At 39.1% G+C, this 144,179-nt stretch overlaps 1 protein-coding gene and 1 non-coding gene across 8 annotated transcripts; one reads left to right on the forward strand and one right to left on the reverse strand.

The window, feature by feature from the left end:
* Positions 1-1,553: 1,553 nt before the first annotated feature.
* SETD2 (SET domain containing 2, histone lysine methyltransferase) lies at positions 1,554-114,995 on the reverse strand. 7 transcript variants are annotated; one of them, XR_003430830.1, is made up of 22 exons: positions 114,752-114,995; positions 86,739-86,754; positions 80,926-85,286; positions 77,593-77,724; positions 74,692-74,820; positions 71,292-71,415; positions 70,023-70,100; positions 67,987-68,084; positions 65,808-65,934; positions 57,496-57,630; positions 56,628-56,747; positions 54,539-55,201; positions 51,631-51,799; positions 36,981-37,029; positions 32,419-32,602; positions 25,190-25,859; positions 16,944-17,078; positions 14,614-14,753; positions 10,922-11,033; positions 4,693-4,773; positions 2,731-2,832; positions 1,554-2,381 (listed from the first exon to the last, which is right to left on the reverse strand). XR_003430830.1 is itself a non-coding variant. In XM_027096973.1 (21 exons), exons 1-21 carry the CDS (start codon positions 114,820-114,822, stop codon positions 2,220-2,222), a joined length of 7,689 nt encoding a protein of 2,562 aa, XP_026952774.1. In that variant the 5' UTR covers positions 114,823-114,986; the 3' UTR covers positions 1,554-2,219. The 7 variants fall into 7 exon arrangements, 4 of the variants coding, with proteins under 4 accessions (XP_026952774.1, XP_026952773.1, XP_026952775.1 ...); XM_027096973.1 differs by lacking the exon at positions 51,631-51,799 and having other exon boundaries at positions 114,752-114,986; XM_027096972.1 differs by lacking the exon at positions 51,631-51,799 and having other exon boundaries at positions 86,739-86,778; positions 114,752-114,986.
* LOC113615066 (U6 spliceosomal RNA) lies at positions 79,911-80,016 on the forward strand. The gene has a single exon (XR_003430898.1). It is a non-coding gene; the product is annotated as a U6 spliceosomal RNA (small nuclear RNA).
* Positions 114,996-144,179: the final 29,184 nt, after the last annotated feature.

Genomic DNA, 144,179 nt, shown 5'->3' on the forward strand with positions numbered 1-144,179 from the left:
TTAATGAAAGGCTACCTAGATTTCCTTGGAAAATCTGAAACCTGGACCCTCAGGTAAAACTATGAGTTTGACTTGGTTGCCAGCAGCAGTGCATGTGGCTGCACCTCTGCATGGGAGACCTACCCAAAAGAGAAACACTTTCTTTTAATGTGCTCAAGCACATTAGTTGAAACATTTTCTTTACTGTTAAGGGTTGGGGGGGGGGCGGGGGACTTCCCTGGTGGCGCAGTGGTTAAGAATCCGCCTGCCAATGCAGGGGACACAGGTTCGAGCCCTGGTCCGGGAAGATCCCACATGCCGCAGAGCAACTAAGCCCGTGCGCCACAACTCCTGAGCCTGTGCTCTAGAGCCACAACTACTGAGCCTGCACGCCTAGAGCCCGTGCTCTGCAACAAGAGAAGCCACCATAGTGAGAAGCCCACTCACTGTAACAAAGTAGTCCCTGCTCGCCACTAGAGAAAGCCCGTGCGCAGCAACAAAGACCCAACACAGCCTAAAAATAAAAATACGTGCTATCAACATTTCAAATGTTTAAAAATAAATAAAATAAAATGTTAAGGGGGTTAAATTAGGGTCCCTCCATTTGATATAATAATGTGCTTGAGTTAAACAGTTTAAGGCTGCAGTACCATGGGAAAATACTTTGGCTACATTGTTAAATAGCATGTCTAATGATATGTCTTTAAAATAGGTGTTTTTCTCCTCTTTTCACAATTTCTTAGTACAAGGATATGAGATGAGTTACTGAGCCTCTCTGAACCTTAGTCTCCTTATCCGAACAGTGCCAATTCCTGTGCCTCCAGGTTGTGAGGATCAAAGGAGCACAACTTGAGCTCTAAGTGCCCAGCAGGCAGTGACTGTTCCAACTGCTGCCCACCCCATCCAATATCTGGCGGGTCACAGCCTCTTCCCCAAGGGCATTGCTGCAATGAGCAAAATCACCCCGGTGAGGAAGAGATGGTACCAGTCTCTGCAAAGATGGGCTGGGCCCCAGGCTGGCCTGAAACCTTTGGCCCTTCTCACTGCCCAGACAACTGGTCCATCAAGGATGGGGTGTGTCTCCACTGAGCTGTGTCCTCCAGAAGATGTCTGTTCTCATTACTTGAGCACTGTACCCCTTTATCGGGGTACTCCCTCTAGGATCCAAGCCCAGTGTCAGAAGGCATGGTGGGGAGTCAGGGAACCCAAACATCAAATGAGCATTCCTGTGGGCTCTGGGAACTCAAGTCTCTGGAGGGAAGAGGTTCATTCCCTTTCACCAGCCAAAAGGTACAAAGGGGAAGACAAGTGCCTTTCTCTTGACTGGCTTATTACCCAAAGTAAAGAAGCCCAGCGCCAGAGAGGTCGCAGGTCCACTTCCTTTGCTCAGGAATGCGTGTGTAAGATGCCTACCTCAGTCACAGTGGGACCTGTGGGGAAGACCTGGGATAAACTCCAATCTCAAGAATTAATTTTGGACTTCACACACCTATGGCCACCACCTCTTTTCTCTCTCAGTGCCAACACTATATACAAACATGCTTGACTAGCTTTTAGGGAACACACCTGCCAAGTTCTTTAACTGATTTTATTTTTTACATAAAAAGTTCAGTAAAAATTGGATAAAGTAAAGTGATTTTAAGCAGTAAATCAATCTTATCAACATAGCACAAGGCTGGCCGAAACCGCAAGGCAGCCTGCTCTGGAATATTTACATGATAACAAATTAAACCTTGCAGGAGAACTTAAACCATCCTTACAAAGTCTTCTGTGATCCTAGCACGCAGAGGCTTAAAAGCAAAACAAAAACCAAAAACCAGGAAAAAACAAATTATTTTCAATATATTCACATATACATTAAAATATAATACAGATCGTCAGGGTAAGGGGTTGTGGGTGGGGATGCGCATGAGTCTGTGCGCTGACAGCACCGCCAAGGAGGAGACCCAGGCTTGAGAGTGGGCTCAGGCCTGGCCAGGGTCTCAGAAGGGAAGGTCTCAAGGGCCTAAACCCTTGCCTCAGATGGCCTCTACCAACAGCTCACAACCAGGAACCGCTTATTGTAGATGGAGCTCATTTTTGTGGCTTTCAGTTGAAATCTGCAGGTTTGAATTCCCCAGGGTGATGTGTCATCAGTAGCACAGCCCTGACAGTGGGGTGGGGAGAGAGGGCCCACGGGATTTCTTCTCCCCAGAGTCTCTCCTACCAGCTTGCCCGTCCTCCCACCCTGGCCCTGCAGCTCACTCTAATTCAGTGTCCTCTTTGGGTTTGTAAACAGCCCCAAACTTCTGCATGTACTTCTTAATGTACTCCTTGGTTTTGTGTTTCACATTCTCATTGCACTCCAGGTCCTCGGGGTTCTTACAGTACTTCAGCTCCTTATTCATAACGCCGTGAGTCAGCTGTCCAGGACACAGGAAGAGAGATCACAGCCACCAATCAGAGTGGAAATGATTTGAGGGGGGAAGGCCAGTCTGCTGCCTCGGGCCCCTTCTCACAAAGACTGGGAGGTGAACTGGAGGGGGAGGTTGGGGCAGGCTGGTGCTGGGATCACCAGAAAGGGGAAGCTCAGCTCTCAGAGAACCGCTACCATCAAGTAGGGTACCCTCTCTTCCCAAACCTTCCCCCTCTGTTCCTGGGTCTCCAGCCTGGGCATGTGTCAAGGAAAACTCACTTTTTATGATGAAAGGGGCCTTCTAGGAAGGTATAGTTTTCCCAGAACATTGTCAGACCACAAGCAGGGGGGAATACCTTGCGAGCTAGGTGTTTGAAATCTTCAGTTGTGGTAATTCTTCCCACTTTGCAGTCAGGTTTCCGGTAAGGGTTCAGGCACTGGACGATGAACTGGGACATCTACAGGTATGGGGAGAAGAGCACACTGCTCAATAGTCCAGAGAAGGCAAGAAAGTTGTACTGAGGAAATACTTAGAATAGGCAGTAAGCCGAGCCAGCCAATCCTTCCCTTTCCCTCACTCACACTAGCTGTTGTGGACAGAAGAATGCCAGTATGCCAGTGGGGTATAAGAGAAAAGAATCCTGGATCAGCCTCAAGAGGGAAAGGGCTCCCTTGGATGGACTTAGCAAGCCTCACTTGCAGATGGAGGGACAGAGCAGCAGGACTCCACGCTGAATCTCATGGCAGCCCCAGATTTCAGCTAACAAATCTCATGTTCTTGGCATAAAGAGACTGTAGCTAAATTCTCTGGCCCCTGGAGGCAGGGCAGAGAGGGCCTTTCTGTGCTACCAGGAGGCTCAGTGACTCCAGGAAATGCAGGCATTTTGTTACTGAAGGCTACTTAGATTCTGTAAGAGTTGCACTTCATTTGATTCATACTACATCAATGTGAAGCAGAGGGACACATGATATGGCAGCTGGTTGGAGAACATCTGGGGTAAGACCCTTTTCAATACACAAATTCCCATGTCCTCCTGAGCTATCTCTGTAGTGTCTGTCCTACCCAGTGGCTCTCAAAAGAGATCCAGGCACAGGATTTCTGGAAGTATTTGTGGCGCTAAGCCACAAAGTTGACCCCAGGGGAAAAAGGGAGCGAGGAGGTGAGTGATAGCCACTCACCAGGGAGCACCATGAACAGGGTCTACCCATCCCTGAAAGTCAGTGAGTCTTCAGACATTCAAAGAACAAGGCTGTATCACAAGGTAGGCACTAAATAAACAGCTGCTAGTTGGCTGGGCTGAAATGCCAATAATCACAAAGGGACAGTGAGAAACTTAAGTTTTAACTCTAGAGAAGGCTTTTACTCAAAATTTTTCTGTGGTCTCCTGTTTCCATACTCTCTCCCCTCAATCCACTTCCCCAAATAAAATAGGGGATTTCATTATTCCCAGCTTAAAATCCTGCAATACTCCCTGCAACTCACAGTACCAAGCAGCACAATACTGTGCAGCCTCATCTTCCAACACCCCTCACATACCGGGTGCTACAGCCCACAGATTCCCTGAAAGGGATGACGCCTTCTTCTGCCTCTGTACACTCTACTGCCTGAATTACAACCCTCCTGATCTATCTGGCTAATTCCTACCCCTGACTCAAGAGCCTTTCCTGACACCCAGAACAGAGACCTCCAAGCCCTATCATGGCACATTCCTCACACAGCTGCCATTACTTTTTTTTTTTTTTTTTTATTAATGCCATTACTTATTTACAGGTCTACCTCCTCCAACAGACTATGAGCCCCCTCGGTGAACAAAGACTGGAGTTTAGAATCTGGATGCCCTGAGGCAGAAAAGGTTAGTGTCCTGAGAGCTGTACTGCACTTCCAGCAGCATAAAGACAAGCTGCTTTCTCCCAATCACTTGAGGATTAGGCAGCCACCAAATGAGATATCACAGAAAAAGAAACGGACTTTGAGCCAGAGGCCCGAGTTCAAGTCTTCTGTCCAGAGCTTGCCTTCTCTAAACCTCAAGAGCTCCTCCACCAGCATAAGAGGAATTACAATTCCAGTCTTGCCTACCTCACGCGATGTTGTGGGGATAAAATGATATAATGGATATGAAAGTGCTTATTATCCCACTGTAAAGGACCATACCAATATGTCATCACATAACAACTACACAGTCCAATCACAGAAGCAAAGGAACACCCAAAGGCAGGGCCACCTAGTACTACAAACAGCTGTGCACACTTAGGATGAGAAAGAAAGGGTCTCAGTTTAAGCCTTCAGAATGTAGTGTCCACATCCCACCAAACCTTACCTCTTTTCTGAATACTTCTTTGCTTTTCTTAGCCAGCTCACTGGAGGTGTCTGCTTCTGCTGTCTTAGGCTTTTTAGAGGTCTAGAAATGGAAAACACCACAGTGTGGGAATGAGAGGTCAGGTCAGTGATGCCCTGCTCTTCGAGAACCTCCCTTCTTTCCCGCAGTTGGGATGCCTCACTCTTGGTATTAGAATCTTAAAGGGACATGGCCTGGAGTCAACTTAGCTGCTGTTACCACTCTCACTTCATGTTTAAATCTTGTCATCTGGCACTGGCCTCGCTCCTATAAACCAAGTTCTAATTCTCTACCCTAAGTGAAAGCTACATCCTTGATGTAGTTAAACATTTGTTTCAGGGTCACCTTCTCTGCAGAGAAATGTGCTGTGTGATTTGGACCACTCAGGTCCCTGTTCTGAGCGGCAGTATCCCACACTGTCAAGAGAGGCCCAGACTCAACGGGCTCCACCTCTCCTGTCTCTGACATTCTAGGACTCCTGGACAAAGGCAAAATGATTTAGCCACACAACCATGGTCCAAATACCATGCTCCTCATCCAAGTCCCCTAGACTGTAGGAGACAGTCTCAGCATGCAAGAGAGGCTCCTTAAAGGTTGGTATCCTCGGTTCAGGAATGGAAAGACTAAAGAGGTATCAAGGTGTTGCGGGGGAGGAGATGAGGGTCATGCAAGTCAGTGAACAGATGAGTAGATCCTAAGACAGAAGATACTCTGTCCCAAGATGCTAAGATGATGACAAACCTAGGAATGCTCCCTTCCAGCACTGCAAGGGGGAGGCTGCCAGTCCCCCTGCCCCATGCCCCCTGCCTGATTAGGCACTGCTGAGAGGTGAGAGGTCAGCAGCCCTGGCATTCAGAGCACCTGGCATGCAAGGCCACCTCCCCATACCTTTGCTCACCACCAGTCATCAAGCCCCTTCCTAGTAAATGTACTTCTCCATGGAAAAGATTATGAGCATTCCCCTTTGAATGCAACTCACTTCAGATGGATGTAGAAGCAATTGGCATTACAGGTACTTCATTTTTTTGCTAGCTGCTTAGAGCACAAAATTTTTTCAACCTACCCCCACTTCTGATTCCTCTCTTTCCAGAAACAGTATGAAGGTGCTGGTGATGAAGGGACTGTTCAACTCCCTCTGCTCTGGACTGGCTCCAGAGAAAGGTGGCACTCCCCTGGCTTCTGGGCTTCTATACATCAGCTTTCCCTGACTTGTTATAAAAGCTTTACATATTTTCTACTTTTCTACTTTCTTTCTGTGGCTGTGGCAGCAGGAAAGGGAGGGCAGGGTAGAAAGAACATACAGATTCTACCTCTGGTTTTAGGAAACAAAATGCAAATAACTGTTTTCAAATGTTTTGCTTTGAGATTTTGTGGTTATTTTTTCTAGCAGTAGAGAGTGTAGCTGTGCTTCACAGTAAGACCTCATGTAGCATGGGATCAAGAATTGCCTGAATAAGCCAAGGTAATTTCAACACACCCTCAGCTGCTGTCTTGTGGATCTCAGAAATGAGTAGCAGCAGCAATGAGTACAGAAAGCCCCTTAAGGTATAACAATGATCTCAAGGCTCTGGCTCCTATAGAGGAGGCCAGGCTCTCAGTGAGGGCACTGTGTAAACAGGAATGTTCTGCTTCCCTCTGAACGGGGTATGTGTTCAGAAAGCTAAATAATTCCAGTGCATTTCTAATTTAATCTCTGACTTGGTGAGGTTGTAGGGCTTTAAAAACACACAATCCCCTGAGCTCTCTCTAGGAGCTTTCCTGGTCCAGAAGAAGTTGAGGTATCAGAAACACTACACATGATTCAACCTAAATTCTGCAACACACGAACCTGGTACACACCAATTAAAAGGTTAAGAAAGAAAGATCCTTGAAAATAATAAAAACTCAGTATATTCTGTTTTGAAGTTGCCGCCACCTTTGCTAACAAAAAGAGCGAAATAATTTCAGTTTGGTTCTAGATCAGGCACTATATACCACACCTTAGTTTGTCAAATGAGGCATGGGAGAGGGGGTGCAGGAAGTGAGAGGACAGGAACAAATCATCTCTACGACACTTTCAAGAAACTGGCAGGCCATTCCTTGCCTCTTCCATATCCACTTGTTTGCTCAGCCCCAAATGATGCCTCTCAGATGCCTTTGCGTACATCTTCAACATCTCCATTCTTAGTTCCTCACTTTGCCTAAACTATTAAAATACTCTTCAATCTGATCTCCAATGCTACCAATCTCACCTTTTCAAATGGGCCTGTTTCACTCAAGGAACACATATTTGATTGCCTGTCTTGCTGCTTTAAAAGCATCCACTGGCTTTTAAGCATACAATAATCACATTGGTAGGACACCAAGATCTTAGACAATTTAAATCTGACCTACTTTTCCATATTTTTATCTTGCTCACTACCTACCCCATATGTATCTAAATTCTCACCATAACCAAATTATTTTTATTGTTCCCTATATAGGCTCTGTCTTGTACTGACTTTATACCTTTGCAAAAACGGCTTTATTTGCCCAGAATCCTCTTTTCTGCTCACCTTAGCTATAGGTAAAATCATGTTTTCTGTGACATATCACTAGTGCATTTTCTTAGACCATTAATCACTGTGCTCCCATAGCATTCTGTACATACTTCTACTACAGCAATTATCCCGTTGTGTTCTTGGTTTATAGATGTGGTTATTTCCTTAGATTGAACTTCATGAAGATTAGTACTCAGATTTATTTCTCTTTCTATCTGTAATACCTTACACAAGGCCTGTGAATTACTGAAAATTTACAATGTTACAGTCTTCATCTCCAAGGGCTTTAAAATCTAAATGAAGGCCCTAAAGATGGGAAAAAAAAAAATTGGAGCAGAAGGAATAAACACATAACCCACAGGCATCATTCTGTCTGAGATGCTAGCTAGGTGAATACAGTAGTAAACTGGTTAGGAAGGTTAGATCCAAATAAGTCCCTGGCTATCCACGTCACACTAGGTCCTAATGATAGAGACAACGGTCTAGAAAGAAATCCAAAGACTGACACCTCAAGCCTTTGACTTGTGCATCATGGCAAGGTTGGTTGGAATATCAAAACTCATTTGTTCCTTCATAAACTATCAAAGGGTTAATAACAAAACAGATGACTTCATTTATATTTTCTCATTAGAAATACAAGAAAAGGTAAAGCTGACAAGTCAGAGACAAAAGCCTAAGAAGCTAAGATAGAGAGTGAATGAACATCCAGATAGTTTTTTACTGGAAGCACATGACAGTTATGGGTTTTTTCCCCCTTAGGTACCTGTCTCTATAAAAACTCTCCCACAGAAACTTCATACACTGCCAGTAGAAATGTACAATGATATAGCAACTTTAGAAAACAGTTTGACAGTTTCTTAAAAAGTTAGACAGAGACAGTCTAACTTTGATCCAGCAATTCCACTCCTAGGCATCTACCCAAGAGAACTGAAAATGTATGTCCAAAGATTTGTTCACAATTGTTCATATACCATTATTCACAACAGCCAAAGAGTGGAAACAACTCAAATGTCCATCAACTGGTAAATGGATAAATAAAATGTGGCACATCTAATACAATGGGATATTATTCAATGCTAAAAAGAAACGAGCTACCAAGCCATGAAAAGGCATGCAAGAACCTTAAATGTATATTGCTAGGTGAATGAAGCAAATCTGAAAATGCTACATGTCCAAATATGTGACATTCTATAAAAGGCAAAACTGGAGAAAGTAAAAAGATCAGAGATTGTCAGGGATAGGGATGGGGATGGGGGGAGGCGGGGAGAGAGGATGAGATGAATAGGGGGAGCACAGAGATTTTCAATGCAGTGAAACTATTCTGTAGATGATAATGGTGGATACATGCCATTATACATTTGTCAAAACCCACAGAATGTACAATACCAAGAACACTAATGTGAACTACAGACTTTGAGTGATAATAATGTAGATTCACTGATTGCAATAAATGTATCATACTCCGGCAGGCTGTTGATAGTGGAGGACGCTATGCATGTGTGATGACAGGGGGTGTATGGAAACTGTACTTTCTGCTCAAATTTAAAGGGAACCTAAAACTGTCTGAAAATAAAATATATTAAGAAAAAGAGGTATATAAGGACCTTTTCAGACAAACAAAAATGAGACAGCTCATCACAATTAGACCTGAAATACTCAAAGTATTAAAGGAAATTCTTCAGACTGGGAATTCCCTGGTGGTCCAGCGGTTAAGAATCCGCCTTCCACTGAAGGAGACACAGGTTCGATCCCTGGTCAGGGAACTAAGATCCCACATGCCACGGGGCAACTAAGCCCGCAAACCACAACTACTGAGCCCACGTGCCATAACTAGAGAGAAGCCCGTGCACTGCAACGAAGAGCTCGCACGCCTTAACGGGAAGATTCCTACATGCCGCAACTAAGACCTGACGCAGCCAAATAAATTTTTTAAATAGTGGATAGAATTTATAAAAAAAAAAAAAAAGGGGGCTTCCCTGGTGGCGCAGTGGTTGAGAGTCCGCCTGCCGATGCAGGGGACGCAGGTTTGAGCCCTGGACTGGGAAGATCCCACATGCCGCGGAGCTGCTGGGCCCGTGAGCCATGGCCGCTGAGCCTGCGCATCCGGAGCCTGTGCTCCGCAATGGGAGGGGCCACAGCAGTGAGAGGCCCGCGTACCGCAAAAAAAAAACAAAGAAACAAAAAAAACAAACAAAAAAAACAAAGAAACAAAAAAAAAAAAAGGAAATTGTTCAGACTAAAGGAATGCTAAATATAATGCTGAAGAAAGAAAAACATTTCCCCCAAAGTGAATAAAATATAAAAGGAGGTATGGATTTGTTTCCACTTTCCCTCTCATTCCCATTCCTTCCTTCCCTCTTCCACCTCTTTCCACTGACTTAACTAGTTAAGTGTCTCTTATTTTCAAAATTAAATACTATTCAAATCTTAGAGCATAGATATATTGTCTTTGATTTCATTCAAGACACCACATCCTTGGAGACAGTGAGTCCTGTTCCAAGTGGAAAAGGATAAAAATTTTTAATTCAAGCATTGAGAGTCACACTGATTCACATGACCTCTAATCCCGATTACTCTCTTGTTAGAAGGAGAGACGAGGAATAAGCTCTCTTTCGCTTTACTCTAGAATAGTATTTCCAGAGTAAAATATCTCAGTTGCAAATCTTAAAAAAAGGGGGGGCCCAGTTATACTTTTTTGGTGAGGTGTTTTTTTTTTTTTTTTTTTGCGGTATGCGGGCCTCTCACTGCTGTGGCCTCTCCTGTTGTGGAACACAGGCTCCGGACGTGCAGGCTCAGCGGCCATGGCTCACGGGCCCAGTCGTTCCGCAGCATATGGGATCTTCCCAGACCGGGGCACGAACCCGTGTCCCCTGCATTGGCAGGCGGACTCTCAACCACTGCGCCACCAGGGAAGCCCCTTTGGTGAGGTTTTAATGCAACCAGTTTAACTTCTTTCCAGACCCACCAATCCCAAAATGGCAAGACATTAAAGCAAACGAAGAAAGACTGCCGTTAAACAGAAAAAACACACTTAAAAGAAACATAACATTAAGAAGAATGCTGTAATCTACAGGGAAAGAGCTAAGATTTATTAAAGGAAGTTATAATGGAATAAGAATACTATGATTCTATTTGTATGTTTAGAATGAAAAGAAAGAAAAACACCTGTGTGTGTTTTCCATAAAGGTCTGGAAGAACATACAACAAAGCAAGGTTTTGCAACTTTGGCACTACTGACATTTGGGCCAGTTCTTTGTTGTGGGGGATTATCCTGTGCACTCTAAGATGTTTAGTGGCTTCTCTGGCCTCTGTACACACTAGAAGCTAGTAGCATCTCCACAGCTGTAACAACCAAAAATGTCTCCAAATATTATCAAAAGTCTCCCGAGGAGCAAAACTGCTCTTGGTTGAGAACCTGTGCACTAAAAAGTTAACAGTATTTATCTCCGGAGAGGGAAGTATGATGAAAGGAGAGCAACTAAATAGAAATTAAGAGCTTTTATTTTTTGTTCTATATACTGTACTTCTGTATTGTTTGGACGTCCTACCACCCCCAAGCATTTTTTTATATGCATAATTCTCCAGAACAATAAGAAAAATAGAATTCCAAGATAACATGGCTACTGACTCTACAAAATGAGAAGACAAAGAATCCCAAATGATCAGGAAACATATCTGTAAGCCACACTCACCTTCATGGGATTTTCATCATATGTTGGGGTTCCCAGGTCCATCTCAGCTTCATGCTCAAGGCTGGCATCATCTCCTGGGCTTTCCCAAGTAGGAGGATCCCACTGAGTCTGCCTAGAAGAAGGTAAGAACAGCCATGCTGTCATGGCCAGAAAACAGAGAACTCTGGCATAGGTATCTCTGCTCATATATACATAACATACAACATGCAATGAAACAGAACAAGTCAGCTCCATAAGACAGAGACATTCTTCCCAGCAGCAATGATTCTATCCCATAGACATACATTGTTTTTAGCCCACTGTACTTCTGTAGCCAACGCTGTGGCAACATTTGCTGGGTATCAAAGACAACAGTAAAACCAAACATCTTTGTCTCTCACCTGACTATTAATGTCCTGAAAACAGGATTCAGCAAAGTCTAAGGAAAGTACATGGAGTAGGTGCCTGCCTATGCCACCCCTATGCAGGTGATCAATCATGATTGTACCTAGCATGTACCTGGAGCAAAGTAAAATAAATCACAACACCCTCCTCACAATCCTTGATCATGTGAGAAAACCGTTCCTTGCCTTAGGAGTCTTCTTGTTTGTAGTTTTGCTCCTCTGGCTTGATGACTTACAGCATGGAAAAGATGTACAGGTTAAAAACTTGTGCCCTCTGCTAAAAATATTTTCAGCTGGCTACAAAAAAAGAGTTCAACCACATTAACTCTTTGCATGCTTTTTTTTTTTGGCCACGCCGCATAGCTCTTGGGGATCTTAGCTCCCGACCAGGGAATTCCCTCATTGCATGTTTATGGCTGTTTTGAAAGTTAGCAGGCAAAGATGGTTTTGTTTTTGTTTTGTTTTTAAAGCTAGATCTGTGAAGTAACATGTGGAAGTAAGGAAATTCTATTCAGGAGTCAGAAGTCAGCTGTCACAGGAAATGCTCTAAGGGGAATCACTTAAAACGTCAAAAGCCTCCAAGAAGCTAGCGACATATCTGACAGGTCTATCCTGCCATTACAGTCTTGTGCTTTCCTACCACAGCAATCTTTAGTTAGCAACATTAAAGGCATTTGATGTAAATCAGTTTTGCAGATGATTATGAAAGTAGGTTTATCTCTGACCGACAGAACTAATTATAAAATGGGCTCAAGATTTCTATTGTAATCAAAGAAGCACAAGCAGCTGTGGGTTTTATTATGGAAATTAAACAGGAGGTATTATGCTCTTAGGTGCTAGCTAAGGAAAACCTTGAAAAAAAAAAAGATGGAAAAATTACACACATAAATAAGAAATATAATTTTTTTTTTGAAAAGTGATAGTCCATTATAAAGCTTGCTTTGGTATTGAAAAAACAAAGTTCTGGTAAAATTTGCAGACACTGGTTTTTAAAGTCACAACTTCCAGTCAGCAGCATAACAAGGGCTTGTTTCTTTGGGTTTTTTTTTGGCTGCATTGGGTCTTCATTGGTGCGCGCGGCCTTTCTCTAGTTGCGGCAAGCGGGCTTCTCATTGCGGTGGCTTCTCTTGTTGTGGAGCACAGGTTCTAGGCATGCGGGATTCAGTAGTTGCAGCACGTGGGCTCAGTAGTTGCGGCACACAGGACCTAGAGCATGCAGGCCTCAGTAGTTGTGGCATGTGGGCTCATTAGTTGTGGCGTGCGGGCTCTAGAGTGCAGGCTCAGTAGTTGTGGCACACAGGCTTAGCTGCTCCACGGCATGTGGGATCTTCCCAGACCAGGGATCAAACCCGTATCCCCTGCACTGGCAGGGGGATTCTTAACCACTGTGCCACCAGGGAAGTCCCAAGGGCTTGTTTTATAAAGGTATTTTTATGGGAATAATGAAGACCTTTCTAAGTAGAATACATAAAGGGAAAATATTTGACTGCATGAAATTTTTAACTTCTTCACGTCACAAGACATTACAAACAAAAACATTTGCAATATTCCTTTTTTTTTGGCGATACGGGGGGCCTCTCACTGTTGTGGCCTCTCCCGTTGCGGAGCACAGGCTCCGGATGCGCAGGCTCAGTGGCCATGGCTCATGGGCCCAGCCGCTCCGCGGCATGTGGGATCCTCCCGGACCAGGGCACAAACCCACGTCCCCTGCATCGGCAGGCGTACTCTCAACCACTGCACCACCAGGGAAGCCCTGTAATATTCTTGATAAACAGATTAACAATGCTGACAGAAAATGGGTAGAAGCCCCAAACAAGCAATTCACAAAAGATACAAATAGCCAATAATCTAATGAAGACGTTCCATCTCAAAAATAATTGAAAATAAAAATAAGATTTCTCATCTACTATTTTACATGAGTTAAAGAACCTACATGAAGAAAAAGGCACTTTTGTGTACCTTTTGTGGGAGTCTAAATTGGTATGATTTTTTTTTAATGGTAAGCTGACAATACTTATCAACTTAAAATGTGTATCTCTTTTGATCAAATATTTTGCCTCTAAGAATCTGCCTGAAGAAGGCAGTAAGATTAGTGTTACTGTCTGTAAGGATGTCCAGGTTTAGAGTTATATATAAAATAGTGAAAATCCATCAATCAGGGTGGGTTAAACAAAATTTGGTATAGCCATACAGAAGAGCAGGGGTTAGGCAAACTTCTTCTATAAAGGATCAGAGAGTAAATACCCTTGACCTTGTGGACCAAATGATCTCTGTCACAACTAGTCTACTGTCATTGGAGTATGAAAGTAGCCATCAACAATTCCTAAACAAATGGGTGTGGCTGTGTTCCAAAAAAACTTTATTTACCAAAACAAGTAGCCCATTGACATAGTTTGCTGAGCCCTGCAACAAATAAGCAAGTATTAAAAATAATGTAGTTTTTCATTAATTGGTACAGAAAGTTCTATAAATAGATTGGTAAACAAAGCAGATGACAAAACATGCACCCCAATAACTCACATTATATACCAATGAATACATACATACACACACAGAAAACACATATATTCACATAAAGCTATCTGCCTAAAATATATGTTTAATTCTAAGAAAAAGATAAATCAGGTTTTTTTATATAAATTGCAGGAGTCATCAAACTACGGCTCATGAACCAAATAAAGTTTTACTGGAACAGAGACATACCCATTCATTTATGTATTGTCTATGGCTGCTTACACAACAATAGAAGAACTGAACAGTTGTGACAAAGAATGTTTGGCAAGCAAAGCCTAAAATATTTATTATCTGGCCTTTTACAGAAAAGGTTTGCCCACAACCCCTGATTATCTACAATGTTAGATGAAGTCATTACCATTTTCTAAAAAAATTCCTTAGTTTGGGACTTCCCTGGTGGCACAGTGGTTGGGACTCCACGCTCCCAACGCAGGGGGCCCCAGTTCAATCCCTAGTTAGGGAACCAGATCCCACATGCTGCAACTAAGAGTTCACATGCCTCAACTAAGGAGCCCGCCTGCTGTAACTAAGACCTGGCACAACCAAATAAATAAATAAAATAAATTCCTTAGTTTTCTCCAAGAGTCTTGCAGATTAAAAACACCAGAACATACCTAAAAAGGACCAAAGTCTAAAGTATGTCATAACATTTATGATGGGATTCTGGAAAACCAGCAGCCCTCAGGCACAGTTAACAGCTAATAACAAGTCTATAACCATAAAACTCCCCTTACAGTGGCAGCTTCTTTGACCAACTGAAAGCTGATTTGGGAATGCTCAGACAGCTCTTCTTACCTTGTGATCACATGGTAGTAGTAAATCTTCCCTTCTGGGTCTCGGGCTGTCTTCCAGTTGGGAGGTAAGACAATGGTTTTTGGTTTGGGAGGAGATGGGGGTGGTAAATCCAAGAGATTATTTGTCACAACCATTTCAGGCTAAAAAGACACACAAGTTCTTGATCAGTGACATTTCTTTTAATCTGGCTGAGAAGGACAAAAATAGTCTACTTAAGCAGTATGTAAAAACATACATCTTCCTCTTCTTTTAAAAAAAGATTAAAAGTAAAGGTACAATCTGGGAAATGATCAGAGACAGTGTATATGAAGAGCTTTAGGGATCTATCAGAAAATTCACAGCAGGCTTCGAGTTCACCATCCAATACACCATATTTAAAAATATTCAGCAGCTCATTATGTAGAACAATATTTTTCAACCTTAAAAAAACCAATGCTAAATGGCATATAACCAACTCCAAGATACCAATTAGCTGAATGGGCTTTAGATAGAAGCAAATATGATAAAATGTTAACATTTATCCATTATATATTTTTTGTATGTTTGAAACCTCATATTTATATTTTAAAAATATAGAAATGGGTGAAAAGCTTGTTTTTCAGTTTAATTGAAAAAAATTTTCTAAATAAATAGCTTTTAAAAATTTAATGCCACATTTTGAAAAACATAAAAACTTCATAATCACTGTTATAAACTGAATTGTGCTTCCCCCAAATTCATATGAAGCCCTAACCCCCAATGCGATTGTATTTGAAGACAGCACCTTTAAATAGGTAATTAAGGTTAAATGAGGTCTCGAGAGTGCGGCCCTAATGCAACAGGACTGGTGTCCTTATAAGAAGTGGAAGAGGCATCAGGGAATGTGCGCAGAGAAAAGACCAGGTGAGGGCACAGTGAGAAAGCAGCCATCTGCAAAACAGGAGCAGCCTCAGGAGACAGCAAACCTGCTGACACCTTGATTTTAGACCTGCAGGCTCCGAGACTATGAGAAAATAAATTTCTGTTAGTTAAGCTACGTAGTCTGTGGTATTTTGTTAAAGTAGCTCTAGTAAACTGATAATATAATCATGATAAGGATATATACTCTTAATTGTTCATTCTATGTAATCCAGTTAATAAAGAAAAAAATTTCCAACTTTACCTTTGCTTGAGCAGTTAAAGAGGAACCTAAGATCCCAGGCTCAGATAAAACATGGCCACTTTTAAGCAAACCTAAGTCTCCGAGCATTGCTGCTTTGTGCATACCCCCCCAAACCTTACTTCACAGAGCTGCTTTTTGTTGGCCCCACTTAAGTTCCACTTCCTCCATTCCTGTAGTCCTCCATCTAGCCTATAAGGTGATCTCTTTCCCCTAAGCTTTCGTGTCACTTAAGAATATTCCAAATTATTCAATATCTACTAGATTACCAATCCTTCTCCAATTTGGGAATAATTTTTTCCCCTCCTCAAATTCTACCTGCATATTTCATGACACTAAACGCTGACTACTTTTAGTATTATTCATTGTGATCCTCATCTCTCTTACTGGAATGTCAGCTTTTAAGCACAGGAATGGAATTTTACCGTTTGTTTTCAAAATGCCTAGAAGGACCCAATTCACGGCAAGCCCTCAAATACCTGCCATACACACTGTCTTATTTCTAAGTGTTTCACATGTAGTCTTTTTACTCCATCTCCACCGACTGCCCTACTTATCGAAAGCCACCAGAATGCAACAAGAGCCTTCTCTGGAAATGTCAGTATTCTAACCTGCTAATTTGTTCATGTTTAGTTTCTCAACTGCTTCTAGTGCCAGCTCCTATTTCCCATTTCATCTAAAAACAGCATTTCATCAAGATTTCATCATATCCTTCTACACAGGTGGCAGAATACCAAAAGCTTCTTTCAATATATATTGTACAACATGTAAAGTGAACTATATCATTCAATTTTATATCTCTAGCCCTCAGTACAGTATCATAGTCTAGTTCTCCATAAATAATGATGGAGCTAGTCTAGAAAACTATTACTTCAGAAATTCATAGCAAAGTGTAAGAATACAAGATCAGTCAGTTTAAATTACAAATAAAAAGGATCCTAAGGGCAAAGTACATATAAATTAACATAGTTGTAAGTTCCACAGAATTTTTTTTAATTGACAGCACTGTCGTGTAGTGCTCCCTCAGGGTCCACAGGCACTTGAGTGAAATTGGAGACTACAAAAATTTTTATAAAAAACAAACAAACAAAAAAGGAGTAAAAAACCCCCTAACTAAACCAAACAAACAGTAATCTTTCTAAAGATAAGGTAGGTAGCCAAGGAGAGTTTTAGCAACCAAAATATTTCTTACTGGCTGTAAGGGCTGAGGCTGCCCTGGTGCAACTATTGTAGTCACGGCTGTGGCTGGCTGTACCACCACTCCTTGTGGGTGAGCTGTGAAAATCTGTTGTCCCTGGATGTACTGAAGACTTGGCTGGGCATAACTCTAAAAGATAAAATGAAGAAATTCACAATTTATAGTTTTCTAGTTCTTAATAAGCAGTATCTGACTTCCAAGTTGACAAATCTTATTGGAAGATACACCCATTAATTTTTTTTTAACTTTAAATGTGAATATTTTACTACAAATGTGTAAAACAATCTTTTACTTCAAACTCTTTTTTTCTTTTTTGAATAATTCCCTAGTCATTTACTTACTTTGATTTTACTTTATCATAAAAAGTTAGAAAACTTTTTTGAGGCGGAGGCGGGGATGGGGGTGGGGTGGAGTACTCATGAAACCTGTCTAATTGTTTGGCTTCAATGAGACTTGAATAACAACTGAAGTGCTACTCCTAGGATACCTGAGAAAGAGCTCCACACAATGCTCTTTACAGAGAGCGTTTTAACTACCAACTCCTAATAACTAACAGCTTGTTTTGTTTTGTTTTGTTTCTTTGCAGTATGCAGGCCTCCCACTGCTGTGGCCTCTCCCGTTGCGGAGCACAGGCTCCGGATGCGCAGGCTCAGAGGCCATGGCTCACGGGCTCAGCTGCTCCGCGGCATGTGGGATCCGCCCGGACCAAGGCACGAACCCGTGTCCCCTGCATCGGCAGGTGGACTCCCAACCACTGCGCCACCAGGGAAGCCCTAACAGCTTGTTTTGATTGGAAAAGGTCAAAAGGAGTGATCCACAGTAGAGGAAGCTGAAGGTGATCAAATTTTAAACTAGTTTTCTAGCTTTTTGTAGGCTTCTATAAGAAAGACAGCGGAATTCAATATATCTAAAATCCTTATGACACACTGATTTATATATAGTGCTTTATCAAGCAGAAAAGCCCTTTTGCATATATTATCTCACTCAATCCTGACCACCATCAGAGGTGGGTGTATCTCCCACACCTGGAGTTATATAACAAATAAGTACCATGGCTAGCTAGGACTCAAGCATACTCTGAAATTACGATAGAAAAACTGTTTAAAGAAGTGGCAAGAAGCCCTGAAAACAACCTTGTTTTGTTAAAAGGTGATGACTACCAAGGAGCTGAACAGATACGTATTTAAGGACAGATTTTGACCCTATAAACTGAGATTCTATCAGGTAAAATGATTCAGAAGTATTAATTGATAAGTACTCAAAATACAAAATATAATCAAAATATAATTATTCCAAATGATACCAGTAAAGACCCAAGGAGTCTGAATAGGTAAATGTAGCTGCCCGGCAGATTTCTGGATGAATAATTACTGAGAAGACACACAGAAAGAGGAAGAATACAATACTTGATTCAGTATTGCAAACAGCTTAATCTACACATTATCATAAACCAGATTCAATGCTAACTGTCAAAGCAGAATTGTCAGAATAGTATCACAAAGCTGAGAGAAAAATGTATACCTCAGAAATATTTTCATCTCTAGGTATTTGGATACAAGATGGGAAATACGTGCAACATCAAAAATTTTGTAGAAATTTATCTCCTCACCTAACTCCTGCCCCAAAGCCTGAAATCTGATTAAATCCAAAACACTTTTCAATACTGACATATAACCAGACAATACTGAATCAGAAGTCAGTACCAAAGAAGTATTAGCAACAAAGATGACCAAATACTGCTTAAAAAATTAAAAAGCATACTCTAAAGGTAAAATATAAATAATTCTTAAAGTTCTCCTTTAACTCTGATAAAATAAACCATAAAACAAAACATATCTAACTGGGCTCTATTCTATGATCACCAATCTATCTGGAAAGTTAAGTTTCCAAGAAAGTTTCTAAGGGCCGACACCCAGAAGGAAGCATCCTCAAGAGGCAAGTTACTGTGCATGTAGGAGGTTAACACGTATGTGCTTGTAACCCTGATTCTGAGTAGAAACAGTTTCTGGGAGGCTGAAGAGGACAGATGGATAAACTGGAATTTTCCCAACCCACTAAGCCAAACACCAGATACTGTAACGAATCCCAAATTTAATTTCTTCCTGACCCACTCTCCTAATCTAATCTATCGGCAAATTCCGTTGGCTCTGCATTTTTTATATATGTATGTACATGTGCACGTCTATCTATACGTGTGAGTTTATATATATGTGTGTGTATGTATATATATATATATACATAAAAATAAAATCTGATCATTTCTTACATCTCTCCTTCTACTATTCCAGTATAAGTGGCCATATCCTCTTGCCTAGATTACTCAACAGTCTTTTAACTGATCTCCCTACTTCTGCCCTTGACTCCCACGATCTCTTCACCCAGAGCAACCAGAGCGAGTCTCTTAAAATACGTCAAATCACGCCAGTCCGCTGTAACTGCTCCAGTGGATTTTCACATTATTCAGACTAACAGCCCAAATCCTCACAAAGCCCTGACCGTCTTGTTCCTCCCCAAGGCCTTGACCTCATTTCCTACTACAGGTGTACCTCAGAGATATTGTGGGTTCAGTTTCAGAACATGCAATAAAGTGAATATTGCAATAAAAAGTGAATCACATGAATATTTTGGTTTCCCAGCACATATAAAAGTCATGCTTCACTATAGTGGACTCTATTAAGTGTACAGTAACATTAGGTCTAAAAAACAATGTACATACCTTAATTTAAAAATGCTTTACTGCTTAAAAATGCTGACCATCCTCTGAGCCTTCAGAGAGTCATGTCTGTCTGCTGGTGGAGGGTCTGGCCTCGATGTTGATGGCTGCTGACTGGGTGGCTGTGGCAATTTCTTAAAATAAGACAATGAAGCTTTTGCCACACTGACTGACTCTTCCTTTCACCATTTCTCTAGAGTACGTGATGCTATTTGATAGCATTTTACCCACAGTAGAACTGCTTTTAAAATTGGAGTCAATCTTCTTAAACTTGCCTCTGCTTTATCAACTAAATATATGTAATATTCTAAATCCTCTGATATCATTTCAACTATCTTCACAGCCTCTTTACCCGGAGTAGATTCCATCTCAAGAAACTACTTTCTTTTTTGCTCATCCATAAGAAGTAACTCCTCATCCATTCAAGTTTTATCATGAGACTGTAGCAGTTCAGTCACATCTTCAGGCTCTGCTTCTAATTTTAGTTCACTTGCTATTTCTACGACATCTGCAATTACTTCCACCACTGAAGTCTTCAACCCCTCCAAGTTATCAATTAGAGTTGGAATCAACTATATCTTCTGGATAACTTGCTGCAGTTTCTACATGAGCACTTTCTGCTTCACCTTGCACTTTAATGTTGCAGAGATGGCTTCTTTCCTCCAACCTCATGAACCAACCTCTGCTAAGCTTCAAACTTTTCTTCTGCAGCTTTCTCCCCCATCTCAGCCTTCACAGAACTGAAGAGAGTTAGGGACCTGGTTCTGGATTAGGCTTTGGCTTAAGGGAATGTTGTGGCTGGTATGATCTTCTATCCAGACCACTAAAACTTTCTTCATATATATCAGCAATAAGGCTGATAAGACTATTTTGCTTTCTTATCAATTTCCTTCAAGAACTTTTCCTTTGCATTCACAATTTGGCTAACTGGCACAAGAGGCCTAGCTTTTGGCCTATCTCAGCTTTCAACTTGCTTTCCTCACTAAACGTCATCATTTCTAGGTTTTGATTTAAAGTGAGAGATGTATGACCCTTCCTTTCACTTGATATTTAAAGGCCATCGTAGGGTTATTAATTGGCTTAATTTTAATATTATTTTGTCTCAGGGAGTAGGGAGGCCCAAGGAGAGGGAGAGAGATCGGAAAATGGCCAGTCGGTGGAGCAGGCAGAACACAACACTTACCGATTAAGCTCGCTGGCTTATATGGGCTCAGTTCATGACACCCCAAAACAATTACAATTGTAATGTCAAAGATCACTGATCACAGCTCACCATAACAAATATAATAATAATGAAAAAGTCTGAAATAGTGCAAAAATTATCAATTTGTGACACAGAGACATGAAGTAAGCAAATGCTATTGGAAAAATGGCACCAACAGACTTAATTTGACACAGAGTTGCCACAAACCTTCAATGTGTAAAAAATGCAGTATCTGCAAAGCACAATGAGGTGTGCCTGTACTGTCACCTTAACTCATTTGGAAAAGGAAGGGCTTCACAATTATATCACACATTTTGAATGACAAACATTTCATATCCTGATTTTGAAAAAAAAAATTTAAAAGCTAGATCAAGATACTAGTTTTGAGAACAACTGTCAACAGGATGAAACATGTTATCTTCAGAGTGATCAAGAGGTTAAACACCCAGATCTACAATAGAAAAATGCTAATATTTTGGAGGGTAAAATTTCTTTGACCTTCAGTGAAACTAGGTTCATGAAGAATTTATCTGACAAGATCACAGTTGTGTAAGGCTTATCATGGAGACACTCTAAAGGATTCAATTAATGTGTAGTAAAGCTGTGGTTTCTTTAGCATGAAAAGTCTGGCTACAAATGTTGGTTGTGAGATAACTTCTAAACTGAAATGGCATTACCCAGCTTGATCATTCCCTGTATTTACTAGATATGGCTCCAGACAAATTTTATCTGTTTCTAAAGTGCAAAGATATATTTAAAGGATAACAATTTATCAACAGGAAAGAATGTTACACATACTGAAAATAATTCCCAAAGGAAATGCAATGCCAAAAACATCTTAACAACATCACTGCAAAAAAAAAAAAAAAAAAAAAAAAAAAAAACCCACAAAAAGCAAAACCTAAACAAACAAAAACACCCAAAATTGCAACATTCATTTGCAGATGTAGTGTTTGAAACTCAAACTGTCAAAAAGTAAAGGGAAAATAAACATTTTCTAGGGTTCTGTAGTACCTACCCAAACTAGCTGACAATCATACGCCAAAGCCAAAACAATTAACAGCAATAAAAAGGGGAAACTGGTTTGCAGTCCCACTGAAATAATACAAAAGATGTACACATTTGTGAGATATATCCAAATAGCATGTGCCTGCAAAATTTATCCATTTACTGGAAGAAAGTCTGTTGGAGATTGGCTCTACCTACAAGGGACCTGAAATTATACAAAACATAAATCCAATCTAGAAATATCTTTAAAATGGGACTTCTAATGGGAATTTTAAGAGAGGGTCCAATATGTTATAGAGGGGAAAACATGATTGTTCTGCTCCCACTTCTAAAGGGAAAAAAACAGCTATTACTTTATATCTGAGTCACTTCACTTATGTGAACAATTTATAGTCTAAGCACTCAAATTTTTTGAGATGTAATTTAGTGTAACTTTTTAAGAATAGGTCACTCTAATGTCACAAGACCACTATAAAGCACATGGCCTCAGTTAAAACGGAGCTTGTATGTCTAATAAGCAGCTGTGGCAAAAAATTAAAGCCACCTTCTGATAACACAACTGCTCCAAATTTCAAAGATACTGCATATGTACACATACTCACAAATTTTTATTATACCATATCACATACTACTTCACTGTCAAGGTTATTATACCTCAGCTCATGTTGGTATGGTTGATATTTGATTTGAACAACACAGGCCTCAACATAGACCAGATAGATGACCTTGATCAGCTGTAATTCACAGCCCACTAATGTCAATACTCTCAGTATTAAGGTAACTAAGTAAGAACTATAATTAAACCTTCAAGGTATATGGTGCTTTAAATTTATCATTACTACTATCCATTATCTCATACAAACCTCAACCACTCTGAGGCATTCTGCTCATTTAATAAATGAGAAAACTAAAACTGAAGAATCTAAGTGCCTGTCTCCAGGACACACAGTAAGTGACAGACTAGGACTTAAAATACACACGCTAACAACATGGTCTATGCTTCTCATTACCCAGAGTCGAACATCATCTCTGATCAACTAATCTCATAAAGGGAAGGATAGTCTGAACCATCTTAGTCCATTTATCAACTACTCTAGCACACGAAAAGCAGATTAGGGAGTCAATAAATGACTCCTTGGTAGGAACAGACTGAAAACTGGAAATACAATTGTAATACTTGGGCTTCCCTGATGGCTCAGTGGTTGAGAGTCCGCCTGCCGATGCAGGGGACATGGGTTCGTGCCCCGGTCCTGGAGGATCCCACATGCCACAGAGTGGCTGGGCCGGTGAGCCATGGACGCTGAGCCTGCGCATCCGGAGCCTGTGCTCCGCAACGGAAGAGGCCACAACAGTGAGAGGCCCGTGTACCGCAAAAAAAAAAAAAAAAAAAATTGTAATACTTGAGTCTTAAGGCTATGACTAAACCCTAGAGAAATCTTTTGCTCAATGGGATGGGAAAATAAATTCTATTTTAGAAGAACAACCATAAGATCACTGAGCTCTCTACTAAAGAGTCTTTAATTCTGTAGGAGGCAGAATTATGCATAACAAACACCACCACCAACAACAATAAAAGGCTAAGAAAATTGATAGCCAATAACCAATAATGCCCATTTTCTTACCTGCTGTATTTAGCCCTATAACATTAATTTTAAGCCAAAAATGAAAGGAAAAACACACACACAAAAAAACTAAGTATAAGAATGTTCAGTGCAGTATTATTTATAATTATGAAAAAGAACTTTCAATTTAAACAACTACCCCAGGAAAATGGATAAACAGCGACCTTATAAGCAAATGTGGTATTATACAGACGTTAAAATGTGTATGTGGGGCTTCCCTGGTGGCGCAGTGGTTGAGAGTCCACCTGCCGATGCAGGGGACACGGGTTCGTGCCCTGGTCCGGGAAGATCCCACATGCCGCGGAGCGGCTAGGCCCGTGAGCCATGGCCACTGAGCCTGCGTGTCCAGAGCCTGTGCTCCGCAACGGGGGAGGCCACGACAGTGAGAGGCCCACACACCGCCCAAAAAAAAAAAAAAAAAAAAGTGTATGTATGCATATATATATATATATATATATATACACACACACACACACACATATAAAAATACAGAGTAATTTGGAGAAATGGTTAAGAATCATGTTACACAGAAAAATATGGGACAAAAAAACTTCCAAGTCTTCAAAATTACAAATTCATAAAATATATAAACATGTAAAGAGATCATAAAAAATGAAGGGAGGGGCTTCCCTGGTGGCACAGTGGTTGGGAATCTGCCTGCCAATACAGGGGACATGGGTTCGAGCCCTGGCCTGGGAAGATCCCACATGCCGCGAAGCAACTAGGCCCGTGAGCCACAACTACTAAGCCTGCGCGTCTGGAGCTTGTGCTCCACAAGAAGAGAGGCCATGACAGTGAGAGGCCCACGCACCGCGATGAAGAGTGGCCCCCGCTCACCGCAACTAGAGAAAGCCCACGCACAGAAATGAAGACCCAACACAGCCAAAAATAAATAAATAAATAAAATTTTTTTTAAAAAATGAAGGCAGTTAAAACAGTTAACGTTTTCAGAATTAAAGCAGGACACTTTGTCACGGCCTTTTGGACAAAATTTTGATACAGCTTCATAACAAAAATACAAACAGAAGTAAAAATCACTTCTGTTACCTCAATACTAAGTAATGTGTACAGGAAACATCTTTGGGAGTCTCTGCCATCCACAATAATTCACCTTTAAGGGGTGACAAGGAATGATGGGAGAGACATAGGAATGTGGTGAAGACGATGCCTTAAAGAGTCTTTTTTTTTTTTTAATGTATTGGTTTTATAAAAAAGAAAAGAAATTTGATTTCAAACCACAAAAATACACTTCAAAAGTTATTCTCTCTCTCTCTCTCGCTGATCACTTGCTTTTGGGGAAGCCAGCTGGCATGTTGTAAGCAGCGCTATTGAGAGTGGTAAGGAACCAAGGACAGCTAACAACCATGTGAGTGAGCTTGAAAGTAAACCTTCCATCCCCTGTCTAGTCTTCAGATGACTGCAACCCTGCTTAATAGCTTGACTGTAATTTCATGACTCTGAGCCAGAACCACCCAGCCAAACTGCTTCTGAATTCCTGACCCACAGAAACTATGAGATAATAATTACTTACTGTTTTAAACTGCTAAGTGATTTGTGACACAATAGATAACTAGTATACATAAAATTAGCCAATATGTAAAAGTGATCAATGGCAGGACTTCCCCCTCACATCAGATTTAACATCCCATAAACAGACAGTAAAACAGACAAAAGTATTTCCAAAATTAGTTACCTGTACAATTGGTGGAGTTGTCTGTGAGTAGGGTGATGTCACACCATAAACAGTTGGACAAGCCTGTCCTTGATAATATATGGTTGCTTGAGACTGTGCAGGAGAGTACTGCTGCTGTACACTCACGGACTGTTGGTTTGAATCCCAAACACCGTAATTCTGTCCCTGGACTGGGCCTGGGGCTGGCACTGGCAAGACGGTGACACTAGAGTCTTGGTGTACCACACCATCACTTTGGGCCACATACTGTGAACTGGAAACTTCCACAGGGGCTGCCACATGTGGCACCACTGGCACAGGTGGAGGGGCAGCAAGGGGTTCTGTAGAATGTCCCACCAAGGGCTGAGAATGATCATAAGGAGCAGGAGAACACACAGGATCCATGCTGGGTGTGGGGAGGAGCACCTTTCCAGCATTAGGATTGCTGGGATCCACATAGGCCTGCATGGGGTAACCTGGTGGGTAACCAGCAAAGGGGTGATGAGGGGCACTGTAGCCAAGAGAGTCATAGGGCAGTGGAGACGTCATTCCCAGGTTCTGCATCTGCTGCTGTTGTTTTTGAGCCTCCCGCTGAGCTACCTCCTGCTCAAACAACTTTCGACGCTCCTCTGTAGAAAGTTTATTGCGATCTTTAATTCGTACTTTCTTTTTAGAAGTTGGTGTATCATATCTAGAAAGAAAACAATAAGAGCACCACAAAAAGTTTTTCCCTAAATCAGAGACATAACCAAAGCACTAATAAATGTTATGCCACTCGATACTAAACCATTAACCACACCAACTCCAATTTGGCACAGGCTGAAAATCATACTCAAAATTACTTAAGGAGTTTTGCAGATAGGAGAGAACCTCAAGGAAATAGACACTTAGATGGAAATAATAACTTTATCCTTATCCTCAGCTTCTAGAACTTCAAACTAAAGATACATGTAGTATCCTAAATAGATTCTTCTTTATAGTTAAGTTCTGTAGTTCTGTAACTACAAATTCTGAAATTAAAACAAAAACCCAAATACACTAATAAAAGCTACAGAATTTGATGTATGTCTGACCACACCCATTAATATCAACACAGGTTAGTTAAGTGAAAGACAAGCATGTACACATAAAAGTATGGGGGGTTATATTCACATACTCTTCTTTGTGCAGTACCAAGTATAATATCATATTGCTAAACCTAATATCCTGTGATAGTTTTGACAAGTATCCCCAGTAAGCCCCCAAGAAACCATCAGCTCTAACATTCACAAGAGAACTGAGAACTTAAAAGATTCTTTTGTGAAGTTCTATGGACTGAATCGAACTTTTGATAAAGGCTCTTGGCAAAAATGAAAAATGACAACTAATTTCAAGACGTTTCATTGCAAAGAAACATCTAATAATAGATTCATGGATAAGGGTACAGCATTTATCCAAACAACAAAAAATATATGGTCTAAAAACCTCTTAGCTGAAAACTTCCTTTAAAGTGTTAGTGGGGTGGTAGTACCCTTAGCTGCCTGGCAGAAACAAATGCAAACAGTCTATAGAAGAGAGCACCTTAAATCCAGGCCTCAATGAATTCCTACAGATTAAGTTCTAAGGAACAGGAGTTCATTAGACAATAAAATTAATCTTGCCATTTGTAACAACATGGATGGACCTAGAGGGTATTATGCTGAGAAAAATAAGTAAGACAAAGAAAGATAAATACTGTACGATTTCACTTGTATGTGGTATCTAAAAAACAAAACAAATGAACAAATAAAACAAACAGAGTTACAGATACAGAGAACAAACAGCTGGTTGCCAGAGGGGAGAGGGGAAGAAAGAAACAGGTAAGGGAGATTAAGAGGTACAAAAATTCAGTTGCAAAATAAATGAATCACACGGTATGAAATGTACAGTGTGGGGAATATAGTAAAAAACTATGTAATATCTTTGTAAGGTGACATACTGTAATTAGACTTACTGTGGTGATCATTTTGGTATAGAAATATCAAATTACTATGCTGTGTAACAGGAACTAACAATGCTGTAGGTCGATTATACTTCAAAAACACTCACAGAAACAAACTCATAAAAGATAAACATGTACTAGGAATATAATGTACCACATGATACATATATAATGAACACTGCTGTATGTTCTATATGAAAGTTAAGAGAGTAAATCCTAAGAGTTCTCATCACAAGGAAAGGTATTTTCCCCTATTTCTATAATTTTGTATCTACATGAGATGATGGATGTTCACTAAACTTATTGTGATGATCATTTCATGATGTATGTAAGTCAAATCATATGCTTAACATCTTAAACTTATACTGTGCTGTATGTCAATTATATCTCACCGAAAGCAAAAAAAAAGGTATATAATTATAAAATTATAAAATACACACACACACACACACACACACACACACACACAAGTGAGAGGAAGAGACATATAAAGACGGCTGATGCTGGAATTATCACACACAAAATATTAGAGATGTTTAATATGTTTAATACGATAAAAGAGGCTATTAAAAATATGCCTAAGGAACAGGACCATAAAATACTATCAGGCAGATTTGAATAAGAACCCCATGAAGCATCTAAAAAGGAAAAAGAATGAAAATTAAAACTCAATTATCATTTGAAATTGCACATACGTGGCAAAATTCTACTTAAATATCCAAGAGAAACTTTTGCACATGTACACCAAAATAAGATAACAGCACTATACATAATAGAAAAAGTTTTATAACAAAACATTATACAGTAATAAAAATAAACTGATACTATTATGAATAAATCTTAGTAAATAAATATCAAGTCAAAACAAAGTACTGTCAAATTAAATGCAAAATAATAGCCTTTTCATACAGTTAAAACTAACATATTTTTAAGAAATATATATTAGATGACATAAAACTATATTTAAAAAAAGGCAGGCCAGGGTACAATGAACAACAGAATCCAACAGATACTACTTGCTATCATAAGTAGTAAAGACAGGGGATGGTGCAGAAATAAGTGACATAGCAAGATTTATATAATTGTTAAGATCCTGACTTTTGTGCTGGGACCTCCAGGGCTCATTACATTATAGTAAATGTATGGAGAAAAGGTCCAGGGATAGAAATAAGTGTCATGAACCAAGAAATAACCTAATATTCAATTCAATTCAGTGCCCATAAGAGCCATGGTATGGTTAAGCAAGAGATTAGATCTGAAGAGAATTAGTAACTTGGAAGATGATCTTCAAATTTAAAAAGATCGATGAATTTCAACCAGGTTGGAAAAAAAAAGAAATCCTCATATAAACACAGGGAAACGATAATGCGGAACACCAAATACAAAGAGAACTTCTTAAAAGCAGGCCAAGAGAAAAGCCAGGTTACTTAACAAAGAATAGCAACCAACAAGTTTCGTAAAATCAATAAGGAAAGTCAGAAGAATGAAGAATAACAGCTTCAAAGTATTCAGAAAAACTGTCAACCCAAAAGAACTTCCTTTCAAAAATGAGAATAAATGTTCACATAAAGACTTGTTCATAGCCAGTAATATTCACAAGAGTCATCTGGAAACAATCCAAACACCTATCAACTAATGAATTTATAAACAAACTATAGTATATCTATACAATGGACTACTACTAAGCACTAAAAAAGAACTGAGATGCATAATAACATGGATGAATATCTCAAATATAATATGCTAAGTGAAAGAAGACAGAATATATTTTATAGTATATGATACCATATATAATGACATTGTGGAAAAGACAAAACCAAGTCAGAAAGGAGATCAGTGGTGGCCAGGGACTAGGAATAGAAGAAGGGGACGCACTACAAAGGGGTAAGAGATAATTTTATGAGGTGATGAAATGTTCTATTGGGTTGGCCCAAAAGTTCGTTTGGATTTTTCCGTAAGATGTTATGGAAAAACCCGAATGAACTTTTTGGCCAATCCAATATATAACCTCTGTGGTTGTAGTTACAGAACTGTATGCATCTGACAAAACTCAATGAACACTACACTTAAAATCATGAATTTTACTGTAAGCAATTTATACTTGCTGGTTAAATAAAGCTGATTTTTAAAATTGAGGGTGAGCAATGCAAACAAAACATGAAAAACACTTTTTAGACAAAAACTGAAATATTATGAAGAGAAACTCACTAAAAGAAACCATTTAGGGACTTCCCTGGTGGCGCAGCGGTTAAGAATCTGCCTGCCAATGCAGGGGACATGGGTTCGATCCCTGGTCTGGGAAGATCCCACATGCCAGGGAGCAACTAAGCCCGAGCACCACAACTACTGAGCCTGAGCTCTAGAGCCTGCGAGCCACAACTACTGAAACCCACACACCTAGAGCAGGTGCTCCGCAACAAGAGAAGCCACCTCAATGAGAAGCCCACGCACCGCAACGAAGAGGAGCCCCCTCTTGCCGCAACTAGAGAAAGCCTGCACGCAGCAACAAAGACCCAACGCAGCCAAAAATAAATAAATAAACAATAATTTAAAAAAAGAAACCATTTAAAGGGGTCTGAGATAAGAAAGAAGAGAAACTAGTAAATGTAAACAAACTAAAAACATCAGTTGGTCTACATAAAAAAATTAACAATAACTGATGGGAGGAGAGAGGAGGAATTATAATACTGGACAATAATACCATGTAAATTGGGAAGGCTAAATGGTCAGAGTAAGTACTTATGTTGTTCAGGATATTGATTAGCTTCAAATTTTATTAAATTGGAACAACCAGTTAAAGAATTAAAGAGTTGCCATAAAAGATTAAAAAAGACAAAAACAAAACCACCCAATCAGCTATAAGCTATTTATTAGACACAGAAAAGTTGAAAGTAAAAGGAAGGAAGAGGCTTCCTGGGACAGGACTTGCCCCCTATCCTCTGCTTTAGCTCCTCTCTGAAGTACCTAGACAACAGTATTTGAGGCACATTTCCTGAGTTGTTTTACAGATGTGAAAACCCCCACCAAATGGAAGATGTTAACTACTTAAAGACCAGGAGCACATAGCCCCAGGCCTCCTTAAGCCTAAGGACTGATAATATTAACCCCTGTTACCTTACCCTCACCTGGCTTTTAAAAATGCTTTGTGGAAACCCTTCAGGGAGCTTGGGGTTTTTTTTAGAGCATGAGCCACCCATCTTCTTGCATGGCCCTGTGATAAACCTTTCCCTGCTCCAAAAAATAAAAAATAAAATAAAATAAAAGGAAGAAAGATATACCAGTTAAATCCTACTAAAAGGAAGATAAGCATATTTCTATGAATATCAAACAAAAGAGACTATAAAGCAAGCTTCAATAAAATTCTAAGAACTGTTATCATACAGATCAATTAATGACAAACTGAAAATTTAACAAAAAGAAATTTAAACACATTGTATATCCTAATAGTATTTAGAACTAGATTATGAAGCTGCATTAACAAGAGTAGTTCAAGCAGTCTTACAGTTCTTAAACACTTCTATCAGAAGAGAAAAATTAATGAGCTAAGAATCCCAATTGTTCCAGTTAAGAAATTAAAAAAACAATATAACAAGCCTAAAAAAGTGGAAGGAAACAAAATATGAGTAGAAATCAATTACCAAGATAAAAAATGCTATCATTCTGTGATTTGCATTGGAGGTATTGCTAGCAAAGTAACATGAACAAGGCATAAGAATTAGAAAGGAAAACCAAAACAAATTCATATGATATGGACTGTTGACAATGACAAAAAAAGGAGACAGTGGGGCAAAATAAAAATCCTATACTCTTGAAATTAATACAAGTTTTGTAATGGTTAACAAAAATAGGATCAATATACAAAGGTGAATTGCATATCAAAACACCAAAACCAAACTGAATATGTAACAGAAGTTAGGGTTCTCAGAAATAAATACACCAAAAGATAAACAAGTTTTTCTGGAGAAAACTATTAACGAAGACATTAATGAAAAACTTTATCTTCATTAAAAATATTAAAGAAGACCTAACTAGATAGAGAATATTCAAATACTCAAAGCAGATTCTAAGGAAGAATAAATCTGAGAAAAGACAGGGCATCCCAGAAGATCAAGTAGGGATTTGCCCTACTTGCTATCAAGACTTAAATATAAGATAGTCATGAGGAGCCCAGAAACAGATCCTCCCATATGTGAAAACCTGTTGGAAAGAGGCAGCACTGCAGATCAGTGCGGAAAGGAGGAGCGTTCAAGTAGTAAATGATGCTGGGACAACTGGGTGTTCACCTAGAAAGAAATGAAACCAGATGCCTACCTTAAAATATATACAAAAATTAATTCCCAATGGATTAAGGACTTAAATCTTGCTAAAACAAAATGTATATACACACACACACACACAAAGTCATCTCAAGAGTTGGGAAGAATTTCTTAAAACACTGTAAACACTAACCATAAAGGAAACAGACAATATATATGATATATTCAATTACACCATAATTAATAAATTCTGTGTATTGAAAGATACAGAAAGAGTCAAAATACAAGTCATAAACTGGGAAAAAATACTTGCAAAATTATATTTAGAATATAAAAAAAGAACACCTAGAGCTTAAAAAGACAAAATTTAATAAATGAACACCACATATAAAAAGACACTTCACAGAAGAGTAAATAGGAATGGTCAATAAACATATGGCAAAATGTTCAATCTATTTAGTAATGAGAGAAATGTAAATTAAAATCATAATGAATTACTATTACATACCCAGAGAACCCAAAATTAAAAATTCTGACAACTGCATTACATGACTGCTATATCTCAATTTTTTTTTAAAGTATATTTAATTTAAAAAGAACTTCTCGGGAACAAATGTTTTCTAGTGCCCAGCAGGTGATTATGTGGCCTGTTTTTCTACCAGCATCACAAGACAGCCTCTGACACAGGGATCAAACAACATTTTGAACTGGTATGGTGTAAGATTCACTAGAAAACATAGGGTTATCTCCCATCAACCCCCATTCCCCTTTAAAGAACAAATCTCTGGCTCCTCAAATAGCATTTAAACGTTATGAAGTAGAAGTCATTCGAGTACCAAAAATCTATTCGTCTTCACAGCTATTACTACTGTCAAAAGAGACTCTCAATAGTTATGAGTAGAGTTTCCTTTTATACTCACTCACAAGAGAATACATTTATTACAAAAGCACTTGTTGCCCCCAAATCAGAAGTGTATCACTTGGGTACTTTTTGACTTGCTCAGAAAAGAGAGTAACTCACATAGGTCACTTACCTGTCATCTGGCCTTTTTGTTCCCCGCTCATAGGCGGAAGAAGGTGGTGAGAGGGAGCCCCTTCGTTTCCTTTTCTCTTTATTTTGAGTTTGTTTGTCTGGGTCTCTCTCTCTTGACCTGTTAGGAGTCTTTGGGGCAACTGTTTGATCTCTGAAGCCAACAGCATCCCTTCCTCGTTCGGTTACTAGGGGAAAAGGTTTTTAAAAAAATTTACTTGGTAGACTTTTCTCCATCATGATAGTATACCAACTGTATAATAAAATTTCTATCCAACAAACAGATCTATGGACTCCTCCTTCATATACCCAGTCCCAAATTTGGACGAGACATAAGGTCTTATATGCTTGTGTGCTCTACTTCCTAAAAGTCTCTTCCATGACTGCCCTTTTCTACCTTTTCCCACCAAAGTCTCAGTCCAAGCTTTCATCATTTCTAACTAGTTCTGTGGAACACATGCATGCAAAATGTTTCTGATACCTTTAGTAAGGCAGTCTGCTTGTCAGTTCAAAATGTAAAAGCCTTCCCCTGCCCTTATAACTCTACATATTTACAACTGGTAGAAAAACAGCCTGGCATGCTAAACATAAAAACCTCAATAGAAAAATCTCTTTAATTAAAAAAAAAATTAGACAACTTTTTATGAACTACAATTTCAAAAGAAAAATATTTCAAACACAGGTGAAACAGGTGGTAACTCAGTAAGTTATCAAAACCAGAGAGCTACATCTTCAAAAAAAGAACGCCAGCTTCCTATTCAAAGATGGAAGCTGGGGGCTTCCCTGATGGCGCAGTGGTTAAGAATCCACCTGCCAATGCAGGGGACACGGGTTTGAGCCCTGGTCTGGGAGGATCCCCCATGCCGCAGAGCAACTAAGCCCGTGCACCACAACTACTGAGCCTGCGCTCTAGAACTCGCAAGCCACAACTATTGAAGCCTGTGTACCTAGAGCCCGTGCTCCGCAACAAGAGAAGCCACCACAGTGAGAAGCCCGCACACGGCAACGAAGAGTAGCCCCTGCTCACCACAACTAGAGAAAGCCCGTGCACAGCTACAAAGACCCAACGCAGCCAAAAATAAAATAAATTAAAAAAAAAAAAAGATGGAAGCTAACCTTCTTCACTCAGTCTCTTTACCTAGAATGGTTCTCACCCAATTCCATTGCCACTGCTCCCAAAAGCTGCCCTAAGTACTACTTTTCACTGATCACACCACCTAGTCTTTCATTTTCCTAAGTAGTCTAGATCCCACCAATGAACATTTCAATATAAACTGACTAGTATTATATGCTGTTGCTTTGTGTATGTTAGTACTGTTACCTACTAATCATATTGCTCTCTTCATAAGGAGAGAATTTCTTATAAAATATCTCTCATAGCGCAAAGCGGATTCTTGATAAACATTGTTTTTTCTTTTCTCATCTCAGAAAAATGTGCTATCAGTTGTTTTTTCCCCCAGCAGTAGGATCAGGTTTACATATACCATTCTCACAGTTCTTTTAGCTGGCCAAAAACTCCATTTATTTACAAAAAAGTTACTAATCTACAGCCATGTATGAGTATTTGTCAGTGAGAAGCTAACAGAACTAACTCATCTAATACCACATGCTGGCAGAAAATACCATACAATTAAAACAACTGTTCAGCTCAGAAGGTATTAGCACAACATCTTTTTGTGAAGTATTATTATCTAGTTTCATCTGGATCTGCCCATGACTCTCTATTTCCTCCTTCAAACCCAGGTTCCTTACCCTGGTGTTAATTTCCTTAAAATGTGGCTATTTCTTCACTATATATTGGTAAAACAAGAAAAGGAATCATACCAACAGTATATTCTGACTCTGCATCTTAGAATATGTGAGGCAGAGAAATCATCTTATATATTCAGGCTGATTTTCTCATATTTTAAAACGTGGATAAAGCTAGACTGCATATTTCCCAAAGTATTTCACAATCCTTATGAATTTTAAAAGTTCTAAGCTTTTTAATCGCTTGACATTGAGTAGTAACATAGCAAGTCAGGTTTGCATTATAAGCATTTCTCTAATCTAAAAGCCTGATACTGAGATGGAGGCGGGGTTCCCCACATGTGAGGATGAGACTGAAGTTGGCACACAAAAGGCTGCTCCCTGAAAAGATTATAATTGTCCACTACAGACCATGTCCTGCTTCTCTCAGAGGGCCATACCAGACTAGATATTTACAAAACAATGGTGGCAGGGTGGGGTGGGAGGACCTTCATAGGTATTGAAACTTCGCCTGTCTTGCTAATGTTTTCAACTCAGTGGGCCCAGAGAAGCCAGCCTCTGATGATCAACTCTATAGTGGTGCTGCTGATACTGCCAACCAGTACTACTCAATCCAGCTTTCTTTCTTATGGGAAGAAATCTTTGCAGCCCTAAGTAGGATGTCTGGCTATGAAGAGACTAAACCAGTAGAACTAAAAATATCCAAAAGATACAAAAGTGATGTAAAGGATACTTTACAGGGCTTTAACCAATAAGATTATTTAACCAATAAGATTTAAGATTACAAAATGTTCTTCATGCCAAAAATAAAGAAAAAGACCAAAAACATGATCACACTGGCTCCTTTACTCTATTTATACTGGGTCACTGCTGGAGGGGCACAAGAGACTAACAAGAGCCACCATAATTTATACCATTGCTTTAATCTCTAAAGTATGTTGGAAACACAGCTAAGTGGTAAAGCCCAGAAACCATACTGCAATGGTCTCCCTATTATCTGTTCTGTAATAATGATTCTTAACCTTGTGAGGGGTCACTGATTCCTTGAGAATCTGATGAAAGTTTTGAATTTTCCCCAGTAAAATGAACGTATACCAAGGACTTTGCATATAAACATCTACAGGTAAAAACTTACACACACCTAAGGAGTATAGGTTTAAGAATGTCTGCTCTAGGGCTTCCCTGGTGGCGCAGTGGTTGAGAGTCCACCTGCCGATGCAGGGGACATGGGTTCATGCCCTGGTCCGGGAAGATCCCACATGCTGCGGAGCGGCTAGGCCCGTGAGCCACGCTGCTGAGCCTGCGCGTCCAGAGCCTGTGCTCCGCGAGGCCACAACAGTGAGAGGCCCGCGTACCGCCAAAAAAAAAAAAAAAAAAAAGAATGTCTGCTCTAGAGGAAGAAATGAATGGAAGAAAAGCTACTAGAAGGCCATGACTTCAAGGAAAGAAACAACACAGGGAGTATAAAGGGACATCTCCTTTGACAAAAAATCACTAAGAATAAAAATGCACAGATCCACCTCCTAGAGCAATGAAAATAAAAATAAAAATTAACAAATGGGACCTAATTCAACTTAAAAGCTTTTGCACAGCAAAGGAAACTACAAAGAAGATGAAAAGACAACCCTCAGAATGGGAGAAAATATTTGCAAACAAAGTGATAGATAAGGGATTAATCTCCAAAATATACAAACAGCTTGTGCAGCTCAGTATCAAAAAAACAAACAACCCAAACAAAACATGGGTGGAAAATCTAAACAGACATTTCTCCAAAGAAGACATACAGATGGCCAAAAGGCACATGAAAAGATACTCAACATCACTAATTATGAGAAAAATGCAAATCAAACTACAATGAGGTATCACCTTACACTGGTCAGAATGGCCATCATCAAAAAATCTACAAACAATAAACGCTACAGAGGGTGTGGAGAAAAGGGAACCCTGCTACACTGCTGGTGGAACTGTAAACTGGTATAGCCCCTATGGAGAACAGTACTATGGAGGTTCCTTAAAAAACTAAAAATAGAGCTACCATATGATCCAGCAATCCCACTCATGGGCATATATCCAGAGACAACTGTGATTTGAAAAGATACATGCACCCCAATGTTCACTGCAGTACTATTTACAAGAGCCAGGACAGGGAAGCAACCTAAATGTCCATCAACAGAGGAATGGATAAAGAAGATATGGTACATATATACAATGGAATATTAGCCATAAAAAAGAATGAAATAATGCCATTTGCAGTAACATGATAGACCTAGAGATTGTCATACTGAGTGAAGTCAGACAGAGAAAGACAAATATCATATGTATCACTTATGTGTGGAATCTAAAAAAATGGTACAAATGAACTTATTTACAAAACAGAGAGTCACATATGTAGAAAATAAACTTATGGTTACCAGAGGGGAAGGAAGGGAAGGATAAATTGAGAAATTGGGATTGACATATACACACTACTATACATAAAACAGATAACTAATAAGGGCCTACTGTATAGCACAGGGAACTCTACTCAATACACTGTAATGGCCTATATGTGAAAAGAATCTAAAAAAGAGTGGATATATGTATATGTATAACTGATTCACTTTGCAGTACACCTGAAACTAACACAACATTGTAAGTCAACTGTACTCCAAGAAAATTGTTTTAAAAACACGTTTTCAAACTTATACCAAAAATATTTCATTTACCTAATGACATATTATCTGGTTCCAAAAACACAATAAACTTATCAGTTACATCTGCATATTTCTAAAAGAATATTCGTAAAGTCATGTGCACAAAGTATCTCTGAATACCTACTTGTGCTCTCCTTTTCAGTTTGACTTTTCTTTGGAATTCGATATACCTCCTGCAAAAAATAAACCAAAAGAAAAGTTATCAGTGTGGAATGGAAGTGGTGATTGCTTTGAAGCTGAATGATTTCACATGGCAACAAAGAAATGGGGAGGAACAATCTGGTATTTAATTATTCTCCAAAATTTTACCTATGTTTGGCTTTAAATAAAAATAGATCCTGGTCCCTTAAAAAACAAGTAAAAACATATAGCACAAATACATATTTATTTCTAAACGTCTACCAGGCTTGTATGACCTCATTAGCCAAGTAGCAGACTAAGTAACTAAGACATTTTATTTCTGGCAGGAATACACCTCCTGATAATCTTAATTTCTATATGCCTTCTGCACATAAAATGAAGTCATATATAGTTCATTTACTGAGAGTATGCATATGAACAAGTCAAACATCTCACTTGCCATCCCTACTTAAGGGAAGAAAAGGTTAGTAATACCTCAGCTATATAAACACACTTCAGAAAAATTACATGTGTAAACACAATTCCTGCTATTCAGCGTATTTTTCTATAAATACAAAATCAACTTGGCTAATGGCCAAATCTACTTTTATACTGCTGTTATTTTAAAAAAGGAAAGTTTTGGATCATTGTTGCTCTTCAAATACTATCTAATACTTTATCAAAATTGTTCTTGAGAAATATAAACTACGTTTTTAAGCCTTGAGGTACCTTTTCTTGCTGTATGAATCTAAAGCCTAGCAACAATTCTGTTCCCTGACAATCTCTCACTGTTCTAAGTCCATCAAGTAGCTCTTGGGCACATACTTCCTTATCCAGTCACCTTGTTAAGTGGGCAAATGGCAAACCCACACATTCTCAATGGTACATCATATAAAACCCTTCCTTCAGAGTAATCTCATAATACTGACCACACCTATATGACCTGGTAATCCCATTTTTTAGGAAATGTACTCCAAGAAAAATCTTTCCACACGATTTTTGGTTCTAGCAGCATTTGTGGAAAACGAAATAACCCACATGTCACACAACTGAGGAAAGTTCAAGATGTAATATTCACCTGCCAGTAAAAATGCCAATGTGGACTTTACAGACGCAGGGCAATCTGTATGAATGCATTATCTTATTTGAATTTCAAAACAACCCTATGAGGTTGCTATCTCCATTTTACAAATGGGAAAACTTACTTAAAAAGTTTAGCAACCTGCCCAAGGTTATGATGCCTTTTATCATCTGTACCAGATGACACAGTGGCATTATTCTGGGAAGGAGTACCATTTTGGGGATTTATCCACAAATGTAGGTAACATCCACTATCCCCCTAGCCTTTTCTAAGTAGAACTTCCACTACAGCTGGGATTCTCAATGCTGGCTGCAGAATTAAACCACTCCAGGCAACTTTTATAGATACACTATCCAAAACAAATTGAATCTAAAATTCTGGGAATGGGTCCCAGGCACCTGTATTTTTTAGAAGTTCCCCAGATGATTCTGATGTCCAGAGAAAGTGGACATCACTGAATTACTGGCTTCTCTTAACAGCCCTCACTCATTCCTTCCTCACAAGGGAGAATTTGAGAGAAAGAACTATGTATGTCTGTCCTCAGTTCAGAGCCATCTGGGCTCTTTCTCCTCTTGGGCTGCTTCTGCCTGTAGAGAGGATACATTCTAATCTATTCCTCTGAGGGATGCCTGGAGTTGTCTAATTCAATGTCTACCTGTGGGTATGAATCAGGGATAAAGAGAGGAAGGACTTAACACTTTTAGCTCTGACTTCTCTATCCACCTCTTGGAGGGGTTAACAAACTCAGGAAAAAGAAGGCCACTTATCAGCACCTACCCACATTATAGGGAAAAACAGGTATTCTGCTAATTTTAAAAGTTTGAAAATGACTGTTGCATTAGGTACTCTGTAAACCTAGGCACTCCAAAAGAGTTCATTCATGAAGGGTTCTCAGAACAGATATATCGAGGATGATATCTGAGTCAACTAAGAATTACACAATTTTAACTCAGTTTCTTTTGCAGAAGGTCTCAGCATTACAGGTATTCATTACAAACATTTATAGCAATTTATTACAGACCTCAAGTTTGGGGCCCATTCTATGGTGGTGGTTAATATACCGAGGAAATGCTTCTCAAAGATACATTCTTAATTCCATTCAAAAGTTTAGAGCAACTGCTAACTAGAAAATGCATTCTGATCACTGAGTTGTACACATGAAACTAATATTGTATGTCAAACATACTTCAATTTTAAAAAAAGGATTCAGGGACTTCCCTGGTGGTCCAATGGGTAAGACTCTGAGTTCCCAATGCAGGGGGCCCGGGTTCAATCCCTGGTTGGGGAACTAGAGCCTGCATGCATGCCACAACTAAGAAGTTCGCACACCGCAAGGAAGATCCAGTGCAGCCAAAATAAATAAATAAAAATTTTAAGTATTCTGATGTTCACAAAATGGCTGATTACTACTGATTAGTGACGAAGAGCTACTGACTATTAGAGTATGCCTAACACTATGGGGAAGTTCTATCAACATGCACCTAAGCACTTGGAATTACTAACTTCCTCCTCTTCATATTGTCAAAGCTGTATACAAAATTTAAGCTGGAAACTAAGATTATCTACTTTGAGGCCCTGAAATGCAACAGAATCTTTCCAAAGTCCCACAACAACAAAAAGTAAGAAGGAAGCAGCCCTATAAAGATTACTGTAACATTTCTTAGGATCATTCTGTCTTGTGAATAAACAGCAATAGTGTTAGCCTACATGATATGAAAATCTGTTTGGAATAATGTCACACCCGCATGGCACAGAATCCATTGCTGAAACTGCTATCTGAGTTGCCTTCATTCACACTAATCCTTTATCTAAATGGGAGATTAAAAAAATTAAATTAGAGGATAAGAGTCAGAAGTCCTACATCTCCTAACAGGTAGCCAGAAAGCAGGGAGAGAGAAAACTGAGGGTAAGAAAGTATTAAAAAGAAAAAAAAAAGAAAACAAAATTTTTTAGAACTGACATATTAAGTCACCAGATAGAGAGGGCTCAGAGCACCTCCCACAACAAAGGAGTCGAAATAGTATCAAAATAGCAACACTGTAAGCTGGAAAATGATACAATGACATCTTGAACATTTTGAAGGAAAATCTATTTCCAAATGGTAATTATATGATTTGCCAAACAAGAATAGAATAAAGGTATTTTTCAGAGTTATAAGGTCTCAAAATTTTGTCTACCAGAAGAGAATGTTAAAGACACTCCAATGTGGAGGGCCTAAAATTCAAGATTCTAGATTGTGTGAAATACATCTCATAAATTGTCTACAGTGTACATTGCACCATACTAGGTACAATAATTTATAAGACCTAACAATAATTCCTGACAGAGTGATGGAAAATCTTTCGAAAGTTACTGTAAATGAATTACCCAGCATTTAGATGATATAGGCATAGATTAATAAATATATGTACATAAATTCAACAATGGGGCATTCAAAATAGATCAAGTGTCCAAGCTCTACTTCTGTGCAAATAACTAGGCGGTGGTGGCTATTTAAAATAACACCTGCAAAAGATCCGAAGATGTCATTCTAACCTGTCAGAATTTCAAAAAAAGTTGTCTTCCAACAATACTGTCCCTAACTGAAAAGTTTAGTTATCTAGAAAGTGTTTTTAAAGCAACTGTTATAATTAGCAATATAATTTTTTTACAAAAGGGGTACATGTTTTGACTATGGGTTACTTGAAAAATGATGAAGATATTAACAGAAATGTACACCAAAGACGAAGAATTAGCTTATAAAACAAGATTATGAGCTGGAGTCTGAAGGGCAAGTGGAGGAGAAAGCCAAGAGAAGCCTGAAGGGACTTCCCTGGTGGTGCAGTGGTTAAGAGTCCGCCTGCCAATTCAGGGGACACAGGTTCAAGCCCTGGTCCGGGAAGACCCCACATGACACAGAGCAACTAAGCCCGTGTGCCACAACTACTGAGCCTGCGCTCTAGAGCCCGCAAGCCACATGTACTGAACCCACGTGTCACAACTAGTGAAGCCCGTGCACCTAGAGCCCGTGCTCTGCAACAAGAGAAGCCACCACAATGGGAAGCCCGCACACTGTAACAAAGAGTAGCCCCTGCTCACCACAAGTAGACAAAGCCCATGCACAGCAACGAAGACCCAATGCAGCCAAAAATAAATAAGTAAATAAATTTATTTTTTAAAAAAAGGAGAGAGAAAGCCGAAAATATAGACCTAAAATTCAGGAAATAGGCTAAAGCAAGAGATCCACAATCTGGGAAAACCTTAAGAAAACAATCGATGTATAGTGTTACTGTCAGAGATTGCCAAGAGAGGAGGTACATAGAGAAAAACAGACTGACTTGAAGGAAAATGAAATTAAAAGGTGGAAAGTCTTTATACCTGATTCATACTGTAAGTTTTCCATTTCTTAATAAACACCTGCCAGCAATCTCACTTCTGGGTATGTATCCAAACAAAATGAAAAGCAGATCTCAAAGAGATGCCTGACTCCCATGTTCACTGCAGCATTATTCACAATAGCCAAAATACAGAAATAACCTAAGTGTCCATCAAGAGATGAATGGATAGAGAAGCTATGGTATATGTATACAATGGATATCATTCAATCAGGAGAAAGAAGGGCACCTTGCCACTTGTGACATGGATAGACCCTGAGGGTATTATGCTAAATGAAATAAGACAGAGAAAGACAAACACTGTACAATATCACTTATTATATGTAATCCAAAATAGCTGAACTCATAGAAACAGAGACTAAAACAGGGGTGAAGGGAGGTAGAGTTAGAAACTTGGTCAGTTACAAACTTCCAATTATAAGATGAGTAAGTTCCGGGGATCTAATGTACAGCATAGTGATACAGTTAATAATACTGTACTATATACTTGAAAGTTGCCAAGAGAATAGATCTTTAATATTCTCCCCGAAAAAAAGAAATGGTAATAATGCAGGTGTTAGCTAACACTATGGTGGTAACCAGTTTGCAATATATATGTGTATCAAATCAACAGGTGTACACGTTAACCTTACACAATGTTAAATGTCAGTTATATCACAATAAAGCTGGGGAGAAAAGAAAGGAATGTAGATACTAAAACAAAGGACCATTTTAACTCGAGAAATATTATATAGCTATGAGTTTGATGTTTTTGTCTTTATTGTATGTGAATCATGATTCCCCAAAAGCAGTTAGATTATATTTAAAGTACAGTAAATAGATTCTGAGTAAACGGATTCTCTTATGGAAAAAAAAAGTTTACTTTTAATTATACAGTTTTTATACTACCCATTTTTAGTTAAAAAAACAAACAACACTTGAAAAAGTTACCTACTGCTAACAGGTCACACTAAATCGGTCTAAACTGGGATGTTTTCTTCCAACAGTCTCAAAAAGTACTCATTGGAAGTTTGTTGGCAAAGTACTCCAGCACATTTTTAACACATCTCAAATGATACAGAATAGACTCAAATAGAATAGACTCAAATAGAATAGACTGTAGAAAAAAACAGGATTAAAACAAAATTACAAAACAATACTTTTTCTGGAAAGTGTAAAAATTTAACACTGATGTAGACTGTTCTTTAGCTAAACAAGACTTTGAGAACAAAATAATTTACAATGAGAGTATAATTTTTTACCTTTTATTATATACAGATCAGATTATATATTGTGTAATAACAGATTTACTTTTTACAACTAAGACTATTTTTCCTTGTTATTAGCAAGTACAGATAAAATTGTGTAGTGTATGTGTCAAACAAATCTTTATTCCTAAATGACAGCAAGACTAAGAACAAAAAAGAGAAAGAGACTCTGAGCAAGGTGCCATTTTTACAGCTGGAAGAGGAGATAAAAAGCAGGAAGGGACAGAAAGAAAATGTGAAAGCAAAGTTATGCGATATGGAGGCTAGAAGTTAAAGTGCCAACTCCAGGTAAAAGGAATTCTAGGAGAGAAGGAACTTTTTTGAGAAATAATGAAGAGTTTTCCAGAATTAAAGAAACATAAAATACCTTTCATTAAAAAGGCAAAGAGCATCAAATAAGAAACAAAGACTATGACCTAGCAATTCTGCATCTATGTTTATCCATCCGTCCCCCGCCCAATTTCATATTGGCTCATACAACAATATGTAGAAAATGATATCCATACAATGGAGTATTATTCAGCTATAAAGTGTAATTAACTACTGATACATACTACAACATGGATAAAGCCTGAAAACACTATGCTAAGTAAAAGCAGCCAGACACAAAAAGCCACAGATTTCATGATTCCATTTATCCTCATTATTCAGAGATCCTGTATCTGCAAATTCACCAACTCACTAACATTAATTTGTAATCCCAAAATCAATACATGAGACAAAACTTCACCAACTCTCCCCCCCAAAAGATGAGTCAATTGTTGATATTTTTTGGTATACTTTTTCCAAATAATTAACTGATAACATGATGCAACATTCTTTTCCCAGGAGTATCTCAGAATCTTTTCATTACTTTTTCTGAAAATGCTTCTAGTACACTAGTGGTCTTATATATTTCCTTTCCAACTTCTTCAATATTATTTTTACTGACTTTATGAAATCAGTGCATTTTTACTTCACAATAGGTCTGCCAACTTTTATAACAGTGAGACTGGCTGAAAAAGAAAACCCATTGGACAATGATACATGCTGATGTTAACTGAGAAGGGACCTTTGAATAAGAATTTTTTTAAGTGTTCAGTTCACTAATGTTTTTTGTCATAATTTTTGTTTCTCTAAGCAATTTTGAAACTGAAGATACTGAGAATACTATATACGTGTGTATATGTATATATGAATGTTTATGTATTTAGTTACATGTGAGAGATAAGCTTCTCCAAGATAACTGAATGTATTAGAAGATTTTTTAAAACCCTACTTTAAACCCCATTTAAAAAAAATCCTTCTTCCCAGGATTTTCAGGTATTTGTGAAGTTTCAGGGTTAGAAGCAAAGAAACCAAATATTTATGTGAATTTACTGAACACTGAAAATCTAGAAAAAGAGGTAAGAACTTAGAGAAATAAAATGATAATAAATAAATAAACTTGGGAATTCCCTGTCAGTCCAGTGGTTAAGACTTGGCACTTTCACTGCCATGCCCTGGGTTCAATCCCTGGTGGGGGAACTAAGATCTCGCAAGCTGTACGGTGCAGCCAAAAAATGACAACAGAAAAAACTAAGCTCATCTGGTTCCCATTGAAACCGTATGGCTTACAGACAAATCATCTTGGAAAATACATGGTTAAATCAATTCTGTTAGTCATTTAGGCTAAGGATATTAAAACACTTATATCTGGGTAATATCAGACTGTAAAGAAACCTGATTCACAATTCCACACACCAGTGCAGGGGTCAGCAAACTACGCCCTGAAGTCTGACCTGCAGCCTGGTTCTTTAAGTGCCCCTTCAACCCCAGCTAAGAATGGTTTTTTACATTTTTAAAGTGAGGGAGAAAAGGAGAGGGAAGAGGAAAAAGGAAGGGGAAGAAAAGGGCAGAAAGAAGGGAAGAAGAAGAAGGGTGGAAGAGACTGAGGCCTCACAGTCACATTTTAAATTTAAGTATTTTAATATTTACTATCTGACCTTTTACAGAAAAAAACTGCCAACCCTTGATCTAGAGAAATAAAAGCACATCTTTGGGTAATATATGACTGTCTTGGAACCTGATTCATAATTCTATATACTAGCATAAAGATTTTAAAGATCCATTTTCTTGATTAACAACAACAAAATTTTAAAAATGAACATACAACATATAACTTCAATGTCTATGGCCCTATACCACTCTAAGGTTAAAAAGAAAAAAAAGAAAAAGAAAGAAAGAAAGAAATTACTGGGCAAATACTGATAAGTAAATACCCTAGGCTCCTTTTCCCTCAGCATAATTCTGTGAAATGCTTTCAGTGGTAATGGTTCTATAACCCAGATTTAGCTTCCTTTAATAGAAGGAAGAACTGTACCTCGATCATCATACCCCTGTAAAGTGTTAAGAGTCTATGATTTTATCTCATAAATTGTATTACAAAAAGTGGGAGTAGGGGTATCTCCATTAGGTCACAGAGGTCCTGAGATTTGACTGGAAAAATAACTTAGAAGATAATACACATGTCTGGAAGTTTCATAAAATCACACACATGAGAGGGGCGGAGGAAGGGAGAGTAAGGGGAAGAGGGAGTAGAATAATTTTATTTATTCTTTTAAACCCTTGAATAAACACTCTAACTTCAGACAGCTGGGCTCCCAACAAACAAAAGATAATAAGATCCAATTTCAGTTTTCAGCCACTCAGAAAAATGGGCAAAGGATATGGACGTAGTTCTTACAATAGGAAATATAAACGTAAATATATTTAATACTTCATGTATAAGAGAAATGCAAATTAAAACTATAATAATATTCCATTTTTGCCTATCCGTCTGACCAACATAAAGTTAGACAACACCTGTGTTGGCCAGGGTGTAGTGAAACAGGCACTCTTACACATAAACATTGCTGATGAGAGTTAAACTGGTACAACTATGAAGAGAGATTTGGCAGTACCTATCAAAATTACAAATAACACAGACTATGACTCAGATACACAACTTTTAGTAATTTATCCAACATGTATATCCCACATATGTGAATATGTTCAAAAAGTTACTTGCTGCTAAGCTAATGAAAGGAATCAACCTAAATGGCCGAAATAGAAGACTGATTAATGTATGATTATGATAAACTGATTATGGTATATTTATACAATAAAATACTATGCAGTTATGAAAAATAAATTCTTCATAAACTGGTATGAAATAATCTTTACAATATATTAAGTAAAAAGGAGCTAAACAGTGGTGCCAGCTTTGTAAAAAAGGCAAAATATACACATATAGTATGCACAAATTATCCCTAGAACGCTCACAACAAACTAGTTGTATTGGTTGCCTCCAGGGAACAGGACACAGGACAGGGTTAGGAGTGAAATGTTGCCTTTTGAATTTTGTCGTGTGCAGGAATGGTCTATTTTAAAAATTAAAAGAAAAGGTAACATGCCTCAGAAGCAGCCCTAGACACAGTACCAAAAGACTTCTGTGCATTGTGATTGCATTCAAGGTACAGAATGAGGGGCTGTAAAGTCTCAGGCAAAGGCCTAAGGAACATGGGGATCCCCAAGGCAACTTCTAAATGCTGCTATTTAGCAAGTACCATACCTTAAAAAGCTTTCCTAGTTCACTGACATTGTTTAATTTTTATTTTTAAAGGAAGGCATCCAGGGCACTGGTAATATTCCATTTCTCTCTCTTTTTTAAAAATAAATGTATTTATTTATTTTTGGCCGCACTGGGTCTTCGTTGCTGTGCCCAGGCTTTCTCTAGTTGCAGCAAGTGGGGGCTACTTTTCGTCATGGTGTGTGGGCTTCTCATTGCGGTGGCTTCCCTTGTTGTGGAGCACGGGCTCCAGGCGTGTGGGCTTCAGAAGTTGTGGCACGTGGGCTCAGTAGTTGTGGCTTGAGGGCTCCAGAGTGCAGGCTCAGTAGTTGTGGCGCACGGGCTTCGTTGTTCTGCAGCAAGTGGGATCTTCCCAGACCAGGGCTCGAACCCGTCTCCCCTGCATTTGTGGGTAGATTCTTAACCACTGAGCTACCAGGGGAGTCTCTGCCGTTCAGTTTAAACTTGTTCCCCGAACTTCCTCCTTCTCTAGCCTTACCCACCTTGACTCTAATTCAAAAAATCTACCTTAACAACACTCAGTTTTATTCAACACGCATCTAAAATGTGCCGGGCTTCCACTAGTACTGAAGCACAAGGTGAACACCTGACACATGAGCCTGCTTTCAAGGCCTCCCCAGCCCAGTAGTAAAACATGTGTGTAGAAAAATTAAAGTTTTATGCTGGTAAGTAATCACTGAAGAATAATCAAGGTCATGATGATTAAATGTTTCTCAAATTTCAGATTTCTGTTTTCTAAGCAAGTTAATTCCAAATCTAAGATTTTCTTTTACACTTTCAAATTTACCTCCTCTATAATTTTTCTAATTAAAACTTAAAAATCACCACAGCCCTCCAAGAGACTTCACTGAAGTTATATGTTGCACTAGTCAATACAACACTGCAGCTAAGACCATCCAGCAAACACTTTTTGGACCACAATTTGTTCTTTTCCCAACCCACATATATATACACCCCTGTTTGAGAAACTGCTCATATTTGTGGACCCTTGCCCCAGAAAACCCCACAGTTTTATATATGATTTCAAGCATTCTGAAAATCCCTTGAAATTCAATCATGGATCACAGGTTGATCTCTGCAGCATTAAGGAAAAAAAGATACTTGAACAAAACACTAAAATGATAATTTCTATGATTTAAGAACGAATTTGAACTTATTACAGTTATTAAAACAGAAACAGATTGAGAGAAGTCTGAAAAGTATTCAGCAAAGATACATAATTGCATGAACTGTCTAGCAAGGACGTAGCAATCACTATTTGCTGGATCAGAAAAAGGAATGGAAAGAACATAGGATTTAAATCAGAAGATAATTTTCAGCTATGTCATTTAAAGTTAAGTTACAAACTCATGGGCCTGTTTGTTTCCCTTTTACAGCTGATACAAACACCACCACTTACTCTGCAGGGTTGTAAAGATTACATGACACTCATTCAAGTATTTTCTGACCACCTATCAAATAAAATATACACATTATGGATTCAAGAAGAATCAGGACTTCCCTGGTGGTTCAGTGGTTAAGACTCCGTGCTTACACTGCAAGGGGCATGGGTTCGGTCCCTGGTCAGCGAAGACGCCACATGCCATGGTGTGCAGCCAAAAAATTAAAATATAAATTAAAAAAAAAATAGCAGCAGTGTGGTACCATGGAAAAAGAAGGACCTTCTTCACTTCATCATTCAAATATTTATGAAGTGCCAAACTACATAGTACGCTCTCACTGTGCCCTGGGGAGACTCAAGTGACCAAGACAGACACAGTCTCTGCCTCTGCACAATGTACAATTATGAAATGTTATCTGCTATGATTGGAAAGGATGTTATGGGAGCATATAGAAAAGGCAGAATACTCTGTCTTGGAGGAACAGGAATGGTTTTCAGGGGAAAGGATGAAACTTAAATGAGAAGAGACATCTAAACAAAAGAAAGTCTTCTCAGAAACAAGTCAATGAGAGAGAGAGAGAGAGAGAGAGAGAGAGAGAGAGAGCGCGGGAGAGAGAGAGAGAGAGTGTGTGTGTGTGTGTGTGAACATTAGTAGCACTGTCCCACTGGTAGGCCAGAAACTCTTGAGGTGAAAATGCATACATAAATAAGGACCAGATTATGCCATGGTATGCAAGCCTTGTTAAGAGAAATGGATTTAACTAAACAATGTAATGAGGAACCATTTAAAAGTTTTAAATAGGACTTTGACATGAACAGATGTATATTTCCAAAAAGATCACTCTGGATACACTGTAGGGGTCACAGAGTAGTCATTCACTATTATTAAGTGATAACTTATTATAACCATTACTAAAAAGATACCATGATGAAAGTAACTCTTACTACCAACGATTAAGGAATGGTCTCTGCCCTTGAAGATCTCATGGTCCTGTGAGGAGAAACAAGCATCTAAGCAAGTAATTTTAATAACCTGTTAAGACTGCTACCACTGTATAGAAATACAGAAAAAGGAATGATGGATTAGAAAATCACCATTTGTTAACAATCATAGTTGTACAAGATTCAGGCAAATTCACTGGATGGCTGACTTTCACAAAAAAGAGTATTTATTATCTCCAAAGGTGCTCCTATATTATACTCTTTAATTATAAAGGGGAAAATAGTAACTTTACATTGGAGAAACCTGGCAGACACCAACTTAACCAAGTGACTGAAGTTGACAATGCCAGTAATGGGATAAACGAACATTCCAAACAGAACTTCAGACAAACCCAAATTGAGGAATATTCTAAAAAATTTAAAAATATTCAAAAATGTGACGTTTATAAAAGCCAAAGACTGAGGAACTAACTATTCCAGATTAAAGGATACTAAAGAGATACAACTCAATTTAACGCTTGATCTCAGGTTAGATTCTGGATCAGAAATTTTCTTTTTTCTATAGAGGACATTATGGGCACAACTGGCAAAATCTGAATGAGGTCTGTTTAACAGATTAATAGTATTGTGTCACTGTAATTTGCTGATTTTGATAAGTACACTGAAGTCATAAAGAATGTCCTTGTTTTTAGGAAATACACACTAAAAATATCTAGGCGCAGTGGGCATGATATCTGTGACTTATTCTTTAAAAGTTAAAAAGAAATTAAGAGAAAATGTTAAGGTAAATTTGGTAAAATGTTAACACTGGGGAATCTGGATGAAAGGTTTAGAGGAATTTTTACTGTTTTTAACATACATCTGTCACTGGATGTGTATTACGTGAAGAATACATAAGAACAGTATTCTTGCAGTTTTCCTGTTAAGTCTGAAATTACATCAAAATCAAAAGTTAAGAACATTAAGAAGGAAAATTTATATATTTTCATTATGGTTATATATAAAACTAGATTATACCAACTTATCTGTACTCTACAAGTCTCTTAAGTTTCTGACTAACTTGATCATGGTCCTGAGGGAAGAATGACATTCCTTACAGGTGTCTTCTAGCCCAGTAATTCTATAATGTATATACTCTCCCACTTCTCAGATAGTCCAATATCCAAATCACTTAAAGTAACTTTTCCTAAACAGAGTCAAGACTTCTTTTTTTTTTTTTAAAGTAACTTCATGGGGTATGGAAACATGGTCATCATGTCTCTAGGGAAACAGAATTAAGAGCTCACCCAGGGCTTCCCTGGTGGCGCAGTGGTTGGGAGTCCACCTGCCGATGCGGGGGACACGGGTTCGTGCCCCGGTCCGGGAGGATCCCACATGCTGCGGAGCGGCTAGGCCCGTGAGCCATGGCCGCTGAGCCTGCGCGTCCGGAGCCTGTGCTCCGCAACGGGAGAGGCCAGCCACAACAGTGAGAGGCCCACGTACCGCAAAAAACAAAACAAAACAAAACAAAAAAGAGCTCACCCAAAAGAATAAAGTGTCAAAATGACTTCATTCAAAATCAGAATGTTTAGAGCAGCCAGATTCTGTACTTTATCATTTAGATTAGGTGTTGGCAAACTTTTTCTGTAAAGGACAAAGCAATAAATATTTTAGGCTTTGTTGGCCATCCAGTCTGATGCAACTACTCAACTCTACCAGTGCAGTGCAAAAGCAGCCACAGACGTATGTAAATGAACGAACTTGGCTGGGCTCCCCCCAAAACTTCATTTACGAAAAAAGGCAGCAGGGCAGATTAGGCCACCCCATAATTTAGATGAAAGTATTATCTGATAATAAAGAAACCAGGCTACTAATAAGTTTTAGACCATGTTTGCCTTTTATCAAATGAGATTCTTATTACAAAAATTCAATGTAGTGGTACCTAAAATAGTGCTCTTTGGGGGCAATTCTGTATTTTAAACAAAAGGGTGAGTAATACTGATCCTTTTGGATACAGAATAATGTCTACTAAGGATTTTGAAATTTATTACAGAAATTCAGGGCACATCATATCATGTTGAAATGTTGCATAGCAGATTTCACATATTAGTTAGGAACCGAAATTCCAAGCAGTGACTCAAAACTTGTTTTATTTTTTTTTGACCACGCAGCTTTTGGGATCTTAGTGCCCGACCAGGGATTGAACCCAGGTCCCCAGCAGTGGAAGCATGGAGTCCTAACCACTGGACCGCCAGGGAGTTTCCCCAGACTCAAAACTTTTCAGTTGGGTAACTCTCTGAATTATTTAAAACTTCTGTAGAGTTCAATGCTTAACTTTCTAGGAAAATAATATGTTTAATTAAAGATAATGTCTTGAGATAAAGATGAAAAAGATAATAAGGATGGTTCTTAAGAAAAGTCCAACTTATCACATGTACAAAATGTCCCTAAATCATCTAATCCAGATGTAACTATAACTACTCAGACTTCACTATAAGGAGACACACATCCTGTAACCTAAGTGTTTATAAGAGAGGCTCTGGAATCACTAGCCATCACAATCTCTCAGCTGTTTAACTGCAACTGAAACTGCCAAATTCATGGGAACCTTACCTCTTCTTCTCATGATCCAAATGAAGATTTTCCAGTCAAGTTTATAATTAATCATCACTTATAACCAGCTGTTTTGCCCTGTGAAGTGTTGGGTATATTTTCAGCATGAGGGGTGATGTACAGTAATTCCTTTTACAAACAGAAATATATGCACATGTCCCTGCTGAAAATGTAGCCCAGTTAATTTGCATGTGAAAATGAATACACGCTCATGTGTAGCAATGTGCTAAGTGATGTTTCTTGTTGAGGTCTACTTTAGGAGTCAAAAATGTGTAAGCCTTGTGGAGCCAAGGCAGTGGTCCTGTGTATAGAGGTATAGAAAAAGTAGCTCACTTAATCCTTTCTCGCCAGGAGTCGGGATTTTCCCAGAACGACATCCATTGTCGGCAATGGACGCACCAAAATAACGCCGGTGCCAGTGAGTTAACCACCTCTGTCCTCTTTTCACCTATTATATTTTTCATGCATCATCCAACTTCCCAACCATCTTCCTGTTTTCTTCACAGAATGCACGCTAGGTTCTTGTTTTTCTTCAGCACGAAGTTGAAAATGGAGTTGAGAAAAGGAGACACATGGTCAGCTGGTGATGTTAACAAGCTCCTTGCTGCCCTGAGAAGCTAGATGGAAATGGTTCAAGTTACAAGGGGGATCATCATCAGATCTGGGAGGACAAAGAGTAATTCATGAAGCTTCATTCCCTTCCCTCCCACCCTCTTTCATTTACTGATGATCCCTATAGTCTGCCTTCACAGCAAAATCAAGATTAAGAAATCTGAAGCAACCTCTTTCAGTTCTTCACTCCATCCAGTATGTAGAAAGGACAAGTGGAACACATGTCCAGCAATGTTACAGTGGCCCAGGAAGGTCAGGGAAGCTTGGAGTGGCTAACATAACCACAATCTTAGATCAATGCTTTTTAGTATAATCTTGAAATTAACATCAGCAACTAACACATGCTTGGCAACAGGTGCTTAATAAAAGTTGGTTGAATAACACATTTTCTTTTCTGCCAACATCTACTTGAACACACAGGTGGAAGTCAGACAGAAGTAGTTAACTCTTTCAATGCCGGGAATAGGATGGATATATAGTAATCACATCAAGTCAAGGTGTTTCTCTAAAACATGTTCAAATTATGGGTTCCCTAGCTGAAGTATATTTTTTAAGGACAACTATAACCGGTTTTGAAATTAGAACCATGGTGAATGTTAATTAGAATGATAGATGAATTAAGAACCCTAGCACCAATGCATAACAAAACATCACAGTTCAGGCAAGCAAAAACATTTCTCAGTAATGCAATTCTAGATGGGTAATGATTCCAGAGCAAACTATAAAGTTTGAGGAAGGAGGATTTTATTTAATAACTTCCTTGATGCTAAGAATTGGGATAAATCCAAAGTATGAACGTTAAGAAGAATATATTTTAGGTACAAATAAAATTTTAAACCTCAAGTCAAGAGGATCATCAGTCTACATAGTACTGTGCAACCACTTTGATCTTTCAGATAGGAGTGAAGAGGACAAGCAAGGGAAGAAATAATTGTGTAGGACTCAAAAACATTTATGTCTGGAGTGTGAGTTTAAAGTACCAGTTATATCTAATTGAGTTAAGGATATTCCAGAGAATAATTTATATCATTACAATTATAATTAAAAAAACTACCATACAGAGAAACAAAAACATTTACTTATTCCAGATTTCAAGAAGAGACAGGTTTTTAAGAAATTAAGATGATTATGTCTTTTTTTTTTTTTTTTTAAATTACGTCAACCAGAGCCTTCTCAGGCAAAAGTGAACTACTAGGTCTACAACCCCCCTCTCTATAAAACTATGTCTGTAAGGCCTTTTCTACCTTCACCTGAGTGCCTGTCTCCATTTCCACCTTCCTTACTGAGCCAATCATAGTACAGGCTCTACTAGCAGTCTCCAAACACAAGAGGGACTTCGTCCAGGGACTCCTGTGCCCTCACAAAGCAGGCCTTAAATAAAGGTTCACACAAATGACTGTCCCAGCAGCTCTTTCAATTAATTGCAACTCCAGTTCCTGCATTCACATGTTGTGTCATAAACAGATTTACTCTGAATCTTTCCTTTTATATTTATAAAAAGGTCAGATTTCAAATAATAAGGCTGAGTTTATGCTGAACTGTAGGTGATCAAAGAGTAGCATGAGTAAGAGCTCAAATGGGTAAATGAGAGCTGAAACCACACCATACTTAAAGAAGGGTCTCAACACAGTAAATTACAAATGCAAAAATAAGCACAGTGCACAACCAACCAACTACACTCATTCTGCTCAGTATAAGGATAGTTCCCTATGGGTCAAATGGTAGGATATAATGGGTGAGCTTTGTAGTCATAATTGGGAACAGAGAAGACTCAGGTGTCCATTTTGCTGCAAATCTGTATTCTTGGTTTATCTGGTTGCTTCACCTCTGGCGCAAGAAAGGAGGAACAGAAAAACAGAGGCTAGGTAGTAACCTGTTCCCACAGGGTCCTCAAGACCTGGATCCCAGGATCCCACTTACAATCAGAATTTGCCACATCTCTCCTAGGCTCATCCTGTTATTCACTTCTGTGTTTATCCAAGACCCAGACTGGGTTCTCTGCAAAGAAAACCCTGCACATCATGCTACATACTTTAACAAGTGATTATGCAAGTATTAGATGTAAGGGTTCCAGAACTCTTTATTTTTCCTCTCGATAACATCTTCTGGCCAGAAAAATAGGCATTTAAAAGTAGGCCTATTTCAGAAACAATAATAAAACTGAGTATGAACTAGCTCCATATAATGTTGTTTTACTGGAACAGATATTTATGTTCAATAGTTTGTTTTGGGTTTTTTTTTGTCATGAGACATTCCACCAAGCTAACAAGCATGATTCTATAGCTTTATATGTTCAATCATTTTTGATGAGAAGTTGCAAAATTACCTTGGTTTCCAATTAATTTTATTTTTAATTAATTTCTAGTTAATCCAATAAATTAATTTCCAATTATTTTAAACATTCATTTTTTTCTTACATAGACTCAAATGTAGAATTCATATTTGTTACTAAAAGGATTTTTGTTTTTAATGTAAAGACCACCTGAATGACTGAATTTACTGTTGTGATATACTTTTGTAAACAAGGAAAAGGGGGATGTTTGTATATTAGTTTGGCTGGTATCTCTGGCCAAGGTTTAAAAGACATTATTTATTTATAAAGACATTTATAATTAGCTGACAGAGAGATAGTATTCCATTTTTCAAAAATACATACAGCTAGAAAAGTAGGTAATTCGACTGAAGGTTTACAGAACTCTAAACCTGGGTAATTCAGGTTAAAATGAACAGAAATGTTTTCTTACCTTTAGGTCTTTCCAACTGTCCAGGAGCTTGGTGGCCAAATCACTTATATCTACTGTTTTATCTGGCTGTTCCTGGCTCCTCTCACTCTCCACATCAGATACACCCTCCTCTTCATCTTGGGATGGTGTTTCCTCAGCAATAGGTTCGTCTAGTTTTGTGCCATTGCTCTCTTTAGGCTCTATTTCAGTGTCAGCCTCTGGTTCAGATGTGGGTAGCTTAATGGCCTCCACAGCAATTTCACTATCAACTTTAGATTCAGGCAGCTGTTGTGTGAGTAGCTGTTGTGACTGTAACTCTTCCTCTTCTTCTATAGGGACGTTTTCTAACTGGTCAAGGTCCTCTTTGCCATCCTTGCCTTCTAGCTCACTGGTGGCATCAGAGATCGCACTGTCCATGCTATTTTCACTTATAATTTTAAGTCTGCGAAACATTAGCTTCTTGGGGGTGTCTGTATCAGCTTCTATGCTCAGCTTGGTGGAAGGATCAGGTGTGTTGAGCGGTGTGTGAGCACGTGATGTATTCTCGCTAGAATACCCATCTCCTTCACTCAGCTGAGGGACAGCAGTCTTGGTTTGAGACCAACGTTGAATAATAGGAAGTACTTTGCTTTCCTCCAACATATTTTTAGTAGGAATGGGTAAATGTTCCAAAGTCTTTATAATCTGATTAAACATAATTTAAAAAAAAACAAACATCACTTTGTACAGCTGACTTTTCAAGCCTCTCCATGGGACTCAGATCAATTCTGTAGAAACAGTGTTTTTTTTTTTACTGTCTTATTAAATTAAGACCTAAATCTTGTAACCACAGATGGATTTAAATGTCATAATATTACTTTCCTCTAGTATGGAAGGAAAAGTGTTTGATTTTTTATTTTTTTATTTTTTTGGCTGCACCACGAGGCATATGGGATCTTAGTTCCCCAACCAGGGATCAAATCCGTGCCCCCTGCAGTGGAAGCTCAGAGTCTCAACCACTGGACCGCCAGCTAAGTCCCAGAAAAGTGTTTTAATAAGCCTGACCAGCAAGAATAAAATGTGGAGCAGGTGACTGCTCACACATCAAATAAGACTAATTTAATTAATATTCTCTACCAGTAGTTCTCAAACCCAGGTAGATTTTTTAAAAATATAAACACTACTGGACCTCATCCTGGGTACGTTTTTCTAAAAAGTTTCCCAAGTGACTGTGATAAAGGCCTGGGAACTAAGCAACAATATATATTTAAATGTCTTGCATACAAACAAAAAATGCAGATATTACTTAACCTCCTTAGCCTTTGACAAACAGCTGTCTAGCAAAGAGAGACACTCTCTTCATTCTGAGATAACCACCCCCACCCCACACTCTGAAATCCAATAATTTCTTCCAAAGTACTCCCCCAGTGTAGTTCTACAGAAACTCCAAGGCTTCCCCAACTCCTACTTATTGCTGAATCTCCTGGGAGAAGGATGGAGGCAAGACAATCACTCATTTGGCCACTCATGTTTTTGTTTTTAAAAGTATATTATTAAATGACCTGGGGATTATATTAGCACTTATGATTAAAAAGAACTACATTTAAACCAAGTTAGAAAATACTGTGTATTTCACGGGACGGTATAAATATAACAATTCCACTAACGACATTGTCAATGAACATCTATTTAGATCTTTTAAAACAATTTACTCCTCAAAATGTTCTTACTCTTGTCATCCAGAATTCAGCTCTTCATAATTTTTTAGAACCCCAGAATTTAAGTTCCATATGGTTTCCTATCTTTTTAAAATTATGGTTTTAGCAACACATTGGATCTTTCACTTAACTATGATACTAGTATATCTTGCTCTTGCAGTTCCCAACTATGTAGTACTAAGCTTTAAAAGATACCATAGGGAAAACCACTGGGCAAACTCACTTCCAGCAAGGTGTATGTAAAGTTACAGTTATAGGAATGATATTGGGATGATAAAATGATGTAATTATTTAATATGAGTGGTAAATATAGTACTAAATTCATTATCACTGATATTATCACAATACCCTCAACCTAAATAATAAATACAGTAGTTTTAAGAAACAAGCAGGTCAGCTGAATGTGAACTGACCTCTTCCTGAAGCTTCTGGTTACTTTCCCGGCCATCACCTAGTTCTGCCATCCAGATCCACAACAAAGACAGCCCATGACGTTCCAGAAAGGACTTCAGGCAAGACTGTGAATGTGTGTTCTTCCATGGGGGAAGCGAAGCAGGATGCAGTGTATTGTGGGGTGGGAGGAGGGAGACACATAATACCACAGAGAGCATTAAAGAGGGCCCACAGAGAGGACTAGAGTTCATTTATATTCACAAAGAAACCTAGAAATTCTATTTTGATTAATCTACTAGAACTGCGCAATTAACAAATGCTTTAAAGTGAGAGATTATAATCTTTTTTGATACTTAAAATGTCAACCTGGACTTTACTAAAGTTCAAATTTTGAAGGACTAAGAAAAAAATTATATTCACAATTTTTACTGAAAAAGCTATAATTATAAAAAAATTTTAAAATCTTTTATTATCCAACTTCTTGTGGAATATTTAATAAACTGGAGTAAATATGATTACTGTTAAAATTCCTTGCTTTGAGATCCTATGGTAAAAATGGCCTTGCCATGCTAATAATCAAGCGGCGGTGGGGAGAGACCCTCTATCAAGTGTCATGAATTGTTACACACACAAAAAAAATTCCACCATGTTCTTTGACTAGAGAGAAAACACACAATATCTACTAATAGATTAAATGATGCTGAACTCTTAAGACATTTTTAAGAGTACAAGTTGTCAAAGTCATATAGAACTCATATATCCATTTTAAAAATGAGTAACTCTTCTCATATCAGAATTATTCCTTTTCCCTTCATCATTCTGGATTGTAGTTTAAATGTCCCACCTCAAATTCAGAAATAAAAAATAAATTAATATCACAGTGTTCACCTGTATGAGCTTGAGACAGGTAAGTTTCTGTTCCAAAGTTTCAATTCTAACCATTAGCCGGGATAAGCTGAGCACCTGGTTTTTATCAGAGAGACCCTCACCATTCTCCATCAGGGCTTCTAGCTCTCCATCCACCTGCCACAGCAAGGAAAAATATCTGGTTATAGACAACAACAACAACAACAACAAAACCCCCACTAATCTAAGAATCAAACAATCTGAAAAGATGCTCGACCTCACCAGTAATAAGGAAAACTAAGACCACAGTAAGAAACCATATTACACTCACTATAAGAAGTCTGATAAAATCAAGTCTAGGCAAAGATGTGGGTCAAAACAAACATTTGTACACTGCTAATGAAAATATAAATTGGTATGATCAATTTGAAAAGCATTTCATTCAATCATCAAATATTTACCAAGCACTTATACATCTAGTATAGTTCTAGGTGCTGAAGACATTGCAATGAAGCAAAACAAAAAAATATGCCTTTATGGGAGGAAGAAAAATTATATTAGGTGAGAAGTATGTCAGGGAAAAAAAAGTATGTCAGAAAAAATAAAGCATTGAAATAAAGCTTGAAAAATAAATATTTGTATCCCCTATGCCTAGCCGCTGTACACCTAAGAATAAACCCTAGAGAAACTTCTGCACATGTGTACTCTAAGAATCAGAACAATGATCATTGAACAGCCATTCATAAGAGCAAAAAACTACCAACAATCCAAATGCCTGTGGCCAGGCTGGATAAACCGGCATGTTCACATAATGGCATATACCACAATGAAAGGAATCAAGTGCAGCCAAATGCAACAAAAATTATCAATCTTAGCAAACATAATGCTATGTAAAAAAATAGTTACAGAATATTGCATGCTGCATGAATCCGTTTCTCTGCACCTCAAAAACAAATTTTTTACAGATACATATCTGAAAAGTCTATTTTAAAATGGCAAAGGGGACTTCCCTGATGACACTGTGGTTAAGAATCCACGTGCCAATGCAGGGGACACAGGTTCGATCCCTGATCCGGGAAGATCCCACATGCCGCAGAGCAACTAAGCCCGTGGCCACAACTACTGAGCCTGCGCTCCAGAGCCCAAGAGCCACAACTACTGAGCCCACATGCCACAACTACTGAAGTCTGCACACCTAGAGCCCGTGCTCCGCAACAAGAGAAGCCATCACAATGAGAAGCCCGCATACCACAATGAAGATTAGACCCCGCTCACCGCAACTAGAGAAAGCCCGCGCGCAGCAACGAAGACCGAACGCAGCCATAAATAAATAAAAAAATAAATGAATTTTTGTTTGTTTGTTTTTAAAAAAGGGCAAGGGAGGTAAGACACAAAATTCAAAATGGTGGTATCCTCCAGGAGCTATAAGCAGAGAGAAGGAAGCAGAGAATGCTCACAAGCACATATAAAGTATAATTATAGGCTTTATAATTTAACATAAATTCTTTGTTCCAAAGATATTAAATAATAGAGAACAACAGCAACAAAAATCAAGGTTCCAAAGGTTGTTTTCTAGCTGTGTTGCAGCAGTTATAAAAGATATAAAGACACCCTCACAGGGCTTCCCTGGTGGCACAGTGGTTGAGAGTCCGCCTGCTGATGCAGGGGACACGGGTTCGTGCCCTGGTCCAGGAAGATACCACATGCCGCAGAGTGGCTGGGCCCGTGAGCCATGGCCGCTGAGCCTGCTCGTCCAGAGCCTGTGCTCCGCAACGGGAGAGGCCACAGCAGTGAGAGGCCCGCGTACCGCAAAAAAAAAAAAAGAAAAGACACCCTCACAGAACTTACTATCGGGGAGATAAAATTAACTCATATGAAAACAAACAATGATATAAATGTTAATGTTAAGAAACCTAAGAGGTCTAAGATGAAGGGAGTGCTTAAAATGAGAGTCACCAGAGGGCTTCCCTGGTGGCGCAGTGGCTGAGAGTCCGCCTGCCAATGCAGGGGACACGGGTTCGTGTCCCGGTCCGGGAAGATCCCACATGCCGCGGAGCGGCTAGGCCCGTGAGCCATGGCCGCTGAGCCTGCGCGTCCAGAGCCTGTGCTCCGCAACAGGAGAGGCCACAACAGTGAGAGGGCCGCGTACCGCAAAAAAAAAAAAAAAAATTAGAGTCACCAGAAATGAATTCACCGAAGTGGGGTTAGAAATAGGTAAGATAAATACAAGAGGAGGGAGGAGGGAGGAAGCAGAAGGAAAAGTCTGAACAACCGGAAATGGAAAATTATGACAGTGCATACTATGCTCAGCCTGGCTGGAGTGGATAAGGTGCAGTGAGGAATTGAGAAAAATCTTATCAAAAAGAAGGCTGGGGCTTCCCTGGTGGCGCAGTGGTTGAGAGTCCGCCTGCCGATGCAGGGGACACGGGTTCGTGCCCCGGTCCGGGAAGATCCCACATGCCGCGGGGCGGCTGGGCCCGTGAGCCATGGCCACTGAGCCTGCGCGTCTGCAGACTGTGCTCCGCAACGTGAGAGGCCCGCGTACAGCAAAAAAAAGAAGGCTGGTGTTACAACATCTCAGATGTAATATAAAAGAATCTGGATTTGATGAGACTAAGTAAGAGAGCTCTATTACTGAATCCCAAAAAGGGAATAATATGATCAAAATGGAATTTGAGAATAATTAGTCTGACAATAACAGGATGAAATCTAGACAAGATAGAGATTGAAGGAGAAGAGATATAAACGACAGCATTAAATCAACTTGACATGAAATGATAAAAGTACAGAATGAGCTGATAATAAATTAGAGAAAAGCAAATATAAAAGAAAATATCTTGAAATTTTCTGTTACTTAACTGGCTAAGTGTCTCACTTAATATAATTTTAGGCAAGGCATTGAAACATTTCTATTTCATACTATACCCCAAAACTCTTTATTATGGTATATAGAACAAAAATAAATGAGAAAATATAAAATGCTGCCTGCAAGAAGTTGAAGATACATAAACTCATTTTTTCCTTCTAAAAAGTACATTTGAGGCTCATCCTTTTTCGTTTCCAGTATTATTTCTTAGGTTTTGAATAGATTAAATACATGAACAGAAAAGCCAATTTACAGTTAAATCTTAATGTAAGACAATTTCCTTAAAGATGTTTTTTTCCTTGCATAACCTAAATGTAAAAATTTCCTGTGTCCCAAATCCCAGAGGATTAGCATAGGAAAGACCAAGGGCTTTAAAATACTACTTTCCCTCTCAAATACAAGAATCTTGCTTTTGACAGTTTTGAGATGCAAATATTCACTAAGATTATATTTCCTTTTGGGGTTATTTCCTTTTCATAATTAGGCATGTAATCTGAAAAGTTAAAACTGAGTTGTTACTTTCATTCATCAATAAATTGAGTAGATATTACTGTATAAAAGGCACTACTGGGATATAAAAAAGTAGCATTCTTAAGGAAATAAACAGTAAAAATGTAGAAGTATAAATAACAAAATTTTGCAAACAAAATACAGAAGGTGAACAATCTTTGAACATTCCTACTATAATGATAAGCTTAATGGTTGTATTACATAAAAGTAAGCATGCCAATCCTAGTGGTGATATGATACATCTTCCATAATTTTGGGTACTCAAGTGAACAATCAATTGTGGAATTAATAACTTTTAGGACACCTACAGGGGAGGAAGCCAGGAGATGACTGACATTGATTGCTTTCATTAAATTTACTAAAAAGTATTTATTTTTCATTTATGGGTCACCACCTTCCAAAAAGGATTTGTGATAAGTATAAGGAGGATTAGGATGTATTTTAATAAATTACTGATAAATGAAAATTTATATGTATATATACAATTCTGTAGCACTTAAAAATTCTGTTAATTACCTAATCAGTTCAAGAAAAATGTTTATTTTGGGGTATGAACTGTCTTTAATGGGTCTAAAGCACCATTGTTAATACATTCTGATAAATATAACATACGTATAGAAAAGTATATAAACAATTAGTAAATAAACAGGTTTAATAAACAAACAGTTGAGCAATATCCATGGCAACCAACACTCAGGTAAAAGGGAGGGTGGGGGGATGGGGAGGACACTGCCAGTGTTCCTGAGGTGCTCCATGTGCCCCTTCCTTGTTATAATACCTTCTCTTCTTAACTCTAGAGACAATGTCTCCTAACTTCTTAGGAAATAGTTCTGATTTTCAAAATACGTTTACTACATATATTATAAATTCCTAAACATTATAATTTTGTCTGTTTTTAATATTTATATAAATGAAATCACACAGGACAAAAAATCTTTGTGCCATGGTTCTTTTTCAATCAACTTTACATTTTAAGTCATCATTGTTGCACGCAACCATAAATTTCTTTATTTTCATGACTAGTTTTTCATCATATGATTACAATTTATTCATATGTTATTTATTCTAATGTTAATGGGTATTTGAGTTGTTTCTACTTTTTCTAATGTAAGCAATGCTGCTATGATTCCTGATGTGCATTTTAAACAAGTCTCTCTCTGGTTATAGACCTAGGAGTACAACTGCTGGCTCATATAGTATACATACATTCACCTTTAGTAAATAACACCAAAGTGTTTTCAAAAGTGATTGTATCCATTTACACCTCCACCACCAGTGTATGAGATCTATTGTTCCTGTGTATCATCTGACTTAATTTTTATCAATGTAGTCAGTATGCAAATAACATCTGATAGTAGTTTTAATTTGTACTCCTCTGATTACTAATGAGGTTGAACACCTTTCCACATGTTTACTGGCTATCTGGATTACTAAAGTGTCTATGGAAGTTGTTTATTTTTCTTTTGGGGCTATTTTTTTCTTATTGATTAGACAGAGCTCTTTATATATTCCAGATACCAGGATTTGTTTGTTATCTGCTGAAAGCAACTATTTCCTTTCTTATGTGGCTCTTCACCCTCTTTATTGTGTAAATTAGTTACTGTTAATTTGTTTCACAAACTCAAAAGAGATTAAGGTAAATTTCGGACTATTCCCTGTTTATAATTTACAATCTACAAATAACATCAGATAATAGTGTGGATTTATTATACCTCATCAACTAAGTATTTAATTAAGTACCTAGTTTGTGACATATCCAAAGAAGACAATCACCTGTCCTGGAAGAGCTTACAGTTTTTAAGTGGATAAACTGTATGTACATAGCTTCAATCATAAGAGCAAGGAATAAGAAATGTTCACCAATCAAAGGTTAATATGGGAGGGCAGATGCAGACTACAGTGCCATTAAAATATTCTTGTTAATAGTTAAAATATGCAAAACTATATCTTAAACTGCTGCTATCTTTTCCTTTCCACGGCATCCCCTACCCAAAAGAATTCCAAAAACTAACACTTGGAAATTTCTTTCTTTCCTTTTTTTTTTTTTTTTGCTGTACCACACAGTTTGTGGGATCTTAGTTCCCCGACCAGGGATGGAACCCAGGGTTATGGCAGTGAAAGCACTGAGTTCCCTGCCAGGGAACTCCTTAACACTTGGGAATTTCAAGAGGTGCTACTTTTGTGATTCTATTCAACTGTACCTGACCAGAACTCAGAATCTAAGCATCCAGCCACAATTTCAGTAGGAGACCAATCCAATTAAAACCAAAGTGGAGTTAAACTCTTCATTACAGTCAAGGGACAAATGACCCTTCTAGGAACCCAGATTCACTCTGGGTCATTCCTCTATCAGGGCAAAGTTTCATCCAAAACATCCCTGTTCCAGAACAGCTTCAAATTCACATTTGGAGGGCTTCACTGGTGGTGCAGTGCTTAAGAATCCGCCTGCTAATGCAGGGGAAACGGGTTCGAGCCCTGGTCCGGGAAGATCCCACATGCCGCGGAGCAACGAAGCCCATGAGCCACAACTACTAAGCCTGCGCTCTAGAGCCGGCGAGCCACAACTACTGAAGCTCGCGCACCTAGAGCCCATGCTCCGCAACAAGAGAAGCCACTGCAATGAGAAGCCCATGCACCGCAACAAAGAGTAGCCCCTGCTCACTGTAACTAAGGGAAAGCCTGTGTGCAGCAACGAAGACCCAAAGCAGCCAAAAATAAATAAATAAATTCACATCTGGAGCAACCCATGACTTCAGCCCACCAACTGACTAGATTCACTTTACATCTAATTTAGTCTACAATACCATAAAATACTGATATGGACACACTATTACCAGAATAAAAACAAGCAAGCAAAAACCAGGAATACCTACGTCTTGGTCCCTTGGGGTTGTTCTTGAATCTTACCAGGAAGGTAGAAAGCCATCTGATATTGTTATGATGGCAGTATAATACCACCCAGGAAACCATCACACTACAACAACGCTCCCCACCAATAATGCAGTTTTTAATGTAAGTTTTGAAAACAGAAAATAGCCAAAGGGAAGCTTTTATGGAGATTTTAGCTTAGGTCAACATGTTTAATGACTACTTTGTGGTTGCTCTGGTAAGTAATCTTGATGAAGTTTAAAGAAAAATTTCCTGTAATAGTCAGGTCCAAAAGCTAATAGGCTATGACCCAGTGACCCCACTTCCATGGATATACCTTAAAGAAACATGTACAGAAGAGACATGTGCAAAGACATTAAGAGCAAAAGATTGGAAACACAAGTGTTCATCAGTAGGAATATATGTAAATAAACTGTTATATGATGAAAACCTTTACAGCAGTTAAAAATGTACATATATATATACATACACATATATCAACATGGAAGAGTAAGAAACAAATTGTGGGGGTTTCCCTGGTGGCGCAGTGGTTAAGAAAGAGCCTGTGCTCCGCAACAAGAGAAGCCACTGCAATGAGAAGCCCACGCACGGCAATGAAGAGTAGCCCCCGCTCACCGCAACTAAAGAAAGCCCACGTGCAGCAACGAAGACCCAACACAGCCAAAAAATAAATAAAAATTTTTTTAAAAACTGTAGAAATATATATATATCTATATATATATCATTTCTAAAACTCTACACAAAGGAACTCAATACAGTTAAAAGCAAAGAAAAGAGCTAGACTAGCTCTTTCCCGTCGCTTATTGGGCAACCTTGTAACCTCTGTGCTTTAGTGTTCTCATCTGTAAAAGAGGGAAAATCCTTGTACCTAACTTAAAGGGCTTATTGTGAGAATTAAATGAGTTAATGTGTCAGGCGCTTAGAAGAGTGCTTAGCACACAGTTACAATATATACGCTCTCTAAAAAATAGAACTGAAGCAACAATACTCTAAAGAGCATTTGTTCATCTTGGGTGGCAGAAGCATGGGTGTTTCTTGTAAACTTTCCCTTTTTGCATTTTTTAAATGACCCCCTTTTTTTTTTTAATTTTTAAATGGCCCTTTCTAATGCTTCCTGCTATCTAAGTCTTCTTATAGAATTCAGATTCTCAATAACTAATTCTCTCCAATTAATTTGGGTTTACTGACATCACCTTTTAACTATTATATTTTTATCCCTTTCCTGACTTATGTGTTCTACCTGCTCAACTAAATAGTAAGACTGCTGTCATTTATAATTCTTAACATAAGTATGGGTTCCTGAAAAGCCTAAGAATGAGCTAAGTGCAAAAGACTCACAGGTGGATTTGCTGGCTAACACCTCTGGCCCCCTGGCTCCTTCTGGCCCTCCACTAAGATTCACAGGTCTGCGGATAGGCCCCAAAATGTGCATTTTTACAATGGACCCTGCCAAGTGGTTCTGAGGTGGAGAAACACTGCTCTGACAAAGGGATCCTCAGAAAAAGGGCAGGGGGGATTTTTTAAAAACGACACAAAATTCTTGTCCCAGTTAAGAGCTCCTGTAGTAGCAAGATACCACTCACCTCCAGTTGTAACTCAGGTGAACTGGGGTAGAAAAAAGGCTATCAACCACTGTTCTAACGGATTAAATACAAAGACCATCTGAGACTATCCCTTTCTCACTCTTGGGTTGCCTGTTACCTCTCAAAACTCACCTTACTCTCCAAGGAGGATTTTGAGAGATTTTAAGAGCACATGCAAACAAAAGACAAAACAATATTAAAAGATTAGGAATGTAGATCAGACTTATGTGAGTCAACAGATAAACATGTTACTTATACATAAGATTAGGAGTTTTACAGGCTCTCAAAAACTATTAGCCTGTCTGTTTTCAAGATGCCTTCAATAGTTCTCAGTATCCACGTCTAACCTCCATGAAACAAAAATAGCAATCGTACTTTTCCATGATTATCTCATTTGACCCTGAATTTCTCTGGTTGTAGTTTGACTTTTCAAAGTTCAATCAGGAAAGCTACCTCCCTTCTTAAAATGCACATGGTGACAGTTGAAAGAAGAATGGAACACTTACCGAATCCTTCTTCCGAGATCGTTCTTTCTTCATTTTCCCTCCTGCTGCTCTGATGCTGACTCTGTTCTCTCCTCCCAGGTAACCCCGGCAATTAGCCGACCCACAGAAACATTTCTGTGCTTCTTTCCTGTTCGAGGAGCATAAGAAAGATGTCAATTATGTGAAAGTAAACCATAAAAAATGTTGATAGTATAGCAATTACATACAGGAGAAGAGTCAATCCAGCTTAAAGGAAAAAAAGTTTTTTTAAGAGACACCAACAAACCTGATACTAATAGAAATGCCTGAAAATTGCTCTTAAAAGTCATTCTTTATTAGCTAGACAAAACTAACCAAGAAATTAATAAGTAATTTCTCCATTTATGAGAGCTTCTACTAATGTATGAAAATAAGAGATCTTATATACCTGTTGGGGCTAAGAACAAAATTGCTTAAATAGATCAACACCTATAACTTATATGTAAATATTTAACTGACACACAGAACAAAATGTATTATTATGAACAGATATAAAAAGCATAATTAGTAAAGGGCACTTAGAAGGAAACACATGGTTATTAAAAGTTATCATTACATAAGGATGAGACACTACTAATAAATATAGTAATAAGTAAATGTAACCATGGTGTCAAGGTAAAGTGGAGGAAAGAATACAGGCCTAAGTCTACAGCCCTCTGCCATTTATTTACTCTGCAACCAGAGCTACCCAAGGAAAACATGAAGGACTATTCCAAAAGTAAACTGATAGATTTAGTATATAACAGTAGCAATCAGAGGCACAAAAATATTTGATAAATACAGCAGGGAATCACAAACAGCACTTAATTTCCAGTTTCCTTTCTTTCAAAGAGGACAGTACAAATACAAGAGGAAAAAAAAAATAATGGAGCCCTACATGGAACCTGGTCAACCCCAGAATACTTGACCATTGCCTAGATCCACTAGTTTATGAGGTGTTGCAAAATGGTGATACCATTACTGCTTCATTTATTAGCTAAAATAACCTCTATAAAGAATTTCCTCTCACCAACTGCTTGGTTTAATCAAAAATTCACTTGGGAAAGGAAGGGTAAATGCTTGATTTTTTTCTTCTTTTAATTTTTGAACTAGTGGTTACTCATAGGGAGAGGGGAAGGGGCAAAAGAGGGATAGGGGATTAAGAGATATAACTATTATGCATAAAATAAATAAGCTACTAGGATGTACTGTACAATAGAGGGAATATAGCCAGTGTTTTGTAGTAACTATAGATGGAACATAACCTTTAAAAATTGTTATTCACTATGTTGTATACCTGTAACTTATGTAATATTGCACATCAACTATACTTCAATTAAAAAAAACCAAAAACTAGTTTTCAAGATCATGAATTGGTTCCTTTCAATTATGACTAATGCGCTTTTATTTTTAAAATGTCATTAAAACTCATGGATTTTATGTAGTGTGTTTCAAACCACTCGCCATTATTATTCTTAATGATGCTTAAGTGTTAATAAGAACCCTCCCACTTTTGGTAAGTGAGATTCTATTCAAGCTATCTCCGAAGTCCCTTTGACATGACCCTCCTTATCTTTTATAACTGGTTTTCTGGTATGAGGAGATAATCCAGAGTCATCTTGTTTAATACCTGTCCCAAAGTTGACACCAGACATTTCTCCGAGGAACCCTGTTCCTTTTAGTGGGGTTTTATTAAAACCACAATATAAATGCTAGGGGTATTCAGTGCTATTGCATCAGTTACTGGTTTTGGTAGAACTAGGTAACAAATTATTTTTCAGAGTACAATATGGTATAGATGAGACATGATAAAGTCATGAACTAATAACTGACAGATGAATTATGGCCACACAGGGATTCATTATATTGTTCTCTTTATACCATGTCAACACCCTGTTGACATTTCTGTAATAGAAAGTTTTAAAATTATATTAGAAACATAACTATATAAATAAGGCAGCATGAAGTTCAGAGGAGGAACATGTAGTTCCTGTACAATATCCCTTAATGGCCTGAAGTGTCATACAGAAGGAAAATACACAGAACTAAAAGAGAACACTATAGATAAGAACTGACAGTACATATAACTTCTTAGTAATTCACATCTAAGTTTTAGATTCCTATATCTGAACAGTCTATTTCTGCATCAGAAGCAGCAAAACAGAACGGAATCAATACTTACCCATATCTTTGGAACTGATAGTCAAATGTTAACTCTGAGCCTGAAGGAACCAGTTTGGTGGTAAAAAACCCAACTCTCAGTTGTCCATTCACAGTCCACTGAGATGTTGTTTTTAAAAGAAAAGAAATTAGTAACTGGTTAATCTATGTGTGTGTGGGTGTTTTTTAAAAAAAGATCATCATCATCTGCCTTAATTGTGCATGTGCCTCTTTAGATAATAAAGGCTTTTCCAAATAGCTAACAGGAAAATTAAAAAACAAAATAAACTTAAGTATCACTCTTATTTAATGAGCTACCAGATGAATATCATCTATAATTTAACTCTAATAAAAGTAACTGCTGGGGCTTCCCTGGTGGCGCAGTGGTTGGGAGTCCGCCTGCCGATGCAGGGGACGCAGGTTCGTGCCCCGGTCCGGGAGGATACCACGTGCCGTGGAGCGGCTGGGCCCGTGAGCCATGGCCAATGAGCCTGCACGTCTGGAGCCTGTGCTCTGCAGCGGGAGAGGCCACAGCAGTGAGGCCCACGTACCGCAAAAAAAAAAAAAAAAAAAAAAAGTAACTGCTACTTTAACTTACCTTAATACACATTTTCACACAGTAAAGATTCACTTGTAGTAAAAATAGGCAAATATAGAATGCTTGGTGTCACTGAGTACCAGGCGAATTTGTACTACCTTATGTTAAAAGTAACTATAAGATAAGATGGGGCGTGGAAAAAGGAAAACAACAATGCCAGAAGTTTAATTTCATGAAACAGTGGTCATAATGCTGAGTGTAGAGAAAGGGAAGGGAAGCATCAGAGCAGATACATAAAACTCAAAAATTAAAATGGGGGTAAATACACAGGGATTGGACCTTGTAGTTCCAGAATATGTAAATTGACTGGAAAGCGCCTGTCCAGACCATTTGAACCTGCTACTGATGAAAAACCCAGACTTAAAGAGGTGAAGGGAAACAGTACAGTTGGAGTCTCACAGCTAGACATGTGGCCACCAACTGCAGGCAAAAATAGAACCAGAACTTAATTAGGTTAAATAATTTCACACTGGGTTCTCCTATTCGTTATATGTTTTGGCTCTTGGAAGAGCTGTATCTAAGATCTATAAGTACAGATATCAAAGAGCAAAAAATATCCAAGAGTCAAAACTATTCAATGTGAGAGGAAATCACTGATATATTTTTCTAGGGCGTGGGTCCACAGCTTTCTTAACCTAAAAAAGAACCAATATTCTAATGTGCATATATATGTTCTAATGTGCATATATATGTATCTATATGCTTTTTTTTTTAACTCTAAGCTTAAAACACAAATTAGAGGGTACCAAGATCATTACCTCGAAATATTACATCGAATTCGGTAAATGAATTTATCAAGTGTCAACTGTGTGCCAGGCACAGGGACATAAAGATAACCAAGACCCAAAGTCTGGCCTTGTTGAGGAGGAGCAGTATATCCACATGCATACCATATATCGTCTCTCTCATCTGTGGCCATTCAGCCCCTTATAAATGTTATTAAAACTACCAAATTTGGCACCTGGATAAGACTGATATAAAATCTGAATATAACAGTACACACTGGACTTCATCAAAATTAAAATTTAGTTTTTCATTTCGGCACCTTAAACAATATCTAAAATTTATGGGCAGAGATGTGACAATTAAATGCAACTGGAGTTCCTGGATTGGATCCTAGACTAGAAAAATGACATATGGCAAAACTTGAATAAGGTCTTTAGACTAGTTAGTAGTTAATAGTATTTCCTGGATTGGGTAATTATATTATGGTTATGTTCAATGTAGACATTTGCAGAAGTTAGTGAAGGATAATATATGGGAACTCTGTACTATTTCAACACTATTTATTATTTTATACATCTAAACTTATTTCAAAAAAAAGTTTAAGAGTAAGAAAAAAATCAGTACAATGATTAAAAAATAATATCCATGCGTACCTTTGGTATAGAATCTAAAATTAACAGTCAGAACAGCAGTCTTGAACAAATATCCCAAACTCTAAATCTACCTCAACTTACTTTTTGAGTCTCACAGTTTGGTTCACAGCTGTGATTCATGAACCGGGAGCAATTTCCTTTCTGAGTGGCATCTATTATCTAGGGAAAAGGATAATTTAACAGTTAAAAATGAGACCTTAGGGGCTTTCCCTGGTGGCTCAGTGGTTGAGAGTCCGCCTGCCAATGCAGGGGACACGGGTTTGTGCCCCGGTCTGGGAAGATCCCACATGCCGTGGAGCGGCTGGGCCCGTGAGCCATGGCCACTGAGCCTGCGCATCCGGAGCCTGTGCTCCGCAACGGGAGAGGCCACAACAGTGAGAGGCCCGCATACCGCAAAAAAAAAAAAGAGACCTTAAAACATATGTGCATTTTGCAAAGGCAAGGCATCCAGCAAATTTAAGACCCTTACCCCTAATCCCCCATTCCTTCTGAGAACTCTCTCATATCACTTTACACATCAAAGTGACAAATATCCAATGTCTTCCTCAGAAAGATCTCTAACTATCAACATTTTACCTAGGGGGCAAAATTATCTCCATATCTATCAATGTCTCATTTTCTTTTAGCTACTTCTTACATCCTATTATATTCCAATCTTACTTCAAGTTTTTAAAACTTCATTTTCAAATGCATGCGATACCACAGTGCAGCAGCTCTCAAACTTGAGTATGTATCTGAATCCACTGAGAGCTTGTTAAAACTCTTGCTGAGCCCACCCTCAGAGTGAGATTCAACAGGTCCTACTAGGATAGTTCCCTACAACTTGCATTTCCAGATTGGATGTAGAGGCAGACATGAGAATCTAGCTAAATTCTAGTAAGTCAGACATTAAAGAGATTTGTAAATGGTACTCCTCACTAAAAAAAAAAAAAGCTTTTTGGAAAATACTTAATTTTCACAAAAGCATATGCTATTTGTGTCAACGTAATAGGCTTGCTTATTGTCACTTTTAAATGGTTTAATAAAAAATAAGTATTTTCAACTTCTCAGCTTTCGTCTTTAATATAAATATTGATAAATATAATCTACATAAACAAAAGCTCTTTGGGGGCTATCAATAGTTTTTAAGAATTGTAGTATGAAGCATGTATGTTTACATTTACATATACATGTAAATACCCCCCTCTCCCTCATTCTTTTTTGTAAGCAAATAGAAAAAAACTATCCACACTGTTCAGCTCCTTATTTTGGTCACTTAATATATTTTAAAGATCAGTCCATATCAATGACCCCTTTCAAACTCAAGAATTTCCAGATCTGTTTCAAAACAAACACAATCATGCCACTTACCTCATCATTCTTCAGGGCCATGAAATAGTAGTGGATGTTTTTGTTTCGTGCATACTCCTTTACCCGGGCTTTAAACTCTTTATGATCAAGTACCTCTCCACAATATTCCAGGACAAAGGTGTTCCTGGCAAAAGAAAAACAGTATTTCCTGCCTAGGAGATATACGGAAAACACATACATCCATGCAAAAATAATGAATTTTAAAAACTATTGTAAAGTGGACAGATTTGCTATTACACAAGATGTAATTAAAATATATGTAAAGTGCCTAGCAACTAATCGAGGTTAATTTTCTCCTTCCTAATACTTTTCAAAGAATGTTGACTCTAAGAAGCTTTTATAATTTACACTTATACCAAAATGCATATCCTCGCTCTCACTAGATATTAAAACGAACTTTCAAGTCTGGTTTACATTATCATGAAAACAATGATTCACAACTGAGAAATGGTTGTGAAGAAATCAGAAGCAGTGAAAAATTAGAGGCTTTATGTCCTAAGAAAAAAGAAGGCAACTTAAATACAGCAGCCCTTCTACTATCTTTACTCTCAAAGGTCTCTAATGATGTTAAAGGTCAAATATACCTTTTCTCTGACTGCATTCTCTGTGAGTTTTCTCTAGCATTTATCAACAGTCATGATTAAGCTCTCTCCTTGGCTTCTTTCAGTTACCTTCTACCTTTGATTGTTCATGGTTATTTACCTATTTCTTCTCTATTGAAGATATTCTCAGTCTCTTCCCTCTCCCTTTATTTTATAAAAGCTCATTCTCACCAATGACTTCAAGTATTACCTCCATGTAAAGAAATGCTTCTCTACGGTTTACTCCCAAGTTCTGACCTGAAGTGACCTACCCAGAAGTCTTGTCTTACCCTTTCAAAATAAACATGCCCTGGAATTCCCTGGCTGTCCAGTGGTTAGGACTCAGCGCTTTCATTGCTGGGGCCTGGGTTCATTCCCTGGTCGGGGAACTAAGACCCCACAAGACGTGCAGAGAGAAAATAAACAAACGTGCCCTAACACTAACCAAAGAGATTTTTAAAATTTAAAAATGTAAATCATTCGTATTTGTTATGATATACTGACATAATCAGTATACTTCTCCTTTTTTTTTTTTTTTTGGCCACGCTAAAAAAATGCTATGTTTAACAGCTTTAAGAAGCCAGAAACAAAAAGCCACATTTATATTTCATATAAATATCTAGAATAGGTAAATCCACAGAGATGGCAGATTTAGAGGTTGCCAAGGGCTGGGAAGAGGGGGCAATAGGGAGAATCTGCTTAATGGGTAAGGGGTTTCCTTTTGGGGTGATAAAAATTTTTGGAACTAGACAGAGGTGATAGCTGCCCAATATTATGAAGGTACTAAATGTCACTGAATCATGCACTTTAAAAAGGCTAATAATATATTGTTTGAATTTTACTCCACCCCCCCATCCCAAAAAAACGAAGTCCCATTTGGTATCCAATAACATTAAGTCAACCTGGACAGCACTGCCTTCCATTCCTACAGCCTAAAACTTGAGGGTTTTGGTAAGAATTTGCTTTTTTTTTTGGTGGAGTCTGTCATGGTATTTTAACAGTAACTAGCAGTTTGTTCCAAATACCTCCTCCTCATACTGTGCACATCTGACAGTATGCCCTTCTTAAATGGGAATACTCTACCAGTGAACACCTAAATAGCTTAGAGTTAAAAATTTATAAAATTGGTATTACCATCAGCACATGGAAGTACATGAGTGAAAGTGTGGGAATCATGGAAACATTAAGTCCTGGTATATTTTACCAAAGCAGGGTTCTTTGTGAGTAGCTGAGGAAAGCTAAAGAGCTTTAGGAAATTTTAACCTGCTATGTGAACCAGTCACACATTCTCTCCTCTCTTCTCCCATCTCCTTCCTCATAACAGAAACGGACTCCTGAGCCATCAAATAGTCTCTGTTGCATACAACAAGAATTTACATTAAAGTTGAAGCTATGTTAGTGCAGACTCTGCCAAGAGGCAGTGTCCATTACTACCCCTGTAAGAGAGGGTTATGTCCAAACTGGAGTTCCTTTAAAAAAATTTTAAAAAGACTCTCCAAAAGAAAAGCCTGCTGGCTTGAGTAGAGTAAAAGAAAGCATACCTAAAAACCTGCATCTAGACCAGAGTTAGTGATTTTAGAAATGCACCAGACTGCCTTGGCAAGTACTGAGTTCAGTGTTGTTAACAGTGTTCAAGGGAAGCTTAGTCTATTATTTATTTAAAATATTATAAAGGATCCAATGAATTTGGATATGAAACATACTGAGATGATTGAGATACTTGTTTCAAATAAACAATTTAAAAATGGTTATAAACCAAAATACTCTGATAATACTTTGCAGAAAAGGGAAATATATGAGGTTCCTACTATCTACTTTTTTATATAATAAAACATGGTTTTTTTCTGGTTGGTTCGCAAAAGGATAAGATCATTTCCTATTTTCACAATAAAAACTAAATGATTTGGCTTTCAAAAGATATATGAGGTTCCTGTCAGAAAACTAAATTACCTGGTGGTAGTGGTGGTGGTTATTATTAGGTTTTTTGCTACCTGGTTGCTTTGAATCCCCACAATAAAAAGACTAAAACCCCTCACTCCATCCCAATTCCCATTCAAGTTTGGCCATATGCTTAGGATTCTGAAAGAATAGTTGTGCCTGAATCACTAGAATCAGCAATTGTTTTTCTTCCTTTATTCCTTTGATGTATTTTTAAAAATTCTTCAATCATAAACAAATGTAATCTGTATATACTTAACTTTAAAGAAAAAGGTACTCAACTTTCATAAGAATACTTAAATATGCTATATGTAAGAAAATTGGTGGTTAAAGGAAATACCGAATATGGTAGAAAATAAAACTGAACCTTTTATTGCATTACATATAAAAGTTACATGACTTTAGAAGGCAACATTTATTCATTCAAAAATGTTTAATGAGTATCTATCAAGTATGCTTTAATTCTCTATCTCAATATCCTCAGACTCTCCACTACTCTTATCCCAACTAAACTTTATATAGATTCAACTTTATAGATTCCGTCCTAACTCCTTTTTATAGAGTTTCATAGGGATTGTGGGGATCTACAGCAAATACTTGGTAATTACTTGGAATTAAGGTAACATAACTATCAGACAAAGAAGGACCGGCCTAGTCCAAATATCACAAGGGACAAACTGCTCTCTCATATATAGACAGAAGAGATTTCTATTTAATTTCCTAAAAGAAGTGAATTTAAAACGAACAAACTAGCTACCAAGTGGTCATTCTGCACAATAATCATTATTAAACTTCAGTGTAATAGGCAAATTATTTTCCTAAAAAGTATCTAACCAACTTCAACAACACAAATGAAGTGAAAGACGATTAAAACAACTTACGAAGGAAGGTCTTTAGCAGCTCTCAAGCCCCAGCCTTTCTTTTCTGTGAGTATGACTTCCACATCTGCATGCTGTTTTCTTTGAAACCGTCTATTGGAACAATAATCCCCATTTGGACAACGAGAAGAACTGAAATGAGAAAAGGAGAAAATTAATTCTTCAAAGCAGCAAAAGAACCAAAAACATGTTCACTAGAATGTTATGTAAATATATCCATATCTTTATGGCATAATCAGCATATGTGTGGTAAACCTCCAAGTGAGCCTTCCTCAATAATTCTTTCCATCATGAAGGGATTCCTTAAAATTGAGTGTCTACATTGTTAAACAGATGATGCCCAAAATACAGTCTTGTCAACTGGTCATTACCCCTCCCTGAGTGTCTAAGATACATTTCCAGGCTGCATGTAAGTTTGCAGTACTCTGACAACTATGCAGAGCTAACTTATTTTCAATCAGTGCACCTTCTCTTATATTCCACTCCAATCATCACTAATTTCATCTTCTGAATGTAGCTAACTACTTGAGCTACATTTAAGAGAAACCAAAGTCGTCATTAAACATATCTCTGTTCAGAGTAAGCACAATAAAAACTGGCAAGGCTCTTCCCTCATGGATCCTAGAATAAAAATAAAATCAAAAATTTACTGAATTCTTAATATTCCAAAGCTTACAGATACAAAGGTTTTTAATACTGAGTAAGGCTACAATAAAAATTACTATTTCCAACATATTATTATTTATTGCCAAACCAGTAGTAGTAAGCAACATTTTTACAGATGTCCAACGGATAAAGGATTCACTCTGGAGAGAAGCAGTGAAAGAAAGCTTTCCGGAAGGAGTAGGATTAAAGCAGAATTTCTAATGACATAGAGGATATGGACAGATAAGGAAAACAAGAGGTACAATGATAGTGCCCACCTGTGTGCAGAAATAGGAAACAAGGCCTACTTGAGAAAAGGGGAATAAAATAGCTAAGGATAACTGATAAGAAAGGTGGGTTGCTGGAAGATGAAAAGGCAGGTTGTTGATGTACTATGAAGGGCTCTCAATACCAAGGTTATATTTGAACCTAATCTTGAGAACCACTAAGTTTTGAGCGTGGGAATAACAAAAAAAAGAATTTCTGTACTTCATATCTGTTCAACAAGGTTGACAGGAAAAACCAGAAAAATGCAGAGACTAGGGCAACAATGTCAAATTAGGAGAATACTGTTCTTATGTCTTCTCTTCTTTTTTAATTAATTAATTAATTTGGCTGCGTTGGGTCTTTGTTGCTGTGCGTGGGCTTTCTCTGGTTGTGGTGAGTGGCGGCTACTCTTAGTTGCAGTGTGCAGGCTTCTCATCGTGGTGGCTTCTCGTTGCGGAGCACGGGCTCTAGGCTCACAGGTTTCAGTAGTTGTGGCACACGGGCTCAGTAGTTGTGGCTTGTGGGCTCTAGAGCGCAGGCTCAGTAGTTGTGGCGCACAGGCTTAGTTGCTCCACGGCATGTGGGATCTTCCCAGACCAGGGCTCAAACCCGTGTCCCCTGCATTGGCAGGCGGACTCTTAACCACTGTGCCACCAAGGAAATCCCTCTTCTCTCCTTATATGTTTACTGTCATCTCTGCTTTTAGTTTACATTTAAAAATACCAAAAATGCTTTCTCTTTTTTATTTTTTGAGCTATATGTTTTATTTTTGTAACACTATTACATAAGCAAAACCAAAAACTGAGTTTTGGAAAAAAACACTTCATTAACACTAAAAATAAGGTACCTACACTATAAATCACCTTAATATTCTTTCCATGTTAAAAATGATACAATTTTCAATCCGACTGGTTTTTTTTAAAAATCACATTTTTTAATGTAAAGATATTTACTGTTTATATGAAAAATATGGAAGCAAATGTCTATCAATAGAAGATTAATAAATATGGGTTAACTATGAATAGAATACATAATGTAGTCAAGAGAAAGATTTAGATAGGTCTAAATATGTAGCTCTGAATAGGTCTCCAAAACATATTTAATTAAAAGTGTGGGGACTTCCCTAGTGGCACAGTGGTTAAAGAATCCGCCTGCCAATGCAGGGGACATGCATTCGAGCCCTGGTCCGGGAGGATCCCAAATGTCCCGGAGCAACTTGGTCCGTGCGCCACAACTACTGAGCCTGTGCTCTAAAGCCCACGAGCCACAGCTACTGAGGCCCGCGTGCCTAGAGCCCATGCTCTGCAACAAGAGCAGCTACCACGATGAGGGGCCCGTGCATGGTGGCAGGTAGTGGCCCCCGCTCGCCACAACTAGGGAAAGCCCGCGCACAGCAATGAAGTCCCACTGCAGCCAAAGTTACATTAAAAAAAAAATTATTAAAAAAAAGAAAAGTGTGTGTGGCAGGTGAGAGGGAACAAAGTTTCAAAAAGTACATATAGTAAGGATTTCATTTCTACACATAAAAAGAGGAAACGTCTACCCATGCTGGTATAGGCATAAAAATTATCTGGAAAGACTACAAATAGAGGGATTGAGGCTTGGGGGAGCAAGACATTTTACTTCAAGCACTTTTGAAATGTTAGGGTTTTAGCTTATTTTTATAGTAAAAGCTAAAAAATACCAACATTTACCTTTCAGGACGTGAACCTTACAGAAGATAAAAGGAGACTGGGTAAAAATTAGTATTACTATGTTAGCATTATGGCTACTTTACAGAGCACTTACAATATGTACTATAATCTAACGCACAATGCAAGGGAAATCTGCCTCCTTATAAACACTATTACACATTGGAGATTTCATTGCTCAGAAATACTCCACAATAGGTAGAAGGAGAAAAGTTAAATTTTACTCCTAATAATTCTTCTTAAAATTTAGAGACATTTAATAGAATAGTTGAGCAAAAGCAGAGCATTCTAATTTACTTACCATTCAATCATGAGGAGACGATTAAGACAATCTTCCCCACATGCTATTTCACCTTGAGCTCTTTCATCTTTAGAAAGAGGTGTACACTCACACTGCATTCGCTTAATATCCCGATGGGATTTATTCTTCTTTCTAGTGGGTAAAATTTTATTAAAATTGGTTAAAAAAATGTCCTGGCAATGATACAACATACACAATCAAAAATGTGCTAAATCTCACTAGTTTCCCATTTAATGATTCTCGTTAAGTCAATCATTCAAAAAGAAGAAAACATCTAACCACTAAGCATTTATGAGACTGAAAACACTAGGAATTGTATTGCAAAACAGGTGAGAGAGACAACCTCAGCCTTGGCAAATGGGAAGCTGGGGTAAGTTCAGGTCTATCATTTTGGACTCAGTCCTTATTTCCTAGTCCTTGTCATCTAAACCTTGAACTCTGAGCAGTTTCAAATGTTAATAGTCATATTTGGCTCCACAGAGAAATAGGAAAACTCATGAATATCAAATAATAACATAGCTGATTAATTAAAGTTAGGTTTAAGAATCAGTCCTCATGGACTTCCCTGCAGTCCAGTGGTTAAGACTCCGCGATTCCACTGCAGGGGGCGAGGGATCAATCCCTGGTCGGGGAACTAGGATCTCGCATGCAGTGGAGCAGCCCAAAAAAAAAAAAAAGAATCAGGCCTCATGGATATACAAATAATAGTTGAGATACAAGGCTAAGGAAGAAAAGGAGTTGCTTTAGAAAGAAAAAGGAGTTTTTAATTAAGAATTTAGCTCAATCAAATCCTTTAGAGAATCCTTTAGCAACATCACTTTTGTACAAATCCTGTTTAAAAGAAGACTGAATGATTTAAAAAAGAAAAAAGAATGACGTATATATTATTATAGAATAGCATTACTACAGAGGACTAAACTTTCTCAGTGTAGATTTGGCGGGGAGAAGATAAATGTTCGAAATTGACTGGGTTCATAAAAACCTAAGCCAGAGTTTGCAAAGCAAAAGTGAAAATGTGATTATTTACTGGTCTTTTTGTTGAACTCTATTTTTTGATCTTTGTCAAAAAGGAAAAAAAAAAATCAAGGACAGACGAATAAGATCCCTTTCTTAAGATTAGGGAACTATGACTTACTCTTCAGCTATTAGACAAGTGAAGAGCACAGCTGCTCTAAGTGACTGTCTTAATCTAACTAATCTGCTTTCATCTCCAACATATGTTCTACTACAGTCTCAGTTTTATAAAGTACCTAGTGTGTCATGATAGTTTCCACTAAGTTTGAATAACAAGTATGATTCATCTGGATCAATTAAAGATATAATTCATTAATGAGCATAAGAACATGCTTAGCCTGAAGAAAGATGACTAAAGATAAACAAATTATCTTTTTATAAGTACTTAAGAGCTATGTGTAAAAACAGTAGCTTTATTTTGTATTGCTCCAAAAAGGCCAGATGAGGACTAACGGGCACAGATTTCGCTCAGGTAAGCCTATTTTCACTAGACATAAGAATGCACATACTATTTTACAATAATTTGTCTTCTTAGTGGCTTCTATAAATGCCCAGCTTATATCAAGCACTTTAAAATGCCTCTCACCAACCAATTATGTATATGAAACTCACTGAATAAAATCCAGAGGGTTGGGTTGATTAATTTTATTTCTATTCTTTCACAAAGATCATGTAAGTTGCATCACTCTACTCACAAAATTCTTAAGGAGTACCACTTAAAATATTCAATATTTTGAAGTTAAACCTAATTTACAACTAGTTACAAATGAACGTAATTGTAAGAGGCCCGCTTTATCCTTAAAAAAAAAGTGGTTTTTTTTTTTTTGCTATTTAAATAGGAAAAACTTCTGATGGGTCTAACTTTAAGATGAAGTCTTTTACCTTATCCACAGTGGAAAATGTCTTCATTTTAAAAAATTCTGAATGCTTAAAGGGATGATGGCTAAGTTGATTCTCAACTAGAGGAGAAATTTCCAAAAGGAGGTAGGTGGTTAGGAGACTATAAATTTTTTTTAAAGGCATATTCAACATATATTTACATTGGGAAAACAAGATTATCAAAGAGAGGTGAAAGAAAGTCGACTGAGAATCTGTGCTCTAGGAATTTGTTTTTATTATCCTAGTCTCATTATACCTTGTTTCATGTTAGGGATTTCACCATTTAAAACTTAAAGACTTGTTATGCTATTGCCAAGTTTAATCTACTAGCAACAGATTTTGAAACATGACAAAAGAAAACTATATTCTAATCGAGTTCCAGCTTGTAAAGTACCTAAAGATATTTTTCAAAAATGTTCAGAATGGTGCTCGCTTCTGTAGCATATATACTAAAATTGGAACAATACAGAGAAAATAGCACGGCCCCTGCGCAAGGACGACATGCAAATTCGTGAAGGGTTCCATATTTTTAAAAAGAAACGAAGTTGAGTTATTTCTAGTGACGTGGATGGACCTAGAGACTGTCATACAGAGTGAAGTCAGAAAGAGAAAAACAAATACCGTATGCTAACACATATATATGGAATCTAAAAAAAAAAAAAAAGGTTCTGAAGAACCTATGGGCAGGACAGGAATAAAAACGCAGACGTAGAGATTGGACTTGAGGACACCGGGAGGGGGAAGGGTAAGCTGGGACGAAGTGAGAGAGTGGCACGGACATATATACACTACCAAATGCACAACAGATATCTAGTGGGAAGCAGCCGCATAGCACAGGGAGGTCAGCTCGGTGCTTTGTGTCCACCTAGAGGGGTGGGATAGTATCAGGAGAGTGGGAGGGAGACGCAAGAGGGAGGAGATATGGGGATATATGTATCTATATAGCTGATTCACTTTGTTATACAGCAGAAACTAACACACCATTGTAAAGCAATTATACTCCAATAAAGATGTTAAAAAAAATGTTCAGAATGAAGGAAAAAAAAATCCAACGTAACTTTTTTCTTCTCTAAAAGCAGACTATTTTGCTGGAGTTTTGTTTCACTTTCTGCCACAGTTTCACATGTAAAAGAAATTTAAGAAAAACTGGGCTGGTCTATATACTTTTTTTAATGTACTTCTAGAACCAAAGAGGTAATGGGACCAAAAAAAAAAAAATTTAGACATCCCCTTCCTGTGTGTGGGGTGGGGGGGAAAATTGGGGGACTGTACACCATCAAATCTAAATAGGTAAATACACTTTTAAAATTTTTTAAGTTACATTTTATCACACAACCATATTTCATACAATTGAGCTCATATATTCTGAACTTTTGAAAGTTAATTTTTTTCCTACAAAACGAGGTTAATACTTGTCCAACAAGTATTAATTTGGCTTACCTTTCTGTTAAATAAACATTTTCTTCAATCAGATCAAAGTAACAAGGCATCTTCCCTTGTTTGGCACATTCCTTCCACCGCTGTGGGTCCCTGAAGTCCTCCATGACACACGAAGGCCCAACCAATGCTGAGCCTAGAGGCACTGCTGTCTCTCCCTGCTCTACCTCCACTCTAACTTTCTTTCTGTCCTGAAGCTCACCATCACTTTCAGAATCACTCTCCAATTCCTGTCTCCTTTTTTTAAGAGGCCCTCTATCTTTCATATCATTTTTTTCTAAGTTTTTCAAAAGATCTTTCCTCTCATTCACAGCTAAAGAGTCCTTAATGGAATTGCTGCTTATTTCAGGTGCTTGCACGGATCCCTTGTCCTTCTGAAGGGACAGAAAAAATTTATTGGACTGGCTTGAAAAGTGAGATCCTCCACGTTGATCCCAATTCTCCTCCTCTTCACGGTCATCTGTTAAGGAATCTGGTACCTGCCCTTGAATTCGATCATACACAACCCCAGTTCCAGGCGGTCTACCTGCTGATCTTGGATCCCAGTAGCCATTGCCTTGCCAGTAATTATGTGTCCCACTATACTGTTCTGCACTTTGCTGATACTTGTGTCCACCACAGGCTCCATAGCTGCTGTCAGGTTGCTGATATGTGGTAGTAGGCTTTTCTTGTTGAGAGAAGTCCCACCCTAGATTTCTGAGCTCTTCTGATGAACGGAAACCATCCACTCGGGAGATCTCACAAGAAGAAAAATTTGACTCTGTTTTCCCCAGTCTACTATCTGGCCTGTTAGGGAAAGTGGTCTGTTGCCGAGACTTACTTGAGACATCTTCAAAATCATCAGAAGAATAAACTGGCAGCTCTTCTTGCTGCCTAGAAGTTATTCTGGCTTTCACTGCTTCCTCAGAATTTGGATGACCTAGAGGGTCAGATTTTATGTCTGTATGACTTGTACTATCAACCCCATCACTCTGAGGATGAGCAATTTCAGACATGTGATTATCTATCTGTTTTCGGCTGGGCTGTATAAAAGAAATTTCTGAATTCTTCTCTGTTGCTTTATGAAAGAAGAACTTCTCAGTTTGAGGACAGGCTTTACTTGCTACACTCTCAAATTTTTCCTCATATGAATGCCTCCTTGGCTCCAATCGCTCATCTTCCCAGTGGTCAGAATAGTGTCTGTAACTTTGACTGCTCCTAGAAGAACAAGGACTTGTTTCTTCCATGGGCAAAGTAGAATTCTTTGGCACAACCACAACAGACTGAAGACGGTTTCTTGGAATACTGCTATCATCAGAATCTGTATCTTCTGAATCACTTTCATCACTTGAACTTTCGGAAGAACCAGAATAATCTTCGTGGACAGTAGATACAATCTCTGAGGCATGACCACTACTGTCACATTTTAAGGTATATGTTACACCATCACTGTCCTCCATGATTAAATTCAAATCACAAGAAGAAAATACAACTTCTGAATCATCAGAAGTATGTGCATGTCCTCTTCCACCTTCTTCATCTAAAGAGATTTCTGGTCTTCCTCTTCTATCAGGCAGTATGGAATTCCCTTCTTCTTGAGCCTCTTGCACACATTTCCCAGATAGTCCATTATTATGCCTGTCTTCCCAGGAAGCAAATCCTCTTCCTGAATCAGGAAGGCCACTACCTACTTCTATTATTTCTTTCTCTGCATGCTTTAAAAACTCTGAGCTTTTACTCTTCAGCACAGCATCCAAAACTGAAGATGTATTCTCTCCGCATTGCAAGAGAGTTAAACTGTCTACTTTTATTCCTGGTGGAAGACTCTGAAGAGATGAAGCAATACATGAGCTCCCTGTAGGTTGATATAAATCATCAAAATGATTAATAGAAGCTGAACTAGTACTACCAACACTCTGCTTATATTCTCCACATGCAAATTTTGAGTGCTGATCTGTCAGACTTCCATTATCACATATAACTGTTTTTGATTTCAAATGCATGTTCATAAAGCTATTTGAAGAAATCTTCGTTACTAAAGGCTCAGTATTTTCAGCTCCGGAATGACAAAAAGAAGGGCGGCTGTCGTTTGAAGTACAGTATATATCTGAATCTTTGGTTTTACAGCAAGAAACTCTCCCATCAACTGGTTCTTTAACTACTGTTTTGGAGTAATCTATAGTCATAACTGGCAAAGATATGAGTTGATCCTGGTGTGGCGACACTGGAGGTTCTGTTTCTCTAAATGGGCTTTCTGACTTACTATGCTGCATGCGAGTATCATCCAAGTCTTTTTCTTTACATCTATTAATATTTTGAAATCCATTTGATGAAAGCATGCACGTTTTGACCAAAGGGGATACCTCTGATCCAGTCACACTATCATCAGAAGACATCAAAACAGTGTCACGTTTAGAAGTGCAAAATGTTGCCAAATCAGATTCTGCCCCAGGAGATCCATTTATATTAAATTCTGTGGGACAATAACTTCTTAATTGATCATTCTTCACTTTACATAAAGAGTCTAATTCCTTAATACTGTCATAGCTATCATGTCCTATAAATTCAGACTTAAAAACAGGTGATTCATCTAGCTTTTTAAAAGTAGGTGAATCATTTAATCGATTTGATGGAGATGGAGACCCAATCTTCTCTCTTTCAGTAACTTTACTAATCATTCTTAATTCACTACCTTTTGAACAAGGAGTCTGTAAACTAAAAGAATGAGACTGTTTGATTTCCTCATTCAATTCTGTACAACAGAAAGAATTTTTAAATTTATCAGACTTGGGTGCAGGTTTTGAAGGGGCAGATTTATAACGGGAAGCACTGTTACCATGCTTGGAATATGATGACCCCCGTCGGAATCCCAGTTCATTAGTGGGAGAACAACATCTTTTCATTGCTTCATTTTCTGAAGTCCTTTTGGATTCTCTTTCTAATTTTGAGGAATACTTTCCTCTCTTCTCCATCTCTAAATAAGAGGACTCAGTTTTACAGTCTCGATCAGATTTAGAATAGGAGGATGGTGTCCTTAGGTCTCTGTAAGAGGAAGAATGAGATGAGGTGCGCCTTGAGTATGTCTTCTTATACTCATCTTCTGAGTCAGAACTTTCTCTTGCCCTGTTATCTGTATATGGCCGAGAATAGCGTGCCCTCTCTCGATAAGGGGAACTCCTATGGTAGCGACGATCAGAGTCATAATAATGGGATCGTTCTGACCGAGAATAGGATGAACTAGTTCTAGAACCTCTGTCAGATCTAGAACGAGACCTGCTCCGCCTTCGCTCTCTCTCTGATCTACAGCGAGAAGATATATAACGAGTATCTCTTTCAAGTTTTGAGTAGCTAAAATATTTATCATCTCTCTCTGTTTTAGATCGTGAAGATTTCCCTAAATCCTCACTTTTTAAAGTTGCTAAGCTCTTTTTTGAATCTCTTTCTTTTTCAATGTTGGCTGAAAATTTTAAATCATGTGATCTTTGACTTGAGGAAGTCCGTACAGAATCTTCATCCGATTCTGAACCAAGAAAGGTGCCTTCAGATTGTGAGGATTTCTTCTTAGAACCTGTTTTTTTAGAGCCCAGACTACTCTTAGAACTATCTGGAATTTCTTCTTCCTTCCCAATATGGGAATCTTCTTTTTGTGAAGGAATATCTGCTTGCTCATTCAAATTGTGAGTTATGTGTTCTTCTGAACTATTAGACACAGGGTCCTGCTTAGTGTCCACTTCTGATGATTCTGGTACAATTGTAACTGGTGGTTCCTTCAATGCTCTAGCAGCTACATCTACTGGTGCTGTCATCAGAACTGTCACTGGTGTGTGTGGCAAGGCCACTGGCTCTGTTACTGGTGCTGGTAATGAGGGTGTTGTGGCTTGGGGAGGTGGAGGTGGTGGAGGTGGAGATGAGGGTGGCGAGTCTACAGTTGTTGATTCTGCTATGACTGCTGGTAATGGTACTATGGGAGGAGATGGAGATGCCACTGCTGTGGTAGAAGTCAGCAGTGGCCTGGATGTTACATGAAGCAGATGTTTCTTAAAATGGATTTTGCCCAATTCTACCCTTGATTTTGGTGGGGAAGATTCTTCTGTAGTAGATAATGTATCTCCAATGTCCATTTTAATTTTAGGGGTCGAGTCTACTTGAAGAGGTACAACTGGGGAATTTGGAGTATCATTTTGCTTTTCACTGCCAAGTGCCGTCAGAAACCTGTTCTGCAAAGTTTTCTTTGTAAGGCTGAAGCTGAATGACACCTTCTGTCGTCCCTGTTCCTCCAAATTAACTTTTGTCTTGGTGCCTTTGGGCAAAAACCGACTAGAAGCAACACCTTTGAACATTGGTCCTTTGATGAAACCTGTTTTCTGCACATTTTCAATCTTTGCCTATAAATGAACAAAAAAAGCAGTTACTACTACAATAAAGTTACTTTCAAATGGCTAGCATCACAGTTTAAAATGTAAGGGAAATGAAAAGTCCTTTTTAATGACAAACAGCATGAATTTCATTAAGCTATATATGCATTTTTAAAAACTCTTTATTATGGAAATTTTCAAACATACCCAAAAGTACAGAGAATTGTTTAATAAACCTCTAAGTAAACATCCTCAGTTTCAACAATTATCTATATTTTTCCATTCTTATCTTAAAGAATTTTATCCAGTTTTATAACTATTTTCCAGGCAGAATTTTTAATGAGAATTTAAAAAATAATCTGATGTGTATTTCAAGATACACTACAAGAGGACATGTGGATAGAGAGCAACAGCTAACATCTCAGTAATGAAAATACTTTGTTCTTGTGTCCTATCTGAGAAGAAACATCAGAAGTCATTATAACCAGTGGTCTTCTGGTATCACATAGAATCACTTGGGTACTTGGTAGAAATATAGATCTGTGACAAAACTCCAGGAAATAACAATTCAATAGCTCTAAGGTGAATAAAGTTTATTTTGTTTTGTTTTTTGAGAACAAGCATCTCAGGCAATTCTGAGGGACTTCCTAGATTTGGTAAACCACTGGTATAGAGCAGTCTCCCATCTCACTCATTTCACAGATGAGGTAACCAAATGGGGACCAGGCCTTTCTGCCTTCCTGGAAATTACTCTGTCCTGGCAAACTACTACTGCATCTGCCTGGGCCCCACACACCCAGGCCATGCTGATTTATAGTCTGATCCTACCGTGAACGACAACTACAAAGTATACATCTAAGAAGACTTCACCCTTCTTTATTTGCCAAACCACCAAAGGAACTGATGGGCGTTAGAAGTTAAAGGCATAACCTCGGTTGTAGACAGAACAGCAGGAAAGTCTATAGCAACAAACTCAAGCCTAAATTAAAGATAGTACACTTGCCATCTACAACATTTTTCTAACTGACATTCTTTAATCAAGTCTGGCTATTTAAGAGAACAGTTTTCTACTTCAACATGGTAAAATCTGAGATCAGTTTTCAAAATTATACAGTTACCGTTCAAGTGGGAAAGTAAATGTTTTCACATGCATTATCACAGAGCAGTGGTCTTCAAATACTTTTTAAGAAAGAAAATTCACTTTTCAAATTGAATTTTACATGGAAGCTCAATGCGTAAAAACAGGTAAAAAGCTGTCTCCAAAGTTGCCAGCTTCCTTTACCTTGACTAAAGCTCTTGAAACTCCGAAGTCTAAAAACCATTTTCTTGAGATATACAACATCCCTCACTGGAATGAATTACTGTAGATCCAAAAACAAAACTAAGCAAAAACTATTACTTCATTTCACATTCAAAATGATAGCTAAATTTTGAATGTTTTCAAGCTCATAATCGCTGAATACCTAATTAAATTATACATACCTCATTTTCTTCTTCTCTATTGTCATCCAGCCAAGAAAGCATGCAAAAGAATAAAAAGAAATCATAAATACTTAAAACCGATTGAAATGTAAGTTGTTTTTTATTAAAACTTAGGATACCTACAACCTCCAGGTATATTCTATATAGGCTGTCCGTTCCTTCATAGCCTTAGTTACATTTAGCATAGCAAATGTTTAAAGAAGATAGTGTCATGCACTGTGCTAGGTGATGGAGAGAAAAGGTGAATAAAGCAGAGTCCCTGCCCTCAAGAAGCTCTTACAGTTTCCTGTAAATACAAAATATAATTTTGTTATAAAAGTAATTCCAACATAATGGAGTAAATACAAGGATAGAAATATGCACAAATGTAACAGCAATGAGGAAGATAAGCAACTCAGTTTAGTGGAAGGATAGGAATGCAAAGAATCCTTTCTAAAAGAAAAATTAGTTTTTGAAGAATGAATTTGAAGGGAGATCCTTAACGAAGGAAGATCCCAGGCAAAGACATAGAGATTAAAACATAGAACAATATGAGCAAGGAAACTATAAAATAATGTTATCTGAGTATAAAGCATAAGGCAGAAAGAAGCCAATAATTAGCCAAAGTAGGGAGCAGTGGCCAGGTCCAGAGACCAGGTCTCTTACAATGAGAAACATTTTATCTTATGAATTAGTGGTTCTCAACCTGTTCTGGTATCTGTTCAGCAGTCCCTTTGCTTAATGCAAGGTTTACACTCTACATCAGAGCATGTGGCTTTCTGAGCTCACAGTTATATTCTAACAAAGATAACCACACTATGTCCTGACTGAGGAATCAAAAGGTAAAAGTCTGGTGTATATCAGTGCACTGAAGCACACTGGGGGAAGAGAAGATACAAAACGGTTTTACGCTATAACAGCCAGATTTGTATTTTAAGCCAGTGTCTCTGTAGACTATGTGGCAAGACTGGAGTACAATAATCTGTCTTAAACGCCCCTTAAAAGAAATGTACTAAAAATCCTTTTCCTAAAAGTAGGCTTTACTCCACCATAATTCAGTGCATTCACCAGAGTCCATGGTAGCCATACAAAACAAAGTAATGAAGGGGAAACAAAGTTGGCAATACATGGATGAGATCTAAAGCAGTGCCAGGGTTAAACACTTTTTTCTACTCTAAAGCCACAAAGACTACAGAGATGTGACCTTAGAACTGCTGTATTTCATCAATTCTATGATATACATTTTTCCCATGTATAACACCTCTACACAATGCATCATACTATCAATAACATCACAGTCTAATTGGCAGAGTTTTTTCCTTTCTTAGTGATTAAAAAAAATAATTGTGTCTCACAATATGGCATACTACATTCGATTTAAATTAGTACCATGTGAAATTTTTTTTAAAGAACAGAAAAGGAACCTGGAGATGTCCAAGCATTTGGAATGTCATTCGTATTTGTACTCCTCTTTTCAGTGGATGTTTTAGAAAAAGCATTCGTGGTTGTCTTCACGGTATCCATACACACAAAGTGCTGGAAATACTGAGGTTACCAGAACCCTTTCCTAAGTCTCAGCACTTATACTTTGGATAAACAAGTGAAAAAAATTCTGACAAGCTGTAATCAAAGTGATCACATGATCAAAGGGCTAAGGAAACATTATAAATGTGGGACTTGAGTGGGCATGTGGGGGGAGGAAATAAAGTTTCAATCCAGAAATCAGAAAACTGCTTGACAAAGATAGCAAGGCATTTCCCATAACTTGATAATATTTTTAAAATTTATAATAAAAAGGGGACTTCCCTGGTGGTCCAGTGGTTAAGACTCTGCGCTCCCAATGCAGGGGGCCCGGGTTTGATCCCTGGTCAGGGAACTAGATCCTGCATGACACAACGAAGACCCTGCATGCCTCAACAGAGACCCTGCATGCCACAACAAAGACCCAGTGCAGCCAAATAAATAAATAAATATTTTTAAAAATAAATTTATAATAAAAACAATATAAGCACATACAGAAAATATGGGGGAAAATATCCAATTTTTCTCATCTTAAAATCATTTCATGTTAATAGAAATCAAATTACACACAAGCAAAAAGAAAAGTCCACAATCCAACCCATCCAGAGACAACTGCTGCAAACACCTTGGTATACAGAGCCTTCTAACACTTCTTTTGTGTGTGGGGAGGGTGTTAAAACAGAGATTTTTGTTTTTCTTCTTGAGTACAGTAATCATACCACACAAGCCATTCTGTACCTTGCTTCCCCCACCCCCCATCATAAATACAGCAGGTGAGCAAACGATGTGTTTAGATCAAAGGAAAAAAATGGAATCACTGCAACAGATGGAGGAGGGAATGATCTTGAGAGAAGGGGATATAGATGAGTAAAGACATAGGTAAGTTTCAAAATAAAGCAAGATATTCCTTTTGGCCTGTATTTCTCTCTGACATCATTAGTTGAAAGTTAGGGGCAGGGACAAGGTAAAAGACTTGGAAAAATTCAAGTGTGGGGAACAAAAATGGAAGCAGACTATAATCTTCAATGTTGCTGCCCCAAGTTGGACATTACTAATTTATAATCAGAGTCATTGGCACACTTATGTTACTTCCCCTTGCAGCATTAGGCTATCTAGAAGCAATGAGGACAAACGACTGATGAGTTACTCTATCAAGTTGGGTGGGACAAGAGAGGTAGAAGGCGGCAAGGGGCTGAGAGAATTGAAGGCATTCCCAAGAATGATCCACAGATAATAGAATAGGGAGTAAAATCTGAAGGAAGCTGATAAACTGAAGGAACAGGGTAGGGACAAGATAGCAGCAGCTTCAAAGAGTAGATTTGGTGGAAACCAGAAAGAGAAGTAGAAGGGTATCGTGAAGGAATTGGACATTATGGTCAGACTAATATTTCAGAGTTGGAGTACCCTTCAGAAGATAATACCTAGGTGTGGCCAGGTGAGTAGACTGCCACAGCAATAAGAGGACAAGCCCTTTTTAAAGATATTAATGAAATTGTGAGGCCATAATTAATAGCAAGAATCAGCCACAAATGTTTCTAATAAAAGAACACTTGCGGGGACTTCCCTGGTGGCGCAGTGGTTAAGAATCCACCTGCCAATGCAGGGGACACGGGTTCAATCCCGAGTTGAGGAAGATCCCACATGCAATGGAGAAACTATGCCCATGAGCCACAACTACTGAGCCTGCGCTCTAGAGCCCGCAAGCCACAACTACTGAAGCCCGCGTGCCTAGAGACCGTGCTCCACAACAAGGGAAGCCACCACAATGAGAAGCCCACACACCATAACGAAGAGTAGCCCACACTCGCTGCAACTAGAGAAAGCCCACGTGCAGTAACAAAGACACAACGCAGCCAAAAATAAAAAATAAATAAATAAATTTATTTTCTTTTAAAAAAAAAGAACACTTGCTTTGGTAAATAATATAATGTCAAGAGCAAAGAATAGGGTTTTTGAAGGAAAGTTGTTGGAACAAGGGTATGGAAGCCACAGGTAAGAGTACTAAGCCTCCTGTGCCCCTGCCATAAAAAATGAGGCATGCGAAAACAGGCATTTAAGTCTCCAGCATGGGATTGTGCTAGAGTGCCTTATTTCTTCTTTTAAAAAGCTACTACAGAAGAAAAACCAGAGGAATACCGCAGCCAGTTTTCTGTCAAAAACGTACAGTATGCAGATCTGCAGCTTACTGAAGAACTATAAAGAATTCTGACTAATCCATGTCAACGCAGAGACAAATCTCTATTAGGTCACAGGACACATGTGGGAAAACACTTAATTAAGACTTTTAGTCATAGCAATCTCAAAGAACCAAAGAATGACATGATTATTTAAATCAACAACCAACCAACTTCTCAGGCTAGAACGTAAGTAAAGTTTCCAAAGGGAGGCCTGGTATAATGAGAGATATTTGGCCATATCAACAATATTCATAAATGTAAACAAGTTGGATAGTAAGAATCTATTCTAGATACCATGTTACACAGGAAATGTTTATAGTTAAAACAGAAGTATTTTTATTTACTGTGGAAAAAAGACAATTTAAAGCAGTGGTCCCCAACCTTTTGGGTACCAGGGACCAGTTTCGTGGAAGACAATTTTTCCACGGACTGTGGTGTGGCTGGGGGGGGTGGTTCATGCAGTAATGCGAGTGATGGGGAGCGGCAGATGAAGCTTTGCTCGCTGGCCCACCGCTCACCTCCTGCTGTGCAGCCCGGTTCCTAATAGGCTGTGGACCGCTACCGGTCCTTGGCCCAGGCGTTGGGGACCCCTGATTTACAGAACCTTAGTGACTTATTTCAAAATATCAGAAAACTTCCAAGATAAAATAGTCTTATTTTGCTCAATTCCAAAACTTGGACCTATGACCAAGAGAAGTATAGAATGACAGATTTTACCTCATTTTAATTTAGAACATTTTACACTAGTTTTCCTTCTCTATTTGAAAAAGTAATACATGTACGCAGGGGGAAACTCTGTAATACAAAAAGATATACAACTAAAATTAGATCTCTCTATGTAGTGGCAACCATTGTTAAGTTTCGTACATCCTTCTAAAAATTGTGTGCATATATGAGCAAATACATTACTTTTGACTCTGGGAGGGCTCACGCCAAGGAATACTTTCCAGAACTTCTGCTGCCAGGGTCCTTGTCCTCACGGTGAGCCACAGCCACCCACCGCCTCTGCAGGAGACCCTCCAACACTAGCAGATACATCAGAAATACATCTACACGTGGAACAACTCCTACAGAACACCTACTGAACACTGGCAGAAGACCTCAGACCTCCCAAAAGGCAAGAAACTCCCCACGTACCTGGGTAGGGCAAAAGAAAGAATAAACAGAGACAGAAGAATAGCGATGGGATCTGCACCAATGGGAGGGAGCTGTGAAGGAGGAAAGGTTTCCACACACTAGGAAGCCCCTTCACGGGCGGAGACTGCGGGTGGCGGAGGCGGGAAGCTTCGGTGCTGCGGAGGAGAGCACAGCAACAGGGATGCGGAGGGCAAAGCGGAGAGATTCCCGCACAGAGGATTGGTGCCGGACCCGCACTCATTAGCCCGAGAGTCTTATCTCCTCACCCGCCGGGGCGGGCGGGGCTGGGAGCTGAGGCTCGGCTTCGGTTGGAGCACAGGGAGAGGACTGGCGGCATGAACACAGCCTGAAGGGGTTAGTGCACCACGGGCTGGCCGGGAGGGAGTCCAGCGGCGGGGGGGGGGGGGGGGGGGGGGCGGTCTGGACCTGCCAAGAGGCAAGAGACTTTTTCTTCCCTCTTTGCTTCCTGGTGCGTGAGGAGAAGGGGTTAAGAGCGCTGCTTAAAGGAGCTCCAGAGACGGGTGCGAGCCGAGGCTAACAGCGGGGACCCCAGAGACGGGCATGAGACGCTAAGGCTGCTGATGCCGCCACCAAGAAGCCTGTGTGCGAGCACAGGTCACTATCCACACCTGCCTGCCAGGGAGCCTGTGCAGCCCGCCACTGCCAGGGTCCCTGGATCCAGGGACAACTTGCCCGGGAGAACGCACGGCGCGCCTCAGGCTGGTGCGACGTCACCGGCTTCTGCCGCCGCAGGCTCACCCCGCATCGTGCCCCTCCCTCTCCCCCGGCCTGAGTGAGCCAGAGCCCCCGAATCAGCGGCTCCTTTAACCCCGTCCGGTCTGAGGGAAGAACAGACGCCCTCCGGCGACCTACACGCAGAGGCGGGGCCACATCCAAAGCTGAACCCCAGGAGCTGTGCGAACAAAGAAGAGAAAGGGAAATCTCTCCCAGCAGTCTCAGGAGCAGAGGATTAAAGCTCCACAATCAACTTGATGTACCTTGCATCTGTGGAATACCTGAATAGACAACGAAACATCCCAAATTGAAGAGGTGGACTTTGAGAGCAAGATTTATTATTTTTTCCCCTTTCCCTCTTTTTGTGAGTGTGTATGTGTATGCTTCTGGGTGAGATTCTGTCTGTATAGCTTTGCTTTCCCCATTTGTCCTAGGGTTCTATCTGTCCTTTTTTTTTTTTTTTTTAACTTTTAAAAATAACTTTTTTCTTAATAATTATTTTTTATTTTAATAACTTTATTTTATGTTCTTTTATTTCCTTCCTTCCTTCCTTTCTTTCTTTCTTCTTTTTCTCCCTTTTATTCTAAGCCGTGTGGATGAAAGGCTCTTGGCTCTGCAGCCAGGAGTCAGTGCTGTGCCTCTGAGGTGGGAGAGTCAACTTCAGGACACTGGTCCACAAGAGACCTCCCAGCTCCACATAATATCAAACGGCAAAAATCTCCCAGAGATCTCCATCTCAACACCAGCACCCAGCTTCACTCAACGACCAGCAAGCTACAGTGCTGGATACCCTATGCCAAACAACTAGCAAGACAGGAACACAACCCCACCCATTAGCAGAGAGGCTGCCTAAAATCATAATAAGTCCACAGACACCCCAAAACACACCACCAGACATGGACCTGCCCACCAGAAAGACGAGATCCAGCCTCATCCACCAGAACACAGGCACTAGTACCCTCCACCAGGAAGCCTACAGAACCCACTGAACCAACTTTAGCTACTGGGGACAGACACCAAAAACAACGGGAACTACGAACCTGCAGCCTGCAAGGAGGAGACCCCAAACACAGTATGATAAGCAAAATGAGAAGACAGAAAAACACACAGCAGATGAAGGAGCAAGATAAAAACCCACCAGACCTAACAAATGAAGAGGAAATAGGCAGTCTACCTGAAAAAGAATTCAGAATAATGATAGCAAAGATGATCCAAAATCTTGGAAATAGAATAGAAAAAACGCAAGAAACATTTAACAAGGACCTAGAAGAACTAAAGATGAAACAAGCAATGATGAAAAACACAATAAATGAAATTAAAAATACTCTAGAAGGGGTCAATAGCAGAATAACTAGGCAGAAGAACGGATAAGTGACCTGGAAGATAAAACAGTGGAAATAACTACTGCAGAGCAGAATAAACAAAAAAGGATGAAAAGAAGTGAGGACAGTCTCAGAGACATCGGGGACAACATTAAACGCACCAACATTCGAATTATAGGGGTTCCAGAAGAAGAGGAAAAAAAGGGACTGAGAAAATATTTGAAGAGATTATAGCTGAAAACTTCCCTAATATGGAAAAGGAAATAGTTAATCAAGTCCAGGAAGCACAGAGAGTACCATACAGGATAAATCCAAGGAGAAACACGCCAAGACACATATTAATCAAACTGTCAAATATTAAATACAAAGAAAACATGTTAAAAGCAGCAAGGGAAAAACAACAAATAACGCACAAGGGAATCCCCATAAGGTTAACAGCTGATCTTTCAGCAGAAACTCTGCAAGTCAGAAGGGACTGGCAGGACATATTTAAAGTGATGAAGGAGAAAAACCTACAACCAACATTACTCTAACCAGCAAGGATCTCATTCAGATTTGATGGAGAAATTAAAACCTTTACAGACAAGCAAAAGCTGAGAGAGTTCAGCACCACCATACCAGCTTTACAACAAATGTTAACGGATCTTCTCTAGGCAAGAAACACAAGAGAAGGAAAAGACCTACAATAACAAACCCAAAACAATTAAGAAAATGGGAATAGGAACATACATATCGACAATTACCTTAAATGTAAATGGATTAAATGCTCCCACCAAAAGACACAGACTGGCTGAATGGATACAAAAAAAAGACCCACATATATGCTGTCTACAAGAGACCCACTTCACACCTAGAGACACATACAGACTGAAAGTGAGGGGATGGAAAAAGATATTCCATGCAAATGGAAACCAAAAGAAAGCTGGAGTAGCAATTCTCGTATCAGACAAAAGAGACTTTAAAATAAAGACTATTACAAGAGACAAAGAAGGACACTACATAATGATCAAGGGATCGATCCAAGAAGATATAACAATTGTAAGTACTTATGCTCCGCAATGGGAGAGGCCACAACAGTGAGAGGCCCGCGTACTGCAAAAAAAAAAAAAAAAAGCTATCTCTGATATAGGTCAAAACAGCACTTCTCTCCCCCAAGTCATACTCATCAACTACTCTTATACCGCCAAACAGTTGCAACTTTAATGCCAAGTGTCTATATAGATAGTAAGTAAAGCTATTTTCTTTAAACAAGAAATCACTTTGTAAACAAACACAGCTGATCTCGAATGTTTCGCTGTACAGTTCCTAGTCAGTGAGGAAAGGCAAGAATATGATCCCGAATGTTAACAATTGTATATACCTGAAATCTGTTTCTAAATTTTTCTTCCAAATCAGCTTGCAGGAACACTTGAATGAAGTGAATTATGTTCTCCTGTTCAAGCAATTTGTTCTCCAAAACCCATAATTAGGCTGCATGGGGATCTAATTTGAACATTTTAGGGCTTGTTACATACAAATGAGTTTCACTACTTTTATTCATTACTTTGAGTTAAATCTCTTAAATTATCTGTTTTATTTTTCTCATTAGCAAATTGTAGGAGAGGGGATATCCATTACCAAATAACCTTCAAAACACAGAATGCATAAATGCTGAAATTCATTTTTACTACTAGTCAATAAATCACAGCAGAAAGAGCTAAAGGTAGTTCTCAGTAACCTCATTACATTATGTATACTACTGTCTTATAGCCCCATTATTAGACCACCATCACCATTACAAGTAGCTAATAGAATATTTTCCATTTTTCAGGTACTTCGTTAAATGCTTTACATACATCTAGCTCATCTGATCCTCAAACCTAAGAAGGGTATACTACGTATTTGTATTCCCACTTTTACAAATGAAGAAACCTACAGTTATAGCTGGCAAAGTGGCAGAGCCAATTATCCAGGCTGTTTGACTGCAGAGCCCTTGCTCTTTAAGTCAAATATTTATTAGCTATTACACAAAACTGGGAGAAAAGGGTAAAAAGTTTCAGAGAAATGTATTTTGATTCGGTATAATAGTCAATGTATCTGCCTAACAACAGAAGGGGCTGTATCATGAAATAAAGAGTAACAGAAGTGTTCAAACTAGAGTCCTGATGATCATGTGTCTGTGTTTCAGGGCAATCAAACAGATGGTGAGTAATAGCTGTACTTTATAGCAGAATTCTAGCTAATAAATGCAACAATCATCAATGGCAGCAAAACCCAGTAGATTAAAGTTTGATGAGGAACTTTGTAATGAATGGATCAGAGTGACTAGACCAGAATCCACTGATTAATTCTGACATCACTAAAAGTAAGACAACAGGGTATGTGCCCCCCACATATGATGCAATAGGTAACTGATAAACTACTGGCAGTCGTGGGGGTGAGGGGTCTGATGTAACTACCAGTCTCAAAAAAATATATAGCAAACATATAAGGAGACTATCACAGATTAAGAGAGATTTGAGATCTAGTAATCACATAATGGGACTTCCCTGGTGGCCCAGTGGTTAAGAATCCACCTTCCAAAGCAGGGACGTTCGATCCCTGGCCAGGGAACTCGGACCCCACATGCCGCAAAGCAACTGGGCCCTTGCACCACAACTACTGAGCCAGCGCTCTGTGGAGCCCATGCGCCACAATGAAAGATCCTGCATGCAGCAACGAAGATGCCGTGTGCCACAACTAAGACCTAATGCAGCTAAATAAATAAATATTTTTTAAAATTCTTTAAAAAAATTACATAACTATTTTTTTAAAAGAATGAACAGGGATGATGTACTAAATAACATTAAATATTTCCTGCCTATTGCACTAGATATGATAACGGCATTGTGGTTATTTTTAAAGCCTCTCTTATTTCTATATATTAAAGTATGAAATGAGAGAATATCTGGCATGCTTTAAAATATTCCAGTAACAACAACAAAACAGTAGGGGACAGATGAAACCAGAATGGCAAAACGTTAATAACTGTTGAAGCTGGATGAGTACACTGGGCAGGGGCAAGGGGTATTCATTATACCATTCTCTCTTGTATGAATGTTTGAAATTTTCCATAATAAAAAATTTTTAATGTTTAATTGCAATATGAAAGAGGATAACAAATCTCCAAACAAGTAAACAACAGGAGACCATGTGCGCACATGCAGCAAGCAGAGACGTATGCTGGCAAAAGACATGTATTACTTTTAGTATCCAATCACCCACTTACCCACAGTCAGGGCCCATTTACCAGGTTGTAGCTAAGCATTATCCCCTGACCCAAGCAAAAGTAATCACCAGGATTTACCCATCTGATTTAGCACTTATCTCTATGGTTGTAAGAATTTAACTCCCCAACAATAACCCCCCACAAAATATCGTAAATGTGTAACCACAGTAAACATTATGCTATGATAGGAAGTATTTTCCATAAATTAACTTTTGCCAAATAACATCAATACATAGTTCTACTTTACAGTCATTAAAAAATATATATTTATTTATTTATTTGGCTGCTCCAGGTCCTAGTTGCGGCATGTGGGATCTGTAGTTGCAGCATGTGAACTCTTAGATGCGGCAGGTGGGACCTAGTTCCCTGACCAGGGATCGAACCTGGGCCCCCTGCATTGGGAGCGTGGAACCTTAGCCACTGGACCACCAGGGAAGTCCCTACTTTAGAGTCATTTTATTTGAAAAGACTCAAGGTGAGAGACTTTAAAAACAAAAAACTCAGCAATGGTAAATATAAAACTGTTCTGTGTTTGGGAAGGAGAATATTAATATTCTGAATATTTGAATCCATTTTCCACCCATCTGCCAATCTCTCTGGATAAGGCACCACTGTGCTAAATTTTCATTTCGTGTGAAAATTATCTTTTGAGTTCTCAAGGTAAACCTAAGAACAATAGAGTATTTTGTACATCATTTTGCAAATGAGAAGTCTGGATGGAATTTCCACTTCCAGATACCAAATTCCAGATAAATACTATATTATAATAATAATGTATAATGACAATAAAGCTAGCTATTCCATAAAATAGAATTATATCAGAACTTCTATACCATGGGTTTTTTGTTTTGTTTCTCAAATGTCAAGTTATACTATATTACAATTTAGAAAATGTAGCTCATCTACAGCCCTAGCCGTCAAGTCCCTAGCCACTCTAAAATATTCCCGCCATCACAGAGGGGCAGTAAGTGACATAAACAACTCACTGTAAGAGGTCAAATCCTATGCTCTATGACAAAGAAATGCTGCAAGTTGACAAGGTAGATGCACACCTCACAGAGAAACAACAAAGGGTAAAATAAAATGATAAAAGGACTATGACAGGACTATGACTTAGAATTAACAACAGTAACTAATACCATACCCAGAAGTTGAACTAGGCAGCTGGTTTTCATGCCTACCATCTACACCGATGACAGCACTGAAAATCAAAGCTGACACTATGTAAACACTAACCAGTACACGGTTCAGCCAAAGTTTTCTGTTCTAGGGCCTTCTGTCCAGAAGGCATGCTCCATCCAATTCCTTTTCTCCCCCATTATATGTTTTCAAAACACCTGATGAGGAGGCATAACAGAGTAATATATAAGAGCAAAAGCTTGAAAAGTCAGTCAAACTGGATTTGAAAACCAACTACAATACTTTTTAACCTAAGATGCTAAGAGAAATGGTGGCCAAACAGATTATCTATAAAACTGAGATAGTAGTACTGTAATTACTTCAAAGATGATGAGCAGAGAATATCTATTTAAAATCCTCTGTACAGAAGATATCTGCAAACAATGCAACGGACAAGGGGCTAATATTCAAAACATACAAACAGCTTATACAACTCAGTATCAGGAAGAACCCAATCAAAATATGGGCAGAAGACCTAAATACAGACATTTTCCCCAAAAAAAGACATACAGATGGCTAACAGGTACATGAAAAGATGCTCAACATTGCTAATTATTAGAGAAATGCAAATCAAAAGCACAATAAGGTATCACTTCAAACGGGGCTGAATGCCCATCATCAAAAAGTCTACAAATAATGCTAGAGAGGATGTAAAGGGAACCCTTATACACTGTTGGTGGGAAAGTAACTTTGTGCAGCCACTATGGAAAACAGTATGGAGGTTCCTTAAAAAACTAAAAATAGAACTACAGTATGATCCAGCAATTCCACTCCTGGGCATATATCCGGAAAAAATGAAAACTCTAATTCAAAAAGATACATATACACCAATGTTCATACCAGCACTATTTACAATAGCTAAGACACGGAAGCAACCCAAGTGCCATCAACAGAAGACTGGCTTAAGACAATGGGATATATACGTACAGTGAGTGGAGTATTACTCAGCCATAAAAAAGAATGAAATATTGCCACTTGTAGCAATGTGGATGGACCTAAAGAATATGCTTACTGAAATAAATAACACAAAGACAAATACTATATGATATCATATGTACAATCTAAAAAATAATACAAATGGATCTTTATAGAAAACAGAAAGAGACTCAGACACAGAAAACAGATTTATGGTTACCAAGGTGGGGAGGGGACAAATGAGTAAAGGATTAACAGATACAAACTACTATACATAAAATAGATAAGCAACAGGGATTGACTGGAGAGCACAGGGAATTATACCCAGTATCTTGTAATATAACCTACAATGGAATATAATCTGCAAAAAAACCAAATCACTATGCTGTACACCTGAAACTAACACAATACTGTAAATCAACTACACTTCAGTTAAAAAAATAAAAAGTGAAACCCTCCATACAGCACCTGCCACATAGTGCTCAACAAATAAGAACTGTGAGCTATCTGAATTACGTATTTGAAATATTCTCTAACAACAGTCTTCACTACTAGAAAATAAACATGGGGCTTCCCTGGTGGTGCAGTGGTTAGGAATCCGCCTGCCAATGCAGGGTACATGGGTTCGGGCCCTGGTCCGGGAAGATCCCAGATGCTGCGGAGCAACTAAGCCCATGTGCCACAACTACTGAGCCTGCGCTCCAGAGCCCGCCAGCCACAACTACGGAAGCCGACGTACCTAGAGCCCACGCTCCGCAACAAGAAAAGCCACTGCAATGAGAAGCCCGCGCACGGCAACGAAGATAGCCCCCGCTCACCACAACTAGAGAAAGCCCGCACACAGCAATGAAGACCCAACGCAGCCAAAAATAAATAAATAAAATTAATTACTTAAAAAAAAAACCTGGTCTTTCACCACAGACAGTTTGAGAAACACTAACTAAACCAGAACATGCATGAATTGTCTTTATTCTATTTGGAACCCCTTACTTTCTAAGTAATTGATAATTGAGTGCCTAGAGCCCGTGCTCCAAAACAAGAGAAGCCACTGCAATGAGAAAGTAAGTATTTATTTTTCTACTTTGTGGTAGCAGACAATGCTAAGTTGAAGCATATACAGAAAGTGTCCACTTTCTGTATGTTAGGGTTTAACTGCTAATAAAGTTCTATTCTTCACTCCTTTCACTCCTATCGTACCCAACAGACCAAGGAAAACAGAAAGCCAGGCTTTCACTTTAAAACAATGCCTCCAGAAGAGTGCAATGTGTGGGGATTCAACAGACCTTATGACTTTAAAAAACAAAACCAAACAAAAAGGTTCCCAGAAGCTTCACAGTGCTCATCCAAAAATCTTCTTTTGGATTTCTTTTTTCCTTCCCAGATTCCTGAAAATACACTACAATCATTTTTTACCTGGGGCTTTGAGAAATTTTCAATATGTTTAGACCACATGCCATTTATTAAGACATTTCTTCCAGCTTCTAGCCCACACTTTCCACACTCTAGTTTGTTAAAGTATGATTAGGACCCTATAAACTACATTTCTCCTTTGATAGTAATAGCATGTGCTAGAGGAAGAATCAAAGGCTGGAAGAATAAGAAGGAATATATATGCTCCTTATTATTGGTCACAGTTTCTATGTGTATGGACCCATTAATGCATTTCATCCTGGCACTGATTCCAGTTTCTACCTTTTTTCCAAAATCCCAGACCAACCTGACTGCAATTCCTCACACACAAGAACCAGTTGTCCAATACCCCTCCTTTGGAAATTTCAGCTCCAAGAGGGGCCCTACTCCAAGCTTCTGGGTTCTGGTAACCACACCCTCTTCCCTTTTTTCTCCCAGCCCTAGGGCAAGTAGCTACTTCTGCCTTTCTGTTACCTCAGTGTCCCCTTTTCATTTTCTTAGTTCTCCAAAAACGCTTTTAACCAATTCCTCACGTTAAATTCTGTTCTCCTGACTAGTATGAGAAGAATATGAAATTTTAAAACTCTTTCCTTGAAAGCTTATTATAAAAGAGAAACAGAGGCTTCCCTGGTGGCGCAGTGGTTGAGAGTCCGCCTGCTGATGCAGGGGACATGGGTTCGTGCCCCGGTCCGGGAAGATCCTACATGCCGTGGAGTGGCTGGGCCCGTGAGCCATGGCCGCTGGGCCTGCGCATCCGGAGCCTGTGCTCCGCAACGGGAGAGGCCACAACAGTGAGAGGCCCGCGTATCGCAAAAAAAAAAAAAAAAAAAGAGAGAAACATAAAATACAATTATTCCAACCTGTGATATCACCACTCTAATGCCAAGTTGGGGCTTCTTACCAAGCCACTCTAAAAGCATGAAACTGGGGACTTCCCTGGTGGCACAGTGGTTAAGAATCTGCCTGCCAATGCAGGGAACAGGGGTTTGAGCCCTGGTCCAGGAAGATCCCACATGCCGCGGAGCAACGAAGCCCGGGCGCCACAACTACTGAGCCTGAGCTCTAGAGCCCATGAGCCACAACTACTGAGCCCATGTGCCACAACTACTGAAGCCCGCATGCCTAGAGCCCGTGTTCCGCAACAAGAGAAGCCACAGCAATGAGAAGCCCACGCATCACAATAAAGAGTAGCCCCTGCTCGCTGCAACTAGAGAGCTCCCGCGTGCAGCAACAAAGACCCAATGCAGCCAAAAATAAATGAATAAACAAAGTTTTTTTGTTTTTTTTTTTTGCGGTACGCGGGCCTCTCACTGTTGTGGTCCCTCCCGTTGCGGAGCACAGGCTCTGGACGCGCAGGCTCAGTGGCCATGGCTCACAAGCCCAGCCGCTCCGTGGCATGTGGGATCTTCCCGGACCGGGACACGAACCCATGTCCCCTGCATCGGCAGGCGGACTCTCAATCACTGCGCCACCAGGGAGGCCCCTAAACAAGTAAATTTTTAAAAATAAATAAATAATAAAATAAAAGCATGAAACTGGGATGGGTCATGCTTTCTGGAAAACGTAACACATTTAAAAACTGTACATAAGCAGTCTTGAAAATGAGACACTCAATATATGATTGTTCATTAGTGCTCTGGAGCAAGTGTATGCAAATTTTTTATAAAGAGACAGAAAGTAAGTATTTTAGGCTTTGCAGGCCCTGCAGTCTCTGTCACAACTACTCAACTCCTAACGTTTTTTTGTGAAAACAGTCATAGACAGGGACTTCACTGGTGGTCCAGTGGTTAAGACTTCGCCTTCCAATGCAGAGGGTGCGGGTTTGATCCCTGGTTGGGGAGCTAAGATCCCACATGCCTCCCTGGCCAAAACCCAAAACATAAAACAGAAGCAATATTGTAACAAATTCAATAAAGACAAGAAAGAGAGAGAAAGAGAGGAAGGAAGGAAGGGAGGGAGAGAGGGAGGGATGGAGGGAGGACTGGCGGGAGGGGCCACAGACTGCTGTGAATGAGCGAGCATAGCTGTGTTCCAATAACACTTTATTTATGGACATAAAATGATATGAGTTGAAATTTCTAACACGTCACAAAATATTATTCTTTTGTTTTTTTTAACCATCTAAAAATATAAAATCATTCTTAGTTCACAGGCTGTAAGAAAACATGCAGGCAGGCTGGATTTGGCCCAGTGGCCTGTTTGCCAACCCCGTTCTACATTGTGCCTCTTCCAAAATCAAAGTATTATGTTCACTGATGGACTAAAAAAAAAAAAAGAAAAAAAATTACTCTAGTAAACCTAGGTTTAAACTATAATGTAACTAACCTGAAACATTAATGAAACAGACAAAACAATGTTACTTACCCTCCTCAATCTTTCTTTTAATGAAGACTAAAGATAAGAAAATTTACTAACAGGGAAATTTCAAAGTATGATCCAGGTTCAATTTAAATATTTGCCAAACTTGTGTACCTTCTTTCTACCTCTACAGCACCATAAAATAAGCACTGGTTTTAAAATTAACCTTGAATAATGTAAATTTCTAAATCAGAGATTAATTGAATTAGGGTCTTAATGATGTTCAACTGAGAAGAACTTAAGTTAAAGTAATAATGGTCCCCATTTCCCAAACAATTCTTCAAGTAGAAAAAACATCTACAGACATTAGCAAGTTACACTCAAGTTTCTTATTTCAAAGTAACCATGACTGTATAGCCTCTCCTGTTAATCCGCAACTACTTTGATTCCTTAGTATCAGCAATGAGGAACGTCTCTTTGGCATCTTATGCTCCCACAAATATGTTCATTATTGCTACTTATGAACTGTGTCCATCTGTCCAAAACCTATGAGTTAAAGTCCTAAGAGCACCCTTGAACTAGGACTACCTCAAGACCTGGACACAGTATGCACTGGTAAGACAAAAAAAAAAAAAGCACAAGAAGCGGTGCAGTAGTATGCATGACACGTGAAAGGCATAAAAACAAACATTACGCCTCTCAAAAAAAGGCAAGTTCTCTACATGTGTACCTCTCATAGTTTTCCTCAGTTTATGGAAAGACAACAAACCAAGGCTTGAGTTTCATATGGGATTAAAAGTTCCTAGAAGCTCATTTCCAATGCAGATTTCAGACTAAAGGCACTTGGCCAAAGGGGCAGACCTGGATGATCCACATATCCAGTGTACCTTTTGCTGAAATGATGTCCAGGCCTCTAATCCTCTAGAATACATATCTGCAAAGTCAGACGAAAGAACCAACTCAACCAACCTGCACCTTCCAAATTGAACTATTATAAGCACCTCAAAACTAATCCAGAAGACCTCTAGGAAAACTCAGAATACAGAAATCCAGCTGATTATGAATGGCAGCTATTCCAAATATTATTTCTTAATACCGTTAAAAAGATAGTCTTTGACAAATTGGTAAATGAAGAGACCTTTGCTCAAGTTGTGGTATACCATTAAACTAGCTAGGGAGCATAGTGTGAACTTCTTTGGGTCTTCTTTTCCTTCCTTATTCTGTGAAATGAAGGCACTAGCTCCCATGCCCTTTAAAATCACAGCCATGGAGCGTAAAGACTTAAATATAAGACATGACACCATAAAATTCCAAGAAGAAAAAGTAAGCAAAACATTCTGACATAAATCCTAGCAATGTTTTCTTAGGTCAGTGTCCCAAGGCAATAGAAATAAAAGCAAAAGTAAACAAATGGGACCTAATCAAACTTTTAAGCTTTTGTACAGCAAAGGAAACCATAAACAAAAAGACAACCTACAGACTGGGAGAAAATATTTGCAAATGATGTGATGGAAAAGGGCTTAATTTCCAAATTATACAAACAGGTCATACAACTCAATAACAATCAAAAACCCAATCAAAAAATGGGCAGAAGACCTAACTAGACTTTTCTCCAAAGAAGACATACTCATGGCCAATAGCCACATGAAAAGATGCTCAACACTGCTAATTATTAGAGAAATGCAAATTAAAACTACAATGAAGTACCACCTCACACCGGTCAGAATGGCCATCATTAAAAAGTCCACAAGTAAGGGCTTCCCTGGTGGTACAGTGGTTAAGAATATGACTGCTAATGGAGGGGACACAGGTTGGAGCCCTGTTCCAGGAAGATCCCACATGCTGCGGAGCAACTAAGCCCATGTGCTACAACTACTGAGCCTGCGCTCTGGAGCCGTGCACCTAGAGCCTGTGCTCTGCAACAAGAGAAGCCACCGCAATGAGAAGCCCGCGCACCACAATAAAGAGTAGCCCCTGCCCGCTGCCAACTAAAGAAAGCCCACACACAGCAAGGAAGACCCAACGCAGCAAAAAATTAATTAATTAAATAAATAAAACTTAAAAAGTCTACAAACAACAAATGCTGGAGAGGGTGTGGAGAAAAGGGAACCCTCCTACACTGTTGGTGGGAATGTTAATTGGTGCAGCCACTGTGGAAAACAGTATGGAGGTTCCTCAAAAAGCTAAAAATAGAGTTGCCATATGATCCAGCAATCCCAATCCTTGGCATATATCCAGACAAAACTATAATTCAAAAAGATACATGCACCCCTATGTTCATAGCAGCACTATTCACAGTGGCCAAGACACAGAAACCACCTAAATGTCCATTGACAGAGAAATGAATAAAGAAGATATGATACATATGTACAATGGAATACTACTCAGCCATAAAAAAGAATGAACTAATGCCATTCGTAACAACATGGATGGACCTAGAGACTATCATACTAAGTGAAGTAAGTCAGAAAGAGAAAGGCAAATACCATATAATATCACTTATATATGGAATCTAAAATATGGCACAGGGCTTCCCTGGTGGCGCAGTGGTTGAGAGTCTACCTGCCGATGCAGGGGACACAGGTTTGTGCCCCAGTCCGGGAGGATCCCACATGCCGCGGAGCGGCTGGGCCCATGAGCCATGGCCGCTGGGCCTGCACGTCCGGAGCCTGTGCTCCGCAACAGGAGAGGCCACAACAGTGAGAGGCCCGCGTACCGCAAAAAAATAAAAAATAAATAAAATAAATAAAATAAAATATGGCACAAATGAACTTATCTACAAAACAGAAACAGACTCACAGACATAAAGATCAGATTTGTGGTTGCCAAGGTGAAGTGGGGGAAGGAGAGGGGTGGACTGGGAGTTTGGGGTTGTTAGATGCAAACTATTACATTTAGAATGGATAAATAACAAGGTCCTAGGCACAGGGAACTATATCCAATCTCCTGGGATAAACCATAATGGAAAACAATATAAAAAAGAGAACATCTATATGTGTATAACTGAGTCACTTTGCTGTACAGCAGAGATGGGCACAACATTGTAAATCAACTATACTTCAATAAAAAATTTTTTAAAAAGAAAATTATAGAGCTAAGCAATTACACTAAAAAAAAAAAAAGCATCAACTATCCTACAGAGCAACAAAAGCCTCAATTTTTAGAGTACCACATTTTCTACCATTTTTCAATGTCACAGCTTTATGGTATATCCAAAAACACCCCTTGATTTACCACTGCATTTGTAGCTTCCTCACTTCCTTTTGGCCCCTAATATTCATAAAGAGATAAATGAAACTGTTGAGCTGAAGGATTTGAATAAAAGACAAACAAGAGTAAAAGCACACAGGCCTAGTTTAAATAGGTTATCCATTCCGGAAAACACCCAAGTATAAAACAACTAAAAAGACTGGGGCGGGGGCGCGGGGGATGTAACAAAGCACACTACACTGTCCCAGCAAAGGCAGCTGTCATAATCTCTCTCAGACCACCACCATGAGATCTCTAATTTTCATTAGTTTGTCTCCACCAGGATCAACAGAAGACTAAAAAGTGTCTTGAGCACCAATCACTCTCATCAGCTCAACACATACCACTCAGTACCCTGACCTCCTCTCTCCTAATGTAATAGTTATTTAAAACGGTCTTTCAATGTCAGTTATTATTAATGCTGCTATTCACTCTATGAGGAAAATAGAATAATGATAGTTATGAAGAATCAGGTCAACTCAAACATTTATCAATACTAAGCACATACTACTATGTTCCCAGCTGCTAGTCACTGGGATTCCTCCATTTAAAAGAATAAGTCTCTAAAACATATTCATCATGGTCCTTGGATTTTCTGGTACATAGAACTACAAAATCCCTTAGGTCCTAGCAACAGAACCAACAAGTCTAGATCATGCAAGAGAACGGATGAATGCTAAGACAGACAGGCTCCAATGAAATGTTAGTCTTTCTTGATGCTGTGTATTAGTAACCACCCAAAGCATCTTAAAAGTTGGAGAATTATAAAAATACACATGTATACAAATACATCTTTTAAAATACTCATATGGAAAAAAATAATAATGAAAATACTTAAGCAATGAGTACATTTCACAAAAGCACACAGGTAACAAATTTTGCAGCTAGCATATGTACAACTGAAAAAAATGTCCTATCATTGGTTCCAACTCCTGCTCCAATTTCATATCCTCTGACACTATCAGTATCTTCTCTAGTAATAAAGAAAAGGAGTCAAAGAAAGGTGAGCACCAAGTATTTTTTGGTAGTCTCACTGTCTCTCTATAACACACGTGAGCATTCTATAACTGGGGAAATACTTGTTTTATACTCAACTACCACTGTTTCAATTTGTTACTATGTAGTTATTAACATTAATTCGTCAAACTGCTGTTAATCTGCCAAGAAAACTCCATATTTCTCATAATTTATACAATTGGTTTCCTAAATAATAATACACCCATAACAGATTTTTAAATTTTTTAATGGATACAGTAAACTTAAGCTTAAATAAGATACCTATGATGGTGACCTTGAGGAAAACTTTAGTAGTACATTTTCACATATTTCTAACAAAATGTTTTGTTGTACCTCAACAAAATTCAACTGTTTACTATAGATAATCCTTAACTAAATTTTCAGCACAGAAGCAGTACCATAAAATGTGTAGCTTATGTTTTAGAGTTGATATAGATACTAGAATTGAGAAATTAATGGAAGAGTTATATATTTAACCAGGCAATTTTAGAAAGTCTGCGTGCTCAGGTTCAGAAAAATGGACTTCCAAAAAAAGGTTTTTGCATCCATCGATACAATTTATGAAAAATGTTAGCTCTAATTTACATTCATACAAAATTCATAGAAATCTTAAACATGGCACCTTCTGCCTACTAAAGTAGAGCATATGTAATTAACAACTATCCACCAAGAAGCAAAATATCACACAAAAGACTCAAAATACAAGTTAGTCCATGAGTCTCCAAAGAGCTAATCATGAAGCAAATATTGGTGATTACTATACAGCCCTCCCCAAAGAGAGTCACTGCACTTGGCAGGAAGTGGGCAGCAGGAAGAGCTACAGTCAGAAACCACCACTTGCTCCAGGTTTTTACAAGCTCACAGCAGTGCTCCCAATAAGCAGACCTGGTAGCAGCCTGCCAGCACGATCAAATTCCTATCAATACCCGCACCATTTTAAGGATATTTTCACTTGTGAGACGTTAGCATCGGCAGAAAAGGCATTCTAAAATAAAAAGCATCTTTAGGAATTCACACCAACTTTAAACCTCCATCTAAATGACCAAAGTATTTGCTCAGCTGGAAAAGATATTGAAGCAACCATCGAGCTTGATTAAAAAAAAAACTACCAAATTAAACATAAAGGACATTATACATTAATTCTAAAGCTAAGGGATTCAAATACAACACCTGATTAGTGTATGGTAACCAAGAATGACAAAAATTGCCTCTCATTTGAATCCATGAAAGTACACTTCCAAATATAATTCCCATTATGAAAAAAAACCAAACCTATTGAATTTTCAGTTGGCTAGTTTGTTGGCTAGCTTCAAATCAACCATTTTCAAGAGACTATACTTAAATACCTTGAGTTTTTAAAATAAGCAACCAACTAATCAAAGGGCAGGAATAAAAGCTATTTAATACATCAGCACCAGACAGGACAAACAGAAATAAGCATGGACAAAAAAATAAAATTTTAAAAAAGAAAAGAGAGAAATATAGGAATCAAACTCTAAAGAGAATCGCAAAACACCATCATAAACTACCAGATATACTTGGGAGGAGACACTTTCCACACAGCACATATCCTAAGGCCCTTTTAAACTCCTTAACATGGTAAGAAAACAAAGCAACTTAACATAGGACATCCACAGTATAGAATATTCCCTGTTAAAAAAAGATAAGCACATCTTATACGTAAACGCAAGTATGTAGATGATACAATATGTGTAGTAGACAAAAACAAAAGGTCTGGAAAGGTATACACTAAATTGTCAGTAGTGGTTACCTCTTGAATGTGGGATTTGAAGAGATGGAGCCAGAAAGAGATGCTAAAGGTGGATTTTTACTTTTTCCTCTATAAACATCTGTATTATCTTACCCTTTCGCAATAAGCATTTATTGTTTTGGTAATTAAAAAAAGAAACCATTTCAGGGCTTCCCTCGTGGTCCAGTGGTTAAGACTCTGCGCTTCCATGCAAGGGGCACAGGTTCGAACCCTGGTAAGGGAACTAAGATCCAGCATGCCGCTCGGCGTGGCCAAAAAAATAAATAAATAAAAATTAAAAAAGAAGCCATTTCAAAACTATTACCAGACATTGTTATTGTTTTCAAAATATCACATTGATGGTTAGTACAAAGAGATAATAGTAGTAAAGTGCCTTCAAACCTTGAATTTAAAGCTCTATCCTCAGAATAAAGAAGACTAAGAGACATGACAATTAAATCCAATGTGTAATCCCAGACTGAAAAAAGAGGACACTATTGGGATAACAGGCACACTTTAAATATGAACATATATCAGGTGTAATATTATAAATGTTAAATTGCCTGAATTTAATCACTGCACGTTGGTTATCTAAGAGAATGCTTATTCTTAGGTAATACTATGAACTATTCAGCGGTGAAGGGTGATGGAGCCTACACCTTATTCTCAAATGGTTCAGCCAAAAATAAACAAACACAGGTTTATATGTTTTTATATAGAAAGATAAAGCAAACGTGGTGAAATTTCAACTACTGGTCAATCTAGGTGAAAATATGGGAGTTCACTACACTATTCTTAAAATTTCCCTGCAAGTTTGGTTTTTTTTTCAAAATAAAAGATTCCTTCCCTCTAGAGAGTGGATCTCTCTCAGAAAGGGAAAGGAAGAATTCTAAACCTGACTTTCAGTTACGCTAGGTGTAAATGTTTGTTTCTAATATGAAACGTCTCTCAGGGTCTTACAATAATGGCCCTTAATGCATTACAAAATAAGATGCTCTATAGTATCCTGGAAAAATTAACAGAAATGATGAAGCTAGTCAACTTTTGATTCTAGCATATGACTATTATAGCTTCTCTGAAAAAACTGACAATGCTCATAGAACAACACTAAATATCAGGGTTAAGAAAAATAATTATAAATATCTGTTAGAGTAAATCATAATGCATTTCAATCTAAAGGGGAATAGATTAAATAAATTAATCACTACAGTGAAAAGTGGCAGAGAAGATTTGAAACACAAAAGTCCCACTAACACTAGAAAAGTATGATTGATAGATATGTCTTGGCAGTTTGAACATTTCTTAGGAAAACACAACTGTATCAACAGTTGCTTGATACCTTTCTAAAGACATAGTGTGTCAGTAGAAGAATGGTGGGCCTGAAATCTAGATAAGGCAAGAGCAAAGAGGGACATGAATTCTGGAGAGGTATACTCTATCCTAAGTACTAGGATAGTTCCACCAGGCTTTCTGTGATCACCAGGAAAGCCTCCAAGTAATATTTTGGCCTCCCATTTACCTACCAAAGACTGTACCCTGGCCTGTAGAACATACCTCAATCACTACAAAGCTATTTCTCTCTTATAAAATAACAAAAACTGAATTATGTACTGCCTGCAAAGCTACTAAAGGTCCAGACCATATGTGGAATCTGGTGACCACGTTATTCTTTCAGTTGGCTTCCTATGGCATCTCTATCCCCATTGTAACTTACATAATTATGAGAATTTTATGAGAACACGACTATGCTCACTGCTTTATATTTTATTTGACATGCTGAAGTATTTTTTCCCAGTTAATAAACTTTATTTTTGCCAAATTCACCATGCTTTTCATATCATGGTGCCTTGTAAAGTACTGTTCTTTCTAGCTGCATCTTTCCATCCAATACTAATAATAAAAGTTAACACTGTCTTAATTCTTAAATCCTCATAAAACCCTTTGTAGAAAACACTGTTATGATCCTGACTTTACATATAAGGACACTAAGGCACAGAGTCATTACAAAATTTGCCCAGGTTCATAATGCTATTAAGTAAAAGAGGTGAGATTCTAAACCAGGAATTAGGATCCAGAGCTCAAGGGTTTAACATTTTTTGTGCCTTGGACCATTCTGCAGACTGATGAAGCCTGCAAATTCCTTCTCAGCTTAGTATTTTTAAATATATGAAATAAACAAAGGTGACCAATTACCTTGGGGACAAAAAACTCAAATGTATGATACAGTAGTATATATATGCTTCTCAACAATCTACTGGTGAATCTCCTATTTACTGTAATTTCTATGTAATGATGAACATAAATAATATTTTGAGATATCTACAATAATCACAATATAATATCTGTGATTTGTACTAGTAGTAAAATCACAGGTACTGTTAATAGTACTGTAGTTTGCTGTTTACATTAATAATTAAAAGGAATGCCAACTTCTAGTTAGAGGTTAGTGAAGAGGTAATTTCCCCCCTAAGTTTATGGATGCCATCCATGTTAACACTGCCCACTATGTTAATCCTCTTAACACTGCAGTTTAAAAAAGGACCAATCCTGGGTCCTTCTCTCTTTCTACACTGGATCTCTCGGTGATCTCATCCAGTCCTGTGGCTCTGAATACTACTTAAGTTGATGACTACAAAGTTTTATCTCTCATCCAGACCCTTCCCCTAAATTCCAGACTTGGATATCAATTCAACCAGTATGTATAACAGGCATCTCAAACTTACCACGTCTAAAACTGAACTCCTAATCTATTCCCCAAACCTGTTCTTCTCACGGTCATCCCTATCTTAGTTGACGGCAACCCCATCTTTCTCACTGCTCAGACCAAAACTCTTGGAATCATCCTTGACTCCTCTCTTACATGCCACATCTGATCTATCAACAAATCGTACTGGTTTGATCTTCAAAATATATCCAGAATTCAACCATTTCTATCTCCTGTTACCACCTTGATACAAGTCACCAGCATCTCCCTCCCAGATTTCTAACTTTCTTAAAATTGTAAGTCTCCCTGCCTCTACTGTTGTTCCCCCCTACAAACTGAGAGATCCTTCAGAAGCTGAAAGCAGATCATGTCATTCCTTGGTTGAAAACTCCAGGCAAAGTCCTTATAAAGCCTCTACCAAGCCCTGTGAAATCTGTACCCCACCCCAACATAATGTACTATTACTTTTTTGTTCATTCCATTCTAGCCATACTGAGCAGAACTCACCAGGTCGGCCTCAGCACCTTGGAACAAACTATTCCCTCTACTTGGAAAGCTTTTTCCCCAAATGTTAACGAGGCTAACTTTCTCCCTTTTAAGTCTTTGCCTAAATATCACTCTCAAGAAGGCTCACCCAGTTCACCTCATTTTAAATTTCAACATCTACCCCAGAAATTCTGAATCCCCCTTACCGTGCTCCATTTTCCAAAGCACTTATCTTTGAACATTCCATTATTATTTATTGTTTTTCACCCCGCACTAGGAGGGGTGCCCACACAAGCAAAATTGTTTCGTACACCACTCACCTCTAGTATGCCTATGTTTGGCACAAAGTAAACATGCATATATTTTAGAAACAGCACTTCTATCATTGTAAAGTACTTGCCTGTGTCTCTCATTAGAAGAATTCCTTGAAGACTCTGACTGGATCTAATTTGTAGTGCCCTCAACACCTGGCCTAGGGCCTGCCCAACAGCAGACACCTAACACACAGATACTCACGTGATTACAGCCACTCTCACCTGAAACACAATCCTGTATGCCACAGGAAAAGCCAGGTCTTACAGCTGTGTCTGATTAAATACTTGGTAGAAGGCAAACACAGAACATCAGGTTCCAACTGTTCCTTCAATCAAACTGAGTTTAAGTTTCATGCTTCATTTCTTCATGTGTCTAAGAAGCATTTCAAACTATCTGAAGTCTAAAAAGGTCACTTGGTCATTCCTCCCCCGCAGCCATGGCACCACCTCTCCAGCCCACCTAATCTTTTCATGCTTGACTTAAAATCCTCTTAAGTGTTCCTTGATGACCCCAGCTAGAAGCACTTACCCGTGCCATGCTCTGGGCCAACTGCTTTCCATATGTTATTCTCATTTGATTCTCCCAAAAGCCCTATGAGGTTGCTTCCATTATGACACCTATTTCAAAGATTAGAAAACTCAAACTTGGAGAGATCAAATCACTTGTTCAAGGTTCAACGAGTGTTCAAACACAGGTCTGCCTGACTCTGAAATCCAAGTTCTTTAACCCTCCACTATACCGCTTTTCTCTCTCCAATATTACAAACCCTAACTAGTTTATACATACTACCTCATAGGATTTGCTGTCACTTCACTTATCTAGACTTCAATTCCGGCAACTGTCAAACAGGGGATATCGTTCAGGATGGCTCCTATCAAGACCCCTTCCAATTCTTAGAGTATTATGAAATAAAACATTTTATAATTCTTTACATACTCCAAGTAGGTTAATACACACATACACACATGTATTTTAGCACTTAGTCTCTGCTAGAAATTAGAAATCTCCACTGCCAAAGAGCAGTGAAAATAAAAACTCCAAGACCTTATATAAAAAATAAAACATTCTTGATTCCTCGCCACATTCACATCTATCAGAGATGCACTTCTGAGTCCATTTTCCCATGTAGTATGAAAAATTATGTTTTCCCCCAAGAAGTGTAAGAATGTGATACTTAAAGCTTCTGGACTTCACCATACAACCTGGTAAAAGGAACTGAAAGCAGCCACTTAGCCCATTCAGGAGCTAGCATGTTGTTTTAGACAGGACAAGTGCTCAATAAGCATTTATTGGATCATGATACAGAATTTTTTTTTTGAGGTTTTCCAAGTCTCAAACTAAAAGCCTATAAAGAGCCACACCAAAACTAAGGTAAAATGTGTCAAAAGAACATATCTCTTGGAATCATTCTGGTCATAAAAGTGAATTTCATTTGAAATCCCTATCAACTGTTAAGTTTGAAATGAGTCATATTCGTAGGTCTAGACTTCAACCAACACCAGCAAATGGAGTTTAAGGATAGCTTTTTAAAACAATAGTCTTGTGAGGATGCAGAAAAAGAAGTGAATCCAGGCTCTGGAATGGAAGCTCTCTTGAGATATCAGATACAGTAGCAGACACAGTCCACAACAGAAATGTAAAAATGTCCTAGGCTGAAAACACTGTTGGGCAAAACGATATTTCGGTTTTCTAAAGCACTGTCTGTTTAGAGAATCCTCAAACGATTCTTGCTTTTTACCAAAGTCTTCAAAAGGAGTAGAAAGTCATCCGTTCAGGGTAAGAGATTGCTGCTACCAAGGAAGTAGAGTGTCCGAAAGTGTGCAAATCTCATAATCTAATAGAGAACGCATGCCCCTGCGGATGCTTTCACCTTCGGGCGGAAAAACCAACCCGGTGTCACCTCAACATTGGGGCCACTCAAACCTCACCACCATTACAAAACCGAAATGCCAAAGGTGCAGAATATGAAGCCGGAAGCACTACCAGGCCAGGATCGCGTTCCAGGGGAAAAAAAAATCAAAACCGAGACTGCAGCGCGGGGCCCTCGGCCGCCTTGGGCCGAGAGACGCACGCTAGGCCCTTCCGGTCGGAGCCGCCGTCGCCGGTAGGCCAGGCGACGGGCCAGGCTTTCACCCGAGCCCGGGGATTCGCGGCCTACCCTCGCCGGTGCCCTCTCGCCGAGTCTGGCACCGGCTGCTCCTCCGACTTGGCCCCTTCGTCTGTAGCGCGGTCCGCGCAGGCCGCGAGGAGCCGGAGGAGACCGCCGAGCCTTGGGCCGGCCGGGTCGGTCCAGACGCGGCGGTGGCGGCAGAGGCCGCGCCGCCCCTCCCCCACCGGCCCGGCCCAACCGCCGCTGCGACGCGAGTAGCGGCGCCAACGCCGGGCCCAACCTCCGGCCCGCGGCGGCCCGGACAAGGGGCCGGTGGCGGCGGCGCGGGCCTGCTCCCCACGCCGCCTGCGCGAGTCCACCGCAGGCCCGTTACTCTCCGCGCCACAACCCGTCAGGACGCGCCGCCCTCGGCTTGCGCTGAGGCGGCCGAGGGCAGCGGGAAGCCGCTGAGCTGATACTTACTCAGGGGTCGGGTGCTCGGGGTCGTAGAAATCCCCCATCTTCGGAGGCGGCTGCGGCGGCAGCTGCTTCATCGGGAGCGGCTGGAGACGGCGACGCGAGCCCCCTCCCCGCGGCAGGGCGACGGGAGGGAGGGGAGGGGAGAAGGCCGCTAGTCCGACCGCGGCAGCGGCGGCGGCGGCGGCGGCAGGGGCGGCCCGCGTCGCTTGCTCGCTCGCTCGCTCCCTCCCTCCGGCGCCCGCCCGCCGCTCTCTCCCCCACACACTCACACCGGGAGCGACGCTAACCCCGCCCTCCCCTCTGCAGCACAGGCCCGGCCCCTTAAAGAGACACGCACCCGCCGCGAGTCCGCCGCCAGTCGGCGCGCCGGCAGCTGCCGGTTGTCCTCAGGCCGGAGCGGGAAGAGCGGGAGGAGCGGGAGGAGCGGGAGGGGCTGTGCGCAGCCCGCGGACCCGGCCCGACTTCGCCAGCGACTTCCTGGAACAATAAGCCCCAGGCCTGAGCGCCGTTGGCCCGCCCCGGCCGAGAGCCGCTGCGCCGCGAACCCTCCCTCGGGCCCGCTGTGGCGGCGGAGCGCTGAGGCGTGACCCGGCGCGCCCCGGGGTTGTTTGCCGGCGACGACGGGGAAACAGGCCGAGCCCGCCGGGACTCTAGCCTGCCTGCTCCGCTGCTCTCGAAGACCTGCCCTCCCGGAGCGCTGGAGTCCGCAGCGGCGCCGAGGGCCCCTCCCCCGGGCCTGCGGGCTCTGAGGTAAGGCGGTCGCCGCTTCTCCCGTGCCTCTCGCCCCTCTCTCCTTTATTTTTCCTCGCTTTTTCTCCCTGTTGCCTCTTCATCTCGTCCCCTCAGCAAGTACGGAAGCGGAGTTAGCCTGGGGATTCGCCCTAAAGCCGATCTCTGGGGACGCCCCTTCCTACCTCCCGCCCCCGCTGGGTCGGCTGGGCCCCGTCCGCCTGTCGCCGGGCTGCGTTCCACCACCCACACCTCCACCTGGAGCTGTACGTATTCTGCCCCATCCCAGCATCTGGGAGCTGCGGGTCCCGTCTTCTGGGTGGTTCTTAAAGGCCTTGGAGGAAATGTCTTTTAAGAAAAGGTTATTAATCACTTTCCTGCAAAAATGACATGGTAAGATGAAGTAGGATAACTTGAAAGGGTTGTGAGTCTGTTATTTTTGGAAGGAGAAACAAGAATACATAAAGCCATTAGCTAAACTCTTAGGGAGGTTCATAAGATCAGATATTTTTGTAGTTTTTTAAAAATTTCCAATGTAATTTTGAATCGGATTTTACCAGCAAACAATTGGATGGAGGTGTGTGTTATGGACTGAATGTGTACTCCATCCCACAAATTTATATGTGAAATTCTGTCCCCCAAGATAATAGTATTAGAAGGTGGGACGTTTGCGAGGTGATTAGGTCATGAGAGTGGAGCCTGCATGAATAATGGGATTAGTGCCCTTATAAAAGTCCATTGAGTTCTCTCCTTGTCTGCCCTGAGGATACAAGGAGAAAACAGTGTGCAACCCAGAAGAAGGTCCTCACCAGAACTCAGCCGTTCTGGCACCCTGATCTCCAACTTTCAGCCTCCAAAACTGTGAGAAATAAATTTCTGTAGTTTATAGCCACCCAGTCTATGGTATTCCGTTTTAGCAACCGCCAGTATAAGAGACTAGACATCCTTTACTAACTCTTTTTTATATCGTGTGTGTGTGTGTGTGTGTGTGTGTAAACACACATATATGTATGTTGTCACTGTCTGTTAGTGCTTTATCATCATTGTTTCTCACTTGGGGATTATTTTGGCTTTTTTGTTGGTTTTTAGGCATGTCATGCAGGTCCAGAGCCTGTCTCACTCCCTTGGTTCAAGTCTCCCATGGCCACTTCTTTACAAACTATGAATATTACCTAATTTATCTGCTTTTTCTCATTGTAAGATGAGAATATTAATGTGGACAGGACCTCACTGTTGTAAGGATCCAATGAGATAATATTTGTAAAGCTTTAAACCTTCAGTAAATAACAAGCACTCACTCAGACATTATAGTACAGTGGTTAAGAGCTATGAGGCATTGTATACCAACCCACCACTTTCTAACTTTGTGACATTAGGCATGGTTACTTTTCATGCTTCCAGTGCCTCATCTGTAAAATAGAGGTATTATCCACTGCACAGAGTGTTGTGATTATCGAACTAAATTGTATAAAACATGCTTGCACAATACCTCTCATTGAGTAAGTGTTATGTTTTAGGCTTTGAAAGAATAGATTGGAGCCCTGTGCCTTAGATGCCACATAGGCCTTTGGGAGCCACTTGACATTGGACAGACAGGAAAGGGCTACTTAATTATAGGTGGAGGTGGCTAAAATAATTTAAGTATGAGGTGATAAGGACCTAAACTGAGGTGAATGAGAAAAAAGCAGTCAGTTACAAGTTTCCTGTTTCCTAAATAACAAAGTAAATAGTTCTCTTGCAGGAGGTGCAGCTGGTCTTGATAATACCTGGTCTTAAGATAGCATTAGTCTGGTTAGAACCCAATGCAATAAGCATGCCAAACTATGAGATTCAGTGGGAAATACTAAGCCCCAAACATAAATAAATAAACCGAGTTTTTACAGGCAAGATTGTTGGAAGATTGAGTACTATTTAATGGCCTCATCTATCTCTGTACTAGGAGTTCTCTGTACACGTATTTTAAATTCAGAGAGAAGGCATCCTTGGAACACATACTTGGGCCTGGCCTCTTGATCAAAGCTGTGGGATAATTTGGTCTTTAGCCTATAATTGACTATCTCCTACTTTCTTACATAAAACCTTTTACAAATATGTTTGAAGGAAAAATGTCAAAAGCCTTAAAGTAAAACATATTATAAAAGGCATTCTATTCTTACAGTGCTAAAACCATAGAAATTTTCATAATTGCTCCTGCCATTACTACTGCTGTAGGCCCAGAGCACCCCCATCTCAGGGGGACCCAAACATAGCCAGTAGTGACCCTGAAACAAAGTTGACTAGGGCATCTCTTGCCTTAGGGGAAATGGAAGGCCAAACATCAGATATTGCCCACAGTCATGCTCCTGGTACCTGGATGGGAAAAGAAAAAATATAATTGAGGTGGAAGAGAGAGCACCAGTTGATTGCTTGAGCACATTCTTCAAAACTACTATGTGTAAACAAAATTTTTCAGGTCATATGTTGACAAGACAGTTCTTAGGACTGATAAAACACAGAAGCAATAAAATCAAGACACGGAGGTAGTCTGAGGTACCGCTGGGTGGTGCCTCTTTTCACTGTGCCCAAGTCAGAGCTCTGCTGGCTTCAAATGGGAACCTGGCTAAGGCTTTAGGAGAGAGAGAGAGAAAAGTTGTTACCCCTCGAACCTACAGCCGGGGCTGAGTGGGGAAGCTGCCCCTACCTACTTACCCTTGCCTCTTCCTGTCCCATTCTTCCCTCACCAAATCCTTTGCTGACCTAAGGATTGTCAGAAGACTGTATTTCTCAAGAAATGCCAACGTGGGAAGGGCATGCAAGCCCCAGGCCTTCAGTCCTACAACGCCCCAAAGTTCCTGGCTTTGCCAAGAGGGGACAGGGTTGACAGTGGCAACAAAGTCAATGTGGGCAGCATGAGCAGGACAGTGTGAGCAGGGCAATGTGGGAAACCGTATCTCTACCCATGTGCTCCCACAAACACCCTCACGTTGGCAGATTAGGCCCATTCTTAATGGCCATAGCCTATGGTTAATAATGGTCTGCCCACGTATAAAAGGTTGAATTTAATATCAGAGAGGCAGTTTAGGAGTATACATGAATGATATACAGAAGGCTGGGTTATATCAAGATCAAATGTTTGAAAGTTGAAGCTTGCCAGTACAAGGTTTATGAAGATCATAACAGTTTGTGAGACACCTAATTAATTTCCTTGATTATTTAAATATTATCTTGAATCTATTCCCTGATGTTAATGATCCTGTCATCAGTTTGTTTTTTTCTAGTCCAGTGTTTTTTGAATAGAGGAATTGTGTTACATATTCCAAAAATGTGTTTTTGTTTATTTGGTCTCTAGGAAACCAAAATTGGCTGTTACTGTAGTTACACATTAACCATTATGTCATGATTACAAACAGGTACATCCTAGCATTAGAATAGAAACGTGATTTGGGTGTCTATAAGCTGTTATATACAGTTTTTTAATGCTGATTTACTGCTTAGTTTTAATAGATCAATATGTCATTCTGTTGTAACTGAAACTAATTCTTTTCCATTAATTAAAAATATAATGAGAAAGGTGGTTTTCAAAATATAAAGTATGTTACTCTACAAATGAAAGACTTGGATCAAGTGGTTTAAATGTGTATTTACTCTTCTGTAGGACAGAAATATATATAACCAACATCTCAGCATTTGGGGACCATGAAATGGGATAATGTCTGAGAAAGTACCTAGCACATGTAAACTAATAGCCATACGGTAAAAAATTAGATACCTTATAAATTTATGTAGCTACATGAGACTCAACAGAATTGAAAGTTATTTTAGATTTAATCAGTATACCAAAAAAAGACAGCATCATTTAAAATAATGGTTATTTTAACTGTTCTACACAAATCTTTCACACTCTTTGGCTCTGGAATACCTTCCTTGGGGAGGTGTAATTACAGTTGATTTTTATTCATGTTTAATTAACACATTTCAACACAAGTTAAGAATATAGAAAACAATACAAGACCTACATTGAGCCCTATTACATATATTATTTGTATCAAGCCAAGAACCTTCCTATATATATAGTATTATACTCTGTAGTTGTCTTTTCTGTTCCATACTGCTTTGTTAACTGACTTCCATTACATAAGTCTATCTTCCCAACTCTTTAAGTTTGTTTTATTACTTTGCTACTTTTTTTACTTTTTTTTTTCTTTTAGAAGCTCTTAAAATGTTCACTTTGAATTTTTCTGTTGGGACTAGATTGTTGTACAGTTAGCAGGCTTCTATAAGTCTCCTTCATAAGTTCCTACAAGCCAACCATATCACTGGGCTTGAAAGTGCTGACATAAAAGAACCACAGGGACTTCCCTGGTGGCACAGTGGTTAAGAATCCACCTGCCAATGCAGGGGACACGGGTTCGATCCCTGCTTCGGGAAGATCCCCCATGCCATGGAGCAACTAAGCCCGTGCGCCTGTGCTCTAGAGCCTGTGAGCCACAACTCTTGACCCTGCGAGCCACAACTACTGAAGTCCGTGTGCCTAGAGCCCATGCTTTACAACAAGAGAAGCCACTGCAATGAGTCTTGCCTGTACACTGCAAGAAGAGTAGCCCCCGCTCGCCGCAACTAGAGAAAGCCCGTGCACAGCACCAAAGACCCAACACAGCCTAAATAAATAAATAAATAAAACTAATAAATTAAATAAATTAATTTAAAAAAAAAGAACCACATACTTTAGCCCTCAAGTATATAGAAATATTGTTATTAGGTAATTTTTTTTGCAATATGTGTTAATCTTGTCTTCCCTACAAGATTATCAAGCACTCAGGGAAATGATTATAGTGTCTGTTTGTTTTTGTCCTGTTTTATTCTGAATCTTGGCACCCTTTCAGAGAACTCATCTCCTGAGCTTCTTGCCTTCCAGCAGAGGATCAAACTGCTCAAGATTATCTCTGCTTTACAAAATAAACCAAAAATCCCAAAGGTTAAGTCACATGACTAAGAAGTGGTAAAGCCAGGATTTGAACTTGGTTATCCGATTCAAGACATCTTCAGGCAGAAAATCTGGAGTTTGTCACTAATAGAACATAATCCCTGATATAAGAAAGAATCATGAGCAAAGAAATTGGTAAATAAGTGGTTAAAACTAAAAAATATTTACCATAGAAAGTAATAATAATACATAATTTGTGTGGTTAATAAAGTAAAGCAAGATAGAACTAATATCCTGGATAACAAAGTCATAATTTGGAAGTGGGATGGGTGGGGTGATGATTGGATATGAAGTTTTCCAAGGTCCTTGTACTGTTTGGGAAGAGGGTAAACGTACTGATTAACTTTAAGCTTTACTCTTTTAAGTGTACAAGTTAAAATGTCTTGGGTAACTACTAAAAGAGTGTATCATTTCCAAATTAATGGAGGGAGAAAAATTTTTTTTAAAAAGCAAGATATGTAGAAAAAAGAAAGAAATAGTGAAACAAAACCAAAAACAAAACACAGAAAGATGTAAATGGATAGAAAAAGATGTCAGGCTAGGGCTTCCCTGGTGGCGCAGGGGTTAAGAATCCGCCTGCCAATGCATGGGATGCGGGTTTGAGTCCTGGCCTGGGAAGATCCCACATGCCACGGACCAGCTAAGCCCATGTGCCACAACTGCTGAGCCTGCACTCTAGAGCCCACAAGTCACAACTACTGAAGCCCAAGTGCCTAAAGCCCGTGCACTGCAACAAGAGAAGCCACGACAATGAGAAGACTGCGCAGAACAACAGGAAAATCTGTTTCCTGCTCCTCTGGATTGTTGGCAGAATTCAGTTCCTTAAGTTGTAGGACCATAGTCCCACTTTCTTACTGGCTATAAATTGAGTAAGGGTCATTCCCATCTTGTAGAGGCTGCCACATTCCTTGGCTTATGGCCTCTTTCTTCCATTTTCAAAGCTAACAACAGGCATGTTAAATCCTTGTCCTTGTCTCTGTGTTCAACTCTTTTTGTCTTCTTCCATTTTTAAGGATTTGTGATTAGATTGAGCCCAGGTAATCCAGGATAATCTCCCCACCACAAGGTCTGTAATTTAATCACGTGGAAGTCCCTGCCACTTAAGGTAATATATTCACAGGTTCCAGGGAATAGGGAGTGGACATCTTTGGGGAGCTATTATTCTGCCTACCACACCATCATAATTTGTTAATATGGTGAATTACATGAAATAAACTTGCAATATTGAACCCAAACTTTCATTCCTGAAACAAATTCAACTTGGTCATGATTTTTACCTTGTAAACAAATTGCTGGATTTGCTTTAATAGTGTTTTGTTCAGGATCATTGCATCTTTATTTAAGAATCAGAATAGCTTATAATTTTAATTTCTCATCCTATCCTTGCCTGTCTGGGTCTGTATGTTCATCCATCCATCTATCCTTTCCTCCCTGCCTTTATTTTTTGAAGGAAAATTGACCAATAATTCATTTTTTAATGGTTCTAGGACCAAATAGGTTTTCTATTTCTCATTACTCAGTTTGCTAATTTATATTATCTTAGAAAGTTGTCCAAGTTGAACAAAGTTTTCAAATTTATTGGCATCAACTTGTTCATTTTTTCAGTTAATTTTATAGTCTCTGCAATTTCCACAGTTTTGTCCCACTTCTCATTATTTGTATATTTTTTCCCCAATTTGCCAGAAATTGGTCAACAGTCTTTTAGAAGAACCAATTCTTGCCTTTGTGTACCTTCTCCACTGTATATCTTTTATTTCTTTAATTAATTTTGTATTTTCATCTTCACTATTTTACTTCTACTTTAGTTCTTAAGTTTGACATAATTTGTTAATTTTGTCTTTTTTCCCCCTGTAAAATAAGCATTTAAATTTCTTAATTTCCTTGTTATTACTTTAGCTGTATTATACAATTTTGTTAGTTATTTCATTGATCTTTAGTTCTAATTAGTTATTAGAACTAAATAACCAATGTTATTAGAACTAAATAACCAGGGAGTTATTTACAAGTCTCCTTTTGAAACTTCAGAAGTGTTTTCCCCCCCTAGTTAGTAATTTCTTCTAACTTAATTGCATAGTGCTCATAGAATGTGGCCTATATAACATCAATCATTTGAAATTTGTTGAGAATTACTACCTGAACTTATACGTGGTCAATTTTCATAAATATTCCACATGTGCATTAGAAGGATATGAATGCTCTAATTGTATAGTGCAACACCAAATGTGTGTTAATTCAATCTTAATTATGTTGCTCGTATCTTCTGATTCTTGTCTGTAAGATCTATCCATTATTTTGAGGTATTTTAAAATCTCCACTATAGTGGTAAATATATTCATTTTTCCTTGTGATTTGTCAAATTTTGCTTTTCTTATTTTAAGGATTTGTAATTAGGTGTATATATGTTTAGAATTCCAAAGTTCTAGGGCCCTGAATTTTTATCATTATTTAGTGAGCTTTGTTTATTTCTATTTTGTCTGATGTTAACATAGCTACACCTATCAAAATGGTTAAGTCTCAGGAACATAACGAGCAGGATAAAAAGGAATAAATGAATATATTTTTCCCTTTATATGAAGTTTTACAAGTCAAAATTAAACAACAGATTGTACAGGGAATTAAACATGGCAGAGCTTGGGGCTGGGCTGCTCATGAGAGCTGGGCTCTCCCATTCCTGCCAGGATTCATCCACTCCAGGATTTGAGGGGCACAGAGCTCAAGCGGGCAGGCTGGCAAGGGGGATCACCCACTGGAATCAGAGATCCGGGGTCCCTGCACAGGACCTGACCCGTAGGGAACAAAAAGAAAAAAAATGGCAGAACTCAAGGAGGAAAGGGAAAAGTAAAGAATTCGGGATAATTTTTTTTCTAAAGGGGTAAAAGGATCACATGGAGGCACCCAGAAGGTTTCAGAGAATAGGAAAAGTTCTATTTCTTAAACTAGGTGGTAAGTACATAGATATTTTATTATTTTGTCTACCCTATGCATGATTAATATTTGTATCTATTTACTATTTAATAAAAACTCTGTGTGTGTGCATCCTTTGACACAGCAAATTCTATTTCTGAACTTCTACTTCATAGAATATCCATACCAAGGAATATTATATTGTCATTGAAAAGAATTTTCACCATGCTTGGTGTTCTAGAGGAGTTTACATGAGGTTTGGGGGTTTGTTGAATAGGAAAAGCAAGATTTTTAGGCATAATAAAAATGTGTATATATACATGAATATATTTATTTGATTTTGTGAGTGTGATCAAAGATATGAGCATATCTTTATATGTCATTTAGTCAAGTTATATTGAGTTGGGAGTTGAAGGGGAGGAAGTGGGAGAAAAAATAAGGAAAAATTACTACCACCACACCGCAGTAAATAAATATTGATCTACAGATGTTTGTATATATTTAGAGCTCCATTAAGAAATTAGAAGAGGGCTTCCCTGGTGGCGCAGTGGTTGAGAGTCCGCCTGCTGATGCAGGGGACACGGGTTCGTGCCCCGGTCCAGGAAGATCCCGCATGCCGCGGAGCGGTTGGGCCCGTGAGCCATGGCCGCTGAGCCTGTGCGTCCGGAGCCTGTGCTCCACAACGGGAGAGGCCACAACAGTGAGAGGCCCGTGTACCGCAAAAAAAATAAATAAATAAAAGAAATTAGAAGAACAAAGTATGTATCTACTGAATTATAGGGATGTCAATTTAAAAAAGTATTTCGAGTCTATTTCTTTAAACCAAGATATGCATATTAATGTAAATGCTTGTGTAAGTATATCCAAACAAGGTGCAGACTAGTCTGATACTATTGCTGATGTTTTGGATGTGGGGTATGAGAAAAAAAAAAAAAAGATGAATCCTAAATTTTTTACCTCAACAACTGGATGACTGGTGGACACGAGACTGGGAGAAATAGCTTAGGGGTTATGGAATTAATAATTATGCTTTGAACATATTAAGGCAGAGAATGCTGATAAACTTCAAATGGAGATGTCAAGTGAGTAGTTCAAAATGCCAGTCATGAATTTAGAGGATTTCTCATAAGGAAATACAAATTTTGGAGTCCTCAATATACAACTGATATTTAAAGCTATAGGACTGCATAAGATTTCCTAGGGAAAAAGTACAGCTAAAGAAAAAAGCGGATAAAAGGGCAGTGCTCAGGATTGAGCATTGAGAACTTAGTGCTTACAGGTCAAAGAATGATAAGCCAGCAAAGGGACAGAGGTGAAGTTAACAACAAACAGGACAGTGTGGTCTCATGGAGACCATGAAAAGAAAGTGTTTAAATGAATGAACAAAGAAATTCAAAAGCAATATTGCTTCCCACTCTCAGTTACTTTTCAGATTTATCCTTGTACCAGTTATCAGTTGTCCAGCATAGTGGGAGGCCAGAAATCTGCACTTCCATCCAACAGGAACAAGGCACCACTCCCCTCTGGGGTATGAAAGAGGGAGAAATGGGAAACCTGAAATTTCACCCCCACCTGGCAGTCAGGAGGTGGCACTCCATTCCACCTGGCCTAGTGTCAGAGTGGTCCTTCTAAAATAGAAGGTTTACACAAGATCCAGAGTCTTATAATGCTCTAAATGTCCAGGATACCATTTTTAAAAAATCATTCATTGGGACTGCACAGTGGTTAAGAATCCACCTGCTAGTGCAGGGGACGTGGGTTCGATCCCTGGTCCGGGAAGATCCTACATGCTGAGGAGCAACTAGGCCCATGCGCCACAACTACTGAGCCTGTGCTCTAAAGCCTGTGAGCCACAACTACTGAACCCATGGGCCGCAACTACTGAAGCCCTCGTTCCTAGAGCCCACGCTCCACAACAAGAGAAACCACCACAATGAGAAGCCCATGCACCACAATGAAGAGTAGCCCCTGATCACCGCAATTAGAGAAAGCCAGGCACAGCAACGAAGACCCAGCGCAGACAAAATAATTTTTTTAAGCCTAGAATATTGAAAAAATAAAATCATTGATCATACACCAAGAACCAGGAAAATTTCAAATTGAATGACAAAATACAATTTTAAAAGATGCTGACACCAGAAAGAGAAAGACATATCATATATCACTTACATGTGGAATCTAATATATGACACAAATGAACCTATCTACGAAACAAAGACTCACAGACATAGAGAACAGACTTGTGGTTGCCAAGGGGGACAGGGGTGGGGGAAGGGATGGACTGGGAGTTCGGAGTTAGCAGATGCAAACTATTACATATAGAATGGATAAACAAGGTCCTACTGTATAGCACAAGGAACTATATTCAGTATCCTGAGAGAAACCATAATGGAAAGAATGTATATATGTATAACTAAATCACTTTGTTGTACAGCAGAAATCAACATTGTAAATCAACTATACCTCAATTAAAAGATGCTGACACCAAGATAAATCAGATGTCAGAACTGTCTGACAGATTTTAAAGCAACTGTCAAAAAAATGCTTCAACAAGCAAATATGAACACACTTGAAAGAAATAAATAGAAAGTCTCAGCAAAAATATAGAAGATATAAAGAACCAAATGGAAATTTTAAACTAAATGTATGAGCTCAACAGCAGAATGGAGAAGATAGAGGAAATAACCAGTGAACTTGAAGATAGGACAAAAAAAACCAAAAACAAAACAAAAACAACAACAAAAACTATCCTGTCTGAACCACAAAGAGAAAACAGACTGACAAAAAAAAAAAAAAAGTGAACTGGTCCTCAGGGACCAGTGGAACTATAACAGAAGATCTACATTTGTGTAATCAGAGTCTCAGAAAAAGTGAGAAAGAGAGTAGAGCTGAAAAGTATTTAAAGATATGATGGCTGAAAATTGCCAAATTTGTCAAAATACGTAAACCTATAGATTCAAAAAGTTGAATAGACAGAATAGACCCAAAGAAATCTATACCAAGGTACATCATATTTAAACTTCTGAAAGCAATGAAAGAGAAATACCATCTATAGGGAACAGTTTTTGGATGGCAGATTTCTCATCAAAACCATGGTGGTCAGAAGGAAGTGGCACAATATTTTTCAATTGCCAAAAGAAAAGAACTGTCAATTCCATTCTACATATGGTGAAATTATCCTTCAGGAATGAAAGAAAACTACAGAAAACGCAGAAAAACTAAGAATTGTCACCACTAAATCTGCTGTAAAAATTGCTGAAGAATATTCTTCAAATATAAAGGAAATGATGAAAGATGGAAACATAGACTATCAGGAAGAATGAAAGCACAATAGAAAGAGCAAAAATATTAGTAAATACAACAGACTTCCTGCACTCAAGTTTTCTAAATTATGTTTGACAGTTGAAACAAATATATATATATATATATATATATATATATATAAAAACATTGTCTGATTTGGTTTGCAGTGTATATAGAAGAAATATTTAAAACAATTATAAATAGGGGAGGGTAAAGGAACTTAAAGAGAGGTTAGTTTTCTATACTTTATTTGAACTGGTAGAATATTAAAAACAGTAGACTGTGATAAGTAATGTATGTATAATGTAATACTTAGAGTACCTCCCAAAAAATCTATACAAAGAGATATACTCAAAACCTTATAGATAAATCAGAATGCAATTCTAAAATATATATATATATATTCATTCAATTAACACAGGAAGACAAAAGGAAACACCAGGAGGAACAAACAAAATGAAATAAAATGGCAGACTTAAGTCAGAACACATCGATACCTTAAATGTAAATAATCTAAATACAGTAATTGAAAGACAGAGAGGGACTTCCCTGGTGGTCCAGTGGTTAAGACTCTGTGCTTCCAATGCAGGGGGATCGGGTTCGATCCCTGGTCAGAGAACTAAGATCCCACATGGCATGGCCAAAAACAAAAAACCAGAGATTAGGAGAGTAAATTTTTTTTAATGTTTTTTTTTCTTATTAGTCATCCATTTTATACACATCAGTGTATACATGTCAATCCCAATCTCCCAATTCATCACACCTCAAGCCCCAACCCCCACTGCTTTCCCCCCTTGATGTCCATACATTTGTTCTCTACTTCTGTGTCTCAATTTCTGCTCTGCAAACCGGTTCATCTACCATTTTCTAGGTTCCACATATATGCGTTAATATACAATATTTGTTTTTCTCTTTCTGACTTACTTCACTCTGTATGACAGTCTCTAGATGCATCCACATCTCTACAAATGACCCAGTTTTGTTCCTTTTTATGGCTGAGTAATATCCCATTGTATATATATACCACATCTTCTTTATCCGTTCGTCTGTCGATGGGCATTTAGGTTGCTTCCATGACCTGGCTATTGTAAATAGTGCTGCAGTGAACATTGGGGTGCATGTGTCTTTCTGAATTATGGTTTTCTCTGGGTATATGCCCAGTAGTGGGATTGCTGGGTCATATGGTAATTCTATTTTTAGTTTTTTAAGGAACCTCTATACTGTTCTCCATAGTGGCTGTATCAATTTACATTCCCACCAACAGTGCAAGAGGGTTCCCTTTTCTCCACACCCTCTCCAGCATTTGTTCTGTGTAGATTTTCTGATGATCCCTGTTCTAACTGGTGTGAGGTGATACCTCATTGTAGTTTTGATTTGCATTTCTCTAATAATTAGTGATGTTGAGCAGCTTTTCATGTGCTTCTTGGCCATCTGTATGTCTTCTTTGGAGAAATGTCTATATACGTCTTCTGCCCATTTTTGGATTGGGTTGTTTGTGTTTTTAATATTGAGCTGCATGAGCTGTTTATATATTTTGGAGATTAATCCTTTCTCTGATGATTCATTTGCAAATATTTTCTCCCATTCTGAGGGCTGTCTTTTCGTCTTGTTTATGGTTTCCATTGTTGTGCAAAAGCTTTTAAGTTTCATTAGGTCCCATTTGTTTATTTTTGTTTTTAATCTCCATTACTCTAGGAGGTGGATCAAAAAAGATCTTGCTGTGATTTATGTCAAAGAGTGTTCTTCCTATGTTTTCCTCTAAGAGTTTTATAGTGCCCTGTCTTACATTTAGGTCTCTAATCCATTTTGAGTTTATTTTTGTGTATGGTGTTAGGGAGTGTTCTAATTTCATTCTTTTACATGTAGCTGTCCAGTTTTCCCAGCACCACTTATTTAAGAGGCTGTTGTTTCTCCATTGTATATTTTTGCCTCCTTTATCAAAGATAAGGTGACCATATGTGCATGGGTTTATCTCTGGGCTTTCTATCCTGTTCCATTGATCTGTATTTCTGTTTTTGTGCCAGTGCCATATTGTCTTGATTACTGTAGCTTTGTAGTATAGTGTGAAGTCAGGGAGTCTGATTTGTCCAGCTCCTTTTTTTCCCCTCAAGACTGCTTTGGCTATTCGGGGTCTTTTGTGTCTCCATACAAATTTTAAGATTTTTTGTTGAGTTCTGTAAAAAATGCCACTGGTACTTTGATAGGGATTGCATTGAATCTGTAGATTGCTTTGGGTAGTATAGTCATTTTCATAATATTGATTCTTCTAATCCAAGAACATGGTATATCTCTCCATCTGTTGGTATCATCTTTAATTTCTTTCATCCGTGTCTTATACTTTTCTGCATACAAGTCTTTTGTCTCTCTAGGTAGGTTTATTCCTAGGTATTTTATTCTTTTTGTTGCAGTGGTAAATGGGAGTGTTTCCTTAATTTCTCTTTCAGATTTTTCACCATTAGTGTATAGGAATGCAAGAGATTTCTGTGCATTAATTTTGTATCCTGAAACTTTACCAAATTCATTGATTAGCTCTACTAGTTTTCTGGTGGCATCTTTAGGATTCTCTATGTATAGTATCATGTCATCTGCAAACAGTGACAGTTTTATTGAGAAGTTCCTTTAGCATTTGTTGTAGAGCCGGTTTGGTGGTGCTGAATTCTCTTAGCTTTTGCCTGTCTGTAAAGCTTTTGATTTCTCCATCGAATCTGAATGAGATCCTTGCTGGGTAGAGTAATATTGGTTGTAGGTTCTTCCCTTTCATGACTTTAAATATGTCATGCCACTCCCTTCTGGCTTGTAGAGTTTCTGCTGAGAAATCAGCTGTTAACCTTATGGGAGTTCCCTTTTATGTTATTTATTATTTTTCCCTTGCTGCTTTCAGTAATTTTTCTTTGTCTTTAATTTTTGCCAATTTGATTACTGTGTCTTGGCATGTTTCTCCTTGGGTTTATCCTGTATGGGATTCTCTGCGCTTCCTGGACTTGGGTGGCTCTTTCCTTTCCCATGTTAGGGAAGTTTTCGACTATAATCTCTTCAAATATTTTCTCAGGACCTTTCCCTCTCTCTTCTCCTTCTGGGACCCCTATAATGCGAATGTTGTTGCGTTAAATGTCCCAGAGGTCTCCTAGGCCGTCTTCATTTCCTTTCATTCTTTTTTCTTTATTCTGTTCCGCAGCAGTGAATTCTACCATTCTGCCTTCCAGGTCACTTATCCATTTTTCTGCCTCAGTTATTCTGCTATTGATTCCTTCTAGTGTATTTTTCATTTCAGTTATTGTATTGTTCATCTCTGTTTGTTTGTTGTTTAATTCTTCTAGATCTTTGTTAAACATTTCTTGCATCTTCTCGATCTTTGCCTCCATTCTTTTTCCGAGGTCCTGAATCATCTCCACTATCAATATTCTGAATTGTTTTTCTGGAAGATTGCCTATTTCCATTTCATATAGTTGTTTGTCTAGGGTTTTATCTTGTTCCTTCATCTGGTACATAGCCCTCTGCCTTTTCATCTTGTCTATCTTTCTGTGAATGTGGTTTTTGTTCCACAGGCTGCAGGATTGTAGTTCTTCTTGCTTCTGCTGTCTGCTCTCTGGTGGATGAGGCTAAGAGGCTTGTGCAAGTTTCCTGATGGGAGGGACTGGTGGTGGGTAGAGCTGGCTGTTGCTCTGGTGGGCAGAGCTCAGTAAAACTTTAATCCGCTTGTCTGCTGATGGGCGGGGCTGGGTTCCCTCCCTGTTGGTTGTTTGGCCTGAGATGATCCAACACTGGAGCCTACCTGGGCTGTTTGGTGGGGCTAATGGCAGACCTTGGGAGGGCTCACACCAAGGAGTACTTCCCAGACCTTCTGCTGCCAGTGTCGTTGTCCCTTGGTGAGCCACAGCCGCCCCCGGCCTCTGCAGGAGACCCTCCAACACTAGCAGGTAGGTCTGGTTCAGTCACCTGTGGGTTCACTGCTCCTTCCCCTGGGACCCAATGAGCACACTACTTTGTGTACGCCCTCCAAGAGTGGAGTCCCTGTTTCCTCCAGTCCTGCCAAAGTCCTGCAATCAAATCCTGCTAGCCTTCAAAGGCTGATTCTCTAGGAATTCCTCCTCCCGTTGCCAGACCCCCAGGTTGGGAAGCCTGATGTGTGGCTCAGAACCTTCACTCCAGTGGGTGGAATTCTGTGGTATAAGTGTTCTCCAGTTTGTGAGTCACCCACCCAGCAGTTATGGGATTTGATTTTATTATGATGGTGCCTCTCCTACCATCTCATTGTGGCTTCTCCTTTGGCTTTGCATGTGGGGTAGCTTTTTTGGTGAGTTCCAGTGTATTCCTGTCAATGATTGTTCAGCAGTTAGTTGGGATTCCGGTGTTCTCGAATGAGGGAGTGAGAGCATAGGAGAGTAAATTTTTGAAAATCATGACTCAACTATATGAAAAGGCAAAGGAAGTACAATAGAATAGCCAAAATACTTTTGACTTCATAAAATTTAAAACTGTTGTGCTCCAATCCAAAGATGGGCAGAAGACCTAAATAGACATTTCTCCAAAGAAGACATACAGATTGCCAACAAACACCTGAAAAGATGCTCAGCATCACTAATCATTAGAGAAATACAAATCAAAACCACAATGAGGTATCACCTCACACTGGTCAGAATGGCCATCATCAAAAAATCTACAAACAATAAATGCTGGAGAGGATGTGGAGAGAAGGGAACCCTCTTGCACTGTTGGTGGGAATGTAAATTGATACAGCCACTATGGAGAACAGCATGGAGGTTCCTTAAAAAACTAAAAATAGAACTATCATGTGACCCAGCAATCGCACTACTGGGCATATACCCTGAGAAAACCATAATTCAAACGATACATGTACCCCAATGTTCATTGCAGCACTATTTACAATAGCCAGGACATGGAAGCAACCTAAATGTCCACTGACAGACGAATGGATGAAGACGTGGTACATATTTACAATGGAATATCACTCAGCCATAAAATGGAATGAGTTTAAGTTATTTGTAATGAGGTGGATGAAACTAGAGTCTGTCATACAGAGTGAAGTAAGTCAGAAGGAGAAAAACAAATACCGTATGTGAACGCACATGTATGGAATCTAAAAAAATGATAATGATGAACCAGTGGCAGAGCAGACGTAGACGTAGAGAACGGACTTGAGGACACAGCAGGGGAAGGGGAAGCTGGGACGAAGTGAGAGTAGCATTGACATATATACACTACCAAATGTAAAATAGATGGCTAGTGGGAAGCTGCTACATAGCAAAGGGAGATCAGCTCAATGCTTTGTTACGACCTAGAGGGGTGGGATAGGGAGGGTGGGAGGGAGGCTCACGAGGGAGGGGATATGGGGATATATGTATACTCATAACTGATTCACTTTGTTGTACAACAGAGACTGACAACATTGTAAGGCAATAATACTCCAATAAAGATGTTTTTTAAATTAAAAAAATAAAATAAAACTTGTGCTACAAATGATATTATAAAGTAAAAAGATGACCCACTGAATGGGAGAAAGAAAACTGCAAGTCCTATATCTGGTAAGGGATTTATATCCAGAATATATAAGAACTCTTACAAGTTAATAAGAAAAAGATCAATAAAGCAGGGAAGCCCAATAAAGCAATTTTTAAATGGGCAAATGATTCAAATAGAAATTTCTCCAAAGAAAATATGCAAATTGCTTATAGTCATATGAAAAGAATGCTCAACATCAGTAGTCATAAGGGAAATGCAAATCAAAACCACAATGAAGGGCTTCCCTGGTGGCGCAGTGGTTGAGAGTCTGCCTGCCAATGGAGGGGACACGGGTTCGTGCCCCGGTCTGGGAAGATCCCACATGCCGCAGAGTGTCTAGGCCCATGAGCCATGGTCGTTGAGCCTGCGCATCCGGAGCCTGTGCTCCGCAATGGGAGAGGCCACAACAGTGAGAGGCCCGCGTACCGCAAAAAAAACCCAAAAAAAGCCCACAATGAAATACTACTTTATATGCACTAAGATGGCTAGAGTAAAAAAGACAACACTAAGTGTTGTCAGGATGTGGAGAAGTTGGAACTCTCATACATTGCTGGCAGAAATGTAAAATTATGAATCCACTTTGGAAAACAGTCTGGAAGTTCCTCAGAATAGTGAATATAGAGTTAATATATGAACCAACAATTCCACTGTTGAGTAATAAAAAAAATACATTCCTACAAAACTGGTACATGAATGTTCACAGGAGCATTATTTATAATAAGCAAAAGTGGAACCAACCCAAAAACTTACATTAATTCATGAATGGATAAACAAAATGTGGTGTATCCATACAATGGAATATTATTCAGCAGTAAAAAAGAAGTCTGATATATGCTACTACATAGATGAGCTGTAAAAACATTGTTTTATGTGAAGGAAGCCAACCACAAAAAACCACATATTGTATGATCCTATTCATGTGAAATGCAAGAATAGGCAAATCCATAGCAACAGAAGGTAGAGTAGTGGTTGCTGATACCTGATGGAGTTGGAGTGGAGAAATGGGAAGCGACTGGTAATAGATACAAGGTTTTTTTTTTGTGGGTGGACAAATGTTCTCAAATTAGACTGTGGTGATAGTTTGTTGATATACTAAAATCCGTTGAATTATTTTCTTAAGTGGGTGAATTTTATAGTGTGTGAATTACATCTCAATAAAGCTGTTAAAAGAAGAAACCACATGGGCTTCCCTGGTGGCGCAGTGGTTGAGAGTCCGCCTGCCGATGCAGGGGACGTGGGTTCGTGCCCCGGTCAGGGAAGATCCCACATGCCGCAGAGCAGCTGGGCCCGAGAGCCATGGCCGCTGAGCCTGTGCGTCCGGAGCCTGTGTTCCGCAACGGGAGAGGCCACAACAGTGAGAGGCCTGCATACCCCCTCCAAAAAAAAAGAAACCACAGATAAGAGTCAATTGTATTTCTATATGCTACCAATGGACAATTGGAAATTGAAATTTAAAAAGCATTGTCAGAGAGGAGCTTCAAGATGGTGAAAGAGTTAGACATGGAAATCAACTTCCTCCCCACAAATACATCAGATATACATCTACATGTGGAACAACTCCTACGGAACACCTACTGAACACTGGCAGAAGACCTCAGACCTCCCAAAAAGCAAGAAACTCCCCACGTACCTGGGTAGGGCACAGGAAAAAAGAAAAAACAGACAAAAGAATCGGGACGGGACCTGCACCAGTGGGAGGGAGCTGTGAAGGAGGAAAGGTTTCCACCCACTAGGAAGCCCCTTTGCGGGCAGAGACTGCGGGTGGCGGAGGGGGGAGCTTCGGAGCCACAGAGGAGAGCACAGCAACAGGGGTGCAGAGGGCAAAGTGGAGAGATTCCCGCACAGAGGATCGGTGCCGACCAGCACCCACCAACCTGAGAGGCTTGTCTGCTCACCTGGGATGGATGGGGGCTGGGAGCTGAGGCTCCAGCTTCGGTCAGATCCCAGGGAGAGGCCTGGGGTTGGCTGCGTGAACACAGCCTGAAGGGGGCTAGTGTGCCACAGCTAGCCGGGAGGGAGTCTGGGAAAAGGTCTGGAACTGCCTAAGAGGCAAGAGACTTTTTCTTCTTTATTTCCTGGTGCGCGAGGAGAGGAGATTACGAACGCTGCTTAAAGGAGCTCCAGAGAAGGGCGCAAGCTGCGGCTACCAGCTCGGACCCCAGAGACGGGCATGAGTTGCTAAGGCTGCTCCTGCAGCCACCAAGAAGCCTGTGTACAAGCACAGGTCACTATCCACACCTCCCCTCCTGGGAGCCTGTGCAGCCCGCCACTGCCAGGGTCCCATGATCCGGGGACAACTTCCCCCGGAGAACACATGGCGCGCCTCAGGCTGGTGCAATGTCACGCTGGCTTCTGCTGCCGCAGGCTCGCCCCACATTCCGTACCCCTCCGTCCCCCTGCCTGAGGGAGCCAGAGCCCCATAATCAGCAGCTCCTTTAACCCCGTCCTGTCAGAGCGAAGAACAGACGCCCTCAGGCGACCTACCCGCACAGGTGGGGCCAAATCCAAAGCTGAACCCCAGGAGCTGTGCGAACAAACAAGAGAAAGGGAAATCTCTCCCAGCAGCCTCAGGAGCAGCAGATTAAGTCTCCACAGTCAACTGGATGTACCCTACATCTGTGGAATACCTGAAGAGACAATGAGTCATCCCAAATTGAGGAGGTGGACTTTGGGAGCAATGATATATATATTTTTTCCCTTTTTCTTTTTGTGAGTGTGTATGTGTATGCTTCTGTGTGTGATTTTGTCTGTATAGCTTTGCTTTTACCATTTGTCCTAGGGTTCTGTCTGTCCGTTTTTGTTTTTTTGTTTTCTTAGTATAATTTTCAATGTTTCTTATCATTGGTAGATTTGTTTTTTGGTTTGGTTGTTCTTTCTTTCCTTTTTTTTTTTTTTTTCTGTATGTGGGCCTCTCACTGTTGTGGTCTCTCCCGTTGTGGAGCACAGGCTCCGCACGCACAGGCTAAGTGGCCATGGCTCACGGGCCTAGCCGCTCCGCGGCATGGGGGATCTTCCCAGACCGGGGCACGAATCCGTGTCCCCTGCATCAGCAGGCAGACTCTCAACCACTGCGTCACCAGAGAAGCCCTCCTTCTTTTTTTTTAATTACTTTAAATTTTTTTAATAATTATGTTTTGTTTTTTATTTTAATAACTTTTTTCTTTTCTTTTCTTCTATCTTTTTCTTTCTTTCTTTCTTTCTCCCTTTTATTCTGAGCCGTGTGGCTGACAGGCTCTTGGTGCTCCAGCCAGGCGTCAGGGCTGTGCCCCTGAGGTGGGAGAGTCAAGTTCAGGACACTGGTCCACCACAGACCTACCAGCTCCATGTAATATCAAATGGGGAAAATCTCCCAGAGATCTCCATCTCAACGCAAAGACCCAGCTCCACTCAATGACCAGCAAGCTACAGTGCTGGACACCCTATGCCAAACAACTAGCAATACAGGAACACAACCCCACCCATTAGCAGAGAGGCTGCCTAAAATCATAATAAGGTCACAGACACCCCAGAACACACCACCAGACGTGGACCTGCCCACGAGAAAGACAAAATCCAGCCTCATCCACCAGAACACAGACACTAGTCCCCTCCACCAGGAAGCCTACACAACCCACTCAACCCACCTAAGCCACTGGGGGCAGACATGAAAAACAGCAGGAACTATGAACCTGCCGCCTGTGAAAAGGAGACCCCAAATACAGTAAATTAAGCAAAATGAGAAGACAAACACACAGCAGATGAAGGAGCAAGGTAAAAACCCACCAGACCTAACAAATGAAGAGGAAATAAGCAGTCTACCTGAAAAATAATTCACAATAATAATAGTAAAGATGATCCAAAATCTTGGAAATAGAATGGAGAAAATACAAGAAACGTTTAACAAGGAACTAGAAGAACTAAAGAGCAAACAAACAATCATGAACAACACAATAAATGAAATTAAGAATTCTCTAGAAGGAATCAACAGCAGAACAACTGAGGCAGAAGAACAGATAAATGACCTGGAAGATAAAATAGTTGAAATAAATACCACAGAGAAGAATAAAGAAAAAAGAATGAAAAGATTTCAGGACAGTCTCAGAGACCTCTGGGACAATATTAAACGCACCAACATTTGAATTATAGGGGTCCCAGAAGAAGAAGAGAAAAAGAAATGGACTGAGAAAATATTTGAAGAGCTTATACTTGAAAACTTCCCAAATATGGGAAAGGAAATAGTTAATCAAGTCCAGGAAGCACAGAGAGTCCCATACAGGATAAATCCGAGGAGAAACACACCAAGACACATACTAATCAAACTATCAAAAATTAAATACAGGGGCTTCCCTGGTGGCACAGTGGTTGAGAGTCCGCCTGCCGATGCAGGGGGTGCGGGTTCATGCCCCGGGCCGGGAAGATCCCACAGGCCATGGAGCAGCTAGGCCCATGAGCCATGGCCACTGAGCCTGCACGTCCAGAGCCTGTTCTCCGCAATGGGAGAGGCTCAACAGTGAGAGAACCGCGTACCACAAAAAAAAAAAAAATATATATATATATATATATATATATATATGTATATATATATGTATATATAATACAAAGAAAAAATATTAAAAGCAGCAAGGGAACAATAACAAATAACATACAAGGGAATCCCCATGAGGTTAACAGCTGATCTTTCAGCAGAAACTCTGCAAGCCAGAAGGTAGTGGCTGGACATATTTAAAGTGATGAAAGGGAGAAACCTACAACCAAGATTACTCGACCCAGCAAGGATTTCATTCAGATTTGATGGAGAAATTAAAACCTTTACAGACAAGCAAAAGGTAAGAGAATCACCACAACCAAACCAGCTTTACAACAAATGCTAAAGGAACTTCTCTAGGCAGGAAACAGAAGAGAAGGAAAAGACCTACAATAACAAACCCAAACAGTTCCTATGGTAATAGGAACATACCTATGGATAATTACCTTAAATGTAAATGGATTAAATGCTCCAACTAAAAGACATAGACTGGCTGAATGTATACAAAAACAAGACCCATCTATATGCTGTCTACAAGAGACCCACTTCAGACCTAGGGACACATACAGACTGAAAGTGAGGGGATGGAAAAAGATATTCCATGCAAATGGAAATCAAAAGAAAGCTGGAGTAGCAATTCTCATATCAGAGAAAATAGACTTTAAAACAAAGACTATTACAAGAGACAAAGAAGGACACTACATAATGATCAAGGGATCAATCCAAGAAGAAGATATAACAACTGTAAGCATTTATGCACCCAACATAAGAGCACCTCAATACATAAAGTAAATTCTAACATTCATAAAAGGGGAAATCAACAGAAACACAATAATAGTGCGGGACTTTAACACCCCACTTTCACCAATGGACAGATCATCCAAAATGAAAATAAGTAAGGAAACACAAGCTTTAAATGATACATTAAACAAGATGGACTTAATTGATATTTATAAGACTTTCCATCCAAAAACAACAGAATACACATTTTTCTCAAGTGCTCATGGAACATTCTCCAGGGTCACATCTTGGGTCACAAATCAAGCCTTGGTAAATTTAAGAAAATCGAAATCATATCAAGTATCTTTTCTGACCACAATGCTATGAGACTAGATATCAATTACAGGAAAAAATCTGTAAAAAATACAAACACATGGAGGCTAAACAATACACTACTTAATAACCAAGAGATCACTGAGGAAATCAAAAAATAGCTAGAAACAAATGACAATGAAAACACGACGACCCAAAACCTATGGGATACAGCAAAAGCAGTTCTAAGAGGGAAGTTTATAGCAATACAATCCTACTTAAGAAACAAGAAACATCTCAAATAAACAATGTAACCTTACACCTAAAGCAATTAGAGAAAGAAGAGTAAAACAACCCCAAAGTTAGCAGAAGGAAAGAAATCATAAAGATCACATCAGAAATAAATGAAAAAGAAATGAAGGAAACAATTGCAAAGATCAATAGAACTAAAAGCAGGTTCTTTGAGAAGATAAACAAAATTGATAAACCATTAGCCAGACTCATCAAGAAAAAAAGGCAGAAGACTCAAATCAATAGAATTAGAAATGAAAAAGGAGGAGTAACAACTGACACTGCAGAAATACAAAGGATCATGAGAGATTACTACAAGCAACTCTATGCCAATAAAATGGATAACCTGGAAGAAATGGACAAATTCTTAGAAAAGCACAATCTTCTGAGACTGAACCAGGAAGAAATAGAAAATATGAACAGACCAATCACAAGTAATGAAATTGAAACTGATTAAAAACTTCCAACAAACAGAAGCCCAGGATCAGATGGCTTCACATGTGAATTCTATCAAACATTTAGAGAAGAGCTAACACCTATCCTTCTCAAACTCTTCCAAAATATAGCAGCAGGAGGAACACTCCCAAACTCATTCTATGAGGCCACCATCATCCTGATACCAAAACCAGACAAAGATGTCGCAAAAAAAGAAAACTACAGACCAATATCACCGATGAACATACATGCAAAAATCCTCAACAAAATACTAGCAAACAGAATCCAACAGCACATTAAAAGGATCATACAGGGCTTCCCTGGTCGTGCAGTGGTTGAGAGTCTGCCTGCCGATGCAGGGGACACGGGTTCGTGCCCCGGTCTGGGAAGATCCCACATGCCGCGGAGCGGCTGGGCCCATGAGCCATGGCCGCTAAGCCTGCACATCCGGAGCCTGTGCTCCGCAATGGGAGAGGCCACAGCAGTGAGAAGCCCGCGTACCGCAAAAAAAAAAAAAAAAAAAAAAAATAGGATCATACACCATGATCAAGTGGGGTTTATCCTAGGAATGCAAGGATTCTTAAATATACACAAATCAATCAATGTGATACACCGTATAAACAAATTGAAGGAGAAGAACCATGTGATCATCTCAATAGATGCAGAGAAAGCTTTCGACAAAATTCAACCCCCATTTATGATAAAAACCGTCCAGAAAGTAGGCATAGAGGGAACTTACCTCAACATAATAAAGGTCATATATGACAAACCCACAGCCAACATTGTCCTCAATGGTGAAAAACTGAAACCATTTCCACTAAGATCAGGAACAAGAAAAGGTTGCCCACTCTCACCACTATTATTCAACATAGTTTTGGAAGTTTTAGTCACAGCTATCAGAGAGGAAAAAGAAATAAAAGAAATCCAAATCAGAAAAGAAGTAAAGCTGTCACTGTTTGCAGATGACATGATACTATACATAGAGAATCCTAAAGATGCTACCAGAAAACTACTAAAGCTAATCAATGAATTTGGTAAAGTAGCAGGATACAAAACTAATGCACAGAAATCTCTTGCATTCCTATACACTAATGATGAAAAATCTGTAAGTGAATTTAAGAAAACACTCCCATTTACCATTGCAACAAAAAGAATAAGATACCTAGGAATAAACCTACCTAAGGAGACAAAAGACCTGTATGCAGAAAACTATAAGACACTGATGAAGGAAAGATGATACCAACAGATGGAGAGATATACCATGTTCTTGGATTGGAAGAATCAACATTGTGAAAATGACTATACTACCCAAAAGACTATACTACCCAAAGCAATCTACAGATTCAGTGCAATCCCTGTCAAAGTATCATGGGCATTTTCCACAGAACTAGAACAAAAAATTTCACAATTTCTATGGAAACACAAAAGACCCAGAATAGCCAAAGCAATCTTGAGAATGAAAAACGGAGCTAGAGAAATCAGGCTCCCAGACTTCAGACAATACTACAAAACTACAGTAATCAAGACAGTGGTACTGGCACATAAAAAAGTAATCAAGACAGTGGTACTGGCACAAAAACAGAAATATAGATCAATGGAACAGGATAGAAAGCCCAGAGATAAACCCATGCACATATGGTCACCTTATCTTTGATAAAGGAGGCAAAAATATACAATGGAGAAACAACAACCTCTTCAATAAATGGTGCTGGGAAAACTGGACAGCTACATGTAAAAGAATGAAATTAGAACACTCCCTAACACCATACACAAAAATAAACTCAAAATGGATTAAAGAACTAAATGTAAGGCCTGACACTATCAAACTCTTAGAGGAAAACATAGGCAGAACACTCTATGACATAAATCACAGCAAGATCCTTTTTGACCCCGCTCCTAGAGAAATGGAAATAAAATCAAAAATAAACAAATGGGGCCTAATGAAACTTAAAAGCTTTTGTACAGCAAAGGAATCCATAAACAAGACGAAAAGACAACCCTCAGAATGGGGGAAAATATTTGCAAATGAAGCAACTGACAAAGGATTAATCTCCAAAATTTACAAGCATCTCATGCAGCTCAATATCAAGAAAACAAACAACCCAATCCAAAAATGCGCAGAAGACCTAAATAGACATTTCTCCAGAGAAGATATACAGATTGCCAACAAACACGTGAAAGAATGCTCAACATCATTAATCATTAGAGAAATGCAAATCAAAACTACAATGCGAGGGCTTCCCTGGGGGCACAATGGTTGAGAGTCCGCCTGCAGATGCAGGGGACACAGATTTGTGCCCCAGTCCAGGAGGATCCCACATGCCGTGGAGCAGCTGGGCCCGTGGGCCATGGCCGCTGAACCTGCGCATCCGGAGCCTGTGCTCCGCAACGGGAGAGGCCACAACAGGAGAGGCCCACATACCACAAAAAAAAAACCAAAAAAACCTACAATGCAATATCATCTCACACTGGTCAGAATGGCCATCATCAAAAAATCTACAAATAATAAATGCTGGAGAGGGTGTGGAGAAAAGGGAACCCTCTTGCACTGTTGGTGGGAATGTAAGTTGATACAGCCACTATGGAGAACAGTATGGAGGTTCCTTAAAAAACTAAAAATAGAACTACCATACGACCCAGCCATCCCACTACTGGGTATATACCCTGAGAAAACCACAATTCAAAAAGAGTCATGTACCACAATGTTCATTGCATCTCTATTTACAATAGCCAGGACATGGAAGCATCCTAAGTGTCCGTCGATAGATGAATGGATAAAGAAGATGTGGCACATATATGCAATGGAATATTACTCAGCCATAAAAAGAAACAAATGTTTGTTATTTGTAGTGAGGTGGATGGACCTAGAGTCTGTCATACAGAGTGAAGTAAGTCAGAAAGAAAACCAAATACCGTATGCTAGCACATATATATGGAATTTAAAAAAAAAAAAGGTCATGAAGAATCTAGGGGCAAGATGGGAACAAAGACACAGACCTACTAGAGAATGTACCTGAGCACACGGGGAGGGGGAAGGGTAAGCTGGGACAAAGTGACAGAGTGGTAGTGTATATATGTCCATATATACACTACCAAATGTAAAATAGATAGCTAGTGGGAAGCAGTAGCACAGCACAGGTAGATCAGCTCGGTGCTTTGTGACAAGCTAGAAAGGTGGGATAGGGAGGGTGGGACGGAGATGAAAGTGGGAGCAGATATGGGGATATATGTATATGTATAAGTGATTCACTTTGTTACACAGCAGAAACTAACACACCATTGTAAAGCAATTATACTCCAATAAAAATGTAAAAAAAAGTGTCATTAGCAATAATATAAAAATATGGATAAATTTTCAAAGGATACGAAAGACTTGTACACTGAAAACTATAAAATACTGCTGAGAAAAAGAAGATAGGTAAATGGAGAGATATACCTTCTTTATGATTGAAAGACTCAATATTATTAAGGTGTCAATTCTCCCCAAGTTTAACTACAGATTAGGTGCAGTACTAATCAAAATCCCAGCAAGCTTTTTTGAAAACATTGTCTTACTGATTCTAAAATTCACATAGAAATTCAAAGAACTAAAACAGTCAAAATAACTCTGAAAAAGAAGAACAAATTTGGAAGGCTAATGCTACCTAATCATAAGAGTTATTATAAAGCTACAGTAAATCAAAACAGTGGTTTTTTTGTTGTTTTGTTTTTGGTCACACCTCATGACCTGTGGGATCTTAGTTCCCCAGTCAAGGATTGAAGCCGGGCCATGGCAGTGAAACCACTGAGTCCTAACCGCTGGACCGCCAGGGAATTCCCAAAACAGTTTATTTTTTTTATATAAATTTGTTTAATTTGTGGGGGGGGAGCTACGTTGGTTATTCGTTGCTGCGCGCAGGCCTTCTGTAGTTGCGCCGAGTGGGGGCTGCTCTTTGTTGTGGTGCGCGGGCTTCTCGTGACTTCTCTTGTTGCAGAGCACCAGCTCTAGGCACGCGGGCTCTATAACTCAGGCTCAGTAGTTGTAGCGCCGGGGCTTAGTTGTTCTATGGCACATGGGATCTTCCCAGACCAGGAATCGAACCCGTGGCCCCTGCATTGGCAGGCAGATTCTTAACCACTGCGCCACCAGGGAAGTCCCAACAGTTTGGTTTTGACATAAAGATAGGCACATATATCAAAGGAACAGTATAGAGTCCCAAAAAACCCCACACATGTATAGACAATTGATTTTTAACAGAGGCATAAAGGCAATTTATTGGAGAAAGGATACCATTCCAACATTGGTGCTTAGACAGTTGGACATCCATATGCAAAAATAAACAAGCTTGGATCCATATCTCACACCATACAGAAACTAACTCTAGATGAATCATAGACCTAAATGTCAAACCTCAAATTATAAAATTTCTAAAAGAAAACAGAAGAAACCCTTTGTGACCTTGACTTAGGCAATAAAAGCACAGAACAAACTGATAAATTGGACTTCATCAAAATTAAAAACTCCTGCTCCTCAAATGACACTGTTAGGAAAATGAAAAAGCAAAGCATAATGTAGGAGAAAACCATTGCAACGCGTATATCTGATAAAGAACTTGAATCGAGAATATGTAAAGAACTCTCAAAAATCAATAAGAAAACAGCACAATTTTTTAAATGAGTAAAGGATTTGAACAGGCATGTCATCAAAGAAGATATCCGCATGGCAAATAAGAACATGAAAAGGTGCTCAACATCATTGGTCATTGAGGAAATGCAAATATAAAATGGAACAAGATTCCACTACACACACAGCTATCAGAATAGCTAAAGTTAGAAAGACTGACCATATCAAATATTGGCAAGGATGCATTTTGCTTTCTTCTTGGTGGTGGGAGGTGCAAGATGCAATAATTTGTCTTCTGTTTTGGAGGTGATGTCCCAGACTACTGGACCCCTAAAAGTTTTATTGATGTGGTGGCCCCCAAATCTTCATAGGATTTTTCTCCCAGCCATTGTAGCACATGACAAAGACTCCATCATGCTAGCCATTTATTGCTTATTTGGTCCAATTAATATGATGTCATCAATATAGTGGACCAATGTGGTATTCTGAAGAATGTCCGGATTACTTGGATCTCTTTATTTTATAGTTTGACCGAAGTCATGAGAGTTAAGATAGCTTTGGGCAAAACTGTAAATGTGTACTGTTGTCCATTTCAAATGAATGTGAACTGTTTTTGAGATTAGGGATTGTCTAATGTTTACAAACTCTTTTAACCCTGTTGTAATATGCAAAGCATCTGTTCATTTAGTTCACACTGTTTAACCCTAGTATATGAACGAACACAAGTCAGCATATCCAAGTACCCCATGTGGTAGAGACAATTTTTGGTCATTTTATCCCTAATACAATCTAATTTCTGCCTCACCAGACAGCACTCACAACTATGTACATCTCAGAGAGAAAACTTGTATGTATACTCCATCGAAGTACAATAATTTTCCATGCTTTTTTTAAATTGAGAAAATGGTTTGTATCTAGAGAACTGGTGTTCAGATCAAAGTGCTCTCTCAACAGCAATTTATTGAATCCTCTCTATATGCCAAAACCTGTGGGTAGAAATAGAATGTACAGAAATAAATGAGATAATGTCTGCCTTTGGGAGGCTCTCAAAGTAACTGGAGAAACACTTCAAACAGTTAAGGGGTAGTACTGTATTGAACATACTGTAAAGATGGGACCAGAATGCTAAGGGAAAAGGAAGTAACTC

This window comes from Aethalodelphis obliquidens, unplaced genomic scaffold, assembly GCF_003676395.1.
Source record: "Aethalodelphis obliquidens isolate GAN/ISIS:26980383/991018 unplaced genomic scaffold, ASM367639v1 scaffold111, whole genome shotgun sequence".
In the NCBI taxonomy this organism is placed as follows: Eukaryota; Metazoa; Chordata; class Mammalia; order Artiodactyla; family Delphinidae; genus Aethalodelphis; species Aethalodelphis obliquidens.

Bases quoted from the DNA above. Each gene is read 5' to 3' on its own strand.
- SETD2 (XM_027096972.1), bottom strand. From the start codon at position 114,822: ATGAAGCAGCTGCCGCCGCAGCCGCCTCCGAAGATGGGGGATTTCTAC. The intron at 55,202-56,627 runs GTCAGTTCACAT...ATGTTTAATCAG, and splicing joins ACCAGAAGCTTCAGGAAGAG to ATTATAAAGACTTTGGAACA. The intron at 25,860-32,418 runs GTAAGTGACCTA...TTTTCTTTCTAG, and splicing joins ACAAAAAGGCCAGATGACAG to ATATGATACACCAACTTCTA.